Source organism: Adiantum capillus-veneris, chromosome 17 (assembly GCF_014529385.1).
Source record: "Adiantum capillus-veneris isolate H3 chromosome 17, ASM1452938v2, whole genome shotgun sequence".
Classification (NCBI taxonomy): Eukaryota; Viridiplantae; Streptophyta; class Polypodiopsida; order Polypodiales; family Pteridaceae; genus Adiantum; species Adiantum capillus-veneris.
Window position 1 is genome coordinate 86,595,283 of NC_140947.1, and position 144,179 is coordinate 86,739,461.

The window sequence follows — 144,179 nt, forward strand, 5'->3', positions numbered from 1 at the left end:
TCTCCAAACAACGAGTGGTTTACCTCTTATGTGACCACTAAAGATCATGTTCGGCTAGGCAATGGGCAGACATGTGAGATCTTAGGTGTTGGAGATGTTCAATTGAAGTTTCATAATGGCTCTTCTTTCATGCTGAAGAATGTGAGACATGTTCCCGCAATTACAAAGAGCTTGATCAACATAGGTTTACTTGATGATGCTGGCTACGTCACCACTTTTGGACAGAATATGTGGAAGATATCCAAGGGTTCTATGACAGAAGCACATGGAGTAAAGTCTGGAGGACTTTACATGATTTATGTATCAAATGTCTCTAAAAATGTAATCAATGTAACCGAGCAGCCGAACGTTTCTTTGTGGCATAGCCGATTAGGACATATGTCCGAGAAGGGAATGGAGATCTTGTCTCGTTCTGGTTATTTTCCTGGCTTGTCATTTAATGATTTTGAATTCTGTGAACATTGTCTGTATGGTAAGCAAACAAAACATCCATATAAGCATAGAAGCAGTAGAAGAGATACACAATTGGCACTTGTTCATAGTGATTTGTGTGGACCTATGCCTAACCTATCTCTAGGGGGGGATTCTTACTTTATGACATCTATAAATGATTACTCGAGGAAAGTATGGGTTTACTTTCTCAAGCACAAGGATGAAGCGTTTAGTGTTTTCAAAACGTTTGTGACACTTGTGGAGAATCAGAGTGGCAAGAGGCTTAAATGCTTACGCACTGACAATGGTGGAGAGTATGTTTCAAAGTCCTTTCAGGACTTTTGTGAGTCAAAAGGTATAAAACGTGAACTTACTGCTTCTTACAATCGTCCTCAAAATGGTGTTGCTGAGAGGATGAATAGGACCATACAAGAGAAGGTCAGAAGTATGTTGTCTAATGCACAACTGCCAAATGGGTTTTGGGCTGAAGCTGTATCAACAGCTGTTCATCTTATAAATAGATCTCCTAGCAAGGTTTTGCAGAAGGATTCAGTGGCAGAGATGGTATGGTCAGGCAAAATGCCCTCATACAAGCATCTCAGAGTCTTTGGCTGTGAGGCATATACTCATGTTCCAAAGGAATTTAGGAACAAACTTGAGCCAAAGAGTAGAAAGTGCATCTTTCTAGGCTATGGTAATTCTCGTGAGATGGGGTATAGACTTTGGGATCCCGAATCCAGAAAGGTTATCCGCAACAATGATGTTCACTTTAATGAAGCCAAATATCATTCTAAACGAGAGAGGGTTGAGGAGATTAGAAGAGTTGTCTTCCAAGAAGATGGACCTGCACGTGCAAGACAAAATGTCAGGGGTCAAGAGGAGTAAGGACAGGATAGAGTGGAACCACAGGTTGTGGCTGAGCCTGAGCCACCTATTGTGCGTAAATCTGGACATATCACGCGACCTCCGGATAGGTTTGTTCCATCTATGAACTATCTCATGTTGACTGATTGCAATGAGCCTTCATGTTACAAGGAAGCAGTGCAAATGAAGGACTCCGGGAATTGGCAATTGGCCATGCAGTCAGAGATGACAGCTCTGCATAAAAACCAGACATGGAAGCTAATTAAATTACCACAGGGCAAAAAGGCTCTACCTTGTAAATGGGTTTACAGGTATAAGATCACCGCTCATGATAGTCAGCCAAAGTACAAAGCAAGGCCACTTGCCAAGGGATTTAAGCAAGAACAAGGCATTGACTTTGATGAAGTCTTCTCTCCGATGGTCAAAATGACTACATTGAGATGCTTTCTTGCATTGGTTGCCATATTAGATTTGGTGTTGCACCAAATGGATGTCAACACAGCGTTCTTGCGTAATGATTTAGATGTGGAAATTTACATGCAGCAGCCAGAAGGGTTTGTTGAGAAAGGCAAGGAAGATTTGGTATCCCAGTTGTTAAAGAGTCTTTATGGCTTAAAACAATCACCGAGGGCATGGTACCATAAGTTCCACAAGTTTATGCTTTCTCAAGGCTACAAACGTAGTGAGTTCGATCACTGTCTATATACAAAGAAGGCTAAGGATGGCAGTTGGCTGATCCTTATTTTGTATGTGGATGACATGTTGATTGCTGGCAAGCACTTGGAAGAAATTTCAGCTTTGAAGTCAAAGATGGCAAAATCGTTTGACATGAAAGACATGGGTGAGGCAAGTCATATACTTGGTATGCGCATTGGGAGAGACAGATCAAAGAAGTTGATTTGGTTATCTCAAACAGAGTATATTGACAAGGTTTTGCAACGTTTCAATATGGAGAAGGGAAAGGAATTGAGTGTTCGATTGCCACCATATGTGAAACTTAGCAAACAAGATTGTCCTGTGTCTGAGGAAGAACAGGCTGAAATGGATAAGATTCCATATGCTTTTGCAGTGGGTAGTTTGATGTATGCAATGATTGCTACTCACCCAGACATTGCATTTGCAGTGGGAGTAGTAAGTCGATACATGTCAAACCCAGGCAAGAAACATTGGGAGGCAGTGAAAGGAATATTGAGATACCTGAAAGCTAGAAAGAGTATGCGTATATGCTATGGGAGTCAGGAGCTAAGTGTAAAGGGTTTTACAGACTCAGATTATGCAGGTGACTTAGACAACCGAAGGTCTACGTCAGGGTATGTCTTTACATTGGCTGGTGGAGCAGTATCATGGCGTTCTAGATTACAAGATTGTGTTACTCAGTCTACTACAGAGGCTGAATATGTTGCAGCATTAGAGGCATGCAAAGAATCAATTTGGCTTACTCGACTAGTAATAGATTTGGGAATCAAAGAAGAGATGCATGTGTTATATTGTGATAGTCAAAGTGCTATACAATTGGCTCGCAATCCAGTTTATCACTCAAAGACAAAGCATGTGGATGTGAAGTATCATTTCATCAAGGAAATGCTCGAGGATAAGCAACTTCAGCTTGTCAAAGTTCACACCACAGAAAATCCTGCTGATCTACTTACAAAAGGACTTCCCTCAGAGAGCTTTGCGCATTTTCTTAAGCAGTTAGGTGTAGAATAGTACATCACTTCTCTACATCTCTTGTATATTAGCTTGTATAGTAGCTTCTCTCACACTTAAAGTACCACATTGGACTTTAAGTGGGAGGTTGTTGGGGTACAAAGCCCAATGTGGTCGCCCAGGTAAGTGGGCGGGCCTCCAAGTATGTACACATATTCTTTTGTAAAAACCTAATAAGAACTCACTATGCTCTACACATTACAGTAGAGCGAGTTCACCATATCGTCGCGCTCTTCTTTTCGCACTCTCTCTCGCATCGCACTTCCGCTAGTAGTCCTTCACATGAGAATCCGAAATCTTTTCAGGCTCATGAGGAATGCTTGGCGGCGTGATAAGGTCAACCAACACACCTGTGTCAATGACATTATCATTTTGTCCTAGCTGTTTTCATAAACGGCTAACATGAAAAAAAGGATGAGCTCGTGAGTGCTCTGGAAGAGCTAACTTATAGGCCACTTGACCTATACGTTTGAGAATGGTAAATGGTCCACAATAGCGTGGTGAAATTTTAGCAGATTCTCTCGTCTTCAGACTTTCTGAATGCTCCGAAACTTTGAGGAAAACCTTGTCTCCTTCTTCGAAAGTAGCAAGACGTCGATGCTCATTTGCGTACTTCTTATATCGATCTTGAGCTTGCTTAACATTCTGTCGAGCAACTTGAAGCATGTCAAAATGGTCTTGGAGAAAATCCTTCGCTTGTTGTATCTTCTCCTTAGCCAACCCCATCGTAATGGGTGATCTAGGTTGAAATCCATACAAAATCATAAATGGACTAAACCTTGTAGTCACATGCTTTGAACTACTATAAGAAAATTCCAATATAGGTAAGCAGTCCTCCCAATTGGTTTGATTCTTGCTAACGTACGCTCGTAGCATATCCTCTAGCACTTAATTAACTCTTTCTGTTTGACCATCCGTTTTTGGATGATCACCCATACTTAGATTAAGTTTAGTTTCCAACTTTTGGAACACAGCTCTCTAGAAGTGATTATCGAACTTTCGATCTCTGTCACTAATGATACTAGCTGGAAGACCATAGAGTTTATATATATGCTCTACAAATAGCCGTGCTAATTTCGGTGTCTTAACCGTAGTCTTAGTGGGAATGAATTGATCTATCTTTGTGAGACGGTCTACCATTACCCAAATGGCATCATGGTCACCATTTGTAGTAGGTAGTCCTACTACAAAATCCATAGAGATACTCTCCCACTTACCTTGTGGAATCTCTAAAGGATGTAAAAGGCCACCTACCTTGAGGCGCTCTGCCTCATTAACTTGGCACTGTTGGCAGTTAGTACGTATTCTTGAGTATCATGATGTAAGCCCGGCCAATAAAATTGCCGTCGAACCAAGGCATACGTCTTACGAATACCTGGATGACCAACACTTGGACTATTGTGACACTCAAATAAGATTTGGCGTCTAGTGTCTGAGTCCTTTGGCACACGTACTCTACCTTTGTGGAGTAAGTAGCCATCATCAATGGAAAATTTTTTCCATCGCTTAAGCTCTTCCTGAGTAGGGGTGGAGCTCTGTGTGTTGGAATTTCTATCTGCGCGTGCAGAGACATGTTGATCTAGCTGTTCAGAGACATTTGAGTGTGAGGGATCCCTTTTTAAAATTGCACTCCACACTTTAGCATATGATTGATCTTGTGCACACTTGCCACGTAATGACTCCAAAAATCCACTCTTTAGTTCCGTGAAAGCAAGTGAATTAATCTAAGGCATCGGACTTAGTGCATCCGCTACTACATTATATCCCCCCTTGCGATATCGTAGCTTACAATCATAATCTTGAAGGATTTCTGTCCATTTAGCTTTACGGCCCTTCAAGTCTGTTTGAGTACTAAACCATTTGATACTCTCATGGTCAAAAACTACTTCATACTCGGCACCATATAAATAGTGTCGCCACTTTCGTAAAGCGTGAATTATGGCATAGAGCTCTCTCATATAGACAAAATAATTCTGTTAATCTCTATCTAACTTTTTACTTTCAACCAATTGCTTTATCACTAGCATCAGTCTCTACCACAAACGGCTTAAATTGGTCAACGATTGCTAGGATGGGAGCAGTGGCTATAGCTACCTTGAGCTGTTCAAAACTGCGTTTTTGGGCTTCTTCCCAAGAGAAGGTCTTACCTTTTGCTTAAGTTGATCCGTCATAGGAACAATGATTTTGGCATAGTCACGTATATACTGTCGATAAAATCCATCCATGCCTAAAAATAATTGAAGCTCCTCAACCGTGTTGGGATGTGGCCATCAAAGAATGGAGCAACCTTGTTAGTGTCTATCTTGATGCCAGAATAAGAGATCACATGACCGAGGTAATGTATCTCTATTTTAAAGAAATCGCACTTGCTTTGCTTAGCATACAACACGTGACCTCGTAGCTGTTCAAATACTAATCGTAAGTGTTCTATATGTTCATCTTCAGTCTTACTGTAAATGAGAATGTCATCAAGGAAAACCACAACAAATTTTCCAAGATAGGGACGTAAGACACTATCTATGAGTGCCATAAATGTAGCTGGAGCATTGCTTAGACCAAAAGGCATAACCAAAAATTCAAAATGCCCGAACCGTGTTCTAAAGGCAGTTTTGGAGATATCTTGTAGTAGGATACGTACCTGGTGGTATCTTGAACAAAGATCTATCTTTGTATAGTATCTTGCCCTATGGAGTTGATCAAACAACTCATCCACTCGAGGCAGAGGATACTTGTTCTTGATGTTATCGCATTTAATTTGCGATAATCTACGCACATGCGCATAGTACCATCTTTCTTTTTTACCAATAGAATCGGTGATGCCCAAGGCGAAGTGCTAAGTTTAATGAAACCACGAGCGAGGTAGTCAGCCAACTGACTCTCAACCTCCTTGGCTTCTTTAGCACTCATACGTAAGGTGGTTTACTCAACATCGGTTTAGTGCCCAGCAAGACATCTATGCCATGCTGCACATCACGTGTAGGGGGTAAACCCGGTGGTAAATCACTTGAGAACACATCACTATACTCCATGAGTAAGTAAGTTAGTTTTTGCCATGCAAAAGGAGAAAGTAAACTAGAGTTATGCTGGGATGGATAATTTTGTAATTCCTGTAATGTTTGTTTTACAACAGTTGCACGTTGCTCTATAGAATTAAAATTGAGAGCACTTTGCTCATTAGATTTGTTAACACTTTGTTTATCATGAGAATTCATTGCACTTTGCATACCATTAGAATTCATTGCACTTTGCATACCATTACTAGAATTCACCGCACTTTGCTCTTGAGAATTCACAAGACGTGGAGACAAGCAGTAACACAAAAAGACTTCATCTATTAAATCTGCTTTCTACAGAATGAAAGCTCGACTGTACATATAAGAGGTGCAGATGGTATGTTTTTATCACCAAGAAAAAGCAATGTTGACCATTGGCCATAAAGGATAAGGAATTGTGTTCATAACTAGTGTGCAATGTGTTTCCTAAACCATGCAACCACTTCGTCCTAAAACTACATCAGCACGGTCCATGTTCATAACTTGGAAGTCAAGGGTCATCGTATGATCTTGAACAATAAGCTCAACCCCTTGAACTACCGTGTACCATACTTCTTTATCATTCCCAGACATCTGCTCCACCACATACTTGTGAGAGCAGGGAGTCTGTGTAAGCTCCAATTTCTTGACTAGTTTATAGTTCAAGAAGTTATGAGTTGCACCATCGTCCACTAAAATACGAACACGTTGTCCGTTAATAGTGCCATGCATGCGAATCAAATCATGGGGGCCAAAGGTAGGCTGCCGCATTGAAGCAGGCACACAACACTTGTGCTTTTCTTCCATATGAAGAACCTCTATAGCACAATATTTAGGAGATGAATCTCATGTGAGGCAATGCACTGTGTGCATGGCATTTTCTTTGCCTTGCAAAAGAGGACAATATTTCTTGTTATCTTGGTCCGAAAGACATCTAAAACACAAATTGTGTTTCTTTGCACGCTCAAAATCAGCAGTGCTGAGAGACCCATGCGGAGTATCTCGTGATTGCTTAGGCTTCCTAGCCTTTTGTGGGCGTGGAGAGGTAGATTGTTTCTTATTCCTCTTCGAACGTGTGGAAGATCTACCTCACCATTGGCTCTTAGCCACATTGCTCTTAGAAAAATTATTCTTAGAGTAAGGAACATTTCCTTTCCTCTCTTGTTCATCATCATATTTTTGCGCATGATTGATGGCTTCTTCCAAAGTTTTTGGATGTTGGGTCTTGACATGAAGACGATAGTCTTTGTCAAGACCCCTATTAAAACCCTTATCTTTTGGAATTCATCTATACCTTCTAGTTTTAATATGATTTTTTGATACTTTGAAAGGTACTGTGTGAGAGAGAGAGGCCAGACATGTGGCATGCATCCCATGCTAACCAATTCTTATCTTCTTCATTGGAGTCCAAAAACTCTTTGGAGAAAGAAGCTTGAAACACAACCCAAGACGGAGGACAAGCATCTATTGGAAATGTTATCCACCACTTATAGGCCTTGCCTTTAAGAGATAGGCTTATTTCCATAGTTGTCTTTATATCCGGGGTGTGTCTCAATCATGAATATCACTCCATTTGTGTAAGAACGTATTGACCGCATCCTTGTTGCGATCACGCTCTTCCCCATGAAACTCAGGAATGGTGATATTCTTAAGTAATGCATTGCTACCTTCTACATCTTCTGTAGCACTTGTCTCTTGGACTCCTCGAGTCGTGCGAGCTTGGTTCCCTTGAACCGTGCCACTTGTGGCTCCTTGAGTTGTCTATGAATTCATAAATTTCACAAGTAACTCCGTAAGATTGGTAAAATTTACATTGAGTGCAGAGAGGTTGCTTTCAAGTACGCTTTGGTGATGTTCCAAAGTCTTGAAAGAAGCCATATCTACAAGCCCATGATCTCCTAGATCATCAACATCATGCATATTAGTGTCAACAGCACCCATGGTGTCCTGCTTTTAATCACGTGCTCAAAATCAAACGTGTGTGTAGGTGGGATATCCTCACTGGCCATGGTAAACATACACTAATGCAAAGAGAGAAAAAACTGACAACTCGTACCTTGAGAAATTGAAGTCTTTGTTTTTTGTATGCCCCGCAATTTGCGTTGCATGCGAACTTCGCTTTGCGAAAATTTGAGCGCTTCACTTGTCGTTCGTTTGTAAGAACACCTTTGATGATTCTTCACAAAAACTCGTCGTTTTTGTGAAGGCTTTTATTCACTTTGAAAGGAAAAAAGAAATTTTGGAGGAAAACTTGCCTTACTCCAAGAAGTGAAAAGGAAGGGTGAAGCTACTTCCTTTAAGTTTGAAGCTTTCCCTTTCCTTTTAGTTTTCCTTCCAACACAAGTAGACTATCTTTCCTTGTTATACAAGAAGGGCCAATAGCTTGATGGTAAAGCATTGGCCTCTTACCCTCATGGGGTGCGTTCAACCCTCCTTCATGCAAGGGTTAAGCGGGCCTCCTGCGCGCACAACCAACAGTGCCAATGGAAGCCTTCGGAGCCTCGGTGTGGTCGAGTTTGCCTTGGTTGCCCACCTTAGTAGTGTGCTATGGAGGGCGGCCGCAGTCGACTGTCGCTGCCTATCCACGCGTTGCTCGCACTGAAAACTGTGTCTGCCTTCTTTTTGCTGCACAACGGAGCTGTCATTGTCTATGAAACGTGGGAGAGGAGCAGTGCGTCGCACGCACATGCAACCTACTTTTTGCCCCCTCCCAAAAATAGCTCGGATACTAGTGAAAGGGCGGTCGTAATGCATGTGCTAGTCTCCACCCAACCGTGCTATCTTATAGCCTCCCCCTAGCGTACACACTGTCCGGCCGTGCCGGTGGCCTTGCCCATAGGACCCATGTCCTTACACTGCGAATGCACATAGAAAATGCACAGTAGTCATACAACAAGTGGGAGCAAAAGGCTCTTCATAATCTATGCCTTTTTGCTGTGTATAACCCTTTGCAATAAGTCAAGCCTTATAGCTATCAATCTCACCATCCGGATTGCGTTTCAACTCGTAAACCCACTTCGTACCAATGGCCTTTTTTCCAGGAGGCGGATCACATAAATTCCATGTGTCATTTTCTATAAGTGCATCATATTCTGAGTGCATGGCAGCCATCCATTTTTTTGAATTTTGTGCGTCATCTCGATCAATTTTCAACTTTCTACCATCAAATTTTTAGTTTTTCAAAGTTATGGTTGTTTTTGCCAAAATATAGATTTTAGTAGATTTTGCCAGATCTTTCAGTTCAAATTTGATAGTAGTAGTTTCTACTTACCTTACTCCTAAGTACTGAAATGAAACTAGCAACAAAAACAAACAAAACATTATAAAATAAAGTCAAAATCTGAAAGTAACGACAAAACCGAAGAATGAAATGCTTCTGGCTATCTCACTCACAATTCTCTTTACCTCTGAAGAATAGATCTAGCAAGTCCTCGACTTGTAGACTCTACCAAGCACTAAACCCCATGTCTAGTTGCTTGACTGCTAAGGTGTAAATGGAATGAAAGACAAATCTTTGGAAAAGAACGCTCTAAATACGCACTAGGTCACTCACAATCTAAGTATCATTCCCCAGCAACGGCACCAATGTTAGCGGATCGTCGTGAACGGACATCTATAGCATAGCTATCTAGCACTAACATAATATGTCAATACTCATGGAAGTAACTCGAATGGGGCACAGAGACTCTTTGAAGTTGTCAGTCCTCAAGAAGTGAACCTAACAAGCAAACACACCAGCTCAACAAGCAAACCACCACTGAATGATCAAAAAATTTGTAAATGTCTTTTCTCACCGCTCTAGGTCATCACGCCATTTTGGCACTCAAACAAAGTCAAAATGCAATAAAACTTTAGGAGGAGGTCTATGATACCTAGGGGAACTATCCTACCAAGTTTGGCTGCAATCTGCAATCCAACAAGTTACCAAAATATCAATCCATCATGATCAAGGTCCTGAAAATTGCAATAGAACTATCCAAAAAGGTCGCCCTATGGTTTAGGAACACTCTTCTAAGGTTAAAACATAAAAAAATGGTGATTTAAGCACTCAAATTTGAAGATTAGGCTGACACGTAGTCGCAAACCTCAAAAAAATTGGCCATGCTTACACTTGAATGAAAGAGCAAAGAGAGAGGAACCCAATGCAAGTTTTGGAATTGAAAATGGATTACCCAATCATTAGTTGCGATGATTACAAGTTGGAGCTTTGTAGTCTCTTGAGCGTACATACAACAAAGCTTATTTCTCTTCAAAAGATAAGCCTCCTTTCACATTAAGGTTATTGACTTTTATACCTAGGGCTTTCTAAATGGCCAGTGGCCGGTTCACATGGACTTTTACAAATGTCATGACAGAATTACAACTCAGGGGATTTACTTGCTACTTTGGAATCAAGATTTACACAGGGTATCACTACACTAGCTTGCAAAAATAAGAGAGTACAAATGTGGTGTTTGGCTACGTGTCTAGCTAGGTGGGCGCTTGTTCAATCAATCCGCCAATAGTGTCAACAAGGGAGAAGAAGTGCAACCGCAAGGCCAATTGAAGATTCACGATCACTACACTGTGTCAATGGATACTCCATGAGTGACAAGTGTGCACTCCGTTTTGCAAATCTTTCTCATGTTTTGGTGAATTTTGTATGTCTCGGTGACTCAATTCTTCAACAACACACATGATAACAACTGGGAATATTTGACTCTTGAGGCCTTGGATGGTGACGATGTAGAAAGTGAACATTGTAGTGATGATGAAAGATCAGATTTGCCGATGTATGGTGGATAGCATGACACAATTCTATGTGTCAGTGATAGGTTTTCCACCAATGCTAATGAAGATAGAGCTGACTTCTACCTTTTGAGGTGCTCAAAGGAGAAATAAAAAACACCAAGAGCATTGAGGGATTCCTTGGGAAACATAATTTTTGCAAATTTTTATTTGGTTGAGGGGTACTACTATGAGCTAGTGGAAGTTGTTGATCATGTCTATTACATAACTGCTAGTGAAAGGTGTCGAGCATGTCTATTACATAAGTGCTAGTCAACCAAAAATGCTTTTGACATCATACATGGTTAGATCAATTGAGATACCCTTGAAAGACTTAGAAGGAGAGCCACATAGTTCAAACTAGTTGCAAAGGTATACAGAAACATGTACAATAGCATGCCAATAGTGATGTAGGATGGAGAGTGTCACTTGTAGAAGTACCACTCTACGGCTTCAAAGTACCATATAGGTCGTCCACATGTGATTTTTGTAGGAATCTATGTGAAGTTTTAGAGCCTCTTGCCGGCCAACCCAAACAAGCACTTGTAAAAGTTTTTGTCTGCTAGCCTATTCTTGTAGCAAAGAAACTTTTGTAGCCCAATATACTTATCTTTTGTGTAATATGTGACTAGCACCTTAATTGCGTGTCTCCTCCAAAGGTGCCAATTTTCTCACTTGGATTGTGCAGACTACTTGATTCACAGAAAAAACATTTCAATGTTGGAACACAAATTGTTCCTACCAATTTTTAAACAAGACATTTCCCTTCATTGAAATACAAATATAATGCATCCAACAAAAAGGAATATGTTATAACTTTGTCGATTTGACAATACTTGTGTACATGAGTTACATTGGCACTCTAAATGTAGCCAAAAACATGCTTTCGTCATGGAAAGTAGCATATACAAGCCTTTAGACTAGGTTAAGTTTGTTAACAAAAGTCAAGTAAAGGAATTGTGTCCTCCAAAAAAAGGCAGTGGACATCACCGTCGCTTGCACTCCATGGGCATGAGTTGCGGCCCACATAAATACACATCATATGAGGTCTTGTTAAAACCTTTTATGATCACCGCAAAAGCATACTTGTCATCCTTTTTAAGGTTGAGTTTTTGACATTGTTAGCCAAGCCTTGGTGATCCATCGCATGTTCCCACTTTTCTAGCTAGCCCTTTAGATCTATTGACAAGTATTGGTTGTCGTGGTGCTCAATATCGAGTACTATGAAGTGTATAACAAGAGGATTATAATGGCATTTGTAAGAGCTATTGTTGATTAAAAGGACACTACACTGATCATATCGCTTCACCTTTGCCAAAAATTTTGCAAAACTTTAACAAATGTTGATCTTCCACCACCAAAATAGTAATTTCCCACTTCACATACTCGTTATCTAACCCATCCACTAATATGGTTGTGAACCTAGAAGAAACATCTTTGAATTCTTGAACCCACGCTGTTGAGCATTGCACTACTCCATGTGTACACATTTGCCCATGTCATAGCCCATGCAATAAAACTCCTATGCATCTTTTGGAACAAGTAGGTAGGTGTCATCTGCCTCGTCATGCTTGACATATGATGTAGCCTCAATATCATGGGCAAATGAAGGGTCATCCTTGTTAGGTGTACATGAAAGAAAAAGTATACCGTTTAGATCTAATATAAGGGATGGTTGGATTGGATCATCAAATGGCAAGGAGGAGACGGCTGGGGGAATATAACTTGGAGATTCTCTTATGATGATGGTTTCCTCTATGAGCAACTTGAAGGCCCCTTTTTCCTTTAAACACTTTGTAAAAGACAACATTCAACATTGCAAAATAAACGTGAGGCACTATTTGATCAAAATACACCCTTTATAAAACATAAAAGCGACAAAAAAATAGATTCTGACAAAAAGATTGATTTTGCATTCAAAATCAAGAATCACATATTCTTGTCATTAAAATTGAACAAGACTAGTGTGGCTTCAATGTCATAATTTCTTGCAAACTATTGGTGTGTGTGTGGGGTGGGGTGGGGGCCCGAGGGAAGGGGGGGGGGGGGGGGGGGGGGGGGGGGGGGGGGGCATTAAGAGGATTGTGAAGGGGAGTACTCTTTCTAGGAGTCTTCTTCACGGCAAGATGTGATCTGGGTGCTTCCCTCTCTCTCATATTTACATATGCACTTGAAACAAGAAACCAACTCATTAAATATGCTATTGATCATGCAATGACGTAGAAACATGGATACTAAACAAATTTATTTGGGATGCCTTAGACTCTTAGATCATAAAGTACGTTAGCTCAAACATTCACGAGACATTTACTAAAGTAAGACTCACTTCCACTCTTACCCCTAGCCTCTTGAGCATGCTACTTTGAATATGTGGACTCCAAAGGTCTAGTCATTTAGGAAGGTCCACCTATGTCATAAACACATCACATTAGACCCAAGCAAACATTGCCTATAAGTTGGCAGGTCCAATACCATTAACACTTACTATCGTTGGTGTAGCCAAAGTTGGTCCGAGCTAAAAAGTGGTCAATGCCAAGCCGAGGAAGGGCGGGTACCAAGGTCCTGGGCAGCCAAAGGGTAGCAGAAGTGTATGATCAATGTGGTTTTTTAGGCCAAAAGAGCTGAAGGATGAGCCCATATCGGATAACAGGTGAAGGTGCCCAAAGTGCTGAGTCAGTGCTCTGAAATGTAATGTACAATGTGCTCTAGAATCCGGCCCAAACGGCTCGTCAAACGGAGCCCCGGTGTGCGAAATATTGAAGTGTAAAGATAGAAGGTTTAGCAGATCCCGGACGGGCAGGGTAGCTGGGACAAATGGCCCAGACTGACATTAGTAGATAGATGCATAGAGCTCAAATTTTGGAACGTGCCTGTTTTCTTGGATAGTCAATCGGAGCTCAAGTCAGCAAGTTATGGTCAATTGAAATTTTTTCGGGGGCTATGTTTGAGCCCACTTGCCCGGATTGGAAGTTGGGCCATCCAACATCTTTATGGCCTTGCCAAGGTTCTCGCTGATGGTGTGCACTATGTGGAGCTAATTGGAGTCGACGGCATGTGAATCTGAGGTTGGAGCGCGGATAAATGATCGATCAAAGTTGGTAGTTTGTAGCGAACGTGAAGGGCCATATGTTTTTTTTCCTGTTTGGGGTGCTTCATTCAAGGCCACGACGAAGTCGGTTTGCGGAGCCGTTATGTACGCTCGAAGTCTGGAATGCGGGGTTTTGATGGATCTTTACCGGGTGACCATGGGACCCTTGAGCACTGGATGACAGTTGATCGAGCAGGCTCAAAAGAAAAAAGCTTTTGGTGAAAAAATGAGGATCTTTTTGTGGGCTTAAGAGGCCATTTGACTGGCAACTGCCACGTGGCAAGCGGGCATAAGTCCCAAATTAAGGAAGAACCGTGGACAGGTGGGCTATATAGGCCATGAGCGCCTCCATTTGTGGTATCAAAGAGAGGAAAGGGAGCTCCCTCTCCCGTTGGCTATGGCGCAGGCCCGTAGGGCGCTTTGGCGGCGACGCGCAGCCCTGCGTGGGCGCATGGGGCGGTTTTGAGAGTTGGAGATGGCACGGCAGTGGCTGTAGTTGGCACGCGTTGGCAGGTGGTGGCCAATGTTGACAGTGATGATGTAGCAGGGCTCGTTCCCATGCCCGCGGCCCTAGGGCCCCAACCTTTTTGAGAACAAGTGCCCCCCCCCCCCAAATAGCGATGTCGCTATTGCTAACCAAGGGGAGGGGTCCCGCGATGGAATGAAGCAGCCCGAGGCCAGCAGGGGGTCAAGTGCCAAGGGGGCAGTCCCACTAGAGGGAGAAAGAAAGAGAGAGAGAGAGCCCGAGGGCCGCCAGGAGTACAAGAGGAAAGTCAAAGGGCGAGCTCGTTTCAGGGCTGGCCAAGCAGAGGTGAGGGCAAAGAGAGAGATCAGGACCAAAAGGGCAAATGAGGAATAGAGGGAGAGAAGGCAGGTGTGAGCCGTACAAAGGTGGTCAAAGGGTAAAAAAAAGAAGCAGTGCAAGCTAAGCCCCCCCAAAGGGATAAAAAATAAAGAAAAAATAAAATTTTAAAAATGTCCCCCCCCCCCCCCCCCCCCCCCCCCCCCCCCCCCCGTGCAAAAGAGAGAGAGAAAGAGAGCAGATGAAGCAAGGAAACTACCTTCTCCCAAAGTTGCCAAATGTGGATGCAAGGTGGACCAATCAAAGCCCAGATGCCCAAATTGAAAGGGGCACCCCTATATAAACCATTTTTGAGCCATTTTTCATGCCTTTTGCCATTATGCTTTTTGCCAGAGAAGGCTTCTTGCCAGGGCCTTGAGCCAGTGAGCCTACAGAGAGCCAAGATAGAGAGTGTGTGTGAGTTCTTGGGTTGGATTTTTGGGTGCCGTTTTGAAGCCTGCAAAGTAGAGCTCTCTGACAGAGGAGTGTGCCTATCAAAGCCCTTTGTATTTTCGCATGAAAATGGCCATGTTGATGGCATTGCAAGCCCTTGTATATGCCTTTTGAAGTGAAATCAAGCCAATGTTGCCCATCTTGTTGTGGTTTCCCCTTCCCCCCTTCTCTTTCTCCTGCTTTGGTGTTTCCCCTCGGTGCCGGCAGTGTGGATGTGTGTGCCCCCCCGGACCGACAGTGTCCTGTGTGAGAGAGTGAGATTGAGCGGCTGTGTGTGTGTGTGTGTGTGTGTGTGTGTGTGTGTGTGTGTGTATGGGTGGAGACAGATCATGGGAGTAGGTATGCTTTGTGTGGTGGATTTGTGGAGTGTAGAGATTGGGAATCGAGTAGGCGGTGGTCTGTTGGTGTGAAGTGTGATTTTGAAGGTGTTTTCCGAGAGGATAGGGGTGTTGTGGATACCCTGAGCTATAGAGAGGCCCTTGTGTTTGTGTCGGGTGTGTTCCCCCATTCCCCCTCTCCATCTTCTGGTGCCCCCACTGAGGAGTGTGTTGATGCTCCTAGTTGAAGCCAAAGTGCTGATTTTGGTGATGCCAAAGGTGCGGCCTTTGAAGAGCAGGTGCTACTAGTGATGGCTTGGACGGGATTTCCCATTTTCACTGGGATTGAAGATGCGAAAACTTGGCTTCAAGACTATGGATTGTTCGTGTTGGAAAGCGGTTTATCGAGAGAAGACGGTGCGGTATAGGTGTTCCCGCTCTTGGTTCATGGTAAAGCGAGGCTATGATTTGATAGCCTTGGTGAAGAAGAAAAGGTAGATTACAAAGCCCTGGAGGCGGCTTTTCAAAGAAGATTCGTAGCGGATGTGCAGCTGGATGAAGTAAAGCGGAAGTTGGACGGATTGAAGCAAAGCTTGGAGGGTGATTTTCAAGCGTTCGAGTGGGAGTTCAAAGCCCTTTGGGGGAAATTAATCAAGGTAACTGCTGCAAAAAATGCCACTTTTTAAAAGTTAAATAAATTCATGGATTGCCTGCATGAGGAAGTGTGAGATAAGGTGGAGATAGATAGCTCGCTGTCATATGAAGAGGCGGTAGCTCTAGCGAAAGGGCGAACCAAAACGATTTTGAAGAAGCGCAAGGCTAGGAGGTGTTTGCAAGGCACTATGATGCCAAGGCAGTGTAATGCGGTGGTAGCCGAGCGGTGATACCCGAGCCACAGGTGGTACAAAGAGAAGTGCAACTGCAGAAAAAACCAAGGGTTCTTTGGCTATAGAGAGACAGGGTGGTTCCTATGCCGAAGATGCCAGCTAGAGCGGTTTCATTTGTGGAGGAAGTGCAGGTGGTTCCAGAGTGGACAAAGGATTTTCTGTCAAGTTTGAGTGCGAGTGCGGCTGTAGAAGCTCCGTTGAAGTGTGGTAAAGAGCAAAGAGTGCGGTTTGCAGACGAGGTCAAAGCGGTAAAGCTAGAGGAGATTTATGGGCTTGAAACCAAAGAGGAGACTGGGTTGAGTGACGATAGTTCTATGGATGTAGACACGAGTTGGGAGACTGAGTCGTCTCAATCCAGGTATGATGAGTTTGACCTCTTACATGTGAGTGGAGAGTCAGTAAATATGTGCAAGGAGCAGCATGAAGTGCAAGCCGAGGTGCCTAATGAAGACCAAGTGGAGCAATTCAGGCCTACAGGTGATGATGTGCAGGTAAAGCTGGTGTGCAGTACCGTGCTAATGACCATGTTGGTGAAGGTAGCAGTAGAGTATGCCGTGGTGGTGCAACAGGTGCAAAGTTTTTCCAAGAGGGATAGAGCAGTTGTGCCTATGAAAGAAGACGAGGATGATGTGGTAGAGAACGAGTTTCTCTCTTCCTTGGCGGAGCTTGGTGATGCAATGGTAGAAGGGAAAATGGTTGAAGCCGACAAGCAAATAGTGCTTATCGACCTTAAAGGGCAAGTCGAAGAGGAAGAGCTCGACAATGCTGGAATTGAGTGCATGGTAGGTGAGAAGGGCAGTGCAGAGTCAAAGATATAGGTTCTTCCTATGCACTCAGTGCCCTCTATGACAGGTGACGCGGATTCCAAGGCAGTGTCCAACCTTTCCAAGGAGCTTTGTGAGTGGTGGTTGAAAGGAATGGTGATCAAAGCAGTTGTGCAGTGGGCCGTTGAGCAGGTGCAGGATCTACTAGATGAGGATCTAGCTTTACATGGATGGGAGGGTGGGTCAGATATGTCAGGTCTATTTGGTGCAAGTGACTGGTCAGGTATGTCTTTGGATGGTGAGCATGATGGTGCTCCATTTGGTGTTCTTGGAGGTGCTTTGTTTTGAGTGGGCAGTTTGCCCATGAGTGCTTGGAGTAGTAGAAGCATGATGTTGGTAGTTTGGCTATACAATTGGTTATGTGCCTTAGTGTGGCACTATGCAAGGGTGTTGCAGGTGGATGGAGGAGATCAATGCAAGGTGTTTGACCCAGGCGGTTGATGACAGATAAAGCAGGGGGTTGGGCAACCCGCTTGAGCAACAACACTGGGTGGCAAATGTCACGTTTTGTACATATGCTAGGTGTTTTTGTGGTGTGCAGAGAGTTTGTTTTGGGTGTTCAGGTTTTTCGTGCAATAAGCCTATGTGTGGTTGAACATAAATGTTCAACGAGGGGGTGGGAAATGATGGTGCATCCAAAGTTGGTCCGAGCTAGAAAGTGGTCGATGCCAAGCAGAGGATGCATGTAGGTGTAGTGCAGAAGTCTAGGGCAAGTACCAAGGTCCTGGGCAGCCAAAGGGTAGCGGAAGTGTATGATCAATGTGGTTTTTTAGGCCAAAAGAGCTAAAGGATGAGCCCATATAGGATAACATGTGAAGGAGCCCAAAGTGCTGAGTCAGTGCTCTAGAATGTAGTGTTTAGTGTTCTCTAGAATCTGGTCCAAACGGCTCATCAAACAGAGCCCCGGTGTGTGAGATATTGAAGTGTAAAGATAGAAGGTTTAGCAGATCCCGGACGGGCAGGGCAGCTGGGATAGATGGCCCAGGTTGACGTTAGTGGATAGATGCATAGAGCTCAAATTATGGAGCGTGCTTGTTTTCTCGGATTGTCAATCGGGGCTCAGGTTAGCAAGTTATGGTCAATTGAAATTTTTTCGGGGGCTAGGTTTGAGCCCACTTCCCTGCATTGGAAGTTGAGCCATCCGACATCTTCATGGCCTCGGCAAGGTTCTTGGTGATGGTGTGCACTATATGGAGCTAATCGGAGTCGACGGCATGTGAATCTGAGGTCGGAGCACGGAGAAATGACCGATCAAAGTTGGCAGTTTGTAACGAACGTGAAGGGCCATATGTTTTTTTTCTAGTTTGGGATGCTCTGTTCAAGGCCACGATGAAGTCCATTTGCTGAGCCGTTATGTACGTTTGAAGTTTGGAATGCGAGGCTTCGGTGGATCTTTACCGGGTGACCATGGGACCCATGAGCACCGGATGACAGTTGATCAAGCAGCTTCAAAAAAAAATGAAGCTTTTGGTGAAAAAAATGAGGATCTTTTTGTGGGCTTAAGAGGCCATTTGACTAGCAGCTGCCACGTGGCAGGCAGGCATAAGTCCCAAATGCAAGGAAGAAGCGTGGACGGGTGGGCTATATAGGCCATGAGCGCCTCCATTTGTGGTATTGAAGAGAGGAAAGGGAGCTCCCTCTCCCGTTGGCTATGGTGCAGGCACGTAGGGTGCTGTGGCGGCGGCGTGCAGCCTTGCGTGGGCGCACGGGGCGGTTTTGAGAGTTGGAGATGGCGCGACAGTGGCCGTAGTTGGCACGCACTGACAGTGATGACGTAGCAGGGCCCGTTCCCATGCCCGCGTCCCTAGGGCCCCAACCTTTTTGAGGGCAAGTGTCCCCCCCCCCCAATAGCGATGTCGCTATTGCTAGCCAAGGGGAGGGGTCTTGTGATGGAATGAAGCAGCTTGAGGCCAGTCAGAGGGTCGAGTGCCAAGGGGGCAGTCCCACTAGAGAGAAAAATAAGAGAGAGAGAGAGCCCGAGGGCTGCCAGGGGTACAAGAGGCAAGTCAAAGGGCGAGCTCGTTTCAAGGCTGGCCAAGCAAAGGTGAGGGCAAAGAGAGAGATCGGGACCAAAAGGGCAAATGAGGAATAGAGGGAGAGAAGGCAGATGTGAGCCGAACAGAGGTGGTCAAAGGGTAAAAAAAAGAAGTAGTGCAAGCTACGCCCCCAAAAAGGGATTTTTTTATAAAAATGTCAAGGGGCAATAGCGACATTGCTAATGCCCCCCCCCTCAAGTGCAAAAGAGAGAGAAAAAGAGAGCAGATGAAGCAAGGTGGCTACCTCCTCCCAAAGTTGCTAAATGTTGATGCAAGGTGGACCAATCAGAGCCCAGATGCCCAAACTGAAAGGGGCACCCCTATATAAACCATTTTGAGCCATTTTTCATGCTTTTTTCCATTATGCTTTTTACAAAGAAGGCTTCTTGCCAGGGCCTTGAGCCGGTGAGCCTGCAAAGAGCCAAGATAGAGAGTGTGTGTGAGGGTTCTTGGGTTGGCTTTTTCGGTGCCATTTTGAAGCCTGCAAAGTAGAGCTCTCTGACAGAGGAGTGTGCCTATCAAAGCCCTTCGTATTTTCATGAAAATGGCCATGTTGATGGCATTGCAAGCCCTTGTATATGCCTTTTGAAGTGCAATCAAGCCACTGTTGCCCATCTTGTTTTTGTTTCCCCTTCCCCCCTTCTCTTTCTCCTGCTCTGGTGTTTCCCCTCGGTGCCGGCAGTGTGGATGTGTGTGCCCCCCCGGACCGACAGTGTCCGGTGTGAGAGAGTGAGATTGAGCAGCTATGTGTGTGTGTGTGTGTGTAAGGGTGGAGACAGATCATGGGAGTAGGTATGGTTTGTGTGGTGGATTTGTGGAGTGTAGAGATTGGGAATTGAGTAGGCGGTGGTTTGTTGTTGGTGTGAAGTGTGATTTTGAAGGTGTTTTTTGAGAGGATAGGGGTGTTGTGGATACCCTAATCTATAGAGAGGCCCTTGTGTTTGTGCCGGGCATGTTCCCCCATTCCCCCTCTCCATCGTATTTTTGTTGTGCTTCTTTGACACCTTTACCATGTTACTCAGGAAGATGGGGAAATCTAGAATTCTCATCACCAACTACCATGTGTTGCACTATATCCACTTCCTCTTTTGTCATTGCCTCTACATGGTCAATGTATGCACTTCCTTTGGACTGCTTTCACCTGGTTGTGACTCAATCGTTGATGTCTTTACAGAGGGATCTACCTTCACAGCTGGAGTGCCCTCATTGGCCACATGCAGCTCTTCCTTTCCATCTAGAGTTTTCCAGTCATTGGAGTGAATGTTAGTCTCCACTTTGGTACATCATCATGTATTGTGTGTCATTCCAAAAACCCACCAAGGTGATGGAAATGGGATCGTGCTAGCTAGGGTGGATGAAACATAAACATTGTGCACACAAGTGAGTGTGTGTTGGCTAGATTATCACTCAGGCAAATTAGATTTCAAGATCAATTAGCTTGGACTCATAAACACAATCTTGAGTATTTGCTAAGCCATCACAAGCTCTCCATAAACAAGGGAGGTATGTTTCAAAATAGACTTGTATTTATTCATTCATGAAATGAGCTTTAAGTAGCTCTATAGCCTTGCACCACTGCACGTGGGATAATTCCTTCTCTTCACTCCTTGACTCATATTCTAGGACAAAGCTCAAACTTTAGAATCCTCCCCTTGAGGTTTGGAGTAGGAAGAAACTAAAGAAGCTGACATCTTTAGCACACTCCAATCCAGGAGACAAACTATCTCTAATCCAAGAGATACTCAAACACCTCCCCTCAAACAGATGTATAAAACTGAGACCAAGCTAGTCCAAGCTATCTCCAAACAAATACAATTGAAAGGGAAAGGGAAAACAAAAAGGCTAGAGAATGTTGTCGTAGACTAGAAGGCTATTGTCGCCTTCTTCTTCATCTTCATCTTTGTCTTCTTGTGCCAAATACACTTTGGGACTTGGATTTCTGCTGGTGATGCCTCTGTCCCTTTTGAAACACTTGGAAGAAAGGTGACCCTTCTTTCTTGTAGGTTTGCCTCCTATGTTGAAGGGTTCCCATCCACGTGCTTTGATGGCACAACTCCAAAAAACTCTCCTTGTTAGGTGAGTATTGAAAGCTCAAAAGCCTACACACACACACACACACACACACACACACACAACACACACACACACACACACACACACACATAGAGGTTTGAGAACTTCAATCTGTAGGGGATTCCCAAAAAACAAAAAACAAAAAAAAATCAATTTTACAAATTTAATCGAACAATTAAATGCTTGTATGGAACCCGATTAGAGCAAGTGGTCAATCAACAAATTGCTCTCGAGACGGGCTACACACACACACACACACACACACACACACCAATTGCAAATGTGAATTTTTCTAGATAGAGGAGAAACTATTGAATGAAAAAGCAAGTTTCTAATGGAAAATTAATGAGTTTAATGCTAATGAAGCTTCCAATTAGCTAGTGAGTAGTGGCCCACAAGTCTTTAACTCAAGAACATGCTCGTGCTAGCCAATGGAATTCTAACTAGGCATGCACTATGCAATAGAAGGGCAAACCTCATAGATCTAGTTAATGATGATTAAGGAATTCTAATCATACTAGCATGAAAATTCATAATGAAAAATCTAGCTAGCATATCTTGGTGCTCTGATACCACTTGATGGGAATGTGATCATGCTAGCTAGGGTGGATGAAAGATAAACATCATGCACACAAGTGAGTGTGTGTTGGCTAGATTATCACTCAAGCAAATTAGGTTCCAAGATCAATTAACTTGGACTCATAAACACGATCTTGAGTATTTGCTAATCCATCACAAGCTCACCATAAACAAGGGAGATATGTTGCAAAATAGACTTATATTTATTCATTCATGAAATGAGCTTTAAGTAGTAGCTCTACACCCTTGCACCACTCCATGTGGGATAATTCCTTCTCTTCACTCTTGGACTCATATTCTAGGACAAAGCTCACACTTTACACAAGGCAATGAAAAGGATTGTGGTAGGTAGACAAGTACATTAAGCACTATCGCCATAACAAAAAACTGTCATTTCAAAAAAGAAACTTCAAGGCAAATAAAATTACCATAACATAAAATAATGTCATGACAAGAAAACCACCATGACCAAAAACAAAGTACCATGATAGGTACCTTGGGCTACACAATACCTGAAAAAATTAGCCATGAACCTACAACTACCATGGTAGGAAAAACTACTTTGCTAGTACCTTGGACACAAGCACCATAGCAAACAAACTTCCATGAAAAAAAAACAATTATAGAAAAAAACCAAGAAAAAGTACCTTGGACACTACCACCATAATAGAAATGGCATTCCAAAAAACCACCAAGGCAATGAAATATACCATGGAAAGTAGAAAATTTACCATGGACAAAGAATCCTTTCATATTACAAAAGACACTAGAAACTATGTCAATGAAAAGGAGGTATAATTCCATTCATAGTACAGAACATTCTTATACACAAGTGCTGAAATCAAGAGCCAGAAGATATAATAGTCCACATCTTCAAGCCAAGGAACTTTGAAAACCATAGTTGAGAAGATAACCCTCACCTGCACCCATGGAAACAACACAACATTTAGTTAGCATTGGTACTGTATGCAGGTGATGCATGGGTATCCCACATGTTATAGATGTCACCCGACTAGATTGCTTTCAAAGATAAATAATAAGAAAGGTCAAGCTAATCATATATTCAGAGATGAAATCATTTACAAGGGGAAAAACCATATGAAGTCCCTTGTGCTTTACAAGCTCTCATGAGATAAAGTTCAACAAAAGAAGCTATTCAAGTGCCTCTACTGGCATATGCATGAGGAATACTTACAACCATCAAATAGTTCGGATAGCAGTCCCTTTCAATACCAAAAGTCACCTAAGAATGAGTTGGAGCAGTCAACTCCACAATAGCCTGCTTATCCTTGCCCTTTACCATAGATCCAACATTTAATACTACCCCTTTGCAGGTAAAATCCTCACAGTCCTAATGTACATACACTTCTCCCAAATACACACACCACTAATGCTATAAGTAAGCATGTAAAGCTCACCTTTTTATAGGTTTTGGAGCAAGTGGCCACCTTCCTTCTTAGCTGTATGGCAGACCTGGCTTCAAGAGGGGGATGGTGTAGCAGCACCGCCACACACACACACACGCACGCACGCACGCGCACGCGCACACACACGCGCACGTGCACACACACACACACACACACACGCACAGGCACAGGCACACGCACACACACACACAGAGCACTTAAGAGCACAATATCACAGACCCGTCAGGAGGGAGCCACCTCGCTATTAAGCAGAAGACGACATCATTTACAGAGCCGGTTAGCCCACCCATAACCCATTTAGTATCTAAGGGTTAGGTATCATTAAGGTACCACCTTACAAAAATTACGTAGTGAATTTAAGTGAGTTATTCACTAAAAGTATTCCACACCAACAGTCCCAGTAAAAATATACCAAGGAAATAGTAACACACTAAAAACAGCCATGTGTGTGTGTACCAGTACCAGTATAGTTCAGTAGTACAAACAGGTATCAATATCAGTACCAATATACAACACCAATACAACTCTAGTATTACCAGTAGCAGTATAGGAGTATCAGTATCAGTAGTGTATAGTGCCAGTATCAGTACCACTATAGTCTTGTAGTACTAGTAAGTACCAATATCAGTATTAGTATATATTGTACCAGTACAACGAGTACTACTAGTAGCAGTATAGGAGTACAATAACAATAGTGTATAGTGTCAGTATCAGTACCAATATCATCTAGTAGTACCAATAATTACCAGTACCAGTACCAGTATACGTTGTACCAGTACTCCTAGTACTAGTATAGCAGTAACAATATCAGTAGTAGAACCAATACCAGTACTAGTACTAGTACTGTGTGTGTGTGTGTGTGTGTGTGTGTGTGTGTGTGTGTGTGTGTGTGTTCACCTTGTGGTGGGAGCCACTTCTTAATATCAAATAAGGTAACTATTTTTTGCTCACGGATACATGTCTTTTTTTGGAGGTGGTTAGATGTAAATTGTCATCTCATTATTCAACAGCCCCATGCTATTCACTTGCCCGCTCACGACTATTGTGCTACCACAATAGCCCTGTCACATGCCCCAACTTTACCACAACTTTGTTATCATACGTGGTATCACCTCCAATAGGTTCTCACAATCAATCAAGCCCTCGTCCTACCAAATAGAAGCTGCCTATCAAAACAACTTATATAGTGTTAGATATAAGACACTCTAAAGAAAGCTTTCAAATTTATGTCTACCAAATGAGGATGTATCACATGGTCTATCACATGTCACATGTTGACTATAAGCATCCAGTTGTAAGAGGGTGCTCACACATATTGGGTGGTACAAAACCCACACCGTAACAATCCCCCCCTTTTGGGTTTTGTCGCACTAAAGAAATCAGCTACTCCCCTCAAAACACACTAGAGATAGGTACACATGACACAATCCTCCCCTTGAACACAAATAGGGAAAGGATGCACAAAATCCCCCATGGAGAAAGTGGGATACGCAAAATCCTCCGCTACAACACAAAGGGGTGACGAATACATGGCTAAAGTGCTCAAAATAAATCAGTGTAACTAAACCAACAAATCCATTTTTGGTGTTGGAATGTTCAGTAGCAACATTGATTTGAGTTTGGCCTTTGTCTTTGTAGCGGTTGTTGTTGCTTGTGGTCGCCTTATACTTGTTGTTGTTATCTTTCTATTCGCAATACTTGGATGAGTAATTGTTTTTTCCACAATGCCTACACAGGTTCACTTCATAACTATCTTTTGACAAATGATTTGTATGGCCAGAGTGTGTGCATTTGAGGTTACTCTTGTTTTTATTAGCAGCTACTTGGAAATCCCTGTAATGTAATCACTTATGTGTGCAAAAATGCTTAGCTCAAGGCTATAAATTGAACATGTATCTAGTCTTTCAATAATCAAATAATCATTGCGTGGCTATGCTATGCTCTTGTGTGCATTGATTATCTAAGTGTGTAATTGGTACTCTCAGTCTCTTAATTATGTCACTAGCATGAATGCTACATTGGATTACCTACCATAATCCAACACCATCCATGATGGTCATACTGTGCCATGGATGCATCCATTTCTATGATTGTCCAGCAGTCCCTTCTTTACATTATGCAACATTCCCATACTACCATCATAGACATTCTGCAAGCTCGTTATATGCTCATTTCCAAATTTCATCATCATCATCTGTGGAGATGCAAGGTAGCAAATTTCTCATTTTGAATTCTCTCGCCCATGTCAACGGCTTGTGCAATGCCACATGCCTGGAGGTATTTTTAAATACAAAAATCTTAGGCAACTTAACAAAGATACATTAGAAAAGAGGGTTTTATATTCCATTTTGGAAAAATAAAATAAAAAATAAGGAGTTGTTATATTTATTCAAGCATGTTAAAAAAAGGGGGTTTTTTAAATACTCCGTGAACGCACATTACATACGGGAGTTCTCAATAGTGAACCCCTCGAGGCTTCACTTTGCATTTGCTAACAAGAGCTCAAGCTTCTTTGCCACAACCGTATTGGACATATCCAACAATCAATGTGCTCCCAAAGATGACATGCCCGCATCCATGTCCATGTCGAAAGGCTCTAGGTCCGAGAACAGGCTTCTTGACCCCATAGGACTCGGATGCAATAGAACGGCTCTTGGGATCTTACAATTTCGCATGCTATTTCAGAGTACAGTCTCAAGGCTCTGCTAATCGCCCGTCAACGATAGGCATTCCTGAAGCCCCCGTTGCCTTGTTCTCAACCTCTTAACGTTGCAGAGATTGAAGAAGGCAAGCCCCCAACTTTGAAAGCGCGTTGTTCTAGTCCATATTATACAGTGAGACTTAATTCTGACAGCGGCTTCCATAGCACAGTGGTAGTGCACTCGCCTTGTAAGCGAAAGGTCGCGAGTTCGATCCTCGCTGGGAGCCGGGAGCCGGGAGAAAAATCCAATTTAAATGGTGAATCCAATCGAGTAGGATTTCCTCTTCGGATTTATTTTGATCTAAGAATTTTATAATAAAGTATTTATGGCTCTCTAAATTGTAACAGAAGAATCTGCAAACATAGTTTCTCTACAAAGCTTCTGCACATAATATTTCTATAGATATCAATAATCTAAAGTTTTTTCTCAAAGTTAGTGGAGAAAGAAATACAAAGAGAGAGAGAGAGAGAGAGATGCTGAGAAAGACATTGGAGATATAAATATAGCGAGAAATAGTAAAACCGAAAGAGAGAACATGAGGAGTTCAGTAAACTTTCTTTCCTCTTTCAAAAACTCTAGTCAAAGAAACAACTGGTCTTGCATGGTTGGCCTTGCCCTGACAATTTATTTTCTCAATATATAGTAAAATGCTATTGGAGAAGAATTTAAGATAAGCATAAAAGATGTTATATTTTTTTAAAGGTGAAAAACAGATTTTAATTGTTACGCTACAATCAAACATTCTCTTATTTTTTGTGTAAAGTGCAATTTATACATAAAGATAAGAGCACTCACCTTATTCGTAGTGGTTTCACTTGAAGAAGTACACACTTCAAAAAGCTTGCCTTGATGAACTACGAACAAAAGTAGAACATTAGTTACACTTTCCGTACCGTGAATTTATTTCTATATTAATATAAAAAAAGTAGATAGTGCACATTCTACTTGAGTGCCATACAAAACTATGGTGGAGAGTTGGCACTGTGTCTCTCCAATATTTAAAAGAAATGGAAGTGCCCTACCCCGTAGTTCATTTCCTACTACATAGTCATGGTATTCAAGAGCAATATAACGAACATGAATTTCACTATGATAATTTGATATCAAGTCCATGGCACCGCCATGTGAATTTGTATGTTGTAATTTCATATTCAAGTCCTTGTCACAACAATATTAGAAGGATCTTGTAATCAACATGTTCCGAGAGACTACATTTCATATAGAAAGCTCATAAAGTACTTTAGGAAACATTGACCAATTTTAGTTTCTATGATTGATGCCATTTTGAAGAGCTAGGGTTTCTATCACCTCAATCACGTCTCTTCCATCTCTGCATTGATCATCGTTCACTGTCACAGCATATCCATTATATTCATCCTTGTAAATATCATGCTCTTTGTGAGTCCTTTGTCCACCGCATCCCTGTGGCTATTGGATCCTGGAGTTTGGTGTAGTTGTATCATTCTCCCCCCGTTCAAGTTTCCTCTTTGCTTAAATTGGTCACAATTTATATCTCTTTTTAGGTTTTGCACAAGTAAGCCTTGGATTAATAACCTTGTGTACGTGTGTGGACAAGTAAAGCCCTCCTTGCACCTCGAACTTGAGCCTACTACAGACTCAATCCTCTACAAATTTTTGTGTGTGCAAGTAATACTTGATCATGGCTTTCAAATTGCCCACTTATGCCCCATTTGGAGCTCATTTGAGCTTCCTCGGGCTCTCTGCCAAGTTGCTACAAAAGGCACAAAACCCAAAGAATTGGTCCTCCCCAACAAGGAGCCAAATTTGACGGCTTGGTTTACGTGGGCGGACTTTATTCTTGGCACCTCACAGTGGCATAGGTTCAACCCCTCTTATTTTAGAGAGGCACATGGGCGGACGATGCCAACTTTGGCTTCAAAAGCCCCTATAGCTTGGTCTGGTCCGGTGGAGAGCATTCCTACACCCTCGTCTTGAGAGCATTCAGATGTCGCGCCCATCAGATCCCTTTTAAAACCTTTTCGATTCTGACCATAGAAACCAAGGGGTATCTAATGAAAAAGCAATTGTGGGCCACAGTCAAACCAGAGAGAGAGAGAGAGAGAGAGAGAGAGAGAGAGAGAGAGAGAGAGAGAGAGAGAGAGAGAGAGAGAGAGAGAGAGAGAGAGAGAGAGAATTGAGTCTAGGCAGTCTCATACACAACACGAGATGAGCAAGCATTAACTATTCTTCTCACTATAGTGGGGGATAACTACATCCACTATCTAGATGAATGCACTACTTCCTAGGTCATACTTGAGAGACACTTGGAGCCATAGCCAAACACTCCAAAATCTCTCTCAAAATGCAGCTCTATGGTCTCACCATGGAACCAAGAGAAGATCTCCCTTCTCTTCTCAATAGAATGAAAAGCATATGCACCCAGTTGGAGATGTACCAAATGCAGACTACGGTCAAATTTCATAGTACTCAAAGAAAAGGAGTCTATACCAAATTTGGAGGACATCATCAACTCACTCCAAGAGCATGAGAAGAAGATCCGAGATACAAAGACTTTAGGAGGAGCTTTTGTTGCTACATAATCAAGGAGCCCAACACAAAAGAGGTGCAACCGCACCAACCACACATCCAACAAATGTTACAAAATCAACTCTCGTGTGCATTGTGGTAAAAATAGTAATGGGTCTAATTGATGCTTGTACAATTTGAAAGATAAAGGCAAAGTCAACATAACTGAAGAATCTAGTAGTAAGGAAGACAATGGAGCATTATGCTACGTAGATGTACTCTAAAACACTCACATTATCCTACACCCTAATTGCTCACAATTCTCCAAGGGAGGAACTTCTACCCTACGCCCTTGTTGTCTACTGTTCTCAAGGGGAGGGATTTTTGGCCTACACCCTAATGTCACCACTCTCTAGGAGAGGTGCTCTTTTGTACACCTATTTAGATGGGAGACTTAGACCCCACTAGAAGATTTCTTTGATGTGCTCAAACACAAAAAAGGGGAGGATTATTAGGTTTTGTGCCTAAGCCCACACCATGGAGCTCTCCCATTACTTCACTTTGTCCAGATTCATTGTATTTGCCTACTCGGCTTGCCTATCACTTTTAGTTTATGCTTGCATTGAATCCACAAGATACACACAACCACACACATACCCATGGAGAAACATGCACGACCAAGAAGAGATTTGGGCTTATCTCGATGCCTACCATCATCTATGATGTCATCCAAATCTCCCTCCAAAAGCCTATATAATGACTCACTGTGTACTTGCTCTCTAGTTTAATAATATTATCTTTGTGCATTGAGTCTCCTAATTTTGCTTAGTGTGGCTACACATGATTCTTTCACCATCATCATGAATGCAAGCCTAATCTATCCCCCTTAATCTATGTAGTTAACACTATTCGTCTTTCATACTTCTCTCATGTCAATCATGTCTACCTCAATATCCATCATCATGCTCACATTGCAATCTCCATCATCGTCACTTATGTGACTTCTACACTCATGTCGATGACTGCCGAGTCACTTTTTCTATCATGTCTACCACAATTAATGCTTTTGTGTTGTTCCTCTCCTTTCAACTTAGCCTCATGATCAAGCTTGTTTTGCATATCTTTGATTCTCCCTCTATCATTAGAGACAAAAAGCGGATGTTTTTTCTTGTCGTTCTTTTAAGCAGAACAATAGCATGAAACGTTGTTGATGAAGTACTCAAGAAACACCGTAACCTGAACCCATACCTCTTAATCTCTCTTCACAACACCTTTTGTATTAGAAATCATATGTGTGGCAATTTTCTTCCGGGATGTTGTGATCAAAAGAAAGGGATTGTCAGGATTGGTATGACACATGAAACCCTACCTCGATAAAGATTGAACAACTCAAGTTCCTCTGCTCGATGCCCTTTTGAAGAGCTAGGGGGAAGAATAACATGAATGCTCATGAGAAAACCTTGACAAAGTACTCAAAAGCTCAACGTCATTCTTTTTGTAGCTTTTGGCAAATGTTTCTTGCTTCTGATGCTAATTGGAGAGGTCGATGATGAACTCTTTTAACAACACTTTGATAAATAGGCAATGTTGGCTTCTAGCTCTGTGAAGACCTTTGAAACAATTGATAGGTACTCTAAAGTTGTCGACCCATCATCAGCCTTCTGTTCGCTTCATGATGGAAAGGCAATGATTGCAATTTAAAAGTTCCACAACTTGCACAAAACAGCCATGGTCTGTGACACGTGAAACCCTACCTTGAACATCTCAAGTTCTTGTGCTTATGCCCTTTTCAAGAGCTATCCCTCTTGCTCTGATCTCTTTAGTCATCATCATCACCATTGCCAACATCTACATTATATCTAGCCCTATGATTATCATGCTCCCAATGAGTCCTTAATCGCCATCCCTAACGCTACAACCCATTCTCTTTGCCATGGTCTCTTTGTCTTCCATATCTTCTCTCATGTCAATCATGTCTAACGTGATGTCCATCATCATGTCTATCATCAGTATCTCTTTTGCAACTTCTACCATCGTGTCGATAGTCACGTTCGATTTTGCTATCATAACCTACCATCACCAGTACTTTTGTGTTGGTCATCTTCTTTCATCTAGGTCCTTTCTATTCTTTCATCATAGACCATGCTCAAGATTCTTTTGCAGATTTGTTATTCTCCCTTTGTTATTAGGGAGGGAAATCCTAGGGAAGGCTAAAATTGAATGCTTACATTTATAATTCTCCTTGTTTTCCTTGTCTGCAGTCTTGCGTTTAGGGGGAAGGACAACATGAATGTTGGTGAATTTTTTTTGGACGAAGTACTTAAGGAACTCAATTCCGTTCTCTTTGAGGCTTTCGGCAAACATTTCGTGCTTCTAATGCTACTTGGCAAGGTCAATGAGGAACTTTACTAACGCTTTGACAAAAATTTAATGATGACTTCTAGCTCTATGCAGACCTTCAAAAAGAGGGACAAGTACTCTAAATCTTTGGCAACCTATTATCAGCCTTCTGCTTGCTACTTGTTGGCGTCATGATGGGTAGTCAACGTTGGCAATTTAAAAAGCATACACGGCCTGAAGGGTTTTGAACACATTTGATTCAAAAACACTTGCAAGCTTGGAGCATTTGCTGTTTGATTACGAAGCATAAAAAACATGACCGTGCTAAAAACAGTGTCATAGTGTCATTAACCTTTTTCTCTAAAGATTTTGATGAAGCACTCAAGTACCCGCAGATAATTGCATTTTAGTTAAATGAGGAGTTTTTTAGGCTTAAAATGTTGACACAGATATCACTTTGGTTGATGATTGGGATTCAGCAACGTGGGCCAAGTTTCATGCTCCTATGATAAAAAGGCCTTAGGCCAACCAAGTAACCAGTACTAATTTTTGGCATTATCGATTCCCTTAGGTTGGCTGATTTGAATTTCGGATGCTACCTTGACAACAACCAAGACTTTGTCTTCTCCAGTTGTGTGTGTTTTCTTGCAACCCTAATTCCAACAATTGGTATCAGAGAATGTTGCATTCTCTCGGGCTAAGTCGTCAACAACTCCACCACATGCTTGCTCACTTTCTTTGATTTTTGTGAGCTTTGGCGAGCGTCAGTAGGTCAACAAATACTTTGAGAGCACTCTTTAAGCTTGGTCTGCTCAGGTTTTTGATTCAGGCTCATATAGGCTTCCGTTTCCACTACAGTCAGTATCGCGTAATTTTGTGCAGAACTTATGTCAATGTCATTTTTTGCATAACGACTCCTTTACAGTCTTCTACACTATGTGATATATAGCATATGTTGTTCTCGCTTTGTTTCTCCTCTTTTCTGGCTATTTTCACGTCAGGTGCAACATTTGCCATGGCTGACAAGAACACAGATGTGTTCAGGTTGTTTAGTGAGGATAGATTCGATGGGGACAATTATCCTATGTGGGATTATATGATGCAATATGTCCTGGTATCAAATGGGATTGATGTATATCCTGGTTCTGAGGATGTAGGTGATATTGAGATGACAGATGTACTGTACATGATCTCAATTTTGGTGATGAAATTATTGCATTTGGCATTTTATGCCAAGGGTTGTATAAGCTTACTTTGTATGACATGTGTGGCCAAAATTTTGCAAATGTTGTTTTGGATTCAAAGGCTATTTCATATGAAAAACTTTGCCATGCACGTTTTGGGCATCTGAATTTTGCCAGTTTGTTGCGTTTGCAGAAATCTAATTTTTGGTTGCTTCTTTACCGTCTCTTGAAGCACATGTCCAACATGTTTGTGATGGCTGTATTTTGGGTAAGATGCAGCGTTTGAAGTTTCCAAAGCATGGTTCAATTAGGGCCATATGCAGGTTGCAGCTTGTAGGCCCATGCAAACTCCGTCCTTGGGCAATTACCTTTACTTCATGATTTTCATTGATGATTACTCCAGGCATGCATGGGTGTATCCGCTTAAGGCAAATTCCAAAGTGTTTTTGTGCTTTGAGCAATTTCTGGCTATGACTGAAAATCTCTTGAAATGTACAATGGGTACCCTCCGTTCCGATCAAGGGAGGTAGTATATATCTCATGAATTTAATGCATTTCTGGCTAGTCATGGGATAGAACACCAATTTACAGTGCCGAATACACCTCAGCAAAATGGTGTTGTTGAGAGGGAAAACAAGTCACTGACGAAAATGGCACAATGTATGGTCAAAAGTCAAGCTTTGCCTCATTTGTTTTGGCTTGAGGCCATCATGTGTGCCACTTATGTACTTAACAAGTGTCCTACAAAAGCTTTGCACAGTCTTTGACTCCAAATGAAGCATGGCATGATAGAAAGCCTTCTATTGAGCAAATACGTGTTTTTGGTTGTTTGGCATATGCTTTGGTGCCACAAACGAGCACAAAAAATTGGATGATAGGGCTATCAAATGTATTTTTGTTGGCTATATTGTTGAAAGCAAAGGTTACAGGTTGTACCATCTTCAAAAAAAGTGTATCTTGGTTTCATGGGATGTTGTGTTTGTGAAAGATTTTTTTCAACCCTTGTTGTCATGTACTAGAGACAATAATGTAAGCTCAAAGGACATTTACGACAATTTGTTGCATCTTTTCACTGGTGGAAGTTCGAATTTAAATTTCAATGAGGAAAATGTATAGCCTATGGGGTTTTTTGAAAATGTTATAGATCAGCCTATTACTCATGCAGATGTACTTGATGAGAAAAGGACTAAGAATGAGTACGCTAGAGGTATGCCAAAATAGCTGGTGCATACTTTGTGTGATAGTAAATTAGTCGTACTCGTTCAGGTTCTCGCCATGCATCTTATGCATCAATTTGTTATGCTTTGGCTGTGTTTAGCTTATGTGATGTTGAGGAATCTCTGTCTTTTGACTACAAAATAAGTGCAAAAAGGGCATAACCAAACCATAAAGAGTGAATCTAGAAAGTTTCATGTAGTTTGGTTGTCCCCCTGTGGCTTTTGGAGTAGAAATCGATACCATTGTGTCCAGTGTGGTTCGAGATCACTGAATATACACTTTTGATGAGAAATTGACACAGTGAAAACTCACTCAAATTACTCTTTAAGTAGAGCTCCTTGCTTGGTTGGTTTGCTAGCCCACACCGAATTGAGTGCAACTATAAGGAGAGTAATATTGAGATTGGGTGAGTTCATTGAGAGCTGATTGGTCGGCACCGAGGTGGAAATCCTCTTCATTAGTAAATTCATCTTCTTCAGTAGGTTGAAGTCTAGGTAACTCTTTAACGAGAGTGGTAGAAACAATCTTAACTCACCTCAAGAAGAACTAGAAAGAAGTTAACAGTCGTGCAGTCTCCATCTCTGTATGTATCATCTCCCCATGGGGGACCCCGTGTCATATAGTGAAGTGTGAGCCTCACTGTGGCAGCCCTGTGTTCGACCCCCAATTTGCCAAGAAAACTCCTCACCATCACACTATCATGGGCGTCATACCATGGGAGGTGTAGTTTACCTATATAATCTTTGTTCACTGCCCCTAGTTTACTCCTAGTTCACCCCCTTTGGATCATCCATTGACAAGGTTGGCTGTCCAAGTGAAAGGAGCCATAGATCCCCCTGGGAGGAACCCTTGAGAGCTGAAGGAAGGCTGAGGAGGAACACCTAGGTCAAAAGCTCCACAAAGCGAGTAGAAAGGGACCACTTGAGTCAGAGAAAATAGCCAAGGAAACACATGACAAAAAAGAGGAAAAAGTGTGAAGGAGTACGAGCGGAAGTGCGACGCGAGAGAGAGTGCGAGAAGAAGAGCACGACAATATGGTGAACTCGCTCTACTGTAATGTGTAGAGCATAGTGAGTTCTTATTAGGTTTTAACAAAGAATATGTGTACATACTTGGCGGCCCGCCCACTTACCTGGGCGACCACATTGGGCTTTATACCCCAACAACCTCCCACTTAAAGTCCAATGTGGTACTTTAAGTGTGAGAGAAGCTACTATACAAGCTAATATACAAGAGATGTAGAGAAGTGATGTACCACCCTACACCTAACTTCTTGCGAAAATGCGTAAAGCTCTCTGAGGGAAGTCCTTTTGTAAGTAGATCAACAGCATTTTCTGTGGTGTTAACTTTGACAAGCTGAAGTTGCTTATCCTTGAGCATTTCCCTGATGAAATGATACTTCACATCCACATGCTTTGTCTTTGAGTGATAAACTAGATTGCGAGCCAATTGTATAGCACTTTGACTATCACAATATAACACAGGCATCTCTTCTTTGATTCCCAAATCTGTTACTAGTCGATTAAGCCAAATTGATTCTTTGCATGCCTCTGATGCTGCAACATATTCAGCCTCTGTAGTAGACTAAGTAACACAATATTGTAATCTAGAACGCCGTGATACTGCTCCACCAGCCAATGTAAAGACATACCGTGACGTAGACCTTCGGATGTCTAAGTCACCTGCATAATCAGAGTCTATAAAACCCTTTACACTTAGCTCCTGACTCCCATAGCATATACGCATACTCTTTGTAGCTTTCAGGTATCTCAATATTCCTTTCACTGCCTCCCAATGTTTCTTGCCTGGGTTTGACATGTATCGACTTACTACTCCCACAGCAAATGCAATGTCTGGGTGAGTAGCAATCATTGCATACATCAAACTACCCACTACAGACGCATATGGAATCTTATCCATTTCAGCCTGTTCTTCCTCATACACAGGACAATCTTGTTTGCTAAGTTTCACATATGGTGGCAATGGAACACTCAATGCGTTTCCCTTCTCCATATTGAAATGTTGCAAAACCTTGTCAATATACTCTGTTTGAGATAACCAAATCAACTTCTTTGATCTGTCTCTCTCAATGCGCATACCAAGTATATGACTTGTCTCACCCAATACTTTCATGTCAAACGATTTTGCCATCTTTGACTTCAAAGCTGAAATTTCTTCCAACTGCTTGCCAGCAAAATCAACATGTCATCCACATACAAAATAAGGATCAGCCAACTGCCATCTTAGCCTTCTTTGTATATAGACAGTGATCGAACTCACTACGTTTGTAGCCTTGAGAAAGCATAAACTTGTGGAACTTATGGTACCATGCCCTCGGTGATTGTTTTTAGCCATAAAGACTTTTCAACAACTGGCATACCAAATCTTCCTTGCCTTTCTCAACAAACCCTTATGGCTACTGCATGTAAATTTCCACATCTAAATCACCATGCAAGAACGTTGTCTTGACATCCATTTGGTGCAACACCAAATATAATATGGCAACCAATGCAAGAAAGCATCTCAATGTAGTCATCTTGACCACCGAAGAGAAGACTTCATCAAAGTCAATGCCTTGTTCTTGCTTAAAGCCCTTGGCAAGTGGCCTTGCTTTGTACTTTGGCTGACTATCATGAGCGGTGATCTTATACCTGTAAATCTATTTACAAGGTAGAGCCTTTTTTCCCTGTGGTAATTTAACTAGCTTCCATGTCTGGTTTTTATGCAGAGCTATCATCTCTGACTACATGGCCAATTATCAATTCCCCGAGTCTTTCATTTGCACTGCTTCCTTGTAACATGAAGGCTCATTGCAATCAGTCAACATGACATAGTTCATAGATGGAACAAACCGATCAAGAGGTCGTGAGATCCGTCCCGATTTACGCAAAATAGGTGGTTGAGGCTCAGCCACAACCTGTGGTTCCACTCTATCCTGTCCTTGCTCCTCTTGAGCCCTGACATTTTGTCTTGCACGTGCAGGTCCATCTTCTTGGAAGACAACTCTTCTAATCTCCTCAACCCTCTCTCGTTTAGAATGATATTTGGCTTCATTAAAGTGAACATCATTGCTGCGGATAACCTTTCTGGATTCGGGATCCCAAAGTCTGTACCCCATCTCACCAGAATTACCATAGCCTAGAAAGATGCACTTTCTACTCTTTGGCTCAAGTTTGTTCCTAAATTCCTTTGGAACATGAGTATATGCCTCACAGCCAAAGACTTTGAGATGCTTGTATGAGGGCATTTTGCCTGACCATACCATCTCTGCCACTGAATCCTTCTGCAAAACCTTGCTAGGTGATCTATTTATAAGATGAACAGCTGTTGATACAGCTTCAACCCAAAACGCATTTGGCAGTTGTGCATTAGACAACATACTTCTGAACTTCTCTTGTATGCTTATGTGGATGCTATGTTTTCTTACCATACAGACAATGTTCACAGAATTCAAAATCATTAAATGACAAGCCAGGCAAATAACCAGAACGAGACAAGATTTCCATTCCCTTCTTGGACATATGTCCTAACTGGCTATGCCACAAACAAACGTTCGGCTGCTTGGTTACATTGATTACATTTTTAGAGACATTTGATACATAAATCATGTAAAGTCCTCCAGACTTTACTCCATGTGCTACTGTCATAGAACCCTTGGATATCTTCCACATGTTCTGTCCAAAAGTGGTGACGTAGCCAGCATCGTCAAGTAAACCTGTGCTGATCAAGCTCTTTGTAATTGCGGGAACATGTCTCACATTCTTCAGCGTGAAAGAAGAGCCATTCTGAAACTTCAATTGAACATCTCCAACACCTAAGATCTCACATGTCTGCCCATTGCCTAGCCGAACATGATCTTTAGTGGTCACATAAGAGGTAAACCACTCCTGGTTTGTAAGAAGAGCTGAGTCCATTGTATTCTTCAAGAAGTAGATGTCTCCTGACACTAGACTGTCATCCTTTGCAACAGTGTTTGTCACATTTATTTCTTGAATCTTCATTGAGGACTTGTTCTTCTCACCATGGTCTTCAGCTTTCTCTTTGCCTTTTTCTGCTTTCCATTCTCTGCAGTCTCTTTTCATGTGACCCTTCTTGCCACAATGGTAGCATTCTATGTCACTGTTGCCTTTAGCACTGCGGGACTTGCTACGAGACTAATTCCTCTTTCCACCTTTGTCCTTTTCTTTGGTCCTTCCCCTGACAACTAAGGCTGTTCCTTTGCCTTTGTCCATTGTCTTTCTGTTGGTTTCTTCAGTAAGCAGACTGCCTTCTACACCTGCTATGGTCAAACCATCTGGAGGTGCAGAATTACTCAAAGCTGTGCGAAAAGTGTCCCAACTTTCCGGTATTGTGATCAACAGGAACATTGCTCTAACAGGTTCATCAAACTTGACACCTTGAGCTGACAACTAACTGTAGATGGTGTTGAATTCATTCAGATGATTGGACATAGGTGTCCCTTCTTTCATCTTCAAGTCAACAAGCTTCTTAAGCCAGTTTACCTATGAAGCTGCACTCTACTTCTCATAAAGATCACTCAGCTTTGTCCATGCTTCATAAGCCGACATCTCGTCTGCTACATTGAAGTAAACGCTTTCTGCCAAAGTCAGCATAATGGTAGAAAGTGCCAATTCATCCATTTCGCTCCATTCATCTTCGTCCATATCTTCTAGTTTTATCCCCTTGAGCTTTATAGGTTTTATCTGCTTCTTTTGTACCAACACGTGCCAAATCTGCTTCTTCCACAATGAGAAATTGGTTCCATCCAGCTTCTTGATATTGTAAAGAGCAGTGTCCTGTGATCCAGCCATAACTACGCTTCACAGTAGTTTACTTTCCTGGGAAAAATTCGACAGAGTTTCCCCTGTAAACTGACCTCTGAACCAATATCAACCTGTCAAATGAACCAAGAAAGCTTCAGATTCTGCAAAAATTTCGGCAAAGTCTCCTTTGTAAAATGGCTCTGGTGTACTAAAAAACAAACAAAAAACAGCTCAAAAAACCACTGTCTCTCTAACACTGTAAGCTGTGGGTAAACCTGTCCTCCACCTGTATTGTCTCTCACTGTCCTGTAAGCATAGACTGGGACAATGCCTCAACGGTAGTAAAGCAAAGATGCAATCCCAACTGTCTAATTCACAGTCAATACATCCTAGCTGCCTATCTAAGGGTGCTCGAGGGATCGCTCCAAGACCTGTATCACCGAAACGATCTCAACATTCGGGAATCCCCCAGCTCAATAAAACCTCACTCGACCCTCAACAAAGGCTGCAGTAAATCTGACAGTACATAGACTTCCCACAAAGTCATACATCCACAAATTTCCCAGTGTATGTTGTAACCGCTGCGGCGGTTGTTTGCTACGTGACTCACAGCCAGCAAACCCTCAACAGACATACATCATCTCTGACCATACATCCCATGTGGAAGTACCTGCAATGTCAAGATGAAATCTTGAATATCAGGCAGCAAACACAAGCTACCTGATGAACTAGTGGATGTCGCCTACAGTCTATGTAGGTGCGCCCGTGTCGTATGTGACACGCCTCCAAGAACTGTGAGCCGTCCTTCGTTGTGTAGATAGCCACAAATCAGCACTCTGGAAGTGCAGATATCCTCAGCACTTGCAATCGTAGGCCGAAATCCCAAATTTGCAGAGTCGGATCTGCACCCGCCGAGACTATGTAGTCGAAAATGGCCTGCGCAGAACTTTGTCGAAGGCGAACGGTGGCCGAGATGACCTCAGGATTTGAGGCCGTGTCTTCGCCTGTCAAATCTCACTCCAATCTGAGCAGGTGACTCTAGCTTCCTGCAATGCTACCCCGAGCCTCGATCTGAGCTTTGATATCAGTTGAAGGAGTATGAGTGGAAGTGCGACGCGAGAGAGAGTGCGAGAAGAAGAGCACGACAATATAGTGAACTCGCTCTACTGTAATGTGTAGAGCATAGTGAGTTCTTATTAGGTTTTAACAAAAGAGTATGTGTACATACATGGCGGCCTACCCACTTACTTGGGCGACCACATTGGGCTTTATACCCCAACAAAGTGCTCCTACACCACCAAGAAGGACGAGGAAAAGGCAAAACACTCTCAAGAGGATTAAAAAAGGTTGAGGCAAGAACAAAGGAAGAGAGCAACAAAGGAGAAAACTACTCAAGAGCGTGACTCTAAGATTTTTTCTTTTTTTTTTCCCCCGGGGGGGGGGGGGGGGGGGGGGGGGGGGGGCACTCATAAGTATGTAAGCATAGCACATGAGTCCAAGAGAAGGGATTATTTCATCCCAATTTCTATAGAGTTTTAACATGCACAAGGGTACTAATCAAAAGGAACATACACATATTAATTAGCTAGAAAAGGGTTTGCTATATCAATGACAAATATGGGGTTTTAAATTAGACGACATCAAGATATAGAAGAGTCCAATGTACATGATGTAACAAGGGGGGCACGTGGTTGAAAGCTTGTGAAAATACAAGAAGAGGGAGAGATAGAAGAGGCAATGCTCTCAGAAGCCCTGCACCGCTCACAAAAGGAGAAAACACAACATGTTGAACCAGGGTGACAAGAAACTTTCGTTTGTCCAATGTCACTAGATGGCATAAGGGTAGGTACATTTTCTATCATGATGCAGCTCAACCCAAGGTCATGAATGCGATGCGTACGTTTATTCACTCAAGGGGAATAAAATCAATTTGAGCCCAAACTCCCAAAAATGAATGAAGGAGAGGGTAAGGATTTGGCCAAGAATACTATCAAGTGAATACGACCACCTTCATGACACTAAGAAGTGACATGCTCATCAACCACTATTACAAACAAGGAAATTTATGAATGAGCCCACTGAAGAAAATGCTAATATTGTAGCAATGGTGAAGATGCTATCTAGAATCAGTGGCTAGTAAGGGAAGGCATGCAATTACACAAGCAATGACAACCACTTCAGTGTTTCAAGTGTGAATTTTAGCCCTAAAAGATAATAGTGCATCTTTGTGTCTCAAGACATTCTTTGTGGTTGCTATGCTCTATACAAAAGAAAAGAGAGGCAATGGAAGGCTATCACATGTGATGTGATGGGGATTGCCAGAAACAAAGGTTTGTAGAGAAGCTCATTCTGAGCAAGGAGGAGTTAGAAGATGAGAATAGACCTCTAAGGGTAGAGTTGGAGGCCTTGCAAATAGAAAATAAATGAGAATCAAAGAAAACGCAAGATGCTCCAAAAAAGAAACAAGTGGATCAAGTCTAGTCCACTCGAGGGGAAACAAGAACTACAACTATTGTACATGCACACGCAAAGCATAAACAAGATTGACATAAAAAATCAAAGCAACTATACCTAAACAAGAAGCATTTTGTCTTCTTGTACATGTCTCCCCATAGTTTCCATCTCAACACAAAGCAAATCAAGGCTTCGATTCATCTTAGGATTGGCCCAACACATTGCCCATGTGCTTGAAGGAGCTAGCCATGTATAGATTAAAACTTCCCTCGGATCCTCACATCGTCTCCAAGGGAGTATTGTAATGGTATGTCTCCTAGAATCTCTTTCATGCTTGTGAGATAACATCTTTGCAATGGAATGTCATTATTATTCCACTGGCTATTGTCTCCCTTTTATCTTTTTGATTGGGAATGGATGCTTAATAACTTGATTGATGCTTAATCTTGTGTAAGTGAAGTGTGTCAAGGTGGTCATATTTTCTCATTTGCCTCTTCAAAGGTGTTACCATTTATAGTGGCAGTGCCTTACATGGATTGGCACCATCATATCCTTATAAATGTGTAGACATACATTTCAATAGTGGTACACATCATGTGCATAGTGCACAAACAAGAGTGGGCACAAACAAGAAAACTCCCTAAAAGATTGAAAACAAACGACAAGAAAGGTTGTGCTTTTGTTGACCAACTGTACAAGACACTCTGGTTACAAGATGACAATCGCGCCAAAGAGACATGGAATCATTTAATCATATTAATCACGCCAAAGACAAGGAAGCTGCAATTGAAAATGAGGAGTGCATGGTTGAGATCATTTGTGTCTTATCATTAACATTTCTTCGTGAATCGGATAAGAATCAGTGAAATTTCTGCATCCATAACATTCTGATTGACAATGTGACAAGGTGAAAGGCTACTCGTGTGGCTTAGGGCCAACATATAACAAGGTCAAGACATCAATTCAAAATCAAGACACATTCCTAAACTCTTTACTCTACGTCATTTGCTACCGACATGAACCTTGGGAAAGGCTCGACCTCATAATGTAAAACTAGTTTAAAGTAGGGCAAGACAAGGAAGGAGGTCCAGGTAGAGGAGGTGGTTGCTATGTTAACAAAAGCCACGGGAAGCAGAAGTTGGTAGATGAACTAGTCAAGAAGAGATGGAAAAGGATGCTAGCATCGGGACAAAAGCAAGTCGCATGTGTCCATGGAAAAGATCAAACGATAAGAAGGCAATAAAACTACTACGCATAACCAAGAAAGAACATAAGTGATGCTACAAGGTTTTTTGTTATGCAACACATGAGGATCCTTACTTCTGCCTACGAAACCATGGTTTGGTGACAATATAAATCTAGTGAATTCAAATGTGTGAAATCACATGAATATTTATCTTAAAAGATCTATAGATTGTGAAGTGAAAACTCCTAGCTATGTAGACATAAGAGATGACATTGCTATACCTCTACATGTGCATGTATCAATCGTGTCATTGTCCATGGCAAATAGAAATTTGAAGCAACTGTCTTATGTAACATTCATTGATGACAACACACGCAAGGTCCCTCTCAAGCATCAAAAGAGAGACCTTCACAAAAAGCTTCTGCCATGGTAGAAACCAAAAGTCCCTTTAGAACGCTTTTAGCACAAACCAAAAATCTATACGCGTAAGCGAGAACAGAGCAATTAATCCTGGGAATCAAAAAACAAGTTTTGCCAATTTCATGTTAGTTCCTAGGAACCTGTGTATTAAACCTTTTTCTAGGGTATAATCCATAAGAGGATTTCTTTCTAAGCTTCTGTGATTAATAATGTTGTGCCTAGTTGTCCACCTATTGATCTAGGAGGTAACTTTTAAAGGTTGTGCTGTTGCATTGCTCGGACTCTCATTGGCAGCCCGTACAACCGAATGAATCCAGCTGCATCCGCTTGATTGTAAATGCCACTACCCTCTTCAAATGACGATATATCTTCACGATACAGGCTAAAAGGACTCTTTCTGCTGGTTACATTCACAGAGCCCTTGAACAATTTCAAAATAACAGACCCTGTTGTTGTTGCGGACACCTTTTCCATAAATGCATCTAAAGACTCTCTCAGGGGGTCAAACCACCTACCCGCATACACTAACTCCGCATATTTGATGGCTAATGTGTCTTTCAGTTGCATAGTCTCTCTATCCAAGGTCAATGATTCTAGCTCCCGCACTGCTGTTGTTAGTATAGTTCCGCCGGGAGTTTCATAAACACCCCTACTTTTCATGCCAACCAATCGATTCTCAACCATATCGATACGACCAATACCGTGACGTCCTCCCACTTCATTCAATGCTGCAAGAAGGTTGGCTGGTGACAAACGCTCTCCATTGTGTGAGACAGGAATCCCAGCCTCAATACCAATCTCCAAATACCTGCACAAATTAAGAACTGTTGAGAACTTCACAAATGGGCCGCCATTGGGAGTAGTGAGATCTAACACATACTTGCTTGTGTGCATATACCTAAACATGAGTGAGAGAGAGAGAGAGAGAGAGAGAGAGAGAGTTGTAACGTCGTAGGAAACTATCCCAAGAGACCTTAAAGATCTAGCCGACGAGGAGAGTTGAACTCAAGACCTGTTATTTAAGAGGGAAATGGCATAACCAATTTACCACACTTGGGTGATAGAAAGGTTATACCATTTTCCTCTTTTTATTAGCACACACACTCACACCCACACACACACCCAAGAAGAAGAGAGTTTTAACGTCGTAGGAAACTATCCCAAGAGACCTTAAAGATCTAGCCGACGAGGAGAGTTGAACTCAAGACCTGTTATATGAGAGAGAGAGAGAGAGAGAGAGAGAGAGAGAGAGAGAGAGAGAGAGAGAGAGAGAGAGAGAGATATGAAATGAAATGAAATGTTATATTAACGTCTTCAAAAGGCCAGAATGACCTATGAGACCAAACTATGACCTATGAGACCAAACTGATACAAAAGTGGTGAATCTGTTACAATGTCTGGGTGCCTTAGTACTAAAGTACTAAGTGTGAAAGTGTGAAAGTAAATGTGAAAAAAAAAAACTAAATACAAAGTATTAAATAAACTTCTTAGGAGCATTCTGGGTGTCTGGCTAGAATGCTTCTAATCCTTTGTTGTAGTCTCCTCCGGTGAAGTGTGCTTCTGCATCTTGGTCGTGGTCGTCTCGATTTCCTAAGCTCAATCGCTCTGTCAATTAGGGTGCCTTTGGTATGAATGTGGGTACTCCTTTGTGTTGGCTGCTGGCCTCTTGCTTCCCCTTCCACTCCTGCTTCTCTCGATCCGAAGAAATCTGTGATCTGCCTCTGAGGCTGTAGTGCTCTTTGTCTTCTCATTAGATTATCCCTGTGCCGATGTAGTTCCAGTAGGTACAAGCCTAAGCATTTTTTATCTTGGTATTGCATGATTCTATCTAGAGGTCCAAAGCCTTCTTTAAAGAGGCAATGAAAACGCCCACGTATTTCATAGTATACTGTGCAGTGGCATATATAGTGTAATTCTATCTCCGGCTCCATTCCGCATAACTTGCAAATTCTGCTCTCAAGTGGGATTCCCCTAAATCTGCCAAATTCAATTTCCAACTGGTGTGAGGATGTACGAATCTGACCAATAGCACATATCAAACCATGAGACAAGTGGGTATCCATGTAACTCGGGCGAATCACAAATCCATCTTCAGATAGTTGTAGGAAGTTTTTTTTGTAGTCGGCCATCTTCGTGCCCAATTCTTGTGTAGGGTCTACCCATGTCCTCTTAGTATCCAATTGTATAAGATCTTGTCGGATGATTTTATTAATCTCCGTTCGTGTAATTGCCAGTGATGGAGCCTCAAGAGAGTATTGGAAGGGGGGTAATCTTTCCATACTGAACCCGTGTCTCTGAAACCACGAGGACAGTTGCGCATACCAGCATGATGTATCCCCTTTCATTGCCAATTGTCGAGAGGATTCGAGGGCCAGTCTAGTATATCGGTCATTATTTGTATCCCACAAACCACGTATAAAGGACACTGATCTGGTAAGAGCTTCAATTTCTATCGGAGGGGCCGTTAGTTCCGCTCGGGTAATCGCGTGTGGTACGGAGGCCTTGGCTCTAATCATTCGGGAAATCATAGATACCAAAGGTCTCTCCATTGACTTCCAATTATCCTGATCCACAAATGGTCCCCAAATCTAGACCCCATAAAGCATAGCCAAAGCCACCACAGTATCAAAGAGCCAAAGTTTTGTTCGTGGTTCCTGAAACTGCACTTGTGAACACATCCTCTCCAACCCTCCCAGGGCTGCAGAGGCTCTGGATAATCTAGCATCCGCTGCTTTCTCAAGAGTAAACTTCGCTCCTGCAAATACCACCCCAAGGTATGTGTATGCATCTGTGTACTCTACTGTATCCTGGCCATATGCAAATGTAGGTGCCGATCTCCTAACCCACTGCGGTGTGGTGTTAAACACCATAACTTTGGTTTTACCCAAGTTTACCAACAGTCCACTGTCCTCTGTGAATTTATGTAATGCATCTAGCTGCCTCTGCATTTCATCTGGTGATTCTGCTATCAATACAATATCATCTGCATACAACAACAAAGGGATCCATGACCCTGCAAGTTGAGCACCTCTGTCACCTTCTCTATCAATGTAATCTGATACCTCATCTATGTACATACCAAATAAAGTAGGGGACAGTGAGAGAGAGAGAGAGAGAGAGAGAGAGAGAGAGAGAGAGAGAGAGAACCCTAGGGTTGACTTGCCAGGTGGAAACGTACGTAGTGTACAGCACGGATCCGTACGTAGTGTACGTAGTTCCGTATCGAAAAACTTTTATGTACGTCTCTCTCTTCTCTCTATATACTGGAAAAACTTTTATGTACGTAAATATATGTATCTCTCTTCTCTCTCTATATATACTAAACAATGTTGAGCCGCCATTTTTGACATTTTAAAAAGAATTTGAAGGCCAAAACTTAAACAGATACCTATCTACCACACTATTTGGAGAAGCATGGCGCCACACATCATCAATGGAGACTCACTTGAGAGACTAGTGGCTAGCCCAATAGCTACTAGCCATGTAGCACACTTAAAAATCAAGTTGTATTATCATGTGCTATAGATATCAGAACGTGGTTCCTTGGCAGTATTCCAAAAGTAAGGTACTAAGTTAAGTTTAAGTCCGGATGATCATCCCAAAACGGATGGTCAAACCGAATGGGTAAATCAGGTCACAAAGGAGATATCGTGTACCTATGTAAGCAAGAACAATCGGATTGGGAAGATTTTCTTCCAATCTTGGAATTCGCTTACAATAGTGTCAAGCATGTCTCTTCAGGGGTTCAATCCCTTACATTAATGTATGGCTTTGAGCCTTGGCAGTATTCCAAAAGTAAGGTCCTAAAGTTAAGTTTAAGTCCGGCTGATCATCCCAAAACAGATGGTCAAACCTAATGGGTAGGGTAAATCAAGTTATAGAGGATATGTTGTGTACCTATGTAAGCAAGAAACAATCGTATTGGAAAGGTTTTCTTCCAATCTTGGAATTCGCTTACAATAGTGCCAAGCATGTTTCTACACAGGTTCAATTCCTTCACGTTAATGTATGGCTTTGAGCCCCGTTCACCAATTTCGGCGGGTACGCGTCTAAATATTAAACAAGCACAAAATAGATATCGAAAAAAACGCTAATGACAAATGAAGGTTGGTTACTTTTGAAGAAGGTGGTCAAGTTTTTCTACGTAAATCGGAACATTCCGAAAGTCCCAAGATTGGTCCAATTCCGAAGTTATCTCCTCGTTATTGTGGTCCATTCAAGGTCATAAAACGCATTGGTGAAGCAGCCTACAAGTTGAATTTTCCATCCTCTTCAAGTGTGCATCCATTGTTTCAGCTAATCGTTTGAGGAAATGGCTACACACTGATGATGATGTTGTGGACCCAGATGTTTGGTCGATTTTATCTAACCGCCAAGTTTACCTCATGAACTAGAACGTATTGGGGTCCTACCTCATGTCGGCCTACGGGTTACGTCTACCTCGAATACGGCTGGGTATAGCCACAAACAACCCTCACTCCCTGAACTACACTTGGGAGATACTAGCGAATAGAAGATAAAACTCTAACAATGTTATCATCAAAGAACGTGCCCACATACTGTCTATGCTCTTGAGCATCATCAAAAACTCATACAACCCAAAGGACATCCTGAACACGTGCTTGTATACATCTCCAAGAACGATCTTGACATGATGATAGCCACTTTTAAGCTTGATTCCACTGAAACAAATAAAACCATGTAATTGATCAAGTATATCATCGACCCAAGGTAATGGAAACCTGGTCTTGATAATAACATTATTAACAGCCCATTAGTCCTCCAAGATCTGCGTTTCTTCTGCACTAGCACTAGAGATAAAAAAGGTGAAGAACTAGGTTGGATCAAGGCCTTTTTCCTCAAGTCATTGACTTGACACATGAATTCTTCTTGTTAAGCTCTACTCACTCTCTATATTTGTTGGTTCGAAGAGGTTATCCCTGGAATCAAGTCGATGGTATGATCTTCTAGCTGCTAGGTAACTCGCCAGGTCAGCCCTGTAAGAAACAATCTCCAAGAGACTAAAGGAAAATGAGAGGCTTTGACTAACTCTATTAACAAAGTTGAATCCTCAAGTAAAAAGAATTCATTTCATTAATTTGAAGAAGGAAGAAGCCAATACAATATGGACTCACTCGCCCTTAGGTTTTACATCTAAGAACACATCAGGGGGGGAGGGATCTGCTGAAAATAGCAAGCATCCCTACTGCATAGCTTGTGTAGCAGTCTTTGGCAGAGACTATTTCGTCAACATGGGAATCCTTGGCAGCAAAATTGTCTGTTCAGATTTTAAGATGAACAAGCAGCATCAAGCCCCCTTTCCCAAGGAGGCACTACACAGAACCTTGAGACCTCTTCCACTCATACAATATAGCTTATGTGGTCCTAAATATAACTTCACAGAACCTGAAAACTCTTGCACTGGATTGGCTCAAGACAGTTAAGAAAGCTCAAAATTCAAAGAACATTCACGAACAAAGATTATATCAAACTAGCTCGATAAACTTCAAAACTATCATGCAAATTTTACTTACTCAGGCGTATCTGGGGCGTCCTCAGGATCTACAGTCATAACGTACATGTCCTTTTTTGGTTCATTTTCTGGATTCTCCAGAATATCTCCCTGGCACATAAACAGTGTATCAAGAACTTTGTTCAAAAAAGTGAATTTCAATGCTTTCATATGTTGGATTGCATTACCTCGTGGCTGATGTGCCACAGGTTACGGTCCCTGCTATAAATGCTTTTCTTTGTGACAGGAACTGGCACATGATGCTTCTTTGCATACTCTACTGCATCTTCACGACCTCGTATATCCCACTCTCTCCAAGGAGCTACAACAGCTAGCTTTGGATCGAGGGCAAAAAATGTAAGCTCAAATCGGACCTGAAAAAAAAAATGATGTTTAGCATGGCATTACTGTGGGCAGGAAATGAACAAGAGTAAAAACATTTGAAGATATTCACATTGTGCCCAAAATATCCATAACTAAACCTGATCATTGCCCTTGCCAGTGCAGCCATGAGAGACAGCATCTGCACCAACCTCCTTGGCAACATCTACCATGGCCTACAAAATCCTCCAAGAATTGCAGCATCCACAGATCAAACTTGTGTTATCAGGAAACTGCCAGCTAAATTACAAAAACCAACTCATAGAAGACATCCCAAGCAGAGTAAAATAAGCACCCTTACCTAACACCCTTTTATATATATATGTATATATATCTTTCGACCATCAACAAACCATGAGAAAGAAGGTTTCCAAATAGACAACAAGAAAAGAACAAGTTAATCACCTACAGACCCAAAGAGAGGTCCTCTGGATGTCCTGACTACAAAGAGCGAGTTACTTGAAATTTACCAGACAAATAGCCCAATCCTGTAGACATTGTGCCCTGTCATGCTATAGATAAACCATGATGCACTAGGCAAAAAGAATCCAATCCCATACGATAGCTTGACGCAGTATCTTATAATGAGTGAGTGAGTGAGTCGACTTTCCTAGTTACATCCTATCATACATGTGGTTGTATTTTGTTTTTCCCGATGAAAAGTCTTTAGCACAAATGTGTTTGTGTTTGCAAGGCATTTCACTCTAGCAGGACTCATCTAATTTTGGTCCGGGTTCTAGCCTATGATCATGGCCCGTCATGCTTTAGATGTATAATGATACGCTTGGCAACAGATAATCCAAACCCATAAAAACAGAGGGACGCAGCATCTTATAATGAGAGAGTGAGAGAACGAGTAAGTTGCCTTTCCTATAACTGGCCCCATCCATGTTCCATCAAATCAAACATGTTGTTATGTTTTCTTTTTCCCAATGAGAGTCTTAGCACAAAATGTATTTGTTTAAATGAAAGTAATATTTCAAATCAAAATTCAATGTATGCAAGCCACTTTGCTCTAGCTGGACTCTTCCTTGATTTTGGTTCAGGTTCTAACCTAGGATAGTCCTTTTTTTGAGCTATAAAGATTTCAGCCTCCCCCTCAACTCTGGAAAATGATAAACAACATTTAAATTACTTTACAGATAAACTTCATTTACTCACCGTTTGATTTGGTTTTTCCACCCTTCAAATGTCTATATCCCTTGTCCTTCTATTTGTAGGCTATTGTTCACTGTTGATAATTTCAAAAGTAAAATACTTTACTAGCAATAGCTCCTCATTATGTAATGAAAATGTTTTCCCCTTTTCTTTAAGAGCCATCAAATTGGAGATTCACAGTACTCATGCAACTGTTTAAAACAACTCATGAAGAACTTCATAAGTTTTAGAGCAACATCACAATGTTTTAAGGTCTATTTGGTGAAAGAATTCAGGCAGACGAGGACAGAGTAAACAGACAGTCATAGAATAGGAAATCTCCAACATATAAATGTCTTTCTAGTATTCACACTTCTATCCTTCAAAAGTTAACAGCCAATACTTAAAACCAGTCAGCAAGAGCATGCAAGAGATGAGAACATATTATTTGACCTTCGCTATGACTGGACGTGCCATAGAAGTGCCAAGCAGATACTTTCTTTCATAAACTGCTCCTGCTCGCAGACAGGGAAAAACAAAATCTCTCACAAATTCTTCTTTCAGATCCTTGATAAACAATTGACTGGCCCCAGAAGCCTTTGCTTTTGCTTCAAGACCATCTGTTTCACCATTCCCCTGCAGTACCCAAATACCAGCATAGGTTTTTCATCAAAGCATAGCTTTCAGTGCACAAAAAGCAGTGGCCACGGCTTCCAAACAAAGTGACTTACTTGGCCAACATCAGCTGTGAAACATATGACCTCACAACCATAGTTTTCTCTGGGAAATGCATGCATAAGGAATGTGAGACTGTATTGTAACAAAGTTAATTTCTGACTGAAAAAAGTTAAAATATCCTACCTCAGCCATGGGACAATCACCGAAGTATCCAGCCCACCACTGTAAGCTAAAACAACCTTATTTAATTTGCCTCGAATTCCACAACTTGTTGATGTTAGAGAGGGTGTTACGGAAGCAGACTTTGTAGTGTCCTCAGTCAGAACCATTTTTGGAACTACAACAAAAAATCTCTCTCTCTCTCTCTCTCTCTCTCTCTCTCTCTCTCTCTCTCTCTCTCTCTCTCTCTCTCTCTCTCTCTCTCTCATAGGCTTCAGAGAGGCAGCTCACCTGCTCACATCCTTGACCATTCCACCACTACCCATTGGGGCTGACCATGCATATCTTGCCCTCTTTCACTGGCTCACCCATCTCACACACACCACCTACACTCACACCACACACCACCATACATTTCACACATGAGCTAGCCAGAGTTTACTCATCACATGTCTACGAGGGGATCTACACTCTCGACCCAGATACACCACTCTCTACACTCACTAGCCAGCTTTCCGCAGTTCTACACACCTCAGCCCTCAACTGCTTTCCACATACTACCCACACTGGTAGACCTCCACCCTCTGGGACGATGCCGCAGAACCGGTGGTACGACGAGGAGTGTAGGGATCTATACAGGCAGCTACGGGCTCGACGAGCCTTGGAGGAGATCACTGAGAGCGAGGTCCGGCGACAAATGAAGGCCATCACACGCCGTAAACAGCGGGCCTTCGAAGAGGCACAAGAGCTTGAGCTATACCACCTTCTCATGAGTACAGACTGCGTCACCGCATGGAGGATTCTCAGAGAGCCACGCCCTACCACCCCCCTGGAGGATCCTCAGATCTGGCATGATTACGCCGAGCGCCTATACCAGATACCTGGGCAGCCAATGATCCCGGAGCCACCCGGCCCTCGACCTACCACCTCGACTTTCTTCACATCTAGTATGGTGAAGAGGGCTATTCGACGCCTCCGGCATGGCCACTCAGCAGACCACACTAGACTACAGAGCGAGCACCTCATCTATGCAGCAGACACCCTCTCCCCCTTGATAGCACGTCTCTTCAACCGCGCTTTGGTTGAGGGACTACCAGAGGAGTGGACCATGCACACCATTGTGCCGATCCACAAATCTGGCGACACCTTGGACCCAACGAACTACAGGACTATCATGATTGGCCACACATTGGCCAAACTATATGGGGCAGTTCTTGAGGCAGAGCTCAGCACATACGCAGAGGCATCAGGGCTACGTGCACCAGGACAGGCAGGGTTTCGACGCACTTTCTCGACCATCGATCACATCTTCGTGCTTCGCTGCCTCATCGACGGAGCGAAAGCACGGAAGAGACGACTCTACTGCTGCTTTGTGGATTTCCGCAAGGCTTTTGACACCATCCCTAGAGAGAGACTCTTTCAACGTCTCCAGGAGCTACAGATACCATCTGAGATGATATGGGCCATTCATTCTTTGTATGCACAGGTCATAGGTAGAGTGCGGTGCCCAGGTGGAGTATCGGACCCCATTGCTAGCACCATTGGTGTGAAGCAAGGATGCCCCCTCTCCCCGACCCTATTTGGTCTCTACATCGACGAGATAGCAGATTACATCCTACGAGCAAGCGGGGCGGGCTCCGACTTGGCAGTTACACCAGTCCATATTATGCTCTATGCAGATGATATTATTCTAGTTTCTGAGACACATGAGGGACTACAGAGCCACCTACACGCCTTGGATGATTTCTGCACACATCGAGGGCTCACAGTGAACCTTGCCAAGACCAAGGTCATGATCTTCCACACCTCCAGGACAGTCCGGAGTAGAGCAGTGCTCATGGTAGCAGGTGGACAGGTTGAGGTAGTTGATTCATATGTATATTGGGGGGTGACTTTCACTGGCACCACAAGCAGATTTTCCATGACCCAGGCAGCCAGAGACCGGCTTACACGAGGATATGCAGCACTGGCCACCTTAGAGCGCAGATGCCACCATGCCCACTTCCAGGAGCCCCGCACCAAGGGGTTGCTTTTTGACACTTTAGTTACACCTGCCATGATGTACGCTGCCGTAGTATGGGCACCAGGACTCTCAGCATCTCTCTGGACACTGATAGAGCGCCCACAGATCATTATGATCTCTCGTTTGCTCCATATCAAACCATCAGTACCACACGACATCATCAGAGCAGAGCTAGCGGCACCCCCAATGCTAGTAGACGCCCTCTTCCAGACAGTTTGCTTCATCCAACGCATGCGAAAGCTTCCACCAGACAGACTCACACGCAGAGCTTTCGAGGCATCGATACAGCTACATCAGGAGGGGGGCACCAGAGCATGGTACTCACAGGTCACAGAGTGGTTCACATCCCATGGCTTGGACATCACAGACTTGCCCCCTTTTCAGTATGATCTCGACTCCCCATACATACGCCTCTCACACCATGAGAGGAATCGAGTTCTCAGACAGGATCTCTGGCAGCTATACATCCGAGAGACATGGATCACACCCAGAGAGCCTCTTCCTACGAAGAGGCAATACTACAGAGACCACTTCCTGACCATCCTAGCAGATGGTTTCATCCAGAGACAGAGATACATGGATGCCCACATGCCACATAGAGCACGGGTCGCCATTGGACAGCTCAGAGTATCATCACACCAGCTAGGGATTGAGGCAGGGAGAGCTGCACATGTCCCCAGGGCAGAGAGGATATGCAGACTTTGCACAGCACACATTGAGAGTGAGGAGCATTTTGTGTGCAGATGTAGAGCATATGAGGGGATCACAGGTAGATATCCGACTTTGTTTGCAGATCAGCCCACCTTACACCAGATTCTTCAGTCCAGAGACCAGCGACTTTTCGGCCGCTTCCTCATAGAGGCACAGCAGCACCGGGACTCTCTCCTTCAGACATCATCAGTCGAGAGAGACGAGCGCCAGACGCAACTTACAGATTTCTTCCAGAGGGGCACAGTAGTACCACCATCCGAGACTACTCAGAGAGGAGTGACTCTACAGCAGGCTGAGGAGGTCCGAGCTCGCAGACGTCCACGTCCCCATGGGCGTAGGGCACCCCGACTTCACCAGAGAGAGATCCAGGAGATCCAGGAGCGCTACTACAGATCTCTAGAGGAGAGACGCATCCGGGCTTTTGCAGATCCAGCCACCATCCTACGGGGATTGTTCACACCTCACCCACCCATGCATCATGTCTTACACCCTAATTACGGGACTGGATGGAGCTAGAGATATGATAGCATTTCTTTCATGATTGTATATACCCCAGCATATAGGATTGCATCTCTCCCTGTTTTTAGAACCCCACCCTTGTAACACCTCCCTCCTCCCTCAGTCCTTACACAGGATAGCTATTTTTGCTTTGTACCTTTTCATCCTTCACAGGATATCCAGAGGACACCCACCCCATGTACTTTGATTTGTCTCATAGGCCAATTTCGGCCTCCTATGGACGTTAAAAAATCTCTCTCTCTCTCTCTCTCTCTCTCTCTCTCTCTCTCTCTCTCTCTCTCTCTCTCTCTCTCTCTCTCTCTCTCTCTCTCTCTCTCTCTCTCTCTCTCTCTAAGGGCCTTGGTACCCTTTTGTACTACGTAAGTACGTAATCAAATTACACGCCCGAAGGCAATACAACACAAAATATGACAGATTTGATAGTGAAACCTATTACGGAAATTAGAGCAGCAACAGAAAAGGGGAAGATTGCTTTTTACAGGGATGGAAAGGTGGTGATATTAGAGCGACGCCCCGCATGACGGTGCAAGACCTATGGGACCACACTTAAGATGGCAACCTGGATTTGTAATGGGTCACTCCGTCTTGATGTAGGGGCACAGGTGAGCAGATATAGATGGGAGACAGTCTGCAGACAGGAGACCAAATCGGAGCATCGAGGACGGGGCTCAAGGGGAGTGGCAGTTCTATTCACGGAGGAGTTGCAGCCACTGATATATATAGCACGCAAGGATGAACAAGCTAGGTACATGCGAGTGAGGCTCAGGGCAGAGACGGGCAAATACCTCTACATTGCTATTTGTTACTTTCCTCCTAGTACGTCAGTATATGCATCACCTAGAGGACAATGCCCCTTTGCTATTTTGGATAATGACATATGGGAGTTTTTCAAGGATGGTGACATTATCATACTAGGGAATTTCGACTGCCCACCACCAGACAATATTTTATATGATACTTTCGAGGAGATACTTAGGGAGCTAGACGTCACAGAGATGGGTTTATCCAGACTATCACAAGATGAGGAATACACTGAATATGGCAGATACTTGATAGATTATGGGAACCGCACATAGATTGGCCATTGTGAATGGCCTACAAAGATTTTCGGTGCCAGCATAGTGGATTATGTTATGGCCCAACTAGGTCTCATTCCATTCTTTCAGGATTTCATGGTGGGCACTAGGCCAGTTGGAATAGCAGTTGATCATGCTATCTTGTCTTTCACCCTGACCTTTCAGTTCAGCACAACTCCATTAGGAGAGGTCCCCACACACACTCGGTATACCTTCATGAGGGAGACGGATTTTGTGTATATGGATGAGATATACAGGCAGCTATGCACCCAGGAGCCAGGACGGCCACTAGATGAACTCACTCAGATACTGGCACAGACGCTCCATGATGCAGCATCAGAGGCATACCTCCACAGCCAGCCCACAGGGAGACGATCTGGGAGTGGAGCATGCCCCAGAACAGTTGGTATGATGAGGAGTGTAGAGAGACGAGGATCAAATTACAGGGGGAAGTGCTCATGGGTATTACCACACATAGACAGTCACGGATTATCTTTCGCCGCCTAGTGTGACGAAAGAAAAGGGCTTATCTATCTCAGCTAGAGCGGGATCTGTATCAGTTATTTATAAGTCAAGACTCAGGCGAAGCATGGAGGCTATTCCACGAGCATTCACAACCACCAACAGTCACCTCCACTGAGACATGGGGGGGGAATGCCACATCTCTCTACACAGCATCAGGGCAACCACCTCTGTCGGACCCACTAGAGACATGCCCGGAGACATGTTCTTTCTTTACTGCCGAGAGGGTAAGGAAAGCCATTGACAGGATGAAGACGAGGAGAGCACATGATCATGATGGTCTGGTAGTAGAGCACTTCATCCATGCCAGAGATATGCTTGCAGAGCTCCTGGCTATGATGTTTAATCGAGCCATGTATGAAGGCTTCCCGCAGACTTGGAGTATGTCTACGATTGTGCCTATTTTCAAGTCAAGATCCCACGATTCCGCGAATTATCGCACCATCATGGTTAGTCACACATTAGCTAGGTTGTATGCATCTGTTCTTGAGCAGGAGCTAAGTAGATGGGGAGAGTGATAGGGCATAAGAGCACCAAGGCAAGCAGGTTTCAGGAGAGGTTTCTCCACTCTTGACCAGATTTTGACACTCAGAGCTATTATTGAGGAGGGTAGACATCATGGCAAGAGGATTTATTGTAGCTTTGTGGATTTCCGCAAAGCTTTTGACACAGTGCCAAGAGCCAGACTTATGCGCAGACTACAGGACATGGGTGTGCCGACAGAGCTGATATTCTGGCTCTATATAGGACAGTGATGGGGCGAGTACGCACCACTGAGGGAATGTCTGACATGGTCCACTCCACTATCGGAGTAAAGCAGGGATGCCCCCTATCCCCGACTCTTTTTGGGATGTATGTGGATGAGTTTTCGGACTATGTAGAGCCTCAAGGAGACAGAGGGGACTCAGCTAGCAGGGACATGGATTCTGTTGTTACTATATGCGATGATAATGTGCTGATTTTTTTGACTCTCCAGAGGGGATGCAGCGTCATTTAGATGCTCTGCATACCTTTGCTCGTGACAGTGTATTGTCTGTCAATCTGGGGAAAACCAAGGTTATGGTCTTCAACACCACACCACACGGGTCAAGAGGTCGGCACCCACATTTACGTATGGCCAGGAGACTGTGGAGTACACAGATGCATATACTTATCTTGGGGTAGTTTTCGGTGGACCGGTGTTTTCACTAAGGAGAGCATCGGAGACTAGACTGACGAGAGCATATGCACCTTTGGGAGGACTAGAGAGGATGTGTTCGCAGGTTCAGTTTCAGGAACCGCAAACAAAGCTCTGGCTTTTTGACACTCTAGTGACTCCAACTATGCTCTATGGAGTTCAGGTATGGGGACCCTCAGTAGACCACCATGGGAGATCTGGCAACGCAGATGGATGGAGATGTATGGAGAGGCCTCTGGTCTCTATGATCGCTCGATGATTCGGGCTAAGGCCTCAGTACCGCATGAGATTATCCGAGCCGAGCTAGCCCCCCCCCCCCCCCCCCCTCTTGGTGGAGGCATTGATTAGATCACTATCCTTTATGCACAGTCTATGGGATCTCCCCAGGGACAGATACGCTCGGCTTGCCCTGGAGTCATCTCGACAACTAGCTCTACAAGGCGATACAGCATGTTGGTATGGACAGATGACAGCATGGTTTCAATCACATGGTCTCAACATGGATAGATTACCTCCGCTTCAATACTCCCTGGATGCACCCTCCCTGTCTCTCACACGGACAGAGATCACCAGACTCATACGCCAAGATCTGATTTAGCTAGATACCGGGAGCACATGGATACAACCGACACGGGAGTTGGGCACGAAGATGGCCTTCTACAGAGAGCATCTTCTCCAACTCATGGAGGACGGCTTTGTGACTAGGCCTACATACATGGATACATGCTTATCTCATGGGATAAGATGCGTTATTGGCCAGATACGCACATCCTCACATCAGCTCCAGATCAAGACTGGCCGATTTCGAGGGATGCCAGCAAGGGCCAGGATATGTCACCTATGTAACTTAGAGCCAGAGACAGAGCTGCACTACACATGTCACTGCTAGGCATACTATGAGATAGGCGGCCGCTTCCACTGCCTGACTAGAGAAGGTTTCGGACCTTTTTCTAATGTCATGAGATACAAGGATGAGAGATGTCTCGGATTGTTCCTGCTAGAGCTGCGCAGACTTAGGGAGAGCTTGCTAAGGACATCAGGGGAAAGACAGTCTCAAAGACGAATCACAGATTTCTTTACACCAGCCAGAGGAGAGCCAACGGAGCAATCATTACAGCAATCTCAGAGCCTACTCATACTAGAGGTACGCTACTTGATCGAGCCACTGAGCTTGGCAAATCCAGATGCCCACGACCTCAGGGGGTCTCCCACTACCGACGAAGGCTGCAACAGAAGATACATATCACTTTAGCTCGACATGCAAGACGCCCAACCAGAGTACTGACCATGGAGGAGGTCAATGAGATTCGACAACGATCGATGAGAGATTTCATTTGAACCCACCAACCTCCCCCCCGCCCCCCTACCCCCCCCAATTTCCTTTCTCCTTAGTGTTTTGGTGTTAGTTCTTTGTAACTTTGTAATTTCCGTACTCAGACATGGTATTAGATTCACCACTTGTAACTTTTTAGTCTCATAGGTCATTTTGGCCTTTTGAAGACGTTAATATAACATTTCATTTCATTTCATCTCTCTCTCTCTCTCTCTCTCTCTCTCTCTCTCTCTCTCTCTCTCTCTCTCTCTCTCTCTCTCTCTCTCAAAAAAAAAGAAAAAAAAGGGGGGATAGATCTTTAAGGTCTCTTGGGATAGTTTCATACGATGTTAAAATTCTCTTCTTCTTCTTCTTCTTCTCTCTCTCTCTCTCTCTCTCTCTCTCTCTCTCTCTCTCTCTCTCTCTCTCTCTCTCTCTCTCTCTCTCTCTCTCTCTCTCTCTCTCTCTCTATATATATATATATATATATATATATATAGATATATATATAGATATAAAAATAAGGGGGGGGAGGGGGTGAGGAGCCTTTTACCCCTTTGCATTACACACAACCATTGGTCATACACAAGAGATGTGGAAAGTAACCTTTGTCGGTCTTTCTCTAAGTCTGACATGTTTGAACTTCAACCTTTGACTTCTTATTTTCATTGAGTTCACTTAAGTAGATCGAGTAAACAAAGAGACTGGATTTCATTAATTTTGAAATGGCCGAAGCCGATACAAGTGGGACAGACTCGTCCTTTAATTTTACATCAAGAGCGCCTTTCTCATTCTTCAAAGTGGCCTTTCCTACCCGATAGTTGACCACAACGTCGTTCTTGTGGTACCAAGGGATCCCCAACAGGAGGTCACACCCCTCCAGAGGCATGATGTAAAAGTCTTCGTGCCCTAAATACCCCTGACAATGCAACCGAAGTTTGTCTATGACAGGTGTAATAGAAACATCTCGCCATAGTACCGCTAGAACTCCCTCCATCGGTAATCCCATTTCTTCTGGCGTAATTCCGATCCAAGCCGCCAATTCAATCGAGATGAAGTTGGCCTTGGCTCCTCCATCGAAGAATATAAGCACTTCCTGATCACGTACTTTGCCCCACACTTTACAAAGCTTCATACTCTCGTCTGTCTGTTTTGGATTTGTCCCCATAAAATCCACAACCAGTCTCACCTTTGTCTTCCCTTTGTTTGCATGCTCCTCCGCCGCTCTGGAACTCTCCAATTTTTCTTCCGCTTGATCCTTCGTTGTTTTGTTAGGACACTTTGCAAGAATGTGCCCCTACTCTCCACAACCGTATCACTTTCCCGCTTTGTAGGGCTCAACACATTGCTCGACTAACAATTTTGGGCCGGTTGGTTTCTTCTATTGCTATTTACCCTTCCTCTTTTTACTGTCGAACGAAACTTGTCCCTTTTGAATGGACGCTAGCCTGTTTGAAGGCAATATCGCCGTATCTCTTTGGATAAACCGTAGCAAAACTGCTCAACTTGTTGCTTGAACTTGAAAGAAGAGGCTCATAGAAAAGTATCCCAAAAACTCTGGCAATAGTCGTCCAAGGAGTCTTCTTTGGTCATCCTCAAATGATTCCGACATCCTCTTCATAATCTTTCGTAAGCCAAGTAGAAATGAAAACGCGTTTGAAACTTTAACCACTTTGTAGGCGCTTCCTTGCGCAATAACAAGGTAGAACACTTTGTGACGCTCTTCGTACTTTGGAGTGTTCGAAAAAACGTCCTCCCGAAAGGACGATGTCAAACAATTGTATGAATGCAAGAGCTTGGTGGGTGTCCTTATAGCCTGAAAACGTATCAAACCTGAGTGCTTTCCCACCCTCTGTAAAATCCTGGGTCTTCCCTCCTTTCTTCTCAAGATGGTCATATTGATTCAAACGAAAATGATGTCTTCTCTTCTTTCCAAACATTGACTCGTCTAAGCCAGAACTATCAAAGAACAAGGTGTCCTCATCGGAACTTTCAGAGTGTTTCCAATGCTTTCCAGATTTCTTGTGGGAATTGCTCTTCTTGGTTCGCTTGTTCTTCTTGCTCTTTTGAGTATTAAGCCAGAACTATCAAAGAACAAGGTGTCCTCATCGGAACTTTCAGAGTGTTTCCGATGCTTTCCAGATTTCTTGTGGGAATTGCTCTTCTTGGTTCGCTTGTTCTTCTTGCTCTTTTGAGTATTTCTTCGCTCCAGTGCTTCCCATCCTCCTTGCTGGAGTCAAAGGAAGAGGAACTCTCCGAGCTATCAGGAGGTGAAGATGAGCTAGGGTCATCCGCAAAAAAGCACATGCTTCTTGGATTTGCTAACTGCCTCGAAAGTAGATTTCCAACCCAAATAGCCAAGACTGATCGACTCTTCTTCCAAACGCTGTTCATAGTCTTTGACCTGTTGCTCAACAACAGCGTCAAATTCATCTTGCGAGTACAGTTTTTGCTTGTCCACACTCGGCTTTGCTTTCTGGTTCATGGCCGACTTGAGAGGTGAGTGAATGGTAGCCTTTCATCGCGAATGACTCTCGTCAAGTGGATGATTCTTCTAAAACTTTGCATATTGTGGATCCTTGGAGTACTTGAGTATCTAATTAGCGCAAGTGTCAACCAGCAGTTGACGCTAAAACTCCATATTGTTGAGATAAGTTGGCATAACAGATACTCTGCTCCCAATTCCTTGGTGTTGAATTCACTATATACCTAGATGGATTTAAGATAAGCCTAGATTCACCCTTAAAGGAAAGTGCAAGGTATAGACCCATGGTACTCACCTACAAGACAATATAACCATCAGCTCCATCATGCATAGTATCGACTAAATACCACGATTTCCCCACTAATATTGCTAGTGCCCAATAGTGGGTGTTGGGTGCAGAACTAGGTACTAACATATGCTCCCAAACACCACACACACACGTGAGCATACATGAACACAAAATTCAGCGTACTGACTTTTGTTCATGACTTCGAAAATCAAGGGCAGACTCAGCCATAATGAAGCCTAGCACTAAAAGAAGCATTAAATCCAAAAATGTTAGCACAAAATTGAGATAGCTGGATTCACTACCTAAATTCATGTGTGTTATGGAAAAGGGATCAGATCCTTCGTAGAAGAAGAATCCTCTCATCTCTAATACCACTGTAATAGTCTATAGACTTGGACACTCCAAATCAAAGATCAACTGCAACACACATGAGGGAACTGCAAACAACTGGATAAATTGAATAGAGAGAGAGAGAGAGAGAGAGAGAGAGAGAGAGAGAGAGTCGACACATTACGGTGAAGTCCGAGCCAAGATGCACTAGCCCCAAAGACTAGCACTCCTTCCGGTATTTCTTTATTATTACTTTGCAAGAGTACAATATCAAAGGGTCCTCTTGTTAAATTTTATAGCATCTCAAATGAATAGCCCAATGTGATCCCAATATATATTTTGGCTTTAGGTATTTATTTTACTTATTTGTCAAATCTTGGGTAGGGCAATTTGCTAAGGTGACCATATAAGCACACCTAGCCCCCATTGTAATATCATCAATTCATTGCCAATATTTATTTTGGCTTTGGATATTTATTTTACTTATTTGTCAAATCCTGGGTACGACAATTTGCTAAGGTGACTATATAAGCACATGTAGCTACCAGTGTAATATCATCAATTCATTGTCAAGGTTGGTTGGTTCAGTACTCTCTCTCTCTCTCTCTCTCTCTCTCTCTCTCTCTCTCTCTCTCTCTCTCTCTCTCTCTCTCTCTCTCTCTCTCTCGTATTCTCCCCATTGCTCTACGCTTTTGCATCATCGACTTTGACATGGTATCAAAGCTCTTGGCTCGTTGATCGCAGTGGAGGAGAAGGGGAGGCGTGGGAGAGGAGTGGTGGCGGCATTGTCACAAACGGCTGACATGTCAAGGAAAGAGCCAAAACCCAAGGCTAAACATGGCTGTTGCGACACAAGAGAGATTCACTTAAAACACTTCACGGAACCAAATCACAGTTAAGTTGAGTCGACACGGCCCGGCGTAGTTCCGTGCCAAGAGAGATTGGCCCCTAAGACTGGCACCCTTTCGGTATTGTTTTTTGTATTAATCTTTGAGCAAAGTAAAAATACAACTCCCGAGGGACCTCTGCTCTTAGACTCTACCTCCAGATGCCCTGCAAAGTGAGGCCCCGGGGTTCCTTTTATTCTTACAAAGGGATGGCAAAAGCAGAGCCCCAAAAGCAGTAACTCAAAAGAAGAAAGCCCAAAAGCTGCCAGTGCTTTCCTCAGAAATTCGTACAGTTGTGCCACGTCAGCGCTATCAGTGCAATTTATGGAAATCCGTACGTTCTGTCACGTCAATAGCCAGCCCAATTTGTGGCGTCCATACAGCCAGCCACGTCAGTAGCACTTATGCAATTTAATTTCCTTTGTGTCCCTTTGTCCCCTCGGCAATTGCCCATAAGTTGGGAACAACTTATTATCAGTTGGTTATGCCATGTCAGCAATTTGTGACATACCCCCTTCTTGAAAGAATGGTAATCGCCCTCGATTATGCTTGCAAAACAGATAGAGGCCATAAACCAATTCAATAGACACTGACTCTAAGTACCGACACACTAGACACGGCACATCTAGCACTTGTACAAGACGACAGGCACATCGCATCACATGACAGATCAAATTAATCACAGAAAGATTCATTCTAAATCTCAGACCATGACTGTTAGTAACATATTTAGTAATCGCATCTAGATCCATCCTAGACCTCACTAATGTCAAATTAACTAATCCTTATTGCGATCATGTCTATAGAGATTCTCAAGACCGAATTGCTGCAGTCATTTTGTCTTTCAGTTCCTGCATTCAAACAAATCAACGAGAGAGTACACATCATTCAGGTTCAATTTCGAGAATTCCCATTTTCCATCATTCATAAAGTCACATAGCAGAATACTGTCAGCACAGCAGTATCCTTGAAATCCAAAGGAAAATCAGTGACTCTATTCTATCCAGGTAATATGTGGCAAAGGAGCGGAGTGACTCTCCTCTTGTGCAATCCCGTCTGCACCAGATTCAACCTTGCTGATCCACGGGATCTTTCGGAGTAGACGCAGCTAAACGGAAAGCCTCAAGGTAAAGTTCCAAAATTTGAGGAGTATCTGCTAGGTCCTCCTCCATCCACTTCACATCCAATGCCGAATAGTTCTTAAATTTCAATAAGAACCGCCGAATCACTTTACCTTTCACTTTTCTTTCCTTATGTGCCAAAATCTGTTCTCGAACAAGTATCTCCTCGCTCTCTGCCACTTCAGGTTGCGCATCAAGCTCCCCATCAACTGGCACCTCACCCTTAAAGGGTTTCAATAGACTCATAGGAAATGCATTGTAAATCTTCCAAGTCTCTGGCAACTTGAGTCTGAAGGATGCATCATCTATCTTTTCGTTAACCTGGAAAGGGCCATAATATCTCATGCTAAGCTTTGGAAAAAGCCGCTCCTTTCCCTTTCGTTTTCTCACACATGCCTTTTCAAAACGTAAGAGCACCCAATCATCTTCTTTTAACTTCAAGTCGCGTCGATGTCAATCTGCTGCCTTCTTGCGTCGTGCTTGAGACTTCTCTAGAGCCTCTCAAACCTTGGCAAAAGCAATGTCCAAATCCCTCATATACTGATCAGCTTCAAAAAATTTGTCTTTAGTGCTTCGAAAGGGAGGGACCTTCTTAGCACCTTCGATTATCTCAAATGGCGCCTTCCGCCTCAAAGAGTGAACCATGTTGTTGTAGGCAAATTCCACCAAAGGAAAATAATTTTTCCATTGAGTCTTTTGATCAGAAATGTAAGACTTCAATGAATCCAAAACCACTGAATTGGCTATCTCAATTGCCTATCTGTCTGCGGGTGGAATGATGACGAGAACTGCAACCGCGTGCCAATGTTCTCCCAAATAGCCTTCCAAAACAAACTCGTGAATCTGGGATCTCTGTCGGAGACTATGGTCTCAGGCATGCCATATAACCGAAATATTTGAGCAATGAACAATCTCACTAAATGGTCCGACTAGATTGTTTTCTTTACTGGAATAAAGTGAGCTTGCTTGCTAAATCTCTCAATGACAATCCAAATGCCATCATGCCCACTTTGTGTCTTCGAGAGATCAAAGATGAAATCCATAGCAATGCTTTCCTAGGGGCGGGTGGGAATGGGTAAAGACTGTAATAATACTTGTGCCTTATGCTTGTCAAACTTGACCTTTTGGCATACTAAAATATTGCGAACAAAGTCGTCCACATCCTTTTTGAGTCTCGGCCAATAGAAGTAACATTCCACTCCCTTTAAGTCATAAGAAATCACATGGCCTTCTTGCATCAAGCCCGCTCCCAGACTACGACCAAAAGCATCACAATAAACTTCGAACGGCTTTTGCAAATCTGGCAAAGCCAACACTGGTCCAGTAGTCAATTTTTCTTTAAGTGTCTCAAAAGCGGTTACCTCTGTCGATCCCCACGAGAAAGGCACTCCTTTGAGTCAATAAGTCCAAAGGTGAAGCTATCTCTGCAAACTTCCGAATGAACCGCAGATAATAAGAGCACAAGCCCAAAAAGCTTCGAACTTCATGAACATTCTTTAAGTCAGGCCAATCGAGGATAGTCTCAATTTTGGACGGGTCCATCTGTACTCCTGCTGCTGAGACGATGTGTCCCAAGAAATGTATCTCCGGCATGAAAAACTCGCTCTTTTTGGCATTTATTACTAATCTATGCTCGCGCAATGCCTAAAAGACCTGTAGTAGATGATGTGGGTGCTCTGCTTCATTCTTGGAGAAAACTATAATGTCATCAAAGAAAGTGCCAACAAAAGACCAATACTCTCGAAAAATCCTATCCATCATTCGATTGAAAGTTGCTGGAAGTCCAAAGGGCTTCCATAAGATAAATTTTCATAGAGATGCGCAAAGTTGGTCTGAAAAGGAGACTGGAGGATCTTTTGGCTGTGAGCCTGCTTCGCTCCTAGGTGCAGCTGCAGAGAGGCCTAGAGCAACACCAGCCCACTTGCATGGAGGAGCGCCAGAGACAACCCCTTGTTTGGAACCCCATGGTCAACACTCAGAGAGGTCAACACTCAGAGAGGCCACTTGGTTGGTAGTAGGCCTCATGTTTCTTGGGGTCCCATGGCAAAGGGTCCAACACGCACTCTAGGTGACTGGCTACAGTTCTCAGGTTTCGCAGAGGAGCTTCAGAGCATCCAGCTACAGGGCATGAGAGGGGTGCAGAGCATGTGTCAAGACATCAGAGGCATACCAGCTGAGTGGCTTACACCTCTAGAGTCAGCAGCACCCAGATGGATGGGGGCCTTCACGCGACAAGAGGTCCTCATCGCAGTTCGGGCTTTCTTAGGGACTGTACCCTCCATGTTTTTCGAGTTACAGGGCAACGATCGATTGCACAGAGTCTCAGTAGAGGCTCCACAGGTTACAGAGTGTTGTTTTTGTCAGAGTGAGCAACGAAAGGTGGAGAGAAAGAGAGAGAGAGAGAGAGAGAGAGAGAGAGAGAGAGAGAGAGAGACAATGGCGATGGACACACAAGAGACAGATGGAAAAGGTTGGCAAGCCACAATAACTCCAGATGGCAAAAACTGTTGTGTACAAGATGGCAAGATATATGAATGGGAGAGTGCATCCACCCCTAGGGCAGATCAGAAGCCCCAACGACTATGCACAAAAAACCCATAAATGAGGAAAAAATGAAAAAGGACCAGAATAGGTCCGGCCAGGCAAAGTGTTGAGCAAAACCCTAAATGTCCCTGAAGATCCCTGTCCAGCAGGTGTACGGGTGGCCAACCCACAACCAAGGGCCAGTGCACGTTATGTGTGTGAAGCCTGTAGGCAGGGTGCGAAGCATCTGGAGATGAAGAATCTCTAGAGGGTGAAGCCATCAGCCTATGAAGGGCTAGAGATGGTGGTGGTAAACGTCTGTTGAGAAGTCGTCCCATCTTGGGGATCTGAATCCTTCTTGCGGTCAAGCCGTCGAACACTTTTCTGCAAAATGACCTTTCTTTCCACAATAGGTACAAGTAATGTCAGGGCAAGCAGGTTACAACCAGGTCAAGACTGTCCGAGAGCACTACCATCCCTACTGGATGTAGAAACCAATACAGTAGAACCCACAGAGGCGTCCGAGGTGGCTCTGTCCTGAATGCGTGAAGCTATCTGCTGCACAGCGGGTAAGAGCTCCTCCCAAGTGATAGGAGTAGGGCGCGTGGATATAGAAAGTGACTGGAACAAGGAATCACAAGTGTCGAGAAGCTTGAGCTGCAACTGAGTTGCCATGCCTTCGGAAGAGATCTGGTTACCACAAGCTGCTAGCTCATCACGGAGCAGAAGCATGCGGGATATGAAGTCTTGGATAGTCGAAAATGACGAGACCTGTAAGTCCATCTAAGTCTTCTCCAGAGCGAGGATCCTTCCGGGTGTCTTCGCGTCATACATGTTCCAAAGGAAACCCCATACCTCATGTGCAGTGGTGTGAGAGCGTAAAGACGTCAACACGCTATCCGCACAGTAGATGAGTGAGAAAGAGTAAATTTTGTGATGGTTCAGATTTCAGTGATCCACCATAGCCTATGTAACCACAGTACCTGATCCGCCAGGAGCAGTACCAAGAGAAGAAGTAGATGAGGAGCCAACACGTGTAACTACAGAACAGGTGGTAGCTGATGATGTCGATGTAGGAGCACCAGCTGCAAGAGCAAGGCCGGGACACACGGCATTGGCAGTATCAGTAAGCCAATCCCAAAGGTCAAACTGCATAAGCATCACCATGATCTTCATCTTCGAGACGACAAAGTTGGAGCCATCAAGCTTTTCGTCGGGAGGAAAGATGGGCATGGCTAGGAGTGTTGCCATAGATACAGACAAAAAATCAGTAGAGAAGTTTCGTGTGTAAAATCAGAAGCAAAGGTGAGGATAGGATCGGAAAACCACGCCAGATAGGACGCCGAAGACCGCAAAGTAGAGGGTAAGTGACGGGAGAGGCAAGAGAAACCTGAAGGGATGTTGATGAAGCAAAGCCGAGGTGCTATCCAAACTTGAAATCGCAGCAAAAGAGAGCTCTAAACACCGCGAGAACGCAGGGGTTTGAGCAAAACACCGGATGCCGAGGTTGGTAGGTGAGGGCTGTAAATGCACTAAAACGGGCTGAAAATCTGCAGGTAAGTGATCGGGCAACTGTTCAGCTTCCAAGTGGGAAGACCAAGGGGCAAGGAGCGGGGCTCCGACTGTCCAAGATCTACAAGAGAAAACGCTGAAGTGTGGCTGAAAACGCTGGTCCAAGCTGTTGCTGTCCTGCTCAAAAAACGCTAGGCAAATGGCTATCCTCCTGCAACAAAAACGTTACAGCAAGCTGGCTGAAAAACGCTGATGCAAGGGAGGGGCAGCAGGTGACGATCAAGGTAGAGGGAGGGAGGGCGAGAGCAGAGGATGCAGAAGAAGGTGCCGTCCACCAAAAACGCTAGGGCTGAAGCAAAAAACGCTGGTCCCTACTGGTAGCGATGAAGCAATTCTTTGCGATGAAATCCTTCGTAGAGTCCTCCCACGTGTAGGCGATGGCAAATCCAAGCCTAGAGCTTCGATACCATGTCAGAGTGAGCAGCGGAAGGTGGAGAGAGAGAGAGAGAGAGAGACAATGGCGATGGACACACAAGAGACGGATGGAAAAGGCTGGCAAGCCCCAATAACTCCAAATGGCAAAAACTGTTGTGTACAAGATGGCAAGATATATCAATGGGAGAGTGCATCTGTCACAAAGTGATAACGTGGCTGCCCGAACCCTAACCTGCTGAAACCCTAATTCTGTTGAAACCCTAAATCTGCCAGAAACCCTAACCCTGGCATGACACGTGGCAGCAATACGGATGTCCGGAATCTGTGGCGGAATTTGTGCTGGCTGTTTACGGCAGCTTTTTGACATGCTTTTCCTACGCATATTAGCGAGAGAGAGAGAGAGAGAGAGAGAGAGAGAGAGAGAGAGAGAGAGAGAGAACTTGGAATTGCTTTATTTGCCAAGTAGTGGCATGAGAGAGAACAGCAAAAAGGAGTGCTTTATTTTTTAAAGCTTTTGAGCATTTGATTTTCAGCTGTTGGGGCTCTGCTTTTAGCATCCCTTGTAACCATTAAATATGTGAGCAGACCTCATAACTCAAGGCATCTGGATGCAGAGTCCGAGTGTGAGCGCATGCCCGCACTCTTGTACTTTGAACTCAGATTAATACAAAAAGAAATACCAAAAGGGGCGCCAGTTTTTGGGGCCAATATATCTCTAGGCACGGAACTCCGCCCCCGGCCAGTGTCGAATCAATTGTGAACTGTGAATTGTTTTGAAGTGGTTGTTTGGTGCTGTCGTGGTAGATTCTTGACTTGGAGTGTCCAAGTCTGTTACAGTGGTATCAGAGCACGGCCGATTTCTCTTCTATGGGAAATCTGATCCCAAATTTTTTTCCGCGCCACCTATGGCTTCAGGCAAGGATTAGTCGACTCCCTCTGCATCCAATGATGCGGGAAGGGATCACAATCAAGATTCGCGCGATGAGTATGGCCGCCTCGGCCTACTCAGGCGGAGCGTCAAGAGATGGAGCACCGACAATTGATCAGCAATGCAACAAAGGTGATGCTTAATTTTGCAAAGGACCCGAAAATGGCAAAATATATGAGCAAGACCTCTCTGGAGGAGGTGCACACGCAGTGGCGGAAAACCACAACACCACCCCCAAAACTTGCTCTCAAGAAACCTCCTGTTCCCAAGAAGTATATAGAGAAGGAATTAGAAGAGGTGGGGGATGCACGACTTGCTCAGCTTTTTGACGCGCAGAACAAAGCTGAAAAAGCACGACAAAAAGCAGAAGAAAGGCGCCGACTTCCCGGGTTACTTGGGTCGTCAGTCTACCTTTGAAAAAGCAAGAAAACAGAAGAAGCGTGTTCGATTCGAAGGAGTACCCAGTTCTTCTTCTTCTTCTTCTTCTTCTTCTTCTTCTTCTTCTGACAGTTCTTCTAGCTCATCTGATTCGAGCGAAGAAGACCAAAAAGGCAAAAAGCGAAGCAAAAAGCAACGCTTCGGAAAGGGCAAGAAAAAGGCAAAGAAGTCTAAATCTCACCCCGTGAGTGACAGTACAGAGGACTCGTCTACAAATAGTTCAGACTCTGATGAGAGCAACTTTTATGCAAAGAAGAAGAATTTCTATAAAGCCAATCAGTATGACTTTTTGGAAGACAAAAGCAAGAAAGTCCAAGAGCTTAAGGAAGGTGGACAGTCAATTAAATTTGACACGCTTTTGGGATATAGAGATGCTTCGAAGGCTTTGCCTTTTGTACAACAGTTTGACATCGCTTTCGCGGGAGGACATTACTCAGAGCACTCTAAGATTTGGAGAGCTGCCTCTTACTTTAAGGGGAATGCTCGACTTGGTGGTCCACGCTTCTATTAAGCAAGACTGCGCCAGTTACATGGCTGAAATTCAAGAGGCTTTTTATTTCTTCTTGGTTGACTCGAGAGTATGAACGGGATATTCGAACTGCTTGGAACCATCTTCGGATGACCAAGAAAGATACAGTGGACGCTTATTGCGAGAGATTCTGGAGCTGTTTTCTACCCGCCTCTTCATTTAAGAAGATCTCGTTCAAGGAGCACATTGAGCGGTTTGCCTTGGGTCTTCCTACAGAGATCCGAGATCACTGCTTGGAAAAGAAGTCAGCTTCTATTCAGGAGTTGATGAGTCATGCGAAACGGGGTTTTGCCATTCACTCTGTTAGTCTGACTTACCCCACCGATGAGGTCATGACACAACGAGCCAAACAGACTTCAACAAATGAAAGTAGAAAGAGAAAGAGCAACCCAGAAAAGAAGGATGCACAACCCAAGCTTACTCCTCGGGAGAGGGCTCACTTCATCAGGGAGGGGAAGTGCTTTGGATGCGGGGAAACTGGACACATCTCCGCGAAGTGCCCTAAAAAGGCACAGAAAGAACAGAATGACAAGGACGACGAAAGGCCTGAGAGTTTGAGAGCAGCTGAGGAACGTGGAAGAAAAGGCAAGATGAAAACAAGACTAATTCCAGATTGCTTGGGTACCGATCCCAACACGTTGGACGAAAGTACAGAACTTTGCCGAGCTTAGGGCAAAGTGAAAGACCAAGAAGCCCTGATCTTCTTTGATGGAGGAGCCAAGGCCAACTTCATCTCACCGGAATTGGCGGCGCGGCTCGAGATCACTCCCGATCAGATGGGACCACTTGTGGAGGCAGGTTCTAGCGGCACCCGACAGGGACGTAGCCATTACACCTGTCATTGGCAAACTTCGGTTGCATTGTCTGGGGTATTTGGGGCACGAGGACTTTTACATAATTCCTTTGGAAGGTTGTGATGTTCTCTTGGGAATTCCCTGGTACCGCAAGAACAACGCCGTGGTCGACTATCAGGTGAGGAAAGCGACATTGACTACAGAGAAGGGCAGAACAATTGTACTTGATATTAAACTTAAGGGCGAGTTTGTCCCTATTGTATCGGCTTCGGCCATTTCAAAGTTAATGAAATCCAGTCTATTTGTTTACTCGATCTTTATGAAAGAGTTGAGTGGTGAGGATAGGACAAATATGTCTGAACTTGATAAATAACGCCAAGATTTTCTCCACTCTCATGCCGATTGCTTCTCAAAGGGCTTGCCAGGCGAGTTACCACCTGCTCATCCTGAAGATCATACCATTGATCTGATACCTAGAAGCACACCACCGAACCGGCCACCTTACCGTGTGAGCCGAGCACAGAACGAAGAGATTATGAACCAAGTGAAAGACCTCTTGGAAAAGGGTCTTGTCCAACCTAGTACTTCACCGTATTGCTCTCCAGTGTTGTTGGTTTTGAAGAAAGACGGATCTTGGAGAATGTGCATCGATTATAGAGCTCTCAACAAAATCACCATCAAGAACAGATTTTCGATTCCTAGGATCGATGATATACTCGACAGATTACAGGGATCCTCGTGCTTTAGCAAGATTGGTTTGAAGAGTGGATATCATAAGATCCGCGCCGGGAGATGTCTACAAGACAACCTTTCGGACAACTTTTGGGTTAATTTGAGTTTTTGGTGATGTCTTTTGGCTTAACCAATGCTCTTGCGACATTTAACCGGATGATGGACAAGATTTTTCGAGAGTACAAGCTATTTGTTGGCACTTTCTTTGATGATATCATTGTTTTCTCCAAGAATGAGGCAGACCATAGAGATCATCTGCTTCAGGTCTTTCAGGCATTACGAGATCACAAGTTAGTGATTAATGCAAAGAAAAGTAAATTTTTCCTACCAGAGATACACTTTTTGGGACGCATTGTGTCAGCAACAGGAGTGCAAATGGATATGGCCAAGATAGAGACTATCCGTGATTGGCCCGATTTGAAGAATATACCTTCATAAGTTCAGAATAGTCTGAACTCACGAATAATAAGAGGGAATAAAGCACTCGTAAAACTATAAAAGCAAGGGACACAAGAAAAGAAAAGAAAAACAAAAACAAACAAACTATCCGTGATTGGCCCAATTTGAAGAATGTCCATGAAGTTAGAAGCTTCTTGGGACTGTGTTTCTACTATAGGCGGTTCATTAGAAAGTTGCAGAGGTTGCTTCCCCTTTGCATATCTTGACACAGAAAGGAGACTCTTCCTCGTGGGGACCCACAGAGGTGACTGCCTTCCAGACATTGAAAGAGAAATTGACTATTGGACCAGTTTTGACTTTGCCGGACTTAATTTGAAGTATATTGTGATGCTTGTGGTCGTAGTCTGGGTGCGGTCTTAATGCAAGAAGGCCATGTCATTGCTTACAAGAGCCGATTGTTCTCGAGGCCGGAAATGACAACACAGATTTATAAGAAAGAGCTTTGGCGGTTATCCATGCTCTTACTCAGTGGCGGCACTACATACTCGGAGCGGATTTTACTGTCTTTACAGACCATCAGAGTTTACGCTACTTCTTGTCACAGAAGCAGCTTTCGGAAAAGCAGATGCGGTGGGCCAACATCTTGTCACAGTTTCACTTCCAGATTGTCCATGTTCGGGGACAGAAGAATGTGGTGGCAGATGCTTTGTCTCGGAAGCCGTTGGTTCTCGCTATTTCCGCGATACATCATACGAGCTTCGAGGATATGGTCGACCAGTGTGCCACAGATCCAGATTTTGCAGATGTTTTCACACGGATATGGAATGGGGAGACAGTAGCGGGATATTCCATTCGAGACGGCTACTTGATGAGAAAAACCATGTTGTGCGTTACACAGCCGCCGTTGAGGGAAAAGGTTATGACTGAATACCACTGTCCACCTTTTACGGGTCACTGCGGCATCGCTACCACCATGAAAGGGGTAGAGAGATACTTCTTTTGGTCGAGACTCAAGAAGGATGTGGAAGAGTTTGTGAGCAGTTGCATGGTATGCAAGAAGGTCAAGTTTGACAGGCATAAAGCACAGGGATTGTTACAACCTTTGCCCATACCCACAGGCCCCTGGGAAAGTATTGCAATGGATTTCATTTTTGATCTCCCGAGAACACAGAGTGGTCACGATGGTATCTGGACTGTTATTGACAGATTTAGCAAGCAAGCTCATTTCATTCCAGTGAAGAAAACAGTCAAGCCGGATCACTTAGAGAGACTGTTTGTGGCCCAGATTTTCAGATTACATGGAATGCCTGAGATGATTGTCTCCGACAGGGACCCCGGATTTACGAGTTTGTTTTGGAAGGCAATTTGGGAGAACATTGGCATGCGGTTGCAGTTCTCGTCATCTTTCCACCCACAGACTGACGGGCAATCTGAGATTGCCAATTCAGTGGTTTAGATTTATTGAAGTCTTATATCTCAGATCAGAAGACTGAATGGGAAAAGTATCTACCTTTGGTGGAATTTGCCTACAATAACACGATACACTCTTCGACGGGGAAGGCGCCATTTGAGATTGTTGAAGGTGCTGTGAATGTTCCACCCTTCCTAAGCACGAAAGATAAGATTTTTGAAGCGGATAAGTATACGCGCGACTTAGACACGGCTTTTGCCAAGGTCCGCGAGGCTTTGCAGAAATCTCAAGAACGACAGAAAAAGGCAGCAGATCGCCATCATCGCGATTTGAAATTGAAGGAGGATGATTGGGTGCTCTTACGTTTTGAGAAGGCACGCCTGAGAAAGAAGAAGGGAAAGGAGAGGCTTTTTCCAAAGCTTAGTATGCGATACTACGGACCTTTCCAGATCTCTGAAAAGATCAATGATGTCTCCTTCCAACTGAAACTGCCTGACACTTGGAGGATTCACAATGCATTCCATGTGAGTCTCTTGAAACCTTTTAAAGGTGATGTGCCTGATGATGGGGAGCCTGATGAGCAACCCAAAGTGGAAGAAAACAAGGAGATCCTTGTTCCTGAACAGATTTTGGCACATAAGGACACGAAGAATAAAGGTAAAGTCCGAAGTCGGTTCTTGGTTAAGTTCAAGAACTATCCTGCATTGGATGCGAGGTGGATGGAGGAGGAGGACCTAGCAAATACTCCTCAGATTGTGAAACTTTACCTCGAAGCTTTTGGTTTAGCATAGTCTACTCCAAACGGAACCCAGAATTCAGCTTGGCCGGAGATCTGGTGCAGTGGGATGCACAAGAGGGGAGTTACTCCGCTCCTTTGTCAACAGATGCCTCCATTTTGATACTAGACTCAGTGATGTCTCTTTGAGCTTCAGAGATACTGAGAGCTAACAGTATTCTGCTGGATGACTTTATGAAATGGAATTCCTGAATATGAAACTGATTTGTCCTTGACTTGTTTTTAAGTGCAGGAACTAATAGACAAAATGACTGCACCATTTTGGTCTAATCGATCTCGAATAGACATGGTTGCAATAGGGGTTAGTCAATCGGGCATCAATGAGGTCCCGACTGGATCTAGATGCGATTGCTAGCTACATTGCCGATAAATCATAGTCTAAGATATGAATGAATGTTGAATGTCATGTGATGTCCTGTGATGTGACTGTCGATTGGTACATGTGCTAGATGTGTGTTCCTAGTACGTAGGTACTAACTATCAGTGTCTGGTAAGACAGGTTATGGCTTCTGTTTGTTTTGCAGACGTAATCGAGGGCGATTACAATGCTTTCAAGAGGGGGGGGTATGTCACAAAGTGATGACGTGGCTGCCCGAACCCTAACCTGCTGAAACCCTAATTTTGCTAAAACCCTAATTCTGCCAGAAACCCTAACCCTGGCATAACACGTGGCAGCAGTACGGACGTCCAGAATCTGCGGCGGAATTTGCGCTGGCTATTTACGAGAGCTTTTTGACATGCTTTTCCTACGTATATTAGCAAGGGGGAGAGCGAGAGAACTTGGAATTGCTTTATTTGCCAAGTAGTGGCATGAGAGAGAGAAGCAAAAAGAAGTGCTTTATTTTTAAAAGCTTTTGAGCTTTTGATTTTCAGCTTTTGGGGCCATTAAATATGTGAGTAGGCCTCATAACTCAGGGCATCTGGACGCAGAGTTTGAGTGTGAGCGCATGCCCACACTCTTGTACTTTGAACTCAGATTAATACAAAAAGAAATACCGAAAGGGGCGCCAGTCTTTGGGGCCAATATCTCTAGGCACGGAACTCCGCCGGGCCGTGTCGAATCAATTGTGAACTGTGAATTGTTTTGAAGTGGTTGTTTGGTGTTGTCGTGGTAGATTCTTGACTTGGAGTGTCCAAGTCTGTTACAGCATCCCCTCCCTCCTATATATAGGAGAATAGGGAGTAGGTAGGGCAAACCAAAAGCCCCAACGACCATGCACAAAAAACCCATAAATGAGGAAAATTTGGAAAAGGACCAGAATAGGTCCAGCCGGGCAAAGTGCTGAGCAAAACCCTAAATGTGCCTGAAGATCCTTGTCCAGCAATTGTACGGGTGGCCAACCCACAACCAAGGGCCAGTGCACGTGATGTGTGTGAAGTTTGTAGGCAGGGTGCGAAGCATCTAGAGATAAAGAATCTAACAGTTTTCAGAGGATCCGAGTAGTGGGCATCTGCGGGAGGACTTGTGTCATAGATCTTGTCCCAACAGCTCTTGAGACAGGCCGTTGGAGGTTGTGGGCTTGGGAGAGCTGTCCACTGGCACGAGAGTAGTGGGATCCTGGAAAGTGGTTTTGGAGGGACCCTTTCTCTTCAGTCGACCATCCAGGGGTCCCTTTCTTTTAGACACTGTTCGACTGGGACGTCACATACTGACAGCACGGAGAGAGGCTCGTCTTGCAGCAGCACCTCATTGGCCGGAGAAGGGTCTCACAACTCAGTTCTTGTCAACCTTTTGGACGAGATTGTGGGACGCCAGACGTCCGCGGCGAGTCACTCTGATTCAGTGGCTAGTTGCACATAGAGCTACCGCAGTGGGGAGCTAGCTAGTACATAGTGGCCTTCCGGCAGCATGCGCAGCTTGTGACCATCCTCTGGAGAGTCAGTGTCACTGTCTGTGGGACTGCCCCATGGCACAACAGGTTTGGTTTCGGGTCCTTCGGCTGATGCCAGCTCTTTCCACAGCACGACAGTACACTTGGGGGGCAGCTACTTGGTCCACTCTCACGAGCCCTGCACTACAGTTTGAGCTATCCTCCACTAGCAAGATGATAGTGATACATGAGGGTCGACCTACACTCCAGTCTGCTACAGAGCTTACTCCGTAGGAGTAGTGCAGTGAGAGAGAGGTTGCTAGGAGCTCGTTTGTGGCCTAACACTTTGGTTCATCTGGCGGGCCCGCTGCTTCCGCATCTTTGAGGCTCGCCTTGTGCCACCAACGGAGATTGTTCGAGATTTTTGGCTGGAGTTGATCCATACTCTCAGGGGATAGTTTGAGAGACTTCAGGGCAGCTCCGACCGCATGCGGGAGCGTAGAGAGGCGTTCCTTCGACTCTGGCGCCTTGGGCCTTTCTTCACCATGGTCCGGGGTGAGCTCAGATGCCACTCCCATCCACCTGTGTGGCTTTTGCCTCTTCCCATCTCCTGATTTAGCCCTCATTGTACATATGTTGTTTTTTCATTGGGAGAGTCTCCCCTTATGATTGTTGTAGCCCTCTCTAGTAGAGGTGGTTGTAGCCCTATGGGCAGATTTATTACCTAATAAAAGGATCTTTTTCTTGGAAAATAAAAATAAAAATTTGGCATACTGTGGATCCTTGGCACACTGGAGCATCTGATTTAAGTTAGGTGCAGCGGAGTTGAAATGGTGAAGATCTAGTTTTACACTTCCACAAAATCCTTTCCTTCTTCCTTGCGTTAGTGAAAGCTTTGTGCTTCAATGAATGTTCCTTTTATGTTCCCTTGAAGAGAGGGGCTGAGAGAATGCAATAGAGATGTGTAGAGGGAGAGAGAAAGAGAGAGAAGAAGAGAGCGACACCCGATGGGGTCCCAACCAACCCTCTCAAGGGCCCCCCACATCGTTACCGATGTGGTATTTGCTTTAGATTGCGTAAATGAAATGTATACACAATGCACTACCTCAATGCAGACTCCATTGACTCCATGACGACAAATTACCACGGTAACTCCTCGGGAAGAGGCACCTCAGGGGCTGATTTCATGCACCTTGGATCCTTCTCGATGTGGGAATTGCGGATGACCACCACGGGCTGATTTGCATTCCCGATGTGAGAAGAATGATGGGCTGAAAACGCAGACCTCGATGAGGTCGATGATGGACAGCAAATGAGCACTCAATGCTGGCGAGGGAATGGCCGAGGGGAGGCTCGATGGGCTGCCGAGGTACCGGACCGCAACGGGAAACACGCTAGCACCGGATCCGAGCCGATCCATCGTGAGGAAGCGGGCTGAAATCTGAAAACACTGGCTGATCTGCTGCAGAACTGAGCGCTAGGGCTGGTTGCTGAAAACGCTGCTGCCCCAAAACATTGGTTGGTGTGCAGGGCTGAAAACGCCAAGGGCTGAATTCTGAAAAAGCTGGATCTGATTTGCAGAAACGGCTGGCTGAGGTTATCTCCTGCACTTGTCTTCAAATGACTCCCTTCATAGGTGCATATCACTGGTTAAATACCTATTAGGCTTCGGGTAGGGCAACTGTCCACCAGCTTTTCCAACAAATAAATCATAAAATGATTTATTTTAAAAATAGGTCCAAGGGGTCCATATCTGGGTGCAACTGCCGCACATCCACCCACCCCGGAATCCGATCGACACCGGGAATGGCTCGTTGGATTCCTCTAACCAAGAATTACATGCTCGTCGTGCCAGATGCCCACCGTAGTGGAATAACATCTGTCAAAACGCGTATACAAACCATTTATGCAAGAGGGTTCCAAACTGGAAAACCTAATCTAATGGACTTGTCCGGAAATGCAGGTCCTGCGAACAGGCTCACAAAATTGCCGGTACTAATCCTCCTAGGATACTAGACATCCCTATCTAGGAAGAAGGGGAAAATTGGCTCTGGAAGTCGATGAAGCATGTCCACATGGCACACAGAGCCATGTGCACGTGACACCAGCCGTACGAAATTCCGTGATTTGCGTTGAGTGGCTTCTGGGCCTAAAGCTTTTGAGTTTGAAGCTTTTAAACGGATTGCTTTTGGGGCTCTGTTTTTGACTCCCTTGTAAGTTTATAAGAGCCCCTGGGGCCTATTTTGCAGAGCATCTTGACGCAGAGTTTGAAAGCAGAGTCCCTCGCGAGTTGTACTTTGCAATGATAATGACAAAAATACCGAAAGGGGCGCCATACTCTAGGTCCAATACCTCTGGGCACGAAACTCTGTCGGGCCATGTCGACTCTCTCTCTCTCTCTCTCTCTCTCTCTCTCTCTCTCTCTCTCTCTCTCTCTCTCACGTGACACATCCAACCCTATGTGTCCGTGGACAAGCTACAACATAACAGGGTTTCCGTCAGTCCAGTCAGTCTAGATTAGAAGTGTTCTGACACTTTTTGTGAGTCTATTCGTAGATCGTGCATGCCCAGTCACTTAGTGTAGATGCATATCCTCTGGTTGCACACAGCATGATCATCAGTATTCCCACCAGAATCCATCAGATTCCATCAGGGGAATTTTGCAGTGTATTTAGCCTATTTTACCTATTTTTGACATTTTTCACTTATTAATTTAAGTGACTTTCCAACAAAAGTAGGTAGGGCAATTTGGGTAAGAAAATATATAAGCAAACCCAAGTTAGCACTAAATGGCAGATGAGCAAGGAGAACAACAGGCCATTGGCGACAGGTTCCCCCCTCTCTCAGCAAGACTCTCCAAGGACCCCCTTGGCGATTCCACTCACACAGCCCCCTAGCGTTTTTGCTTCACCGCCAACCTCTCCCTTCCCCTTGGCGTTTTTCCAGCAGATGCCGATTTCAGCCCCCTTGTACCTAGCGTTTGCATGATCGCCAACAGGCTGCCCACCTCAGCGTTTTCAGCCTTGAACCGCAGCAGTTAAGCAGCAAATTCAGCATCCAAAACGCAGCCAATCTCAGCGTTTTTCTCAGCCCAAATCTGCGTTTTTCAGCAACACAAGGTCAGCCCCGAATTTCAGCAATTCAGTTGCAGCAGAATTCAGCAGTTAGCGATTTTGGACAGCAGTTAGTATCATTCAGTTTTCAGCCCCTTTGTCGTCATCGCCATCCCGGTTATCATCATCGACATAGACTAGATCTTCATCAATCCATGCATCATCATTGTACACGTTTGTGCAATCAATCATAGACCACTCTCGCCAACGAGAGTGGGGCCTTCGGAGGAGGGTTTAAAACGTCTCTAGTGTCGTATCTCTCTTCTCTCTATCTCTCAGTCTCATACACTTACACACACAGTATCCACTCACTTGTTCGTGATCATAGCACTCTCCATTAAGAACAGAAGGCTCTCCCTTCCATAAGAACTAAAAGGAACCTTGAGCAAAATATGGAACACTCATCTTGAGAAATTACAACATTCATTCCGCTGCACCTTACATTGGAGGCTCAAAGAGAACTACACACTCAAAAATTGATTCGACAAGTGCTTGCCTCGAAATCCGAACCAGCCAAAGATCGTGGGAGTTCCTCAAGTGGCGCAAGCCACGATGCGGATTCCAACAACCCGGTCACAGAGAAGTTGACTTTCAGTAAGTATGATGGTAAGATGGATGCTACGGTTATTCATTCTTGGTTACATCAATTTAATGCTTATTTTGCGACAACTAAGAAGACAGGAAATAGCAAAGTTTTGACAGCAGCTATGTACCTTGCCGGTGATGCCATCAATTGGTACCACGCATGGCAAGAGGCACAGCTAGCGGCGCACCTAGAGGAAGCCAACGAATTCACGCCCCTGTCCTTCAGTCGGGCTGATCTCCAAGACAAGCTCAAGGCGCGGTTTATGCCTCCTCAGTACCAAGCACGATTGAAGGAAGATTGGCGCAATCTCAAGCAACATGGTATGCCAGTCATGTCTTTTTCTAACCGTGTTTTGCAACTCGGCACTCAATTACGCAAATCGGATGATGAGCGCAAGTAGGCTTTCCTCTTTGGGTTAGACGAATACATCAAGTTTGATGTAGAAGTCTTTGACCCTAGGGATCTCAACAAGGCGGTAGCGATTGCTCTCTCCCAAGAGATGAAGCACAACAAGGGAAAGCCTAAGGAGAACAAGACTTCTCAAGGGACCTCTCGGATTTCTCAGACCACGCACAATGGTAAGAACGGTAAGAATGGTAAGAATGGTAATTCTTCTAGCCCTTCTTCCTCTAATTCCTCGGAAAAGAACTCTAACAATGAATCTAAGGGTAAAGCTAAAGCACCTGCAAAACCTAAACTAACCCCAGATGAAAAAGCTTCACAAGGAATTGTAGGAGGATACATCACGGCTGAAGAACAAGTGATTTATGCTAAAGAAGGTAGATGTTTTCAATGTCATGTCAAGGGTCACATTAAGAAGGCCTGTCCTAAGACAGTCCACCTAAAGAACAAAAGGCACCCATAGCAACCACAAGCACTATCACACACCAACCTGCATCTTCTCATGACTCTGACACACACATTGATGAGTTCCCTCATAAAGTGTTATGGTCGTGTAAAGGGTCAGCGTTTTATCATATTGTTTGATCCAGGCAATATGCATGATGTGATTAGTCCCTCTCTTGTTGAGAGAGCCCGCCTAGAGGTTAGTCAGAAATCTCCTCTCGAGGTTTCTGGCTTTGCTCCTGGTATGGACTCTCTCATCACGAAGGAGTGCCTTGATGTGATGTTTACCGTTCAACAAGCTTCTTTCAGTAGGAAATTTCTTGTGTCTCCTCTCTCAGGATGTGATATGATTTTGGGCATAAGATGGTTTCGTGAACTCAACCCTCTCATTGATTGGGAGGCTAACACTCTCACTTTATATGCCAAAACTGATTCCCCCCTCATCATTCGTGCTGAGGAGGGCTTGCATTCTTTGCCTCTCATCTCTCATGTGTAGGTAAAGCGTGAATTACGACAAGGAGCACAAGCGGCATTCATTTATGCTGCTCCAGTTTCCCAGAGCATTCAGGCTCCAGCTAAGTATTCAGAGTTGTTTACGAAGTTTAAACGTCTCTTTTTGCACGATGATCTTTCACCTCGTCTCCCACCAGAGCGGCCGGAGGATCATCGCATCGAGCTTATGGAGGGGACACGACCTGTCAGTAAGGCTCCCTATCGATTGAACAAGACATAGGAGGAAGAGTTAGAGCGACAACTCACGGAGTTGGTGGCTAGAGGATTTATACATCCTAGTGTAAGTCCTTTTGCTGCTCCTATTTTGTTTGTTCGCAAGAAGGATGGTTCGTCTCGTTTGTGTGTTGATTACAGGGCATTAAACAAGATGACCGTCAAGAACAAGTTTCCGATGCCTTGCATTGAGTATATCCTCGATAGACTCAATGAGGCAAAGGTTTTCAGCAAGGTCGGTCTCAAAAGTGGATACCATCAGGTACGGGCATTCAAAGGCGACAATTTCAAGACCGCTTTTCGCACCGAGCAAGGGCAATGGGAGTATATTGTTATGCCTTTTGGATTGATTGGTGCCGTGGGTACGTTCAATCGTCTCATGATAGGTCGTTTCGGCGATATGGTCGGTGTATGTGTGTTCATCTTTTTAGATGATATTCTCGTTTTTTCTGCATCGTGGGAACAACATGAAAGAGATATCGAAAGGGTACTAACTCGTTTGGATGAGTGTCAGTTGTACATTGCAGCTAAGAAGTCTGACTTTTCTTGCTGAAGTCACTTATCTGGGTTATATCATTTCTGCAGAAGGCGTCAAGCTAGATCCCGCGAAGGTGGAACAGGTTCATAATTGGGATTTGCCCAAAACTGCATATGATGTGCGTTCTTTTCTTGATTTATGTCAAGCATATAGTTCGCACATAGAGAATATTGCACGCATTGCTACACCTATGATTGACGTTTTGAAAGGGGTAAAGACTCACCGTCAGCGCGTAGACTTGCCCGAGGCAGCCATTGAGGCTTTCGTAGCTCTCAAGGTTGCGGTGACAGAAGCACCGTGTCTTATCCTTGCCTCTTGGGATGATCCCTTTGAGGTATGGACGGATGCGAGCAATGTCGCCATAGGCGCTGTGCTTCAGCAGCATGGTCGTCCTGTAGCTTTCCTTAGCTGGAAGCTCAATAGTGCGGAAAAGAATTATTCAGTTTATGATAAAGAACTTGTGTCTGTCATTTACTCTCTTGAGCATTGGAAGCATTTTCTTTATGGTAGAGAGTTTACAGTGCGCACAGATCATCAAGCCCTCGAGTGGCTCCAATCTATGCCTAGTGCACATTGGAGTGGTCGCCACGCACCGTGGTCACAATTTTTTGAGCAATTTGGAGGTTTGATTGAGTATGTGCCTGGAAAAGCTAACCCTGTTGCAGATGCGTTGAGTCGCAAAGGACAGATTTTGGCTCTTGAGTCAAGAACCACATTTTCTATTCAGGGTGAGTCTTTTGACAACATGAAGAATCAGTATGCAGATTCCGAGTTTGGTAAGCATTGGTTGTAGGCTCTTGCTTCCCAAGGGCCAAGCAACTATCTCATTCGTGATGGATTGTTGTTTTTTCATCAACGTTTATGTGTGTTGCCCTCTCTCAGGCCAACCATATTGCATGATGCGCATGATTCTCTAACGGGTGGGCACAGGGGAATGAACATCACATTGGAAAAAATTGAAAGATTCTTTTATTGGCCTAAAATGCGAAAAGATGAGTTTCGTTATGTCACACAGTGCACTATATGTCAAAAAGTAAAAGCTCCTCGAGGTAAGCAGCAAGGTCTCTTGCTTCCGCTCCCTATTCCCGATGGACCATTTCAAGATATTTCTATGGATTTTGTGACTAACCTACCACCAAGTTTGCATTCAAAGAACACTCAATGTTTGACAAATTATTGATCGTTTCAGCAAGTTTTGCATGTTGATTCCTTGTAAAGCCACAGTTACTGCACAAGATGTAGCACGGTTGTTCATTAAGCATTGGTACCCCCTTTGTGGTTTGCCAAAATCAATTGTTTCAGATAGGGATGTTAAGTTCACGTCCAATTTTTGGCGCGCGCTCTTTGAAAATTTTGGCACTAAGTTGAATTTTTCATCGGATTTTCATCCACACTCAAATGGTCAAACAGAAGTTTACAATCAATTGGCTTTTGATGTTTTAAAGTCGTATGTGCATGATCAGCAGTCCCAGTGGGAGCTCTATCTCCCATTGGTGTTGCTAAATTGGCTTTATCTGACAGAAAAATAATTCTAAATGAATTATTGGATTTATAAGTGAGAGGGTTTTCTCGCTTGGAACACCAAGAAACTAATTCTAAATGAATTATTGGAATTTTAAGTGAGAGGGTTTTTCTCACTAGAGACATCCGAGTACAGAGTATTCCTAGTGCGTCATTCAAAGTAATGACGGGAGCACTGTGAACGGGAATATCCGTAAGGCCACCAAGAACGGGTACTTCTGATGCGTCACATCGGATGGGTGACAGGGAGCATCGGGAAGAAGTATCCGACCATCCAGGAACGGACATCTCTGATGTGTCATAGGATGGGTGACATAGAGCATCGTGAAGGAGATTGTACCGTAAGTTCGGTAGGAAAGGACTAGGTGATGGGTATTCCTGATGCGTCACAAGGTGGGTGACGGGTGCATCAGAAAGGGGATATCCATAGTCGAGAGGAAATCCGAACTGGAAAGAAGAATACGCGTAAAGACGCAAGCACAAGAATAAAGATGGGTTCAGAGAATCTTTTCTTAAAAAGCGGAATATTTTAACGAGTTTTCCGGGAAGAGCAAACGCTTTCCCGCGAGGAATCTATGTTTGCATTGCATTCGTGCATGTGGTTGCATCCAGGGACGCCTGGGAAGTGCTGTGAAAGCATTGTTTTTAACTTATAAGGTTTTATTGAGTTTTTGGGCAGGTTCAGACCAATTTTAAAAATATGCCGGCCGTCCACTTAATAAGTGGGCAGCCACTTAGAAAATAAAGCAACAAAACCAGCCAACGAATTCTCTCTCCCTATTTCGGGTAGAACAGAAGGGAAAAAAAAAAAAAAAACGGCCGCGATCTCTCTACGAGCGGCTTTTCGTGCTGTGGTGAAGGAGCTATAAAAGCACCACATGCCCTCACTGAAGGGAGGTTGCCAACGCCAGCAAGAGAAGACTCTGCCGCTAGAAGACGCGAGAGATCGCGAGACTACGAAGCACAGAAGTCGCTTTTCTCGCGCAAGAGCGACAGGTACCTATTGTGGATTCGCCATACGAATTGTTGTCGTGTGTTTGCGTGTGTGTTTGCAGGTACTTCATCGCGAAGGAGAAGCGAGAAGGCTTCGGCCTACGCTTGGGAATTCCGGAAATGGAATTCGGAAATTGTATGCGGAGTCTCAACTCCGAGTACAGACGGAAAAAGGATTGAGAGCTTGTCTCTCGGATTTCCCTTACGGGAAGGAACGACCATCAAGTCAGAGATTTAGAACGGAGGGGTTTTCTCCGGTTCTTGTCCTTGTAAAAAGATTCTCCCTAATAAAGAATACTCTTTAAGGGGGGGGACCAGCCCATCTTATGGTCCCCAGTACTGTGTCGATCTCTCTCTCTCTCTCTCTCTCTCTATTTATTTCTCTCTATATCCTTTGGCTTCAGTATTAAGTGATAAATTCTATTTATCCGAGTATATTTTATATTGTTATGCGCTCCCGTTTGTGACAATTGGTACAGGCTATTTTGAATGACTCTTTTTCTTCTGCTATTGGTCGAACTCCGTATGAGGCAGCTTTTGGCCGTCCGTTCCAGTCACTTTTGACTCGCTCGGTCAGTCAAATGCCTGATGCCAATGCTGAAAGTCAGTCATTGGATGAGATTTCTGAGAGTGTGAAGCTTCGGCTAAGCAAGGCTCAGGAATCTTATCTTATTCACAGCAGGCTAATAAGCATCGTCAGGATGTTTCGATCAAGGAAGGAGATTGGGTGTATTTAAGAATCATGAAGCAACGTCTTAAGCAAGTTGGAAACAAGTGTCCAAAGTTGTCTTTTCGTATGTATGGTCCATTTCAAGTCATTAAAAAGATAAATGAGGTTTCAATGAAATTGCAGTTGCCTAACTCATGGTCAATGCACAACGTTTTCCATGTTTCTTGGTTGAAAGTGTTTCAAGGAACACCTCCAAAGGACATTTCGGAAGAAGAAGAACCAGAGATCATCGATGAAGCTGAAGTCATGGAGCCGGAGCAAGTGTTGTTGCATCGGTTTCGCCATGGTTCGAAGAAGCAAGTGCGACAATACTTTTTGAAGTTCAAGGATCGAGGAACCCACGAAGCGGTGTGGGTAGACGAAGAGTTTTTCAAGGTTTTTGGTTTTGTTTTCGGAGTCGAGTAGGGCACGCCCGGCCGCTCCCCTCATACACCAAAAAAGTATACAAGAACGGCCAGGACTATGCACCCAGAAACCGAAGGCAAACGCTTTTGTCACTAGTTTCCTATGGACTACGAGACTTCAGAATTATCTACACTCTTAGGGCCATGTAACTAAGTCAAACTTTGTAAATAATTAATTTATTTACGAGAAAAGAATAATCTAATTAGTTGTGTGCACACCAGAATAGACCTAGCAGTTCTAAGGCCTCAGGTGAGCCTAAATGCGAGCCAGAACACCTCAAAGGGACCTTAGCAGAAATTACCCCGAAGCCCTAGTGATTGGGAAATCGGGTCTTCAGAAAGGGGTAAGCAGTAGCCTCAGATTTTAGGCTCAGAAAAATACGCGCGTCAGTACAAGCACATGAATGAGATGGGGTCCTTAGAACAGTGACCCTAAGGCTAATAAAGCTAATAAAGCCTTAGGGTAAGTTTCGTTAAATTAAATTTAACGGTCCGCGCCCGGGCGGGCGGCCAGACAACTGTGAACAGGTAAAGGCGGTGCAGTGCCAGTGCGGCATTGCGCCGGCAGACCTTTGGTGTTCTCATAAAAGAATCATTGGTAGCATTTGTTAGTTAGTTGCACATTTTTAATTAATGAGCTAGAAGTTTTTAAAGTCAAAAGTTGAATGGTTTTTAAGTTTATAAAGTAAGTGTGCCAAGTGGCACACTTACCAATGCAAGCTTTCACTCTCACTCTCCCTTATCTCCTAGCGCCCCCTCTTCATGCATGAAGCCTATTTAAGAGCATCAACGCCCCCTTCACAAGGGCTGGCAATGCACCTACCCCCCCCTAATGTGAGCATGCTCTACGTGGTGGAGCCCTCCATTGAAGCTTGAGAGCAGCCCCTTGCGACATATGTGGTAGCCTTGTGCTCCCATTGTCAAGAACAAGGGATCTCACAGGCATAGACACCTTCTAGTGAAGTTTCATCGCGAGAAGCTGCTGTAGACGCTCTCCTAGCAGAGTGCGGCGGCTGTAATTCTCTGTTTTCAGCCCCTAATCACCTCGATTAGGGCTGTTTTCAGCAGATCAACCATAGAAATTCTCTTCTCTCTCCTTATCCTAAGCCTATATCAAGTTTGGTGCGATTCCATCACGAAGAAAACCTCTGTTTCGGCGTAGGGGTGTGCGCTGGTAAGAATTTCAGGTTATGTGCAGAAAATTACAGCAAGCATGTGCGTGTGCATTTTGCTTGTTTCTCTTTTGTGTTCGATGCATGAATGAATGAGCATGAAGGAAACACGTAACGGAAGATGGACTCTCCTCTGTGAGAGCTTCCGAGGAGCTGTTTTGGAAGATAGACTCTCTTTTCGAGAGCTTCCAACCAGTCTCGCAGAAGAGGGGAAATCCCCTAAGCAGAAAGAAAGTGGAAACACTTTCTCAGTCAGTAGTCAGAGCAGAATAGAAGAAAGAATAGAGGACGGGCGTATGCCCCGTTCCTGTGCTTGTAAAGATTCTCCCTTAGTAATAAAGATATTCTCTTTATGGGGGGGGGGGGACCAGCCCATCTTCTGGTCCCCGATGAAGTGTCAAGTTTTCTCCCTCCCTCTAATTCTCTTGAGTATTTGAAGTGCAATTAAACGTCAGTTTACGCTTCCGTATTTTTGTGACAGGCCATGACTAATCCCTTGAGAGACCCCTCGCCACTTGGATTTGGGCGTGACAGCGACCAAGTACCTCTGTGCAGAGGCCCAGGTACTGCGGGACTTGCTTCGGTCTTCCCTTTGGAGTTGCCTCCTCTAGATAACTTATCGCTCACCTCACTAAACTGCCTTTGAAACCCGACGGTTTTCCCCTAGGAAATGCCATACTCGCTTGGAAGGGCGTCAGCTCACAGGTGGCGTCCGTTGAGGTTGGTGATGTCTCCCTTTTAGGTGAAGTTGACCCCCCGGGGGGGGATGGCACTTGGACGCTCTTGTAGCTCATCTGGCTTCGCTTGGGGAGAATTACGTCATTTCCCCCAGAAGGGATCGGATTCAAAATAACAGCATAGGAAGGGAAGCATTATCTCCCCATCCGCCTATGCAGAGCACCCAAATACCGGGGTACAACTTCACCAAGGAACTTCGCCGCAAGCACGTGCCCTGCGGTTCCGTCCCTCGAGTGCGGATCACGACGTACCCAAAAGGGCACCCGCTTCCCGCGAGCCTCCCCACCAAGGAGGATAACGGTCCTTTCTTCAGGGTCCAACGAAGGGTCGACTATCCAGTTTTTCAAGGATTATCCAAAGTTATCGGCAGACTACAAGGAAGCCATGCAGCTCGGTACCAGTACCTCACTTTAAAAAGGAGGGGATGTCACGTGACACATCCAACCCTATGTGTCCGTGGACAAGCTACACCATAACAGGGTTTCCGTTAGTCCAGTCAGTCTAGATTAGAAGTGATCTAACACTTTTTGTGAGTCTATTCGTAGACTGTGCATGCCCAATCACTTAGTGTAGATGCATATCCTCTGGTTGCACACAGCATGATCATCAGTATTCCCACCAGAATCCATCAGATTCCATCAGGGGAATTTCCCAGTGCATTTAGCCTATTTTACCTACTTTTAACATTTTTCACTTATTAATTTAAGTGACTTTCCAACAAAAGTAGGTAGGGCAATTTGGGTAAGAAAATATATAAGCAAACCCAAGTTAGCACTAAATGGCAGATGAGCAAGGAGAACAGCAGGCCATTGGCGAGACAAGTTCCCCCCTCTCTCAGCAAGACTCTCCAAGGACCCCTTGGCAATTCCACTCACACAGCCCCCTAGCGTTTTTGGTTCATCGCCAACCTCTCCCTTCCCCTTCGCGTTTTTCCAACAGATGCCGATTTCAGCCCCTTTGTACCTAGCGTTTGCATGATCGCCAACAGGCTGCCCATCTCAGCGTTTTCAGCCTTGAACCGCAGCAGTTAAGCAGCAAATTCAGCATCCAAAACGCAGCCAACCTCAGCGTTTTTCTCAGCCCAAATCTGCGTTTTTCAGCAACACAAGGTCAGCCCCGAATTTCAGCAATTCAGTTGCAGCAGAATTCAGCAGTTAGCGATTTTGGACAGCAGTTAGTATCATTCAGATTTCAGCCCCTTTGTCGTCATCGCCATCCCGGTTATCATCATCGACATAGACTAGATCTGCATCAGTCCATGCATCATCATTGTACCCGTTTGCGCAATCAATCATAGACCACTCTCGCCAACGAGAGTGGGGCCTTCGGAGGAGGGTTTACAACGTCTCTGGTGTCCTATCGCTCTTCTCTCTCTCTCAGTCTCATACACTTGCACACACAATATCCACTCACTTGTTCGTGATCATAGCACTCTCCATTAAGAACGGAAGGCTCTCCCTTCCATAAGAACTAAAAGGAACCTTGAGCAAAATATGGAACACTCATCTTGAGAAATTACAACATTCATTCCGCTGCACCTTACACTCTCTCACTCTCTCTCTCTCTCTCTCTCTCTCTCTCTCTCTCTCTCTCTCTATATATATATATATATATATAATATATATATATATATATATATATATATATATAATATATATATATATATATATATATATATATATATATATATATAAAAGTTAAGTGATTTTGAAGTTTTTGTTCGTGTGTTGCTATTGATTTCACGCTTGGTTACATTTTCTCCAAGTCTGGGCAGATTTGGGTATGCGTAGGCCTTGGATGCTCGTCTATGACTCCCCCGTCTTTACCCTTGATTACCCCAACTCTTCATTGAGGGGAACCGATGGAGGCTGCAGGTAGTGTTGCAGTGTTGGGTTGCTCTGGATTTCCCAGATGGAGTCATGTTACCGTGCCTTCTCGCAAGGGGAGGAGGAGCTATTCATTTCGAGCTTCTTCTTCAGAGAGAAGTGTTTGGACAGCAGTAGGATCTTTTTCATAACTTCTAGAGGAGGTTTCTATGGTTGTGTTTTTTTCGAGGAGATGGATTGGCAGATTTGCTTTTCCTTTCATAATTGGCCATCTTTCTTGGGATTGTCGACGGAGCTACCTATCCAATGGGTAGCAGGTTGATGATTCAGTTGCACTTTTGTACCAGATTGTGGATTGAGGATGACAGAGGGGGATTTCTTCCCGTCTTGAAGCAGAGGATGTTCCATTGTCCATCGAGTTCTAGTTCCGGCTTCAGTTGACTCTTGTTCGTCCGGTATGCCGCAGTTCACGTGCATGTTCCAATGCATGTGTTGGAGTTGGCTTTGACAAGCACAGGAAGATACTTCTATCTTCAGAACCACTTCTTGTTTGATCATCCGACTTCCTTGAATGAGGTTTAGAGGTGGAGCATGAGGTGCCAGACCCTTAGCCAACAATGACAACAGTTCGAGGAGGTTTTGTTGGAGTGTGGCCCTTTCCTATCTCCATGTTCTCTCCCTCCCCAATGGTAGTGTGGCCCTACAGATTTGCTCACTTCTTTGCCCTTTTGTGAGCTTGTCAGTTACCAACTGTGGGACAGTTTACGACTTGTGAGCTTGTCAATTACCAGCTTTGGGACAGTTTACGACTTGTGAGTTTGTCAGTACCACGTGGGACAATTTACGACTTCTTGTAAGGTTGTCAGCACCAGTTTCGGGATAGATTTACAACCTTCTATGGGCGGTTTTCTTGATGATCGACAACACATTTGTCGAGGTCTTTTGGATGACAGGTTTGCACTTATTGTCAACAGTTGGTCTGAACATATAGTTCCTACTCCCGCAGTCAGCAACATTCGGATGCTTCTTCCATGCATCCCTTAAGAGAGCTCCAACCTTGGGGGCAACCCTTCTTTAAGTGTGCAGATTTGGCCACGGCTAGCTAGTATAGCAGGTTCTTCCTTTGCAGTCTTTTGCCCAGTTTTCTGGCATGTTACAAATCAGCCCCAGCGTTCCTCACGGGCTTGTTCCCCAAGCCGGTTCCTTTACCCTTCCCTTGAGTATTGGAGTCCGGTTGTGTATTGGATATTAATTGCACACTTCAATTGTGGGTATATTGTCTTCAGCACAAGTAGCTTTTCATGAAGATTTTAAGGAAACGAGTTACAATAGTGGGAGTATATGTGCTAGTCTGTATACAGTTTGGCATATTGTATTGGATTGTCCCTATAGGTTTCATCTTGGCGCACACAGAGAGGTGGCAGACATTTGGTTTGATCTCATGGAGTTGCTTGAGTAGCTAGGTTCTCTTCTTGGACCGCGATGGCTTCTTTGGCAAACATGATCCTCAGGTGATGACCTTTCAGGTCTTCCTATTCTTTGCAGTCCAAGTTTACCGATGGTGTGATTCTCTTTGAGTCTCGAGTTCCATGAGATTCAGGTTTTGCTATTCAGTTACAGAGGAAGCAGTTTTACTCCATTTTGTCTCAGATTTCTTTCTAGTGGTACTCATTCTCTTTTCCAAGGATTGAGCAGGAGGGGGACTTCCTATCTTTGGGGGAGTTCTCAGCTTCGGCTCTACAGCTTTTAGTGACAGTGTCTATTCCAACGTGGGTTGAGTCAATTATTACCTCAGAGCGTACTCTTGAGGATATTTCTCTTTCAGAGGGGGCTTCCAACTTATTATCTTCAATCGACTTCCGATGCTTCATTCAGCAAAGTGCCACGCATGGTGTCTTCCAACCTTGGTTTCCTTACCCATTTCTTGTGGCTTTGGGTGTTGTGCTTTAGCCCACAGTGCAGTTAGTATCTTGGAGGATGTTTTCCTTAGCCATTTCACTGGTTGCCTCGTCTTTCGGATTTGTGGTGTGAGTTGTGACGCTTGCTCTTCCCAGTGCATCCGAGCAACCATTCCTATGCTTTGTCTTCCAGATTGGCCCCTGGAGACTACCATTCAGGACACACCTACTTCCCTTATCCTTAGACTGGCATGTTATTTCCTACACATGGATAGTGGTCCTTCTCGGACTAGGAGCCAGTTACAGTTAGCCATGGCATTCTTCAAAGAGGGGAGACAGTCTTCTTGGTTCTCCCAGATTTGGTTCTAGGTTCCACATGTATATTATTTTCCTTTCGGATTCACCTAACATGAGTGATCCAGTTACACAGGCAGAGACTCTTGTAGAGTTATGACAGTTATCCATGGTTCGGGTGTTCTCCCTTTCGAGGGGGATGTGGAGCCAGCTTGGGAGTCAATTTCCGCGGACTACTTCCTTTCAGGACCGGTGGTTCCATGTGCAGCAAACAAGATTGACACTCTATTTGGTGGCTTTCTATAGCACCTTGTTCTTCTCTTCCAGAACTTGGGAGCACGGTCTCTTGATCTTGTTGTCTTAGTTGCGGTCTCAGTATTGACGTGTGTTCTTTCTACTGGATGTTTATTCCCGATTCACTCTAACAGTGGGGTGATATTCTCTCGGGTGGTGTTCCACACAATTGAAGATCAGTTACGGTTTCACTCTCAATTTTGATGAAGTTCCTTCAGACACAATTTGCAGTTCATCATTGTATATGATGGTTGGTGCAGTTCTTTGGTTCTTCGGCATCGGAGATATAGTTCCTTGGTAGCCTTGGTTGTCCCTTTCCTTGGACTTCGGTCACCCGTGGCAGCTTGGAGTTTCTAGCATGCGGTATATGACCAGAGGTGCAAATTTCCAACTCTTTCCTTGAGGGTGGACACTTTAGAGTTGGGAAAATGATCCAGATACCAGTATTTTATGCCTTTTACCCTCAGTTCTGATGCATACTCTTGGAGCCGTCAACAGTAGTACCTTCTGCATCAAGCAACTTGTGGGTTGGTTGGCTTGAGGAGATTCTTGTTAAAGCTGGATTTACTCTCAAGCAGATAGCATAGTACTTCCCGTACGTCTTTCGGGGGTAGTGGTTGGATGATACTATGGCGCCTTGTAGCCCTCCCTTTATAGTTGCAGATTGCTCACTCCAGCTTCCTGGTCCGTCTTCGTTTCCAGGAGTTGAGAGGGGGTGTTAGAGTTCAGGCATCTCTCCAGATTCGTCCAGTCGGTCCCCGTCTCTCCCAGGGACAAGTGTTAGGGAGTGAGGGCTGTTTTGTGGCTGTGCCCGGCCAATGTGAGGTAGGTTTCTCATGTCGGGTTGTATCTAGCCATGTTTAGCCTTGGGTTTTGGCTCTCTCCTTGCCATGTAGCCTCCTACACGCCTTGACTACATTCCCCTCCCCACCTACTATGGCTGCCATATCACCTCCAGGCTCTCACTCCTCATTTACTTAGGATTTACACCTATTTTAATTGAGTCGTGGGGCTGGGCAGCATGGATCCGGGCCTATATAGGGGCCCAGGGGAAATTGTGTTTAAGAGATGTTGAGCCCGCGCCCTCATGGGCAGCTCTTTTCAGCCAGGGGGGAGGGGATGGCCAGCATTTCTGCTGCCCCCTTTTTCTAGCGTTTTCTGAGCCAGCCCTCCAGCATTTTTAGTGGGCAGACCCACAGCGTTTTGGCAGCAGATCTGGGCAGCATACCAGCATTGCGTTTCCTCCTCATGACGCCACCGTGTGTTAGATCTCAGGCATAGGCAGAGCACCTGCACGACAGTGCAGGCCTAGGAGAGCAGAGATACTCAACCATGTCGAGGGCAGCCGTCCAGTGGCCAGCCTTGGGAGTTGCCGATCTCTCTCTCCAGATCTGGGTGGGTGTCAAGAGGAGGAGCACTTGAGGCTTGAGATCCCATGACGAGACCGTGGCAGTGGTCTCAAGTGCAGGAGCAATTGGCATTGTCATTAGCAGTCACAGTTGTGTGCACCTCGGGGAGTATCCATTGGGCATGTCAGTTCTATCCTTAAAGTTCGATTGTTCGAACACCAACTCGTGGCTATGGAAAGTGGATCGTCCAACACCCAATTAGCAACCTATGCTTGATCGACGTTCTCAAGGAAGCCATCAACATGTTTGGCTCGAGAATGTGAAACCAAACACATATGCACGAGTTTGCTAGAGGACAGAGGCAAGCTTGACGAGGGCGGCAGGACCAATGCTCAATTAGTTGCCTCCGTATCCACGAGGTCCGAGAGCTGTTGTTGTAAATGCGAGAAGACGCTTTGTTTGGCTCGAGCATGCAAAGCCAAAGGCAAAAGCACGAATTCACAAGAGGACAAAGGCAAAGGCAAGCTGAACAAGATAACAGTAATAAAGATTTGACAGAGGAGATCGGCATGGCACACGTGGTGGTGACCACAATGGACAAGACACCACATTTCTAGTCAAGTGGAAGTTATCGCAACTAGCTTCAGCCAGCAAGAGGCTTGTGAGCGGCACAAAGGGGCATACATTGCTCCCTACAAATAATTTGGACCCATGTGTTGGAGTTTGAGTTATCGATGTTTGAACACGTAAATCGGAGCAATGCACATGCATCTGGCAAGGAACCAATCATACATATCTAAGACACTATGGATGAGTGCACCAATACATTGTTGTTGGTCAGATTATCGACAGAATGTGTTTCAAAGTTCATTATCTAGGAAAGTTTGGACGTGATGTGTTCACATGTCACCAATGGGGATTCTTAAACATAGTGTGTTCTATTGTTCAATTTTCTATCAGGCAACTGGTTCTCAAGATGGTATTCTTCTAAGGTAAAAATTTGAGGGTAGCGGCCTCCTGCTGGGGTGTCCATGGTAGCTTCTTCATCGACTTGGTCTCACTATTTATGTCCACTGTGAGTTGCAAAGAGGGTGTTAAAGTTTATAGCATCTCGAGTCATAGTTACATGGTACAGCAGGTCAGGGTCGGGAACAAGGACAAGGACGGGATGGCAAAAGTTAGGGAACAGGGACGGGGGTCGGAATGGCAAAAAAAAAACATAGTTTTTTTGGCATTTTTTGACCTACACACATAGAGCATCACTTTGACCACAAATTTACACTAAATAGACCAAAGAGCATGAGTGATATAGGCGCAAATGTGCTAATAAAACATCGATGGATACAAAATGAAAAGTGCATGCCACAAGGGCTCAAAAAGGACAAGCCTCAAGGATAACAAAAAGTACAAAGGGCTAGGTAGACTCTAGACTCTAGAGTGATCAATGATCCATCAAACTCTGGGAGTGCTCGCGTGCTGAATCTCCACATCATCGTCGTAGTCGAGGTCGTCAGCGACATATGAGGCCTCACGAGGCTCGCACTAAAGCTCGCAACCTTCCTCTAGCTCCTCCAAAAGTGTCTCGGCCATAGATGGATTCTCTTGTGCCATCTCCCACTCAGTGAAGGAATCTGCCTTATGTGTGACGCTCTTGGCAAGCATGCGCAAGTTAGCGCTCACAAACACCAAATCATTGGCCCTCTGGACCCCAAGGCGATTCCTCTTCTTAGAGGCAATGTGGCTATACATACTCCATAGTTGCTCCAAGCAAACAGTGGTACATGCTTGGCTAAGGACACGAACAACCAAGCGCTGCAAATGTGGGCCATCTCCTCCATAGTCCTCCCACCACAAAACCGAGCCAATCTTGCTGCGATCAACCTGTGCATCTACACATCCATAGGAGCCCTTCTTTTGCCTGTAGTTGAGTACTCATCTCTAACCTTGCACCTAATGTCACTGCTAGACTCAAGGCGCTCCAATGCAAGCCGCCATCCTTTGCTCACCTCCTTGTCGTTCTCTTGACGCCTTCCCTAAAACTCGGGGTCAAGCACATAAGCTGCCGCATGAAGTGGAGAGTAGTATCCATTCCACCTGGACTCACACAAGCCACGAATCTCCCCATACTGAATAGGGTCGGGCACAAGCTTCTCAAGTGTCTCTAGCATCCGATCCATGGCTTCGTAGACTTTGCCGATGCATGACTACAAGCTATCCACAACTCAAAGTAGGTGTAGAATAGGCTTGACCATGGCGTCAAGAGTCTTCACCTCCTCCACCCAAGCGGCGTCGTCCGCCCATTCTCGGCATTTGAACCCTGTTGCTAATGTAGACTCCAGCATGGCCTAGAACTCATCACAGAGAAAGAGGCCCCTTAAGGCTCCGCCAATGTAGACAAGCGGCCTAGCATAAGCCAATTGAATGCAAATCTTGTCTTTGAATATTTAAGCAAGGACAAGTGGCTCCTCTTTGAGAACTCATGGCGCACTTTTTGATGGTTGAGCACAAAGGACACAATTTGATTGGCGTCACTAATGGTTGGTGAAATCCATGACAAGCTCCCTATGTCCTTGAGGAGGTTGTTGAGGCAATGCGCCATGCAAAATGTGACATGGATAGTGAGATACATGCCCTCAATGATAGCCCCAGCTGCCTTATTTGACGCCTCTCCATCTACAACCATACAAAGGACATTCTCCGGGTTGATGATCTCTATGGTGCTTGTCCACTCCGCAGCAAGCATCTCCGCGGCCTTGCCACTATAGGATGCATCATGTGACTCCACAAAGTACATCTCCCCCCGAGAGTAGGCCACCACTCCGTGGATGGACCGCTTGCGGGTGTCGCTCCATCCATCTACAAGGAGAGAGACGCCATTGGTCTCCCATAAATCCTTTGTTGCTTGGGCCGCTTGCTTGTCAAGGAGGGTGGTGCGAAGCCTCTCCGATGAAGGTGGCACATAAGAGGGGCCATAGTCCCCTATTTTTGTAACCATGGTTCGAAAGTATGGAGACCTATCCGCACAAAAAAGAGCATGTCGTGTTAGTATGGAGAGTCGAGACCCCATAATGAAATACAAAATGGGAGATTGCAATGTGCATATGCCATAAGTCACAATGGAAACTCACTGCGAAGCATGGAAGGCAATGTGGTCGTGGAAGAAGAATCGGGCAACCGACCTATCCACCTCTTCCTTCAACTTAGGATTCCAATTTTCGTTGAGGGTGCTTTGGCGATGCGCAATGGAAGCCCTCGATGTGGATGCATTTGTCTTGAACGCTTGAGAGGTGGAGCCAAGGTTGGCTTGCCTTTGCTCTTGCGGTGTCGCCGTGGCGGAGGGATCAATGGCAACAAAACAGCCCCTCTTGGCCGCTTCTGCGACCTCATACACCGCGAGCTTCTCAAGAAGCTCCAACCTCTTCTCGGGAGTAATGAGTGGGCAAAACTTCACCTCATGACCGGGTTCATGAAGAAGATGGGCTCGCACTTTGTTTGCACTACCCGTTCTCTTATACGGGCATAGCTTGCATGTGCATGGTCTTGCACCGCCACCTTGACCACGCACGGTAGAGTCGACTTCATCCCACCACGACCATGTTTGCACGGCGGGCCTCCTTCGAGAAGAGCCGGCTTGAGAAGTGGAGTTAGCTTGAGATGACATGATGGTGGAGAGAGTAGAGGAGAGCTTGTGTGGAGAGAGAGTAGAGGAGAGCTTCAAAGTTGAGAGGGTAGAGGAGGGAGAGAGTGCCAAGTGGGTAGAGAGGAGACTCAAAGGTAGAGCTCCGAGCCTCGAGGAGAGGATAGACCGTAGAGGCGAAGCCCCGAAGGTAGACCGTAGAGAGGAGAGGCTTGAGCAATGAGAGCTTGAGCCTTGAGGGACCCAAAGGGTGGCTTTTATAGCCACCTCCAAAAAGGAGCTGTTGGGCTGTCAGCTGATTGTTTGAAACGGCTCAAAATTCGAAAAAAAAAAATTAATCCATTGACTGCCAGCCGTTTTCTGTCCGTCCTCAACTGTCCCAGTCCGTTCCCAGTGCGTCCCCGAGACGAATGCGTGTGTTCCCACCTAGCATGAGCCCTTTCGTCCATTCCCAGCCGTCTAGGCCCGTCCCCGTCCCGGTTACGGCCGTCCCCCGCCCCTAGGCCCCGTCCCCTCTGTCCCCTGTAACTATGTCTCGAGTGAATAGCCCAATGTTATCCCAATATTTAATTTGGCTTTAGGTAATTATTTCTCACTTATTTATCAAATCTTGGGTAGGGCAATTTGTTATGGCGACTATAAAAGCACACGTAGCCCCCAGTGTTCTCTCTCTCTCTCTCTCTCTCTCTCTCTCTCTCTCTCTCTCTCTCTCTCTCTCTCTCTCTCTCTCATACTCTTGATATTGTTGGCTTCCCAGAAAAATCTCATCCAATAAGGAGTACATCCTTATTCCATATTGAAGCTCTTGATATTCTGGCGTAGCAAAAGCCCTCACACCCAGACCGTTGATCTCTAACAGGTGTCTCGATGAACTAAAATTAAATACCCAGGAAATCTCACCCAATTAGGAATATTCAATTGTTGGCACATCACACTACAACACATATGCTCACATATGCATGTTACAAGACATAGAAAGATATAGCCGCCAATGAGCACTCCCCCACAAACAACTATCCAGGTATGGGTCATGAGCTGTTCAACGACTCCCTCATCACTCCTCCCGCAAATAACCTAAAAAGGTACCGGCCATGAGATATAGAGGCCCCTAGACCACAGATTGTGTCATTTGGAGGTGCTAAGAGTAGCCACTACTCAGATTTCTTAATACTCCCCCCGTCAATAACCATCCAGCTCCGAGCCATGAGTAACAACAACAACAATACTCCCCCCCCCCCCTCCCCCGCCGGTCCGGGCCATGAGTATGTGCAAGCATTCTCAAACATCAATTCTCTTCATTACTCCTCCCAGGAGTAAATCACCAATCATTGAAACCACTATTAAAACCACTTAAACAATTTAAATCGGCACCAAGACGCGTTTAAAACAAATACGATCCATTTTAAACAAATTCCAAATAGGATCACCAAACAATTTCTCAAACAATAAAAAATTGTTAAATCAAAGCATTCTCGACATCATTCGAGCTTGAAAGTCAACAAGGCTTGCGTCCTGAAATCTGCACCAAAATTAGGGTTAGATTCTTCCATAAGGTTGTAGCCAACCGCATCATGATCCATAAGCTTTTGAATAGTCAAAACACGCCTCGACGGTCAGTGTTCTTGTGGTGGTGATGGTAGCCCCAAGAGATAGCAATCACACTAGGCCTCCAAGGTTATCAGTTTGAGAAGAGACACCTGCTGAGAGATGTCGAGAAATTTCACGTGGCAATCTATAAGGGTTTCCATGGCAAGCATTTTAGGATACCCCACTCTGCCAAAAGCTACACTCCGAAGAAAGATGTTTGAAGGCATGTAACTTCGGGCAAAAATCTTCTTGAAAGCTCCCCAAGTCTTTGGAGTGTGCGGCTTGGTAGCTATAGACTTCCACCACTACATGGCACTGCTTCCAAGAAAAACAATGGCTTATGCCCCGTAAAACAGAGCAATGAAGACGGGAGCGCGCCCGATGCAGGGTGGGATTTGCTAATGAGTCTGGCGCAAGGACACAAAGATTCTTTCATAAAATCTCATGTAAAACTTGAAAGCGCCATCTTGCTCTGTCTGCTCTTTGGTAGGACCGGTAGCACCACGTGCCAACGGAAAAGAACAAACTAAACAACTTTAAGCACTTCAAATAACACTGAACCGAAAGAGATGCACGACACACGAGACATGGAGTGGTGGAGTTTCACCCCAAGAGATTTTATTGCTTCAACAAGGTACAACTCCCATGGCTCTGCTCTACACCTTCCGCGGATAGACTGCCAGAGTGAGAGCCCATGGGTCATATTTAAAGGCCCTTGGCCTCTAAAAGCAGTTTACATTAAAAGTGATGCATCCAAAAGCATCAGTGTCAGAATCTAGCGCCCACAAAGCTGTCAGCATGATTTGCAGAATCCGTACAATCTATCACCGCAAAATTCGGGATTGTCCGTATAGCATGCCACGTCATCATGTCAGTGTAAAATCCGGGAGTTCCGTACAGGTTGCTACATCAGCAATCGGCGTAAAACACGAAGATCCATACACTTGTTGCCACGTCATTAATTACGCCAAGTGATCTAGTGTGTGTGTGGGTGTAGGTCCTTTATCTTTTATACCCTAGCCCCATCGGACAGGGTACTATAAGTAGGTAACACTTCGTCTTCTTCTGGTTCTTCTAGGGTTAAGGCCCCTCCCCCGAGATTTGCAGGTTGGCTCCGTTATTCAGTGGCTTGACACGTCAACAGTTTGTGACAGGTTTTTCCATACGTTTTCATACGGAAAATGCATACGAGTACGGAAGTATGATTGAAGTATGTGACGAGTCTTCAATGCTACATGACCTTGTCAAAGTCGGCCTCTCCTGATGCCCACTATTTGCTCCATCATCTGCAGCATATTCAGTGTTGCACTCACGATATGATTTAGTATCACACAGTGATCTCATCCAGCTAGAGAGAGAAAAGTCAACGTCGTAAGACTTGATGATGTGGCACTCAAAAAATGTGGCAAAAGTTTTGCGTCAGTTTTTCACATCATATGCTTTTGGGCTAGGGACCTTTAAATTATAGAGGTATTAGAGCTTTAGTAAATTCTTCTTCCGTAGGGAATCCAATCCGTTTTTCTGGCCGTATATGCTACCGACTCTGACAAGATTTAGACCACGAACGGGAACATGTCCTGCCTACAGCTTTGCAAGAAGATGACTCCAATGGGAATGGCAATTCCAACAACAACAAATCAGTTGAGGAGAAGTCTGATGATTTACTCGACGATTCTCTCACTAAGGATAAAAGTTCTACAAGTCTTCATCGGCAATTGCAAGTGAGCACTTCTGCAAAGAGGTTGATGAAGTTTGCGAGAGATCCAGTTTATGCAAAGCATCTAAAGAATCAACCGATCCAGGTATTTTATGAAAGGTCACCAACAGCCTCTTAAATCAGTCATGAAAATCAAAGAAAAGCCGAAGTCTGACAAGAAGCGCTCTCTGTTGAGAGAAGAGGATATTGAACCCGCCATGGAGCAAAAAATCAATAAATTGATGAAGCATCAGAAACACTCAAGACAAAGACAGACGTCGGAGTCTTCCCCCCCTTCTTTCCCCGGCTACTTGAGCCGGCAGTCTACTTTTGATGAACTTGCTAAGAAAAGATCTAAGAAGAGACACCGCTGAGGTGTCCACTTCAAAGATGACACTAGCCTTTCTTCTTCTTCTTCTTCTCCCTCTTCAAGCAAGGAAGAGTCATGACAAACAGAAGTCGAGGAAGCGGGAATAATAAAAGAACAGATCCAGAAGGAGTAGAAAGAGCTACCATCGTCTAAACTGTGACACTACTTCTGACCACTCGGATTCCTATACCTTTGGAAATGTTTTTAACAAGAAGAGAAATCACATGACTCCAGAACCTAAGTACGACAACTTTGAATGAAGAAGGAGTAAGAACGAATTCAAGGATAAAGCATCAAGTTCGACACTTTTTTCCGGCAACACAAATACCCATCGAGCTCTTTCTTTTATATAACAATTTCACGCCGCCTTTTGCAATTTTATAGAAGCCTCGAAGGTTCTGAAGGTGACTTCCCACCTCATAGGGAATGCTCAGACATGGTGGTATGCGCTTTTACTTCATGGGAAAGCGCCAGGAAACTGGGTGAAGTTCAAGAAGTTGTTCTTGTCTATTTGGCTCACTCCCTAGTTTGAAGCCAATGTATTCACGGCCTGGAATCATCTAAGAATGAAGGAAGAAGACACTATTTCTACCTACAACCAGAGATACTCAGATACATTTTCACCAATGGCTTCTTTCAGGAAAGTCTCTTTGAAAGAGCAAATGGAAAGATACTGCTACGGTCTACCTAACAAGATCCAGAAATATTGTCTCAAGCAACGGTCTTCAAGCATTTAGCGACTTATGGAGCGTGCTATGGACGTTGCCATGGGGGTCATTGACTTATGCTACAGATGAGCCAATAACTGAAACTGCAAAGAAAGAAGCATCGAAGGATCCTCTCTCTCTCTCTCTCTCTCTCTCTCTCTCTCTCTCTCTCCAGAGAAAGAAAGCAAGAAGCTGCTTACCAGCCAAAATAGAGAAAAGGTTGGAAGCAGCAGCCAGACGCGCAGAAGGCGGAAAATGAAGAAGGGGAGCTCCACTGAGGAAGGAGCACGTGGAGGAGGATACTTGCGGAGACAATGCAGAATGTGGGAATCCCATAGCCTAGCCAACGCGAGATACTTCACACGGCCGTTCTGGTAATTTGCGCTTCCACCACTCCAGCCTTCTCTCAATTTTTGCAGCGCATGCTTCCTGTCCAGGCCGTCACGTCCACTTTTGACTGGTTGCCTACAAGAAACAAGCTTCGAGATCCAGCGGCGCAGTCTACTCTGTAACAGTGCAGCGTGCTCACATATCCTCGTTTATAAATAACATAGGATAGGATGGGAATCCAGGGATCAACGGCGGCCCGCCGGCCCTGGCGGGGCGCATTTTCGGTGGGGTTGGGGGGAGGGCTTTCCTCAGGACTAAGTGGCAGGGCCGGCGCCTTTTCGGTGGGGTTGGGGGGAGGGCTTTCCTCAGGACTAAGTGGCACAGGCATGGGAGGGTGGGATCTTCGGTTGGAGGATTGTGGGTCGTAGATCTGGAATGCGGTACCCTAGATAACTTTTGTAAAAAGTAAAGTAGGATACTCGAGTTTTGAAAGTAAACTAGGGTACCCACGTGGGTTTAGAACCCGTGACCTCACCCATGAGAGGCGCACACCCTAACCACTACGCCATGCGCGCGTTGTGAAATGTGGGGACCCTAATTTACTTATAACATGTATGCACAAGAGCGACAGCCGAAAGTAACATAGGGTACCCTAGTTTACTTTTAATTATAAAAAGTAAACTAGGGTACCCTAAATTACTTTCGACGCCGCCACTGGGATCTACGGCCCACAATCCCCCGGCCGTAGATCCCACCCTCTCATGCCCGTGCCACTTAGTCCTGAGGGGGGGCTTTGGATCCACACGACACGTGCGGAGTTGCAATCCCTACACGGATGCGTGATAGGTGGGTTGGATAAGGCGAGGGAGTCTGTTGGAGCAGGTCGAGGTCTCGAGCATCGTGCAGCTTACCCCATACAGATCTGATCAACGGTGGATTGAATGGGGGCCGTTGATCCCTCGAGTTCATCCCATGTTCTTTATAAACAAGGCTCACATATCCCCCGGTCTGTATTTCCGCTTGAAAATGACCACGATTTTAGAAAATTCGTTGAAGATTGGAATCCTGGGAGATGCCTTCATTTTCTTCTTTTTCTAAGGGAGGGAAAAAATGCGTGCAGGTTGCAACCCGTAGGCAGGACAACCATGAGCGTGGCATGTCACAAGCAGATCGAGCAAGATAATGTGACGCACGAGTTGTGTGTGCTCGACAGTGATTGGGCTAGGGGGGACACGACTGCAAAGGGCAGGAGCATGTTTTATTTATAGCAATGAGGCAAGCATTGTCACTAGTTTGCGTGAAAAGCTTTTAGAAAGTTGAAGATGAAAAGTCAAAAATAGGCATGTAGAAGGCTTCATACAAGGCCCTCTCTCTCTCTCTCTCTCTCTCTCTCTCTCTCTCTCTCTCTCTCTCTCTTTGATCTATGACCTGCGTTTCAGAAAAAATCAACAAAGTTGGCCTCTCTTGTGTTACCCTCTCTCCAAGGCATCCAACTTCTTCTCCCAAAGCCCGCACTGACCAATTCTTATGAGGGCTTGCATTTTTCTATGCGTGCTTCCATCTCAGCTTCTACACAGACCACCCTTCACTTGTACTTTTGTAATTCATCTCTGAGAGAGTCTTGCTGGAGGCCGGGCATAGGTGTTGATGAGTGGACATTGGGTATGCTAGCATAGGTCAAAAAGGTGCACAGCAAGACATTGGGAGAGACTGCGAGAATGAGGGCAATGGTGGGTGGGCCAACTATGTGGGTTGTAGACAAAGATAGCGGTGATGGATATGGAGAATCAAGGGTGCAAGTGGTGAAGTTCGAGCTAGAGAGGATTGGGGGTGTAGTTCAGGTAGGGAAGTGATTGATGAAATATTGCAAAGAGAGCTATGGCAAGGAAGGAGTCAGCACACGAGGGAGGTAGAGATAGTACATGAGGGAAGCATGAGAGAGAGTGGTAGCAAGAGCATCTCCTCATAAATATAGTCTTTTTTTAAAAATCCATAAGGAATACCATTAGGAGGGGTACCAACTGAATTTATTGAAAAAAAGAGTAAGGGCAGCATGCAGGTGTCACGTGAAGCAAGGGAAAGAGCAACAAGGGGTGCACAAACTCCACATGCTAAGGACTGGGGGGGCGGGGGGGCACTACCTGCCAAGGTGCCTTAAAGTTGTTATGGAGCTGGCAAGCTAGAGGTCATGAAGCCGTGCAAGGGTCATTTTTTTAACGCTAAGGATTGTTGTAGCTTGCAGCTTGATGCGCGAGCTGAAGTGGTCAAGTTCAAGACCGTCTCCAACATTTTTAAATGGTAGTAAGCTCCTCCTTGGAAGGAGAGAATGGGATTCGGAGGCATCTGGTAAACATGGTCAAGAAAATGGTTTTTGGCGAGCAGTGCTTTGTAACCCACTTCTAGTGACCCTACATATAATCAGCACATAGAATGTGCGTGTCTATAGTCTATGTAGCAGTTGTGGGATGGCATTCTTGCACTTAATTTTATTTGGGTACCCTAATCGAAAAGTTTATATTTTGCAAACCATGCCTCACCGCTTATTTATTTGTTTAAATAAGCGTATATATAAGGGTAGAGGGTTCATACAAAAGCCATCGATGTGGCATTTGTAAAAGATGTTATGTCTTTGCGACAGCAAGAAACAACATCTGGAGTCAAGCTAGGAGAGGATACTAACTCAAAAAAGGAGTTTGGATTCAACAAAATGGAAGGAAAGACAACATGGACTCTAATCCGACTCTAATAGGCTCACGGGTGATGATGCACCAACATGATTCCATATAAACTAATCATGTGTGGCTCAAAGGCTAAACAAATGCCAACTTGGCTCAAAGGAGTGTATTTTGATGTTCAAAGTTTGGGCCACACATATCGTTCAAATTGAGTCAATCCCCTTGAAGAAAAATCCTAAGGGTAGAGCAAAAAAGATGTCTCTTAGGTTAGTTGATACGTATGTTGAGGAAAGATGCATGGGTGGTCTTATCATATGCTTTAAGAGGATGGATAGTGGCTAAACCCAACATTATGCATAATTAGAGGCCATAAAAAAACCACATGGCCAAAAAGCTTTACATTTATATGCACGAGGAGGATGATATGGATGTATTTGTCACAGAGATTGAAGTTCTCAATGAGCAGTTAGTTTCCATTGGTGAGATCATTTCAAATAGTAGTCTTATGTAGAAAATTATTGATACTTGCCTGCTTTTTGCTAGATTCGTATCATACTTTTGCCTCCACATTAGACCTCATGATGTGAAGTTTTGAATGTCTTATCATACTATCGCTACAAGAGGCCTAGTCCATAGAAAACAAGGTTTAAGTAGTGTGCTATTGAACAGGCATGTGTCGCTACACAACAAAAGAAGAATACAATTGTTGCCGCCTCGAGTGCTTATGTGGTAGTTGGCATAACTCATAGCTACTAGTTCTTCAAAAGGTAATAGGTATGAGAATTTTGATGATAAAGGCGAGAAGACGATCAAATATCATTATTGTATAGCAAAAGATAATATCATCAAGCAACGTCCTAAGCATAAGGTTAAAGAGGCTCATAAGAAAGAGACAAACAAAGCCATTGCACATGCTTCAAATGTAGATTTGGTAAAAGTTGTGCAGAATGTAGAATAGGATTTAAGTACACACTGTCAATATAACCCATCTTTTCATGGTGCATGTATTGTAGAATCCGTGGACCATGTGTGGTACTTTTGACATTGGTGCAACTAAGCACATTACATTCATAATGATTTTTCTTCTTCTTTTGAGACCGTTCTTGATGGAGATACTACCATGTGTGCTAACAATGCGTCTTATCCAATTAAAAGAGTTGGAAAGATTGTGCTTACTACTATAGGTTGCAATTAATTCACACTTTTGGATGCTTTGTATGACCTTGAGATCAAGAAGAACGTTTTTGTGTATTTTTGCTTTCAATACTTGCTCTTGTAATCAAGTTTGTGCATATTGAATGTATAATCTCAGTTTTGGCAATACTATTATGGCATCTAGCACTTTGTTTATGGGCTATATAAGCTCAATGCTTATAGGAAATGTATGGAAAATTTAGCATGTGTAGTTTTTTATTTCAAGGTTGTTTTAGATGCAAAACTTTGGCATGCATGTTTTGGTCATGTGAAGTTTTAGACTTTGCTACGTTTGCAAAAAATTAATATGATTGCTTTGTTGTCCCTCTTGAGGCATATTGAAACATGTATGTGAAGGTTGTATATTGAAAAAAATGTAGTGCTCACTTGGGAGCGTCATTCTCGCTAAGTTTTGCATATGGTTGCATTGGGGTACTCAATGAAGCTCCCCCCCCCCGGGCCGCATATTAAAACATTGCAAGACCTTGTGGATACTTTTCCTATGATAACTCTAGTATTCCACGCTTTCGATCTCGCTTTATTCGCATATTAAGAAAGTAACTTGCATCTCCCAAATCTTTCATAGAAAATTATGTGCTAAGTGACTTTTCAAGATGGCAATCTCATCTTTGGGCTTCCTGGCAATGAGCATATCATCGACATAAAGTATCAAGATGATAAGTGAACCATCGTTCAAATTCCTAGTATACAAGCAGTGATCTTCCTGGCTTCTTTCATACCCTTGGGACTGTATGTGCTTGTCAAACTTCATAAACCACTACCTTGAGCCTTGTTTTAGGCTATACAATGCCTTACACAATCTACACACCAGTTTTGCCCTCCTAGGCTTCTCAAGTTGACTTCAAAACCCTCTGGCTGTGGACATCCTCATCACTATCCTCTGGTTGTTTCATGTAGACATCCTCATCAAGATCCCCGTGAAGGAAAATTGTTTTCATGTTTATCTACACAAGTTCCATGTCCTCAGCAATGGCTATTAATCAAAGCACGAGAAGCAACATAGTCATTTTGACCACTAGAGAAAAAATATCATCAAAATGCACATCTTTCTTTTGCTTGAAGCCCTTAGCAACCAATCTACCATTGTACTTAGGCTTGGGATTCTCTGCCATGTACCTCTTCTTGTACAATCATGTTCAAGTAAGGCTTGTTTGCCCTCTGGCAACTCTATCAATTCATAAATTTCCATTAGCCACAATCGAGTTGTACTCATGAAATTGCATTGTGTTATCCCACACCTTACTATCTTCCATCTCAATAGCCTCTTGATAGCAGGTAGGCTCTCCGCAATGAGTGACCAACAAATAGTATAATTCTAGTTTAAACCGCTCAGGGGCATGAGATACACGTATAGATCTCCTCACTATCTAACTACTTAGACTCTACTCTCTCATGAGCATCACTAGCTCTCTCTCTAGAGCTTTACTAGCAGTAGGTACATCACTAGTAGACTAAGTTGTTTGCATGATTGGATTTGAGGCTACATCCTCAAATCTCAATTTACAATACTCAACCTCTTTCACAGGTTGTCAATGCGTCGTTGATTCATTAAAGATCACTTGTGAGCTATGAATAGATCTCTAAGATTCTGGGTTCCATAGACAATAACTTATCTCTCTATCTGCACCATAGCCAATGTAGATGCATTTTTGTGACTTAGGGTCCAACTTCTTTCTAAGCTCTTTAGGCACATGTGAGAATGTATCACACCCAAACACACGTATCTTTCTGCCTGTCCACATCTCCTGCAAAGTCTTGTGGTTCAACGATGTCCTAGGAAACATATTGTTTATGTTTAGGTCTTTAGAAATTTTTAGTGCTATTGATTGTCAACAATTAGTGTGTGTGTGTGTGGAATGACCAAATAGTTGTTTATAATCAATGAGCATCTATCGTAAAGAGATTGACACGTCAGGAATGTTGGATATTGTCCCCTAGGCTTGCGACACTAGAGATTGTGGTGGGTATTCGAGCGTGTATCATGGAATAGTGCAGGGCATAAGTGAAGATCTATTAGCAGTTGTTGTGTGAGGAGGTAGTGGATCAGCTATGAGGAGATGGTTGTAACGATAGGTGGTTGAAGGGTATCCTCCAAGGACGTGCACATAGGTGGAAGCATTGCGACAAAGCCGGTAGTGTCAACAAAGATTGAACTATGGACATTTAATGGAGGGATGCTATGTTGTTCTATTGAGGACGACATGGGTTGAGATGGAAAACACATTAAAGGGCCAAGGCTCTATTGTAGGACATGAGGTGGAAGTGGTAGGAGAAAGAAAATGTAGCCGTTGTGGAGAGATGGAAGACAAAGGCAGGTGTTGAGGTGAAACCGGCACTACGTAGAGCAGCCAATGAGGAGGCGGTGATGCCATGGCACAGAGAGAGAGAGAGAGAGAGAGAGAGAGAGAGAGAGAGAGAGAGAGAGAGAGAGAGAGAAGAGTGTAAACATGAAAGGTAGATGGGGTTAGGGGGAAGGGTTAAAGCTAGTCTTTTTCTCCCAAAAAACTTTCAACCTTCTAATCCTCTTCTAAAGAGAAAAAGAAAGAAAGAAAGAGAAAGAGAAAGAGAAAGAGAAAGAAGGGTGTTTTAGAAGAAAGAGACAAAAAGTGGGAGGAGATGTGTGAGGATTGAATGAGGGGTACAAGAGTGTGTGTGTGTGTGTGTGTGTGTGTGTGTGTGTGTGTGTGTGTTTATGATTGAATACCTAACAACAGTTTCATTTTACAAAGTATTGAACCATACAATGGCACTAGAAACCGGATATAACACGTATACTTTAAGATAATTCAAATTTTAGAAGAGAATACTATTACAATCATGAAAAAGCTTGTACATATGGGAAACATTTTAATATACAATTGAATGACATACACATGCCTGAAATTAATTGATTCGTAATAATTAAAGAGCAATTAAGCACTCAAACAATCAATCAACAATTAATTAACAAGATATTTTGTTGCTATTATGCACCAAATGCTCTAGAGAAAGGTTGACAACATAACGTTGGGAGAAATTATCAAACTTTCGATGGTCAAATGCATGAAATTCAATAGTATAACAATATTATTTGACAACATGGAACAATTTGCCAATCTAAATGGCGAAAACAGTTAGGCTCAATTGTGGGCGAGAGGATACTTCACTGTTGTCGTAACCATGAATCAACCGATTAGCTTCACAACTAATTAAGCACTCTCAGGCGTGGGTGTCCCTTTGCGACTTATGGGAGCCATCAAAGAGCTATTAATTGGGGCAACTAGGTCTCATAATAGCACAACAAAAATTGTTCAGCTAATCAGATCTATAAATGGTGATAAGGGAAAACATTGCTTCTGTGCAATAATGCAATGCCCATGGGATGATTATGCCCAAAATACCACACACAAGAATGAGTTTTTATATTATAAAATTATAGAAGCTCTGAATCTACAAATTAAGCCACAAAATCAAGGACCCATGAGATCATTAGCATCACACCAAAAAGAAAGTAAGTAATAGGCACCTACTTGTGTAAATAGGCATGTGTAACACACTAAAAATTAGTTAACATTGGTGAAAATTTGCAAATAATTAGTGCAAAATCAACGTTTGTCGTGGTCAAATTTAGTGCAAATTGTGAGGGAGATTAGTATGTGTTAGTCTTAAAATAGTGAAAACAAAGCTATAATTAAGGAAAAGGGGATTAGGTCTCCCCAATCTCGGAAAAATAAAAAGCCTTTCAAAACATTTTAAGTGTGTAAGTGAAGGGTGAGGTTAGGAGATGAAAATACCTATGAGGGTGGCAAGTCAAAAGACTTTTGTGTGCATATAAAGAGATGGTTGACCTCACATTGGTGCATTTGTATTTTTCTTCTTCTTTATTTTCCCTTTAGCTCTTTAAAGTGTCCTTGCACTATCTACTTGCACTATGTAGGTAATGAATTTTTTTTTGTTTGAAGCCATTAGGAATACCTTATAGATTGTAATGCTCTATGAATACAGGCAAAAGCACCATTTTTCATCAATTTTCCTCTCCTATTTGCACTTATCATATTTGATTACTTAACAAGAGACCTATGAAGTTAGACTCTCCTCAAGCTCCAAAGTGAGCTCGTCTAGCTTAGACAATGTATATCCTTGCCAAGCATGCCAAAAAGGTAATATATCAAGATTACTCAATCCTAAATTATCAATCCAAGGATAGCGATGACCTACTTAGAGCATGGAAACATCTCACATGAACAAGAGAGCATTATCCATGAGATGGGGAAGAGGACTTCGAGGGCAAAGAAGGTAGAAGAGAAGTGATGGCATGGTCTTCCTTCCCACTTCATTTTAACCTACCACTGTTAAACAGTTATCGAGCATGTTCTAAACTTATTGTCGGATTAGCAAGAATCTCACACTGATTGTCAATATGAGGAATGTAGTAGGTGCAACTGGGGCATGGAGGCAACAAGGATGTGTCAAATCTCTAGAAAACAATACTATGCAAAATACAATTTAATACTCTCATTCAAGTGATCCCAAATCACCAAACTCTACCATTTCCATGGCCAAGCAGAATCCAAATGCAAACAAACTTATAGGGATGACTAAGAGGACTAAGATGACCAATCATATTGTCTCAGATCCTCCAAATAATGGGTGAATAAAAAAATGATACTCGATTCTAACATTAATTTTGATCAATCAAAATCATCATTTAATATTTCTTATGGCCTAGGAATGTAGATAGCTATCCTATGCAATTGCCAATTCATCAATTTACTAGCTAAATATCAAGATATAGCATCAAACAGCTTGTAGGTGCTCGTTAACAAAATAATGAAATAGTGTGAGAGACTTATATAAACTTGAAGAGCCTTACCTAAAGTGTAGAATCAATTGACATTGAAATGCAAGAACATATGGAAAATATAGAGCTAATAAAGCTCACAGATATGCAAACGTAGCATCGTATACAAAATTTACAAAAAAGGTGCCACATGGTCTTCAATAGGCTACTCATGTTGGACTCTCCTCAAGCTCCAAAGTGAGCTCGTCTAGCTTAGACAATGTATATCCTTGCCAAGCATGCCAAAAAGGTAATATATCAAGATTAGTCAATCCTAAATTATCAATCCAAGGATAGCGATGACTTGCTTAGAGCATGGAAACATCTCACATGAACAAGAGAGCATTATCCATGAGATGGGGAAGAGGACTTCGAGGGCAAAGAAGGTAGAAGAGAAGTGATGGCATGGTCTTCCTTCCCACTTCATTTTAACCTACCACTATTAAACAGTTACCGAGCATGTTCTAAACTTATTGTCGGATTAGCAAGAATGTCACACTGATTGTCAATATGAGGAATGTAGTATGTGCAACTGGGGCATGGAGGCAAGAACAAGGATCAAATCTCTAGAAAACAATATTTATGCAATCTACAATCTAATACTCTCATTCAAGTGATCCCAAATCACCAAAATCTACCATTTCCATGGCCAAGCGGAATCCAAATGCAAACAAACTTATAGAAATGACTAAGATGACCAATCATATTGTCTCAGATCCTCTAAACAATGAGTGAATAAAAAAATAATACTCGATTCTTAATTTTGATCAATCAAAATCATCATTTAATATTTCTTATGGCCTAGGAATGTAGATAGCTATCCTATGCAATTGCCAATTCATCAATTTACTAGCTAAATCTCAAGATATAGCATCAAACAACTTGTAGGTGCTCGTTAACAAAATAATGAAATAGTGTGAGAGACTTATATCAACTTGAAGAGCCTTACCTAGCAAAGTGTAGAATCAATTGACATTGAAATGCAAGAACATATGGAAAGTATAGAGCTAATAAAGCTCACAGATATGCAAGTGTAGCATCGTATGCAAAATTTACAAAAAAGGTGCCACATGATCTTTGGCTACTCATGTTAGCCTAGTTGCTAACATCCCCCCCTCCCCCCCCCCCCCCCCCCCCCCCCGGTCCTTGACACAACTTCATGGTGTAAGGTAATGCTTTGGGGCTTTTGCAATTATTCTTTCCTGAAGGAGTACGAGTGGAAGTGTGACGCGAGAGAGAGTGTGAGAAGAAGAGCACGAAGATATGGTGAACTCGCTCTACTGTAATGTGTAGAGCATAGTGAGTTCTTATTAGGTTTTTACAAAAGAATATGTGTACATACCTGGCAGCCCGCCCACATACCTGGGCGACCACATTGGGCTTTATACCCCAACAACCTCCCACTTAAATTCCAATGTGGTACTTTAAGTGTGAGAGAAGCTACTATACAAGCTAATATACAAGAGATGTAGAGAAGTGATGTACTACCCTACACCTAACTGCTTGCGAAAATGTGCAAAGCTCTCTGAGGGAAGTCCTTTTGTAAGTAGATCAGCAGGATTTTCTGTGGTGTGAACTTTGACAAGCTGAAGTTGCTTATCCTCGAGCATTTCCCTGATGAAATGATACTTCACATCCACATGCTTTGTCTTTGAGTGATAAACTGGATTGCGAGCCAATTGTATAGCACTTTGACTATCACAATATAACACAGGCATCTCTTCTTTGATTCCCAAATCTGTTACTAGTCGATTAAGCCAAATTGATTCTTTGCATGCCTCTGATGCTGCAACATATTCAGCCTCTGTAGTAGACTGAGTAACACAATCTTGTAATCTAGAACGCCATGATACTGCTCCACCAGCCAATGTAAAGACATACCCTGACGTAGACCTTCGGTTGTCTAAGTCACCTACATAATCTGAGTCTGTAAAACCCTTTACACTTAGCTCCTGACTCCCATAGCATATACGCATACTCTTTGTAGCTTTCAGGTATCTCAATATTCCTTTCACTGCCTCCCAATGTTTCTTGCCTGGGTTTGACATGTATCGACTTACTACTCCCACTGCAAATGCAATGTCTGGGCGAGTAGCAATCATTGCATACATTAAACTACCCACTGCAGATGCATATGGAATCTTATCCATTTCAGCCTGTTCTTCCTCAGACACAGGACAATCTTGTTTGCTAAGTTTCACATATGGTGGCAATGGAACACTCAATGCCTTTCCCTTCTCCATATTGAAACGTTGCAAAACCTTGTCAATATACTTTGTTTGAGATAACCAAATCAACTTCTTTGATCTGTCTCTCTCAATGCGCATACCAAGTATATGACTTGCCTCACCCATGTATTTCATGTCAAACGATTTTGCCATCTTTGACTTCAAAGCTGAAATTTCTTCCAAGTGCTTGCCAGCAATCAACATGTCATCCACATAGAAAATAAGGATCAGCCAACTGCCATCCTTAGCCTTCTTTGTATATAGACACTGATCGAACTCACTACGTTTGTAGCCCCTTGAGAAAGCATAAACTTGTGGAACTTATGGTACCATGCCCTCGGTGATTGTTTTAAGCCATAAAGACTCTTTAACAACTGGCATACCAAATCTTCCTTGCCTTTCTCAACAAACCCTTCTGGCTGCTGCATGTAAATTCCCACATCTAAATCACCATGCAAGAACGCTATCTTGACATCCATTTGGTGTAACACCAAATCTAATATGGCAACCAATGCAAGAAAGCATCTCAATGTAGTCATCTTGACCACCGGAGAGAAGACTTCATCAAAGTCAATGCCTTGTTCTTGCTTAAAGCCCTTGGCAACAAGCCTTGCTTTGTACTTTGGCTGACTATCATGAGCGGTGATCTTATACCTGTAAACCCATTTACAAGGTAGATCCTTTTTGCCCTGTGGTAATTTAACTAGCTTCCATGTCTGGTTTTTATGCAGAGCTGTCATCTCTGACTGCATGGCCAATTGCCAATTCCCGGAGTCTTTCATTTGCAGTGCTTCCTTGTTACATGAAGGCTCATCGCAATCAGTCAACATGACATAGTTCATAGATGGAACAAAAGGTCGCCTGATACATCTAGATCTACGCACAATAGGTGGCTCAGGCTCACCCCCAACCTATGGTTCCAATCTATCCTATCCTTGCTCCTCTTGAGCCCTGACATTTTGTCTTGCACGTGCAGGTCCATCTTCTTGGAAGACAACTCTTCTAATCTCCTCAACCCTCTCAGGTTTAGAATGATATTTGGATTCATTAAAGTGAACATCATTGCTGCGGACAACCTTTTTGGATTCGGGATCCCAAAGTCTGTACCCCATCTCACCAGAATTACCATAGCCTAGAAAGATGCACTTTCTACTCTTTGGCTCAAGTTTGTTCCTAAATTCCTTTGGAACGTGAGTATATGCCTCACAGCCAAAGACTCTGAGATGCTTGTATGAGGGCATTTTGCCTTACCATACCATCTCTGGCACTGAATCCTTCTGCAAAACCTTGCTAGGAGATCTATTTACAAGATGAACAGCTGTTGATACAGCTTCAGCCCAAAACCCATTTGACAGTTGTGCATTAGACAACATACTTCTGACCTTCTCTTGTATGGTCCTATTCATCCTCTCAGCAACACCATTTTGAGGAGAATTGTAAGGAGCAGTAAGTTCACGTTTTATACCTTTTGACTCACAAAAGTCCTGAAAGGCCTTTGAAACATACTCCCCACCATTGTCAGTGTGTAAGCATTTAAGCTTCTTGCCACTCTGATTCTCCACAAGTGTCACAAACGTTTTGAAAACACTAAACGCTTCATCCTTGAGAAAGTAAACCCATACTTTCCTCGAGTAATCATCCATAAATGTCATAAAGTAAGAAGCTCCCCCTATAGATAGGTTAGGCATAGGTCCACACAAATCACTATGAACAAGTGCCAACTGTGTACCTCTTCTACTGCTTCTATGCTTATGTGGTTGCTGTGTTTGCTTACCATACAGACAATGTTCACAGAATTCAAAATCATTAAATGAAAAGCCAGGCAAATAACCAGAACGAGACAAGATTTCCATTCCCTTCTTCGACATATGTCCTAACCGGCTATGCCACAAAGAAACGTTCGGCTGCTCGGTTACATTGATTACATTTTAAGAGACATTTGATACATAAATCATGTAATGTCCTCCAGACTTTACTCCATGTGCTACTGTCATAGAACCCTTGGATATCTTCCACATGTTCTGTCCAAAAGTGGTGATGTAGCCAACATCATCAAGTAAACCTGTGCTGATCAAGCTCTTTGTAATTGCGGGAACATGTCTCACATTCTTCAGTGTGAAAGAAGAGCCATTCTGAAACTTCAATTGAACATCTCCAACACCTAAGATCTCACATGTCTGCCCATTGCCTAGCCGAACATGATCTTTAGTGGTCACATAAGAGGTAAACCACTCCTTGTTTGCAGACACATGAAGTGATGCCCGTAAGTCTATAATCCAGTCACTCAGTGCATTTCCATCAGATGCTGTAAGAAGAGCTGAGTCCATTGTATTCTTCAAGAAGTAGATGTCTCCTGACACTAGACTGTCATCCTCTGCAACAGTGTTTGTCACATTTATTTCTTGAATCTTCACTGAGGACTTGTTCTTCTCACCATGGTCTTCAGCTTTCTCTTTGCCTTTTTCTGCTTTCCATTCTCTGCAGTGTCTTTTCATGTGACCCTTCTTGCCACAATGGTAGCATTCTATGTCACTCTTGCCTTTAGCACTGTGGGACTTGCTACGAGACTGATTCCTCTTTCCACCTTTGTACTTTTCTTTGGTCCTTCCCCTGACAACTAAGGCTGTTCCTTTGCCTTTGTCCATTGTCTTTCTATTGGTTTCTTCAGTAAGCAGACTTCCTTCTACACCTGCTATGTTCAAACCATCTGGAGGTGCAGAATTACTCAAAGCTGTGCGAAAAGTGTCCCAACTTTCCGGCAATGTGATCAACAGGAACATAGCTCTAACAGGTTCATCAAACTTGACACCTTGAGCTGACAATTGACTGTAGATTGTGTTGAATTCATTCAGATGATTGGACATAGGTGTCCCTTCTTTCATCTTCAAGTCAACAAGCTTGTTAAGCCAGTATACTTGTGAAGCTGCACTTTGCTTCTCATAAAGATCACTCAGCTTTAACCATGCTTGATAAGCCGACATCTCGTCTGCTACATTGAAGTAAACGCTTTCTGCCAAAGTCAGCATAATGGTAGAAAGTGCCAATTCATCCATTTTGCTCCATTCATCTTCGTCCATATCTTCTGGTTTTATCCCCTTGAGCTTTATAGGTTTTATCTGCTTCTTTTGTACCAACACGTGCCAAATTTGCTTCTTCCACAATGGGAAATTGGTTCCATCCAGCTTCTTGATATTGTAAAGAGCAGTGTCCTGTGATCCAGCCATAGCTACGCTTCACAATAGTTTACTTTCCTGGGAAAAATTCGGCAGAGTTTCCCCTGTAAACTGACCTCTGAACCAATATCAACCTGTCAAATGAACCAAGAAACCTTCAGATTCTGCATAAATTTCGGCAGAGTCTCCTTTGTAAAATGGCTTTGGTGTACTCAAAAACAGACCAAAAACCAACTCAAAAAACCATTGTCTCTCTAACACTGTAAGCTGTGGGTAAACATGTCCTGCACCTGTACTGTCTCTCACTATCCTGTAAGCATAGACTGCAACAATGCCTCAACGGCAGTATAGCAAAGATGCAATCCCAACTGTCTAACTCACAGTCAATACATCCTAGCTGCCTATCTAAGGGTGCTCGAGGGATCGCTCCAAGACCTGTATCACCGAAAGGATCTCAACATTCGAGAATCCCCCAGCTCAATAAAACCTCACTTGACCCTCAACAAAGGCTGCAGTAAATCTGACAGTACATAGACTTCCCACAAAGTCATACATCCACAAATGTCCCACTATATACTGTAACCGATGCGGCGGTTGTTTGCTGCGTGACTCACAGCCAGCAAACCCTCAACAGACATACATCATCTCTGACAATACATCCCATGTGGAAGTACCTGCAATGTCAGGATGAAATCTGGAATATCAAGCAGCAAACACAAGCTACCTGATGAACTAGTGAATGTCGCCTACAGTCTATGTGTAGATGCGCCCGTGTCGTATGTGACACGCCTCCAAGAACTGTGAGCCGTCCTTTGATGTGTAGACAGCCACAAATCAACACTCTGGGAGTGCCAATATCCTCAGCACCTGCAATCGTAGGCCGAAAACCCCAAATTTGCAGAGTCGGATCTGCACCCGCTGAGACCACGTAGTCGAAAATGGCCTGCGCAGAACTTTGTCGAAGCTGAACGGTGGCCGAGATGACCTCAGAATGAAATTCTGAGAACACCAAGCCCTTCGGACCGTCCCACGAGATTTGGGGCCGTGTATTCGCCTGTCGAATCTCACTCCAATCTGAGCAGGTGACTTTGGCTACCTGCAAATGCTGCCCCGAGCCTCGATCTGAGCTCTGATACCAGTTGAAGGAGTACAAGCGGAAGTGTGACGCGAGAGAGAGTGCGAGAAGAAGAGCACGACGATATGGTGAACTCGCTCTACTGTAATGTGTAGAGCATAGTGAGTTCTTATTAGGTTTTTACAAAAGAATATGTGTACATACCTGGCGGCCTGCCCACTTACCTGGGCAACCACATTGGGCTTTATACCCCAACATTTCCTTCGGTATTTCTAGGCCTTCTTGGTATTGTTGTAACTTTGTCTTTGATAGATAGAAATTCCATGGTGTAGCTCCACATTAGTGTGTAGTTGACAAATCTTGCCCCTAAATTTGCAAGTAGTGGGTTAAAAATGCATGTTCTCTTAAAGAAGAATCATGTGCAGAATGCTTCTTCAAGAGTCTACATATAATATCATAGTAAGAAGCATAAAAAGTTTATACAAGATCATATTTGTGGGCTAACCTTATAGGTTTTAGCTAAGTCCATTAGAAATAACATCCATTGGGCATCAATCTATAATGCTTTGTGAGATGTCTCTAAGCAGGTAAGCATCATCTTTGATATCTTGACTAGCACGGCACAAGTAAAATCTTGAATGCCTATGAATGTTTTTATGGCACCCACTAGGGTTTTCACCATATGGTCTTCAATGGTAACTCCATCTTCTAGTGGTGGCAATCGTGGATAATTCAGCCATGATGGCCTTTTTCTGTAGTCTAGCATTGGCTTTCCAATCTCTAACTCTGGATCTTCTCTAATATCTACAGGCTCATTGACTAGCAATATATAATACATGGAATGTCTCTCTTGTCATCCAACTCTCCACTTTGGATCTATGTTAATGGCTGTATCTTTGCAACTGACTTTGAATGTTCTTTGACTTGCAAGAGCTCAAACTTGATTAGTGGATAGGGCAACGCCTAATGGTACCAATCGTGATTGATCTATTCAAGTGTGATTTGTGTGGCATTAACCAAATGTAAAACTCTTTGTTTGGAGCTTTGCTTCCCTCCATGTTCCAATGGAGGTATCTTGGATAAGTAGTGGACCTTGAGGAAAAAACCCTATATGCACAACATATCATGGGTTTTTCAAGTAGTGGAAAGAATACCCAACCTTACAACCAAATTTTTCATAATATAATGACATATACATCAAACAAGTGGTGAATCTTGAGAACAAATTTCCCATGCTACCAAAGATAACAGGTTACGTGAATGGTGGATCTTTTATTATTTTACCATGCTTAGATTAGACAACCAGTACACCTTGCATATCTAAAGGTTGGACAAGTGGCGGAGTTCAGAGTAAACCACCTACTATCTATGTATCCTAGCTTGGACAAGTGGTGGAGCTTTGCTTCCCTCCATGTTTCAAGGGAGCCTAACTTGGACAAGTGGTGGACCTTGAACAAAACTACCCATGGACAACATATCATGGGTTTCCCATGGTTCAATAAAGCTAGCTTGGAAAAGTGCTTTGGTGGTCCTTGAAATATAATCGCCCATGTACAACATATCATGGGTTTTCTAGGTGGTGGAAAAAAATACCATTCACAATGTAACCTTATAGGTTAGACAAGTAGTCAACCTTAAAACAAAATTCAATGTAATAAATAGGTCGGTCAAATCGTGAATCTTGAAACCAAACCTCCCACGTTACTACAGATAATAGATTGGACAAGTGGCAGACCCTCTATATTTCCCCATACCTAGCTTAGACAACTGATACACCTTACATCTCTAAAGGTTGGAGAAGTGTTGAACCTTTGGGCTAGATTTGACAAGATGGTGGAGCTTTGCTCCTCTCCATGTTTCAAAGGAGCCATCCTTGCTTAGACAAGTGGTGGAACCTAAAACAAAACCCAACATGTACAACATATCATGGATTTTGCATGGTACAATGGAGCCAAGCTTCAAAAAATGGTGGAGCTTGCTTCTCTCCATGTTTCAATGGAGCCTAGCTTGAATAAGTGGTGGAGCTTTGATGTTGTCCATGTTTCAATGGAGAGAGAAGGTGGCCCTCAAAACAAAATCCCCATGTACAACCTATCATGGGTTTTCCATGTGGTGGAAAAAAATACCATTCATATATAACCTTACATGTTGGATAGGTGGCCGACATTAAATCCAAATTATCATAATATAATGACATGTAGGCCAGACAAGTACCTTGATTTAGATTTAACCTTTCAAGTTCAACATTAACACCAAATTCTTTGTGATATAATAACCCATGAGTGGTGAGTCTTGAGACCAAACCACCCATGCTACTAGGGATAATAGGTTGGTAGACCTTCTAGTATTTCCCCATGCCTAGCTTAGACAACCAATACACCTTGCATCTCTATAGGTTGGAGAAGTGGTGGACCTTCATACTAAACCCCCTACTATCGACATAGCCTAGCTTGGACAAGTGGTGGACAGTTGCATCTCTCCATGTTTCAAAGGAGCTTCGTTTGGACAAGTGGTGGATCTTGAAAAAAAAGCCCCCATGTACAACATGGATTTTTCATGTTTCAATGGAGCTTAGCTTGGGCAAGTGGTGGATCTTGAAAAAAAAACCCACATACAACATAACATGGATTTTCCATGTTTCAATAAAGTCTAGCTTGGACAAAAGGTGAGCTTGCTCCTGTCTATGACTTAATGCAGCTAGCTTGGACAAGCATGAATTTGAAACAATATCCCCCATGTACAACATATCATGGGTTTTTAGGTGATGGGAAGAACTACCATTCAAGATATAACCTTACAGCTTGGACAAGTAGTCAACCTTAAAACCAAATTCATCAATCACAAATAGGTCAGTCAAGTCCTGAATCTTGAGTGCAAACCTCCCATGCTATTGGAGATAATATATTGTACAAGTGGTAGACCTTCCATTACTTTCCCATGCCTAGTTTAGACAATTACTATGTTGGGGTAAAGGCGTTGCACCTTTTCCCGGGGCCAAACGCCCGATGTTCGATCGCCCACTATGTGTACATACGCTAACCTTATTCTTGACAAACCAAAGAATAAAGGGATTCTCATCACTTCTTGGAGTTTTCTCCACTCACACAATGCTCCTCTTGCTTCTTCCCTTCCCTGCATGCACTGCACCGCACCGCACACACACGCATCCACACATATCGCACTCACAAGTAGTATCAGAGCTACGATGGTAGATCCGGCCACAAACCGCCTCATAGAGAGCTTTTTGGCTATGGAGGTGGCCATCAAAGGTTGAGGATTGATCTCGGCCTAGATCCGACAAAGAGAAGGAAGATCGGAGGAAACCTGATGGAGCTTGCCTTCCTTGGCGTGTGCAGTCCCTCTTGAGCTCAAGGAGGATCTTGGAATCTATGTAGGAATCAAGAAAAGGGGGAGACAAAGGAGTCAGGTAGAGATAGTGAGCTTGTAAGGGTTTTGAGAAGCAGTGCTTGGCTTCCTAAACCGCCAGGTGTAGTTCCCCTTAGAGCATGTGAGCTTCAATGGGCAGCTGCAGTAAATAGAACTTGGAAAATGGCTGAGCTTGAAGGGAAATTAAGAGCAGGGAATCTTACACAGAGAAGTAGAACAATCTTGAAAAGGGAGTGCAACATGGCATCAAATTACAGTTAAATCAAGAGCAAAGCTACAATAATGAGCAGGAGCATTAAAGAGCAAATTGGGCACAATCTAGTAGAAGCAAAGTCTCATGAATCGAGTGCTAAGGTAGATCTTGGGGGAGACCTACAGAGGATTCCAAAGTGAAAATAAAGTAAAGATAGGCACTTTAGTTTGGAATCTATATGTGCTGCAAAGAATCGAGCAAAGACATGTCGAATGCAACATCAAGCAGAATTGAAAGCTCAAGAAATCAAGAAATTGATGCAAAGAGAACCAAAAGGTCGGCATATGCACTAACATCAAGCATGTGAGCACCAAGGCTCTCAAAAGCCTCAAATAGAGAGCCTTGGCAGTGCTGGAAATTGAGGCCATAACATGGCGCTGGTAAACAATAGAGCTCATGGGCTGAAGATTGTAGGCAAATTGAAGCCTTAGGAAGTTTGCATCTACTAAAAAACAAGCTACACCCAACTGCAAAGGGTCAGTCACATAGCAAATTAACGCTAAACAAACCTTTCGTAGGGCTGCAACAAGCAGGGGAGGAAGTATGATTATCCCACACACACACAAAGAAGATCACTCGACAAAGAAGAAGATAATTAAAATTGGGTCAATTTTTTATTCTTTAAGGGTGTGTTCACTTACAATCTCGACCAACAACTAATATATATATATATATATATATATATATATATATATATATATATATATATAGAGAGAGAGAGAGAGAGAGAGAGAGAGAGAGAGAGAGACCATATGCTCTCGAGTGTGTATACAAAGGAGAGAGAGAGTGTGATTGAGTGTGTGCACATCAACACACACATACATTCTCATTCTTGGTCAAAGAGAGAGAATGAGATTCATGGATCCTCTTCGGATCAACACTTCACGGCCTCGGCGGCTACGACTTCAGCAACATCGACTCGAAGTGATAGAGAGATAGAGAGAGGTTGGGCATCCCTTTGGATACTACTTGCATATATGGTTATTCACTTTACACTCATTTGAGCTATTTATCCTAGAGTGTGTGCCTGCAGATAGTAGGTTATGGAGTTGTTTTATGCATACATGGATACAGATTGAGCTAGGTATAGCTCACAGGTTGGCAGATTCATAGGTTTATAAGTTTTTTGGATAGGTACACTCTTCCATAGAGCCACTCATCAAGGAGTGAGCCAGTTTTCTAGGCTTTTGATAGTGCATGTATACCATTTGTGGATCTATCTACTGAGACACCGAATGTCTGTTTTCATGCGGTTTTTGTGAGATTTTTTTGAGTTTTTACTCGGTTTTCAGGGGGAACTCTATAAGATATTCTCAGTTTCTCACCATGCTTAGGGCATATTTATAGTTTTACTCTCTAATGGTTTAGTGGTCGATTTTGACTCCCACTTTGACAAGTTTTATCAGCTTGAACACGGTTTAGTGTTCTTGTACCCATTCTCGCAGGAGTGAGAGTTGCATATGCTCGTGTGGCTACAACTTACAGGTAGTCATGGATTTCAGAGGTTTTTCTACAGAATTTTGCAGGCAATTTTCTTGTGGGATGCGTTTTGAGCATGTTTGCTCACTACTTGCACATATGGTTATGTGCTTTACGCTTCGTTGAGCTATTTGTTGGTTTTGATGCGATTGATCATGATTTTCATGATTGTGTAGTGGTTGAGTGATCTCCCACCTTGTTTCCAGTCTAGCATAGTCTAAGGTTGAGATTTTGCTTGAGGTTTTTGCTCAGTTTATAGGGGGGACTTTGCCAGTTTTCTTCCAGGTTTTCACGCCATAGCTCCTTCGCATCCATATAGCAGACATCTGTGACATTTTAGAGTCTACAATGAGGACTTGTGAGAGACTGTGGTCTCGTAGTTGCCAATATATGCGATGTGTTGATATACTTGCAATGCCCACCTCTCTCAATTTTTCCACCACAATATATGATGCACAATTTGGAAGGCCCCCATATGAGGAGAAGCCAATGGTGCACATATATTTGGTGGATTCCAGCTTTGCACGTTGATGAGATCTCTATTTATGATCGTGGATGGTACTATGGAGCAAATTTAGGGCCAACTTTTGGGGAATATTCCTTTCGCCAAAATATTCCTTTCGAAGGGCAACTGGAAGATGATCGAAAAATGGTCGTCCAACCAGTGGTCAGTGGCCGGTTGTCCGAGGTCTTTGGCTGGTGGTGGTCGGCGGCCGATGGTCTTTGGTCGGATTTCCTTGGCTGGTGGCCGAGTTCTAGGAGCACTTGTCTACCCAAAAGCGGCTACATGGGCACATGGGAGAGTCCTACTTGGACTTGGTTATAGGGCCAAAGCATGTATTGGTGGTCCAAAAACCGGTGTCTTGGACACTACTTTAATAGCAACCTAAGGATCCCAATTTCAGGTGTCCCGTATGAACATATCAACCATGTTCTATATCATTGGAAAGCTTTTGACAAGGAAAATCCAAAATTGCAGTGTTCGCAAAATTTTGATAAGATTTGCAAACAATTTACTATGTCCTACTTTTTGCTAAGCCAACCACCAAAAAGTGAAATAGTGGTACTACCAATACACACTTTCACCCTACACAAAGGCAGCCACACACATGGGCATCTAGAGGCTCCCTTACATCTATATAAGGAGGCATTCTCATGAGTAATTCAGTAGAATGGTGTGCACACTTGATGCACACAACACATCTTTGTTGAAGGATTGTTAGTCCCTTGTATTCCTACTTTCTCTAGTTGTTTAAATCGCCATTTAAGCTCTACCTTGAGAGTGCATGGGTGGATGACGCTATGAGCGGGATGGAAACACACACAACGCCTCTATAATCACCCAACACACACTCTTGGGATAACACACACACACACACACACACACACACACACACACACACACACACACACACACAAACACACACACACACACACACTATGGGGCACCACTCGGCTTACACAATCCACCTGGCCGAGACAAGGAACACACCGATGGAGTGAGAGAAGAGATACTATCCATTTGCCCACTCAACACACACACACACACACACACACACACACACACACACACACACACACACACACACACACACACACACACACACACACACACACAAATCAGCTCAAAGGAGGAATATTTCTAATGCTTAGATACAATTGAGCTTGGGCTGACACCAATGAGGCAATAGCTCACACCATATGGATGAAATATGCCAGATACAATCACAAATTTGAGCAGAGGCTTTGCTCACAAGAGAAACTTACACAACAAAAATAGTAGGAAACAATGAGGAATTTGGAAAAATGGACAGCGCCATTGCGTCTGGAACGGCCAAAAATCCCAATCTACAATATCAAAGTGCTCAAATCTGAGCTCGGATGAGCAGTTTATGGCCAAAACAGGCTCCAAAAACAGCAAAACTGAGTTGCGGCTGTTTCTCTCCATGTTTTTTCTAGTTTTTTCTCAGGTTTTTTAGTATCCACACTTCACTTTATCCCTTGGTCACCTTTGGCCTTTTGGTTGACCTCAAACGGACCCCCAGGCCAAAAAATGGCAACGCAGTGCGTTTTTGTTACCCTTCTACATCCATCTGCACACCTAGCACTCAACTTTTCTCAATAATGCATCCCGCAATCACGTGAAGTGTCCCCCAAATATAGTTCTCATGATGACTTTTTGCCATAATTCATCACAAGAAAACACTCTCGTTGTGTCCTCACTTACCCACATGCAAGTCTTGACCCCATTCGACCTCCTGATGCCACTAGATGTCATCTGACGCACCTGCTTACCTCGTGGCGTCGGCCCGTTGATAGCTTCCTCAAGAATTTTTATGCTCTACCAAATCCTCATTATTATATAAAAAACACACTGATATTGGTGACGATTAAAATCGATGTACTATGTACACGTTGTCCTACCTGTATACATGTGGTCCCCACATAACCACCTGGCTATGGAAAATGGGCAATCCTTTATTCGGTGCACCATGCATGTGGATGTACATATGCGCAATCACTTCTTCCAAAAAACTCATGTCATAATTTGCCCATCCCCTAGCTTGCTAGATCATTCATGATGATCAACAACTAGCATACCCCAAAGGGCTCTGTTGTATAGCCCACTTCATCATATGCTCTCTTCCTAGATCAAACATCACTACTTGAGCACTCAAACAAAACATTCCCAGAGGCAAAAAAAGTGTATTTGTCCACCTGGATCAAAAGGCCAAAGGCATATCGCCTGAATCACAAGAAGCCTCATAGCACCACACATATATTTTTCACCAATCAACCAAAATGCACCATAGGCATATCCAACTAGCACATCCACCCTGTTTGGAGCTCCAAAAAGCATAAATATTGCATACCACATTCAACCCAACCGATTGAGACAACTCAAGTGACTCATCACCTAGCATCTTGGCTTCACCAACCATAGCAACAACCTGCAAAATCATGCACCCAAGTAGCTAAAAGCATTGTGTGAAGGTAAAGTTGTTGACATCCAAAGCACAAAAGTATCATCATGGCAAACATATCCCTAGCATAGGCATCCATATATCTGAGTTTCTTGTCATTGGACTCATATATGCCAAACCCCTTCTCATCATCATAAGCATACTCATCATCACACATAACTTCATCCACGTCATAATCATGGATATCACCACTATCCATAGCTTCTAGCATGGATTCATCAGTCTCCAAGGGTACAGGTCCCTGCTCTAAACCACAATCATGCTCATAAATCGGTTCAATCACTTCTCATGCATCAAAATATGGCTTCAAAATAGGCTCCACATCCAAAAAACCCACAAAATGGCTCTCAACCTTTCCCTCTTCCCTAATTTCCAAGGAACTAGTATCCAAAGAACCTCAACCTCATATTCACACACGGAATCACAAGGTAGACAAGTAACCAATGCATCCTCTTCAAGAATTTTCAATCATGTATCCAAAGCATTACTCACCTCTTTAGGCTCTTCCATAAACCTGTCAACGTGCAAGACCTCTTTACGCCTCACAATAGACCTTGGAAAGAAACGAGAAACATCATAGGATAGGCTATTTTTCACCTACTTAGGCTTAACCTCATCTTGCATGTCAAATCCATCTTGCACATGCGTACCTGTACTGATACAAAGCTCCTCAAGATGCTTAATCTTCCATTCCTTGTGCTTTGCAATGCATACCTCATCTTCAAAAGACTTCGGCCTCTTCAACTCGACCTAGAACTGCAACCAAGGTGACAAACCATCAGTAAAAGAAATTTTCTTCAATGAACAAGGGGGGTCCTCATCCTTAAGAGCAACACACCAACGAGTCCATAAATCTATAAAAACTTGTATATAGGCATCAACACTTTGACAAGAACCTTGCTTAAGAGCATTGAGCTTATTCCATACTGCATTTGTATCTTCAAAAACTTGGAAAACTTGGAAATGCTCTAAAAAAGCTTCTATAAACTTGTCAAGACTCAAACCATAAGAAGAAGCCACTGCTTCTTTAGCTTCCAAATCCATGGACCAAACACAGACCTCATCTTTCGAAAGGAATCCAATTAGCCTCAAAATCTTCTCCTCATCACACATATCATTGCTTATGCATGCCACCTCTACTTGCTCCAGAAAGTCTTCCACATCTTCATCACTTCTTCCATGAAATTCCGGATAAGAGAAATCCATGGCTACCCAAGTTTTGATGCTTTGAGAACCCCTTCTAACACAAGTGCAAGAACCCAAAACTTTTTACTGACTCGATCCCCAGAAACTTCAATGGAGCTCAAGCTTTTAGAAAAGGATGAACACATGCACATCAAATGAGTTTTCATAGTTAATCATCGAAATAACAACAGGCAAGGGAGATTCCAGTATCTCTCTTAATCTTCTTGGCCCAAACATAAAGACTATGCGCTGCTGGTAAAAAATCTTCCTGTCCACATGAATATTTATCTGGATTCTTTGTGCAAAATGAAAAGGAGTGAACTGAGGTCCGCCCTCATGATTATCCATTAAAGGCCAACCATGCAGCTCCCAAGAAAGCACACTTGACTAATTACCCTCTGATTTTTCCAGAATTTCAGCAGCATAACAAGATAAATGGCTCAAAAGATAAAAAACCCATCCATCACAACTTGGAAAAATTTTGGTAGAGTTTCCCCAAAATTAGAGCAGTAAAAACCCAAAATATTGATTGTATATGTATGCATAACCTGCCAACAATGGTACCCAAGCATTGAGTAGGAATCACTAGTACATAGCCTATGACGAGGTCACAAAAAGGGTGCTCCAACCACCTGTATCACCAAAAGGATCTCACACTTGAGAATCCCCCAGCTCAATAAAACCTCACCACGACCCTTTCACGAAGGTTTATGCAAATATCGTATAGTTAAGTCTCAAAAATGATTATCTTCTAGACCAAGTCTCAGAAATGGCTAGGACTGCCAAATAAAACCAAGTATGGCTCCACAAAGGCGTACAATGGCAGTATCCACAAGTAACGTACAATACTAGACAATGCGCTCAAACAACTGCCAAATGATGCACACCCATGCAAATTGCAAGTGATTCCCACTTGCATGTATATCACTCTACTCCATCTACCTGTACTTGTGTGAATCACCCGTACCTATACCTGTACATGTAATCTTGAAGCTGAAGGTACTCGAACACAATGCCTCTATAATCATTCAACATACTCTTGGGTTAATACACACACACACACACACACACACACACACACACACACACACACACACACACACACACACACACACTATGGGGCACCACTTGGCTTACACAATCCACCCGGCCGAGACAGGCAACACACTGATGGAGTGAGAGGAGAGAGATTATCCATTTGCCCACTCAACACACACACACACACACACACACACAAATCAGCTCAAAGAAGGAATATTTCTGATGCCTAGATACAATTGAGCTTGGGCCGACACCAATGGGGCAAATAGCTTACACCATATGGATGAAATATGCCAGATACAATCACAAATTTGAGGAGAGGCTTCGCTCCCACAGGAGAAACTTACACAGCCAAAATAGCAGGAGACAATGAGAAATTTGGCAAAATGGACAGCACCATTGCATAGCCAAAAACCTTAGTCTACAATATCAAAGTGCTCAAATCCGAGCTCGGATGAGCAGTTTATGGCCAAAACTGGCTTCAAAAACAACAAAAACTGAGTTGCGGCTGTTCCTCCTCTTATCTCCACGTTTTTCTTGGTTTTTTCTCAGGTTTTTCAGTGTCCACACTTCACTTTATCCCTTGGGCACCTTTGGCCTTTTAAATGACCTCAAATGAACCCCGAACAAGCCAAAAAATGGCCACGCAATGCGTTTTTGTTACCCTTCTACATCCATCCGCACACCTGGCACTCAACTTTTCTCAATAATGCATCCCGCAATCACGTGAAGTGTCCCCCAAATATATTTCTCATGATGATCTTTTTGCATAATTCATCACAAAAAAACACTACCGTTGTGTCCTCACTTACCCACATGCAAGTCTTGACCCCATTTAACCTCCTGACGCCACTTGATGTCATCTGAAGCACCTGCTTACCTCATGGCATCGGCCCGCTGATAGCTTCCTTGAGAAGTTTTATGCTTTACCAACTCCTCACTATTATAGTAAAAACACACTGATACTGGTGACGATGAAAATCGATGTACTATGTACACGTTGTCCTACCTATACACATGTGGGCCCCACGTAACCACCTGACTCTGAAAAATGGGCAATCCTTTATTCGATGCACCATGCATGTGTATGTACATATGCACAATCACTTCTTCCAAAAAACTCCTGACAACGCCGTCACTTTGTAATGGTGTGCTAATCTAAAGTTTTTGATATTCCACTAATATACTTTGCATCGCATCTCTATCTACTCTCCTTGCTATATTCCGCATTTCTTACATGATGTTGGCATTGTGGTCACATGGCACATAAGACACCGATGTTTCAATGTATGAGGCATCAACGGAGATCTATGTGTGATGCAGATGAGGTTTTGACACAGGCTAGAGCACTGGTTTCATATGCCAGTGATGGTGATGTCATGTTTGCCTTTAGCGTTCCTCCTGCTTACATGTATTCTAGAGGTGACAATTCTCCTAGTTGGTTGCTAGATGAGGATGCAATTTTCTACGTCACACCACATCATGAGTGGTTCAACACATTCTCTAGTGGGAGCGTTCGTTGTGTGCACTTGGCCAATGGTTCAACGTCTGACATTCTAGGTGCAAGAAATGTTTTCTTGTCATTTCCCAATGGTGAATCCTATACGCTACGACATGTGTGCTATATTCCTTAGCTCAGACAGAGCTTGATCTCACTGAGACAGTTAGCAGATTGTGGGTGTTAGACACTGCTTAGAGAGCAGTATTTCGAGATACATTGTGGATCATTAATGATTGTTAGGGGAGCCCATAGTGGCTTTATATATCCTATGCATGTCTCTGAGGTACAAGATGGCATGGGTCCAATTTTGTTGCTTGCATGCATTGAGCAAGAGACGAGACATAATATGTTGCAACCTTCTATCATTTTCCCATGCCTATATTAGACAATTAGTAGACCTAGCATCTCTCTATGTTATCTTGAGTTGAGCTCGGATAAGTGGTGGACATTGCCTCTCTCTTCCCTTGGTTTACTAGTTTGAAGACTCACTATATGTACTTGCTTAGATCTAGCTTGAACAAGTGGTGGATGTTGTATCCATTAAATTAATCCACTACAAGAAAAATTAAAATTAAATTACATAGGTTGCTAGGGTACCTGTCTCGATTGACTATACTTGCAATGATCTTAGGAAATGATACTTGGATATACATGGTCTAGAGGGTGCACAATTTCATAATTTGCATCTATTTCATAATCTACATTTTTTAATTGCAAAAAAGGAGAATAAAATCTTGTCCAAAGACGTTGGACAAGTCATGGAAGTATCCGTCTCTATAGATGATAGCCATCCAGAGGTGGAGTGCATTGACATTCTAGGTCTAATGAATCAAGAATTTGAACTATCTCTAGGAGTATATGCATTTTAGTGCATGTCTAAAAATAATTAAGAGACAATGTTTTCTCAAGGATGAAAGATTGAGGAATCAAGTTCAAATATCACAATAGATCAACTTCAAAGATTCATCATTGCCACACTGCAACAAAAAAAGGTGAAAACTTCACAATTACCCATAAACAAGTAATCCAAAGTGTAGAAAGTAGCACCAAAGAGAAGTGGTTTCCATTTTGAATGTAGACAATGCACTTTTGGCATCCCCAACAAAGGGTTCAATGTCAAAGATAAGAATTATGGATCCAAATGTCTTAGAGACTAAGGCCACAAAAGAATAAGAAAAAGATACAAGTGGAATGAATAAGTACATAAACTATTTTCCTTTCCAATATAGGGAATTTGATGTCTCCACTCAAAATGATGGGCTTGCTCTTGATCACTACTATAATGCATGTATTATGGATAAAATGTTATTTGGTTTTCATGGAGTACGACCAAGCCTGCAACAAGTGCATATTTGATGCCTATTTGAAATGCAAACTCACATGAGGTGACTCCTTTGGCAATAGAAGAGTTAGAGGAGAGCAAACTACAAGATCATTATTATTGGATTCTTGATGGGCAACATTCAATCTATGCTACAAAATTTTTGCTCCACAATGAATAAAAAAACACAAATATTTCAAAGGCTCACATTGTTATGAATGCTCCTCCATTTGTTGCAATTGCTACATTTGCCATTGCAAATGAAGAGACTAAGGCATTGTATATCAAGAAAACTTATAGCCAAATATTGACGCATTTACGCAGTCAATGGATCTTTTCAAGATGACCACCAAGGGCAGTAAGAGATTTTGTTTCTCTATCTAATAGTATTTGAGTTAAAAATAGTGTTCAATCTTTTAATTGTTTCTCTATTTTTTTTAGGCTTTTCTTCAATTGGGTAGAATGAGTGCAACAACAAGTTGGATTGCTAAATAGGCACAATGGTCACATACTATGATCAAGTTTATGATTGTTGGTTAAAAATCATTCAAATGCTAGAGGAAAAGAATAAGAAACCTTCAACAACTTTATCTAGATACCTTTGAAATTTAGAGGAGTAATATGTAGAAATTATTTAAGAAGAGATTAAAGATGAGAAGATTTTGTTGTCAAAGAGTGTAGAATATGGTGATATAACTGGCAAATGTATGATTGAATCAAGTAACTCAAGCAAGACAAATTGATTCAAGACGCACTTCTCGAAGGCTTCAATGCTTTGAATGAGTTATCACCTTGAAAGGATGCACTCATTACATTTAATATCATTGGTGTCGTTTATAAAACAATTTTAAGGCTATGCAAGAAATGACTCAAATCTAGTTTGAAGCGTAGAACATGGAACAAAGAAAATGGCTTTTCTAGATGAAGCAATGAAATATATTGAGTGGACAGTTCACCTTCAAAAAGGAAAAATTGAGGAGATATTTTCCATGGTCAATCTATGTGGCAATCATACAAATGAAGGGAGTCTCTCCTTGAAGGGCCACTTCAACAACAAAAGGCCTACGGCTTAAGTATTTTAGATATGACAAAACAATTTGGAGGCAGTTTGCAATGGAGTGAGGAGACGTTCAACAATACTTTGGATGGGATCTTAGCTATTGCTAGAGGGTCAACAAGTCCAAGATTTGTCTTTCTTGCATATTTGGATTTTATTAAACTCGCAAAATTGCAATATGCTTTTCACACTATAAGAGATAATCTGAGCTACCATTCATGTGATGCATTGCATCACTTTCCATTAGCACCTTGCAAAGGAGCATTTCAATTCCTAATACTTGTTTTCTTCTTACTGCAAGCAAGGCAATGCATTTAAAGACAAGATAAGAAGATCAAACGGACATCCCCTACTAATTGATTATCCTTTGGTTCAAGTAGCAGATAAAGGTATGCCGGATTTGCAATATCTAGAAGCTAGAAAAAGAGCTTTAGTAAAGCACTACATTCATACACAATTGTTTTGAAGACCAAAAGCTTGTTGATCTCTTTGATGATGACTCCTTGTTTGCATAAGAAGAAATACACCAGCCAAAAGAAGTCCTATGCTTAGTTGAGAGCGTGGAGGAGAAAAAAAAACTTGGCAACTAGGATTCTAGACCCAAATATAGAAGAATGGGCTAGCCTTCAAACCCAATGATCCATTTTGCAATCAGATGGCAATGTGCCTAGTACAAAAGGAGTTTCCTCCATAAGAAAAAGAAGAAGAAGAACATCCTTTATCAATGGAGGACTTTTTGGAAATGGAGAGCTGTATGTTTTGAGCTTCTTGTGCATGTTAATGTTTCTTCTTACTGATTTAATACTCTTAATGTTAGATTTTGCTATATAGTGTACTTCTTTCATCTCAAGCATTTAAGGTTTGAATGCAAAGAATAAATTACTTTGGGTTTTTCAAATGGTGGATCTTTAGATTAAAACTATTACATTAAATATTAACCTAGCCTTGATTACTTAAGGGCATGACTTTAATAACTTTTGGACCTTGTATCAGTACCCCTTGATCTACTACATGAGAGCCTAGCATGAATAATTGGTGGTTCTTCATAAATGGAACCTAGCTTGGACAAGTGGTGGGGAGCCTAAAATTAAACTCACCTTAATAGAAGGGAGCTTCTGTTTGGACATTGATAACTAGCATGAGTAATCAATTACAACATAGATTAGACATGTGGTGGCTTTAGAGACCAAAACCTTAATGAGCATGGAAAGGGCTTCAAGTACTGTATTTTAGTTTCTTTTAGTACTTACTAAAGCATCGCCTGACAAAAGGTGGATCTTACATGGAGCTTAATTTCAAGAGGTGTGATAGACCTTCAAACCATGCTCATATAGCTTGGAAAAGTGGTGGACCAGCTTCCATGGAGCATAATTTAGACAAGTGTGGTACACCTTGAAACCAAAACCCATTTGTTACATTAGCTTGGACAAGTGGACTTTGCTTCAATGTTTCAATGGATCCTATCTTGGACTAGAGGTATAGCTTACTTCTCTCCATGATTCAATGGGTTGTAGCTTGAACAAGGATTGGACCTTCAAACCAAACTCTATATGCTACAACATAGCATACGTTGATAAGTCACGATCTTTGTAGAGATTCACATGCCTATTTTGAAGAACCATGAAAGGGCGGTGGTAATGCGTGTGCTAGTCTCCACCCAACCGTGCTATCTTATAGCCTCCCCCTAGCGTACACACTGTCCGGCCGTGCCGATGGTCTTGCCCATAGGACCCATGTCCTTACACAAATCCTCCTGTTGGAAAATTGTTTTCGAGAACGTAGGAAAATGGTTCTTAAGTGCGGAGACATTCTCCCATGTAGAACCTTCTTCACGTCTATCTAGCCATTTTACCAACACCTGTCGTCTGACATGATATCTGGCGCGAAGCTCATGAGTCCAAAATATTTTCGGGCTCATGAGGAATGCTTGGCGTTTCGATAAGGTCAACTAACACACCTGTGTCAATGACATTATCATTCTGTCCTAGCTGCTTTGTAAATTGCTAACATGAAAAACAAGATGAACTCGTGAGTGCTCTGGAAGAGCTAACTTATAGGCCACTTGACCTATATGTTTGAGAATGGTAAATGGTCCACAATTGTATGGTGAAAATTTAGCAACTTTTCCCATCTTTAGACCTTCTGAATGCTCCGGAACTTTGAGGAAAACCTTGTCTCCTTCTTCAAAAGTAGCAAGAGGACGATGCTCATCTGCGTACTTCTTATATCGATCTTGAGCTTGCTTAACATTCTATCAAGCAACTCGAAGCATGTCAAAATGGTCTTGGAGAAAATCCTTCACTTAATGTATCTTCTCCTTAGCCAACCCCATCGTAATGGGTGATCTAGGTTGAAATCCATACAAAAGCATAAATGGACTAAACCCTGTAGTCACATGCTTTGAACTATTATAAGCAAATTCCAATATATGTAAGTAGTCTTCCCAATTGGTTTGCTTCTTGCTAATGTACGCTCATAGCATATGCTCTAGCACTTGATTAACTCTTTCTGTTTAACCATCCATTTTTGGATGATCAGTCGTACTTAGATTAAGTTTAGTTTCCAACTTTTAGAACAAAGTTCTCTAGAAGTGATTATTGAATTTTCAATCTCTGTCACTAATGATACTAGCTAGAAGACAACAGAGTTTATATATATGCTCTACAAATAGCCGTGCTAATCAAATGGCTTAAGTGGGTCAACGATTGCTAGGATGGGAGCAGTGGCTATAGCTACCTTGAGCTGTCCAAAACTCCATTTTTGGGCTTCTTCCCAAGAAAAGGTCTTACCTTTTTCTTTAAGTTGATCCGTCGTAGGAACAACGATTTTGGCATAGTCATGGATATACTGTCAATAAAATCTGGCCATGCCTAAAAAACATTGAAGCTCCTCAACTGTGTTGGGATGTGGCCATTGAAAAATGGCAGCGACCTTGTCAATGTCCATTTTGATGCCAAAATAAGAGATCACATGACCGAGGTAATGTATCTTTGCTTTAAGCATGCAACACGGGAGCTCGTAGCTGTTCAAACACTAATCGTAAGTGTTCTATGTGTTCATTTTCAGTCTTACTGTAAATGAGAATGTCATCAAGGAAAACCACACCAATCTTCCAAGATATGGACGTAAGACACTATCCATGAGTGTCATAAATGTAGCTGGAGCATTGGTTAAACCAAAAGGCATAACCAAAAATTCAAAAGGCCCGAATCGTGTTCTAAAGGCAATTTTGGAGATATATTGCAAAAGGATACGCACCTGGTGGTATCCTGAACGAAGATCTATCTTTGTACAGTACCTTGGCCCATGGAGTTAATCAAACAACTTATCCACTCTTGGTAGAGGATACTTGTTCTTGAGAGTTATGGCGTTTAATCTGTGATAATCTACGCACATGCGCATAGTACCATCTTTCTTTTTTACCAATAGAATTGGTGATGCCCAAGGCGAAGTGCTAGATCTAATGAAACCACGGGCGAGGTAGTCAGTCAATTGACTCTCAACCTCCTTGGCTTCTTTAGCACTCATACGATAAGGTGGTTTACTCACCGGTTTAGTGCCTAGCAAGACATCTATTCCATGCTGCACATCACGTGTAGGGGTAAACCCGACGGTAAATCACTTGAGAATACATCAATATACTTTGTGAGTAAGTGAGCTAGCTTTTTCCATGCAAAAGGAGAAAGTGAACTAGAGTTATGTTGGGATGGAGAATCTTGTAATTCCTATACTATTTGTTTTACAATAGTTGCACGTTGTTGTATAGAATTAGAGTTGAGAGCACTTTGCTCGTTAAATTTGTTAACACTTTGTTTATCATTAGAATTCATTGTACTTTGCATACCATTACTAGAATTCACCGCACTTTCCTCTTGAGAATTCACGAGACTTGGAGACAAGCAGTAACACAAAAAGACTTAATCTATTAAATCTGCTTTCTGCAAAAAAGAAAACTCGGCTGTACATATAAGAGGTGCAAATGGTATATTTTTTTCACCAAGCAAAAGCACATGTTTCCCATTGGCCATAAAGGATAAGGAGTTGTGTTCATAACTAGTGTGCAATGTGTTTCCTAAACCATGCAGCCACTCCCGTCTTAAAACTACATCAGCACGGTCCATGTTCATAACTTGAAAGTCAAGGGTCATTGTATGATCTTGAATAATAAGCTCAACCCCTTGAACTTCCGTGTCCCATACTTCTTTATCATTGCCAAAGATATGTTCGACCACATAATTGTGAGAGCAGGGAGTCTGTGTAAGCTTCAATTTCTTAACTAGCTTATAGTTCAGGAAGTTATGAGTTGCACCATCATCCACTAAAATACGAACACGTTGTCCGTTAATAGTGCCATGCATGCAAATCAAACCATGGGGGCCAAAGGTGGGCTACCACATTGAAGCAGGCACATAACACTTGTGCTTTTCTTCCATATGAAGAACCTCTATAGCACAATCCTTAGGAGATGAATCTACTGTGAGGCGTTGCATTGTGTGCATGGCCTTTTCTTTGCTTTGCAAAATGACAATCTTTCTTGTTATGTTGGTCCGAAAGACATCTAAAACACAAATTGTATTTCTTTGCATGCTCAAAATCAGCAGTGCTGAGAGACCCACGTGGAGTATCTCGTGATTGCTTAGGCTTCTTAGCCTCTTGTGGGTGTGGAGAGATGGATTTTCTCTTATACCTCTTGGAACGTGTGGGAGATCTACCTCGCCATTGGCTCTTAGCCACATTGCTCTTAGCAAAATTATTCTTAGAGTAGGGAACATTTTCTTTCCTCTCTTGGTCATCATGATATCTTTGGGCATGACTGATGGCTTCTTCCAAAGTTTTTGGATACTAGGTCTTGACATGAAGATGACAGTCTTTGTCAAGACCCCTATTAAAACCCCGTATCTTTTGGAATTCATCTAGATCTTCTAGTTTTAATATGATTTTCTGATACTTCGAAAGGTACTGTGTGAGAGAGAGGCCAGACATGTGGCATGCATCCCATGCTGACCAATTCTTGTCTTCTTCATTGGAGTCCAAAAACTCTTTGGAGAAAGAAGCTTGAAACACAGCCCAAGACGGAGGACGAGCATCTATTGGAAATGTCATCCACCACTTATAGGCCTTGCCTTTAAGAGATAGACTTATTTCCACAACCCGTATTTATATCCGAGGTGTGTCTCAATCTATGAATATCACTCGGTTTGTGTAGGAACGTATTGACCGCATCCTTGTTGTGATCAGGCTCTTCCCCGTGAAACTCAGGAATGGTGATATTCTTAAGTAATGCATTGCTACCTTCTGCATCTTCTGAAGCACTTGTCTCTTGGGACTCCTTGAGTCGTGCGAGCTTGGTTTCCTTGAACCATGCCACTTGTGGCTCCTTGAGCCGTCTATGAATTCATAAATTTTACAAGTAACTCCGTAAGATTGGTAACATTTGCATTGAGTGCAGAGAGGTTGCATTCAAGTACGCTTTGGCGATTTTCCAAAGTCTTGAAAGCAACCATATTTACAAGGCCATGATCTCCTAGATCATCATCGTCATGCATATTAGTGTCAGCAGCACCCGTGGTGCCCTGATTTTGAGCACGTAGGCGGAATATCCTCATTGGCCATGGTAAACACACACTAATGTAAGAGAGAGAAAAAAAAGTCAACTTGTACCTTGTGAAATCGAATTCTTTGTGTTTTGTATGCTCCATGATTTATGTTGTATGAGAACGTCGCCTTGCGGAAATTTTAGTGCTTCACGTGTCGTTCGTCTCGTAAGAACACCTTTGTTGATTCTTCACAAAAACTCGTCGTTTTTGTGAAGGCTTTTCTTCACTTTGAAGCTACCTCCTTGAGGAAAATAGAATTTTTGAGGAAAACTTGCCTTCCTCCAAGAAGTGAAAAGGAAGGGTGAAACTACTTTCTTGAAGTTTGAAGCTTTCCCTTTCCTTCTAATTTCCTTTTCAACACAAGCATGCTATCTTTCTTTGTTATACACAACAAGGGTCAATAGCTTGATGGTAAAGGGTTTGCCTCTTACCCTCATGGGGTGGATTCGACCCTCCTTCATGCAAGGGTTAAGCGGGCCTTCCTATGTGCGTAGCCAACGACGCCAACGAAAGCCTTTGGAGCCTCGATGTCTTCGAGTTGTTGATCGAGTTTGCCTTGGTCGCCCGCAAGCCTTCGTCATGCGCTATGGGGTGGCCGCGATCGGCTGTTGCTGTCTGTCTGCGTGTGCTGGGAAACTATGCCCGCCTTCTTTTTGCTAGACAGCGGAGGTGTCGCTGTCTACGGAACGTGGGAGAGAAGCAGCGCGTCGCATGCACATGCAACCTGTTTTTCCCCTTTTCCAAAAATAGCTCCAATACCAGTGAAAGTGCGATGGTAATGCGTGTACTAGTCTCCACCCAACCGTGCTATCTTATAGCCTCTCCCTAGCGTACACCCTGTCCGGCCGTGTCAGTGGCCTTGCCCATAGGACCCATGTCCTTACAAACCAATAGGCCTTTCTTTTCTTTAAACTTCAAAAGATACTAGATTGGATAGGTGTTGGACCTTTCTTTCTCTCCATGATTCAATGGAGCCCACATTAGACAAGTGAAGTACCTTGAAATCAAACCCCCATAATACAACATATTAAATGGTTGTACAATTGGTAGGATATAAAACCATCCATTATATTACATAAAAAAGTATTGGGTCTCATATCAATTACCATACATAGCTTGGTAAGTGGTGAATATTGCTTCTTTCTATGTTTCAATGGATCCTATCTTGGGCTAGAGGTATATGTTACTTCTCTCCATGCTCCAATGGATTCTAGCTTGGACAAGGAGTAGAATTTCAAACCAAACTCTACATGCTACAACATGGCATATTTTGAAAAGTCATTGGCTTTGTAGAGGTTTCCATGCTTATTTTGGACACTAGTAGACCTTGCTTCTCTTTAAGCTTCAAAGGATCCTAGATTGGATATGTGGTGGACCTAGCTTGTCTCCATACATCAATGAAGCCGAGGTTGGATCTTGAAATGAAACCTCCCATGCTATAGCCCGTCATAGAGTGTACACGTGGTGGATCTTGCAATTGTTTTATATGCCTCGCTTAAAGAAGTGGTAGACTCTGGATTATATCCATACATCAAGCCAAGGTACAAGTGGTGGATCTTCAAATCAAAATCTCCATGCAATAATAGACAAGTGGTGGAGCTTTTTTTTCTCCATGTTTCAATGGATCCTAGCTTGGCTACATGGTGGAGCTTGCTACTCTCCATGTTTCAATGGAGCCTAGCTTGGACAAGTGGTGGAGCTTTGAAAAAAACCCTCCATGTACAACATGTCATGGTTTTTTCAAGTTTTAATGGATTCTAGCTTGAGCAAATGGTAAAGCTTGCTTCTCTGCATGTTTCAATGGATCCTAGCTTGGACAAATGGTGGACCTTGTCTCTATCTCAATACTTCAATGGAGCTGAGGTTGGACAACTGGTTGAGAGGAGATGGTGGGCCTAGAAATAAGACCTTGCATGCTACAATTGATCATAGTTTTTACACATGGTGGACCTTGAAATTGTTTTTTATGCGTAGCTTGGATAAGTGGCAAATGCTTCATTACCTCCATATATCAACAAGCCAAGTTTGGACAAGTGGTGGACCTTCAAACCAGAATATCCATGTTACAACAGAGTATAGGTTGTGAAGCTTAAAATCAAAACATCCATGCTACTAGGGATGATAGGTTGCACATGTGGTGGAACCTTGTATCAATGTCCTATGTTTAGTTTTGTTATATTGATGGACCTTGAAACTAATGCCCCCAAGCTACAAGAAAAGAAACATGGACAAGGAGGCCAGGCTACTTCTATTGCATCAATGCATCCATGTTACCATATACTATAGGTCTCTTGGATAAGTGGGGAACCGTCTTTCAATGCTCCATGTCTAGCTTGGGCAACACAACCATCACACCGACCAATAGAGACAACCTCGCCAATAATAAATGAGGCAATCACACCTCACTCATGGCCCCAATCACCAGTAAACCTTCAAGGAGCACACTACCAAAAGCCTACTTGGAAAGACCTTAGATTCCAACAGGTAGCCTTGTCAATGTAGTTGCACAAGCAACATTTTCACCTCGCCTACCCTAATTGGTTCACAAACCATGAAGTGAATTGGTCAATGAGTACACACTTTTGACATGGGAATGACCTTGTGCCATGACCTCCATCACGCTACCCACAACATAGTGCTAGCTAGCAAGAGCAAGCCAAAAAGCAAAAAGAAGAAATTTCTTGGTGTCACTTTAGTCCTAATCAGTGTCAGGCCAAGGGCCAGGACGGACATGTGGTTAAGGGGATCCCTAAATTTAGATAGGCAAGGCCTATATAGGGAACGGTTGGGTGGAGAGTTGCATGGTCCAATCCCCTCTATTCTCACATTGGTATCAGAGCTCAGTGGAGAGGAAGGGGAAGGAGCAGAGAGAAGCATGGAGGCATGGTTTTCTCTCTCTTGTTTTCTTTCTCTCGATCTATCTATCAAAGCACGGAGATGGGGGGAGCCCGACTGTGGCGGAATGAAAAGCCATGGCAGAGAGGAAAAGCGAAGAAGGGCATGGCGTTCTATGCATGGATTTTTTCGGTTCTCGATCTCCACGCTCTACACCGTTGAGGACTCCTTGCAGGATTTGGGACACGCAGGAAACCCTGCTAGCACACACGGGCTCGAGATTTTTGTCCTTCACCAAACTGGGCATGCATACCATCAGAAGATGCGCAGAGGGCCAAGGGGGAGATTTTGTCACGGGCAAGGCTCGAGGCAAGCAGCTTTACTCGCGTGGTAGACGGATTTTCTCTTGCGCAGGTTTTGAACAGCAAGTCACCATTTTTTTTTTCATGCTTTTCATATCAAGTTTAATTTTGGGTGCCCTAGGGTGCCCAAGGGGCCACCCTACAGGTCCCTCCCACCACGATACTACTCACGGGCTTTGAGCGTAGTGCCGTGATTTTCCAAGGCATGGGATTCTGGATCTGCAACAATACCAGAAAAGGCACTTGATAGAGAATTTCAGGTTTGCAAAAAATAAAAAATGCAAAGACATGCAAGCCATTACAATGCATAACAAGGTCGTGTTTTCACGAAATTTCTATGAGTTTTTTGAATTGCCGAGGCAGCAATGGTGATGCAACTCTTGCATCCAAGCAAGTGCTACGACGAGACTGATGTAGATTTCGGATGGCGTGACTACACTTCATCTCTGAACTTTAAAGGTAAGGTATGCATAGATTTGGTTTTTTGTTTGCCAAATTTTTTGAGACATGCCGTGTAACTCGCGCATGTACTAGACGTGTAAGTGCATCCTCAAGCAAGGCTTGTATCAAGCACAAGGTGCTTCTGTGGTTAGCATAAGCATAGCAAGGCACAATTGGATGTATTCCGTCATTAAGATTTTGCAACAGATAATCCATGTAGCAGCAAATACTTTCAGGTATGCTTTGTCTACGCATTAGGATGCTTGTACATTATTGTCATCTGCATAACTTGTTACACAATTCTTGCCGTATCTCTACATACGATAATGTATGAGACTGGCATGAGGCACTTAGAATACATCTTTTGATGGATTTGCTATGTTTTTTCTCATTTATGTCGACCACGAATTGATGTAATAATAGCAGGGCTGTCAATTGCTTATGAAGCATCTTCTCTAGATGGAGCATGTATCACCTCTATTGCATATCTCTAGCATGCATCAAAGGTTGTGCACTTTCTCCACTCCCAGCACAAGCACGACTTGTGATAGATATTTAAGCATTACAATTTTGTTGGCATCAAAACAATGCTTAGCATGCCAACTTGCCACAAGCATGGCTTGAGTACCTCTACAGCCCCGATCTGCTGCACAGATCATCAGCAGTTCAATTTTGATGCCCATGGAATCTCAAGGAGATTGGCACACTTTGTGGCTCGACTTCATGAAGGGTGCACAGAGCTCGGAATGGCCGACTTCTTGCCACTGCTTCCAGAAGCCGGCAAAGATGCTCGCCACACAGCACTAGCCAATTTCATTTGAAATTGCTTGACAAGGTCAATTCTCGTTTTCCATGACATTTGTACGTCGTACCAGCATCTGTTGGCTACCAAAACTAACGTACTTATACGAAGCAAGGCTTCCATTTTGGCATCTTGCATTGAGATTATCCCCGTTTTGATTATGCTATGAGCATAAAAATTTGGAGGGATTTATCAATTTGCATGCATGTTAATTCATTACATGCCAAGAAGGTGTATATGATACACACGACAACTCTCTTGCACAACAAACTAGGCTATGAACCGGATGGGAACGAGTTCTTCCATCAAAAATTCAGAACAACTGATTACAACAGAATGATCAGGTTAGAAGCTTTTAAGTTTTGCTTGTTTTTCCATGTTTTCTTATTTACTTTGGAAAATATCGTATGTTGTGCAAGGCAAAGTGCTTTGCCGTTTTCACATGAAGCATGGCTTCTAACTCGTGCCAAGATAATGCCCATTGATCTGGCATCAAGGGCATTGACACACAAGTTTGGAGAACTTGCAAAATAGGGAATATCAGCTCACAGAACCCCTACCAGTCTAGACTGTGCAAGGCACTTATGGTTTTGGCTCTCACGTTTGAAGCCATCATTTTTGCCAAGGGCTTACAATTTTCCATGCATGGATGCTAGCTAGGTGGATTCAATTCTACTGACTTATGAAATACGCTTCCGCTATACAATCACGACCCCTACACAGTAGGTCGGTCTCGATGTGATTTTTGTTACCTCTCTCGACGAGAGTGTCACACATGCAGATTGTTGCATGTTTATAGGATAAGCTGCACGCTAGGCATCCAATGCACACGAGAAGGGGCACTAACTATACACGTCATCAATGCTTCAGGAAAGCTCCTCAGCCTCTCTTTCTCTCTCTTTCTTATTTCTCTCAAAGAATAATGAAAACTTTCTAAGAAGCTTTTGAACGTGCTTGTTTGGGAGTCAGCATGAGCCAAGGTGCTCTAACTCTCAGCTATAAATAGGGCAAGACGCCATCTAAATTAGTCTTCATCAGTTCGTTGATTGAACACTAATTGCCATAAGGGCTATGAGCCACACACGCTGGCTAAGAGTCATTGTCAGATCTCGGGTAAGACCCTCTTGTTGGCATTCCTTGGGTGCTTGTTCTTAAGATCAAACAGATCTGCCCAGTGGAGTACACAACGAACACATCGACGTTAAGGGACAAGCAAGAGTCTTGTCATTACGGATGTTTAGGGTGTCATTTTTGCACTACATGTTTTTAGTGCGACGCTCAAGTTGAGTTTTTGATAATCTTAAACGCCCATCAGCTGATCTATACCACGGAGTCTAGAGGCAGCAACCAGTTGAGACAGCATGGCTGTTCATACGAGCTCGGCATCTCACTTGTGTGGATCTCTTCCTCTCTCTATAGCACTACCAGTGTCTATGGCATAACAGTTTTGGGGTAAGAACCAGCGGGTGTTTATTAAATCACCCCATAGGCATTGCGAATCATAGTTTGATCTATCCCAGTTGTACTTTCAAGGAAAGAAGTCTGCAATATACTAGGGGGTCGTGGACAAATTCAACTTTTCAAGTTGATTCCAATCATTTTTATACACGGTCGACTATGTTGGTTACCGTTACGTGCTAGTTGAGCAAATTCTATAAGGGTCTTACCAAGGGGTTTGACTACGTAGATTATAACCAAAGGGTTTGGATTGCAACGGCAACACCCAAGGTACCCAGTGCAATGTTGCTTGTTTTTTTTTTTAGAGGTGGGAGACGTGCTCCTATGCATTTGACTACGGATAAGTGAACATATAGTTCAATCCCCAGGTACGCATCTATTGATTTGATGTTATTCCATTTTTTAGTATGCTTTGTTTGATTTTTTCAACTTGTATAAATATGATTGAATGTTTCAGAGACATGCAATGGGCATGTCAGAACAAAGTATTTTGGGACGTAGTGTCTAATATACATTTTTCATTATGCTATTATGAACCCACTTGTAGGGTTCGCTTTGGCACATGTTGTCACATGGGATACAACATGGTCTAGGAACTCAAGGAGTTCGGTTTAGCCAGTGTGGAGCAATGATAATGAGGGTCCCTCTCACTCACGTCGCAGAGTGTTTGTAGTTATCTCCACACACAAGTACGAGCTCACACTTGATGGATGTCGTTTTTCCTGCCATCCTTATTTGAGACGTATTCCACATGTGGCGAATATGAGTCTATGGGATCGACATTGGCGCCTAATTCCTAATGATGTGTCACGATAAAGTCCCTACGTGCTAGTTGCATCCGTTTATTAGACCATTTGGAGCACGCCGTATCAAGAACAATTTCAGTGGCTAAAAATTGTCGGGTACTAAGTACAGACTTGTTATGATTACAAGTGCTGTGAAACCACCTTAACGGAGGGTCATTTCTACATATAGCTAAATATGATACGTTCATGAGAATGTCTCATGGTTGGTACCTAGGTGTGACTGAGCTTTCACATTCTGCTATGGTCCAACTCTTGTTGCAAGGCTTTCACGTATGTGTCGTGGAAAGTCTCGTCATGAAATTGCGGTTCGGATTTGTTTGTGTTAAATGCATGCACACTAGGTGTTATGGGCCCTAGTGTTTAACACACATTTATTTGGAGCGGCATGCAAATTCATGGACTGCAACTTTTCAAATAAATTTATGAGTTTACACCCTACCATACAAGGTTACAGCTCTGAATGGGTGTCTGTGGTTGGATGGTCTAAACTCTACCAGTCTACTCCAGTCCAACCCGCTTTCAACCTAGTTGGTTGTCTCCACTCCATATCAAATATATGGCTGGATACTCAATGGTTGAGTCATAGTTTATCATCAATCGTAGAAGACTGTCTGCAAGTGGTTGGGGGAAAGCACCTCACTCTTACTGCTGCTATTCATCCCGTGTTGGATGGGCAACTTAAAAGTATTTTTTGCTAAAGGATCTGCTAAGAGCATACGTTAGCACAACGCATTCTGAATGGGCGATTCTCTACTTATTCTAGAATTTTCTTAAGTCAGGTGTTCAACTTTGAACACCTGTTGTGGTGGGGTTGGATACCGTTTCAATAGTTTCATAAGTCAAGGACTTAATAGGTGTGCTAACAAAGTATGTTGGCAGGTAACCTTCATTAAGGGTGAACATGTAGTTCTGCGTGTTCCAAAATGTTCAGAAGTCTGACGTAACGACACACCCTATTCTACTTCTTAGTAGCTATGAGCTTTTTAAGATACTCACGCGAGTTGGAAATCTGGCTCAGAACTTCATGAAAAGTTGCACCAAGGCTTTCTTGCTTTTTCCGAGTAGCTTCAGAACGAGTGGTTGCAAAAGGACAACAATGTTGAAAATCAAGATGTTGCTCTTCATAGGTAACCCGAAGCTTGAGACACACGCACTCCTTTCCCACACTCAAGTTAAAGGTGCACTTAGGAACGAAAACAAAGCGTATATGGTATATGTCACACAACTTAAGGAAGTGCAGCAGCCCCCTCTCTCTCCTCAATAACAACAGTTTTTGCATACCTATGATGCATTAGGAGAAATATGGACCTTGCATGGGCCTTGTAAGGAATCCTAATTTTTAGGGATTAAGGATAATGTTGTGTAGGGTTAAGGGGACAAGGGCATTCAAGAAGCTAGTTTTGAGTAGGCTTTTCTAGCCTTTTTTTTAGACACATGTAGGATGTGGACCTAAGAGGTCACCTTCTCTCTCTAGCTTTTTGAAAGTGAAGGGAGTAAAGAGGTGTGGCCACATCAGCAAAAACGTGGGTCACTAAGAGCCAAAATTTGACTTTTTTTCAAAAAAAGTATTTTTACTTCTTTTTTACTTAAAACTTCCGCCATAGCAAAAAATCATTTTTTGACCTTTTTTAAAACCTACAAGCACTAAAAGTTCAATTTTAAAAAAAAAAACCCAAAAAAAAAAACCTTTGTTCTCTCTTCCTCCTCCCTCCTTTTTCCCTCTCCTCTCCCTCCCTGCTCCCTTCTCTCCTCCTCCCCCCCTCTCTCTCCCTCTCCCCCACTGCCCCCTTCTCTCCTCCCATGTTCCTCCCTCTCCCTCCCTATCCCCTTCTCTCCTTCTCCTCCCCTCTCTCTGCCTCTCCCCCACTGCCCCCTTCTCTCCTCCCATGTTCCTCCCTCTCCCTCCCCCCTCTCTCTTTTCATCTTTTGCTTCCTCACGCAACAGCTGCCATGGTGCTCACGGACATTAGAAATCGTATGCATACACGTTTTTTTGTCCGTGGCGTTTGCACCGAAGGCCATACTTGAGGGTGAGCAGAGGTCATCCCAAGAACGTCGTACCGTCGGTGAGATGAATGTTGATGGTTCTTCAATATCTTGCCAATACCATCACATATTTGAATAAAACACCCCTTTGTGCAAGGTAACAATATACTTCTTTCTTTTGGTTGTGTTCTTCTTATCATAAACTTTGAAGTATAAGGTGTTGCCTCTACTTGTTTTGTAGTGCTTGGCACAAAGGCTGCTTTTGTGCACAAATAGTGAAAGGCTGCAGGTTAGAGAGGCCAAGTGTCGCCACTTTTCCTCTAAAACAGTCTTCTTTATTATATCTTGCAGGTAGGTGCTTCAAATCCATGATTATTAGAGGTGGGTAATCTCATCATAATGTATATTTTAGGATTGTTTATTCCCAGTTGGATGG

General features: G+C 43.4%; 2 protein-coding genes and 1 non-coding gene across 3 annotated transcripts; 2 read left to right on the plus strand and 1 right to left on the minus strand.

Annotated features, from left to right (window-relative positions):
• Positions 1–26,183: 26,183 nt before the first annotated feature.
• Positions 26,184–26,255, plus strand: TRNAT-UGU (transfer RNA threonine (anticodon UGU)). Its single transcript has one exon. It is a non-coding gene; the product is annotated as a tRNA-Thr (tRNA).
• Positions 26,256–41,983: 15,728 nt separating this feature from the next.
• LOC147437641 (argininosuccinate synthase, chloroplastic-like) lies at positions 41,984–100,329 on the minus strand. The gene is made up of 8 exons (XM_086487142.1): positions 99,934–100,329; positions 49,973–50,126; positions 49,843–49,891; positions 49,565–49,747; positions 48,076–48,150; positions 47,782–47,967; positions 47,616–47,704; positions 41,984–42,889 (listed from the first exon to the last, which is right to left on the minus strand). Exons 1-8 carry the CDS (start codon positions 100,067–100,069, stop codon positions 42,334–42,336), a joined length of 1,428 nt encoding a protein of 475 aa, XP_086343268.1. The 5' UTR covers positions 100,070–100,329; the 3' UTR covers positions 41,984–42,333.
• Positions 50,275–53,198, plus strand: LOC147437642 (uncharacterized). Its single transcript, XM_086485906.1, has one exon. The coding sequence runs from the start codon at positions 50,286–50,288 to the stop codon at positions 53,196–53,198; it is 2,913 nt and encodes a 970-aa protein (XP_086342032.1). The 5' UTR covers positions 50,275–50,285.
• Positions 100,330–144,179: the final 43,850 nt, after the last annotated feature.

Excerpts from the sequence above, each read along its gene's own strand:
- LOC147437642 (XM_086485906.1), top strand. The coding sequence starts at position 50,286 with ATGCATATCTTGCCCTCTTTCACTGGCTCACCCATCTCACACACACCA.
- LOC147437641 (XM_086487142.1), bottom strand. The coding sequence starts at position 100,069 with ATGGGATTCCCACATTCTGCATTGTCTCCGCAAGTATCCTCCTCCACG. Across the intron at positions 50,127-99,933 it reads CCTTTTCTCTATTTTGGCTG|TTCCAAAAATGGTTCTGACT; the intron begins GTAAGCAGCTTC and ends TTTTTGTTGTAG. Across the intron at positions 47,705-47,781 it reads TGTGGCACATCAGCCACGAG|GGAGATATTCTGGAGAATCC; the intron begins GTAATGCAATCC and ends TTTATGTGCCAG.